Below are 141,445 nucleotides of genomic sequence, written 5' to 3' on the forward strand. Positions count from 1 at the left end.
CTGGCTCTCCCCCTGCCCATCCAGCTCACCCGGCGGCATTCCTCCCGCGATAACTCACCCGGGGCGGTTCCCCTGCCCGGCGTCTGGACGCGGGCCAGGCAGCAAGCTGAGCGCTAGTCCCCATAGCACGGGGGAAGAAAACCACGGCGGCATGGAGCTCGACAAACACCAAGTTAAGGAAGCCGGGCTTCCTCCAAACCTGTGTCCCGCGGTGGAAGCGTTTTCTTATTTCTTTCTCTAGTGTCAGAGTTGCAGCTATGTCTTCCCCAGCGCCGGTGACGAGGGGTCTCTCTAGCAGGTACATGCCATGGGTTCAACACACATCGTGGGGATGGTGGGAAGGCCTGCGATGCACGTGCACTTTAATAAAATGCTCTCAAAAGCCTCATTTTTTGGAGAAGACTAGCTAACCAGACGGATCCCATGCTGCCACGGACGCGTTTGTAAGACCCATGCATTCGGCTGATATTTTCCAGCTTAATGAGCAGCTCATGAGCTGATCCCGTCGTTTTAAAAAATGTTAAAACTTGAGACAAACTAAACCAGGTGTTCTTTGAAAGTAGTAAGTCTGCCCACACAAGAGACCATTTCCCAGAGTTCAGGGTCCTTCTAGACCCCCAAACACACGTCTGCAGGGCTGAGCTGGCAGCACGGCAGACCCCAAGCACAATTCAAACATCCTCTCCGCAGTCTGGCAACTTCAGGAGCGGCCTTGCTATCTTTTAAAATTTCCTTCTGGCTTTTGAAGAGCAAGAGAGGAGCCATAGATTATGTGATGAGACTGGGGCTTCTAAAGAAATCCTTCCCAGAGAGCATGGGAACGACACTGGCCACAGCGCAAGGGCTGAAGCTCAAGTCCTGCCTCTGCTACTCCAGCAAGAAGTGGCTCTTGCTTTCTCTGTGCCCCGCCTGGGGCCCTGGTGAAAAGGGGACGGTGGTCTCACTCCTGACAACACCGATAGTAGAGCTCGGACATCGCAGGGGAGGGCTGGCACTGCTGCAGTGGCACGGGAATGCTCCCTGCGGTGGCCAAAAGGGTCACGTACAGTTTCTCTCTGGCGCACAGGCACACGGGCACACACGCGTTGAGTAACGACGGGGTCCTGTGTACGGTGGTTGCCCGAGCAGAGCCGACAAGGAGCGTCTCCTGCCGAGGAGCAAGCCCTGCTCAGGCTGCACCTTGCTGATGCCCAAACCTTTGCCTGATGCCCAAACCTTTGCTCAATGCCCAAACCTTTGCCCGATGCCCAAACCTCTGCCCGATGCCCAAACCTTTGCCTGATGCCCAAACCTTTGCTCGATGCCCAAACCTCTGCCCGATGCCCAAACCTCTGCCCGATGCCCAAACCTTTGCTCGATGCCCAAACCTCTGCCCGATGCCCAAACCTCTGCCCGATGCCCAAACCTTTGCCCGATGCCCAAACCTTTGCCTGATGCCCAAACCTCTGCCCGATGCCCAAACCTTTGCCCGATGCCCAAACCTTTGCCCGATGCCCAAACCTTTGCCTGATGCCCAAACCTTTGCCCGATGCCCCAGGCCAGTGAGCCCTTTACTCCCCTCCTATGCCACGGCAATTGCTTCACCTTGGTTCCTCCCAAAGGTGGGTTTAGCAATCACCCCCCCGTCCCCGCCGTAACCCCGGCACAGCCCTGCCAAAGCTATGTTCTACCTTTGCCCAGTGCCAGGGGATGAAGTGTGGGGCCGAAACCTCTGGCATGGCCAGGCCCCGCTACCTCCCGCCAGCTCATGGTAGAGCTGGGGCAAGACGAGGGGCTTTACGGCTGTGTAACCCTAAGGAGCACAGTGCCAGGGTGTGGGGGACCCCGAGGCGGGCTCTGCTCCTCACCCGACTGCTTCAGGGACCTAAGAGAGAGGACGTTTTGCCCTCTCCCTCCATCTCACGGCACCTTTCGCCGCCGCAGACGTCAGGGCAGAGAGAGCAGGCAGGAGCGACGCTGGAGGAAAACAAGCGGCGAGCCAGTGCGGAGCTGCGGAGGAGAGCAGCGGCTGCACAAAAGGTGCCTTGTTCCCCCTGACGAGGCGGTCAGGCAGCACGTCCCCTCCCTCACCGGCGACGGAAAACCAGCTCCACGCACTCCTTTGCCACCCCTCGCCGCCTTCAGCCTCCCCCTTAGGTATGAAATGTTCTCGGGCAAAAGAAACCTGAAGTTTATCACGTCTCTCCCGGGCAGCACCTCAGCTCGGCTTTTGGTCCCCTTGCACCGGGAGTGGGCGAAGGCCCCGGCTGCCCCCGGTGCCTTGCGGGGATGCAGCCGGCTCGCTGGGGCCACCGGCTCCTAGTTATACAGTAACCTGTTGCTCCGGGTCCCAGCTCCACCTCTCGCTGCCTCCACATCCCTCCCCTCCTCTCTCCTCTGCCAAGAAACCTCTGTCACCTGCTCTCAGACAACCGGGGCGAGCGGCACCGGGACGAAAGGGCAGAGGGAAGCCAGCGGCACGGGGACCCCCAGGCTGGGGTGCCGGGTGGGCTCTGCCTCGCTCTCTCCTCCATCGTTTGGGCTGGGGCACAAGGCTCGCAGGCAAAGCGCCGCGCAGGGAGGCAGAGGGAGCTTGGCTGCCGGAGAATGGCAGCAGGATTTAACTAGGAGGGCACGGCTAACTGGGAGAGGACACACGGGAGCCGAGGGAACTGCGGGAGACAAGAGCGGCTTCTCAGCACCGGTAAGTCCTTCCTTGCAAACCCTAAAACTTCACATCCCCCCCCCCCCCCCCAACATTTGTCTACTTCAAAAGTCTGGAGGGAGCGTGACCGGAGAGGGGGCTGCGGCTGGGATAACTGTCAGTGCGTAGTTTTATGGGTCTTTTTTAAAAGGGTGAAAAACCATAATTTTTCCAGTGTTATCTTTTCGGGGTTTGTTTCCCGTTCTTGCGTTTCCCCGCCGGGCCAGATCCAGTAGGTGGCACTTTCTTGGCAGCAAAATGTCCGTCTGGCATGGAACGGGGCTTTTTTTTTTTTTTTTTTTTTGTTCCTAATGAAGTCTGGAGAGGTAGTTTTGAGCAGCTGTTTGTTTGCAAACCTCGGGGTTTCCTCCATTCGGGACGTGTGCGGAGAGAATTTTTGCTGTTCCCCACTGGGCACCTTGGCGAGCTGCTGCTCTCCGTGGGTGAGCTCTCTCTGCCTGTGACCTTGGCAAGATTCCTCACCCAATTTCAAAACGGAGGGAAGGCTCGCTCGGAGCTGCCCCATTCCCTCGTGTGACAGCTCTGGCTCCCCGTGAGCTTTCGTCTGCATTAACGAGTTGGAGCGCAGCTCTCCTGTCCCCTTTCACTTACTTGCCTGGAAAATGGCAGTGCAAACTCCACTAAGGACTAGGCTCAGGGACGAACGATTTGACTGACGTTATTTTTAAATACTGGAAATAATTGTGAGACAACACAGTAGTAAGATACGGTGATTGCCCTGCTGTAATTAGGGCAACGGGGATTAACGCTGGCGTTGCTGGGCTGCTCTGAAACGCTGCACGAAGCGAATGCTGTAACAGGGATCAGATCTGTTGGTGGCTGCTCGTCCGAGAGCTCCAGTGCTGGGCTGCTTTGGTGGGTTCTGCCCCTAAAAAGGACTTTTTCTGAGTTAGAGAAATGACAGCAACAGGCTCAGCCCCCAGCTGACACACGACAGCCTGGCTGGCTGAAGGAGAGTCCCACGCAGGGTTTCACCCACGACTGCTGCACGCAGTAGCACATTCCTGGCTCCGGTTAGTTGAGTGATTGAGTTTTCAGTTGATCAGGGAGAAAAATTAGTCCTTCACACACAGAAAGGGCAGGCAGTGGTATTGAATCAAGGAGCCCTTTAAAACAGGACTGTGAAGAGGGACTTGGGATCCACTGTGGGAACATGTCTGTGAGCGGCAAAGGTCATTGCTTCGCCCTGTTTAAAACCAAGGCTTAAATTGGCGTTTGGGATAACACTAACAGCTCAATCTCCGCTGCGGTCGGGCCTGGGTCATACCTGCTGCTGGTTTCCGCCGCTGAAGTGTTAGGAAGCCAGGCTGGCTGAGGACCTGGTGCTCTTTTGGCTGGATCCCAGCCCTCGGGCATGCACAGGCACCTGCAGGCAGCCCAGTGCAGGATCCGCTTGGCTTTATTCTGCAGGGCAGAGTGGCTTTGTCATATAACGATAGAGCTTAGAGGGACTGGGGGTGTTTTCGGGCACCTGAGAAAAAGTTGAGTGCTGGCATCATTGAACTGGATGTTGGTGAAGTCCTGGGGAAGGAAACAGATGTGAAAGACGGTGAAGCACGGCTGCTGTGTGCGCACACACGTGAACGCACACCCGTTTGCTTGGTGTGATAAAGCAGTTTGCCAAGACAAGCTTTCGGTCCTTGGCTTTCTGCGCCTCTGCCGGTCACCACCCAACATGAGGGTGTGCAAGGACACCAAGACAGAGGTGAGCAGCCCGGGTGCTGCACAACACAAGGAGAAAATATCTTCTGGGCCATGGGCTCCGTATCATGGAGGCAGACAGACTGTCTCCTTCGGTGCCCACCTTTGTTGACTGCAACCAACTCACCATCAGTCGGAGTGCCAAAACCTGGCCCTGAGCCTGGCGAAATAGGTCCTACAGGTTGCTGCTTCCGGGGCTCCGTCTGTCCAACTCCCATGGATGCAGGCACCCGGTCTGTACGGACCAGCTTGCCAAGTCGGGTGGCAGCTCGCTTGCGTGCACGCAGGTGCATCGCGGAGAAGTTGCTGTCTGCGGTAACGTTAACAGCAGCCACCATTTTGTCGGGCTATCCCGCTGTGGTTGCCTGCCTGGCTTCAGCCAAGGGCATGAAGAGCCACGGAGGGGTTGCGCAGGAGGAACCCGGGCCAGGTAGCTCTGCTCCGGTGGGGTGACCGGGCTGTACGTCCAGGGGAGGAGACCCTGCTGGGGGATGGCCTCCGGGCCAAACCTGCCAGATGTTTGCTAGCATCTGCCCCTTGATGAGATGGCTTTGAATGTGCTGGAAAACAGTGCTTTTTGTAGGGTCAAGGGATAATTCAGGCTGGAAGTGAAAGAGATTCAGAAGAGACCCTAATGTGCAGAAGGACTCGGGAGGTTTCAGTCCTTGTGGCAGACAAAGAAAGGAGTGAAACAGGGAGAATATATTCTTTGGCTTGCGTGGGCTTGAGAAACATCCATATAAAATAAGTCTGGGTGCAAAGCCGGGTGCGTGGGGGAGCCTCGGAGTATTATTCCCAGAGGGCTGGATCCCGGGGTGCTGCTTTGGAGCATTGTCTCCATCACACCCTCTGCTTGCTTTCTCTCTTCCTCGCCATGGTCTCCCTCGAAGTGGTAGGTCAGGCAGGTTTGTGGTCTTGATGAAGACTCAGCAGTTTTCTCCTTGTGCAGGGCTGAAGTCTGGCCTCACGTCTTCCTTACGTAACAGCAGTCAGCAGTACTGCTCTTAACTCCAGGGCAGATGTTAGTGCACGGCCTTTAGCCTATGGGTTTGATGTGATTGGCAATAAAATAATCACCCTTTAAAAACACTCAAGCCTTACGAGCCTTCCCTAGCGCCCCCCAAGCCGAAGTGCCAGGGAAAGTCCACAGACTTCCAGAAGTGACAGAGATGGTTTCCTGCACTGCGGTAAAGCTTTACCAGCAGCAGGGTGTCCGCCTGGAACAGCAGCACGTATGCAGCACCAGACAGGTCTAGCAGCACATGAGTCTGCCAGCACGGCCTCCTGAACCACCCTGCTTTGGCCAAGGTTCAGCAGGTGCCCAGAAAAATATCCACCTGCCTGCCCAGGAGGTATGCAAGCCTCCCACTCGAAAGGAGGGGAAGTGTGGTACCTTCAGAAACCCTCCCTGCTCATCGGACTGTGTTGTAGAAGAGTCCTTGCACCATCAGAAATGGTGCCAGCCACTGTACAAAGCCTGAGTGACGAGATCCAAGGAGGCCCGGGAGGCCCAAGATCACAATTTGGCTCCCGGATCTCCACCTGCCCACGAGACCACACAGCTTTTCACCTGTCAGGGTTACAGCAGAGAGGAGGGTTAAGGATTTTCAGGTAGCAGGGAGGCTGTGAACAGCAACTCTGCTTGCAGCAGGTTTGAAATGACGAGCTCAGGGAAAAAGTATGCTGTCACCCATCCCTAAAATACTTAGTTCCCCTGCATCAAATCAAACCATGTCAAGAGGGAGTCGAAGGGGATCCTGGAGAGAGCCAATCCCACACATTGGTGTCGTTCTGCTGCTCCCACATGAACGAGGCCACCTCTGCGTGCAAGGCGAGAGGTCGTCCTCTCCCAAGGCAGCGAGAGGCTTCCTTTCTCCTGGGCCGGGGACGGTGCCACCTGCAAACTTGAAATGCATGATGCCGGCGGGGTTAACCAAAAAAGCCCTGGTATTTTTATTTCCTGGTAGTCCAGATAAATCAGGAGGAATTGCAATTAAGAAGGGAGGGAAGGGTGTGTAGCTGAGCGCTGGACCGGTTTGGAGATGTTCCCCATTCACCTGCACTGCAATTCCCCAGGAGAGCCCAGCCCGTGTTCCCATTCCCCAAATTCTCCCAAGGGCATTACTGCAACGTGCTCACTGTCACTGAGGTTCTGCTGACGGAGAAGACCAAAAGCTTCCCAACCGATGGGAAGAGGAGGCCAAAAGGTGGGGAGTCACAGGCTCTGCCTGCTCAGCTGCCTGGGAACAGTGACTGAAGTGGCCAGACAAGCTGCTTCGGCCCTGATTTGGTTTGAAGCACCAAGCGAAGCCTGGAGGTGGCTGTTCCTGCAGGCCTGGTTGAATCAGGGGGACCCTCGCATCTGCACAAGGCAAGAGGCTGATGGCAGAGGCTGGGCTGCTCCATGTCAGCTCAGGGGGCAAGGGGCAGCCCTGGCTAGCATGGCAGCTAGAGCCTGCTCGGGATGCTCCGTGCCCTTCCATCCATCGCCGCATGGCAGCTAGGGCCTGCTCGCGACGCTCCGTGCCCTTCCATTGCCTGCTCAGGATGCTCCGTGCCCTTCCATCCATCGCTACCTACAGAGCAGGGTCATAAATGAACGCCGCGCACAAGCATCTCCCACAAAGGTTTTCCTTACCCTCTTGAGATAGGCAAACATGCCTCATGTGCCAGAAGTCCTCATCTCGGGTGCCAGGGGCACGTTCCTACATCCAGACCACGGTTGGGTCTTCACCCGCTGAGGCATTAGCCTGCCTATTCACCTCTCCCACTCCCCAATACACTGCCACGGCTTCTCTCGGCCATTTCAGCTGGGATGGAGGAGCTGAGCACTGCCAGGGCAATGGGCACCAAGACCCAGGGCAGGAAGGGGCAGCAGATAGGATTTTGCACCAACCCTGGCTGTCATGATGGGCAGGCGTGGTACAAAGGAGCCTTCATGGCTCACGGGCCTCCAAGCCAGCCTTGCCCTAGGTGAAGGCAGCTCTTTTGATGGCTGGTGGAATAGTAACACTCCACATTTGGTGGGCCGGAGTCTTTCAACACCACCTTGGAAAGGACCAGCGAATGCTTTCCTTTTTTTGGTTTCTGGTTAGGGTACTGGCCCCCAAAAGCTTTTCATAATTTGAACTTGTTTGAATTTTGTTCTTCCTGCTTCCTTTTTCTTCCCCCCCGCTCTGTCTTATCAGTCTCAACCTGTCCAGATTTATATCCTACAAAGGTAAAGTGCAGACCATCTGAATGGCAATAAACCAAAGTTCAGCCACCCAGCAGCAATGCTCAGCACTGCTGAATGATTCAGAAAGTAAAATACTGCCGCTTGTGGGATGGCGATTAAGATGAAGTGAACAAGCACGGTCCGAGTCAACACCACCCTCCCCCAGGCTGTTTACACATAGCTTTCCTCTCACTGCAGATGACCAGAAGTGGGAACCATCTGGGAGCCGAGATAGTTCTAACCTCTTCACACATTAGAGGTGTTGGCTGCCAGGAGAACTAGAGCTGCCACCCAAAGCCGTGGGCTCCCCCAGATTCCCGCACCAGCAAATACAAAGCAAAACCCCAACCCTGACCCAGCCTCATTGCTGCAGACAACGCAAGTGGCCTGTCCTAGCCTGCCGCTCGCTCCTCATTACCACCAACAGGACTCGTTTTGGGGTCACTCCTCATCCTACCACTGCTGGCAGGAGATGGTTGGCAATAAGGAGGGCGCTGGTGGGTGCTGCCCTTGGTCCAGGTGTTGCTCACAGGCGGTCACAGAGGGTTGGGGCTTAGGCCAGGACTGCGACTTGTGGACACGAAATCCTCCAAGTCAGGTTTGAGGCTTTCAGTGGTAACCGTATGGAGGAAAAAGCAGTGACTCTGCCTTTGCTCTGTCTGTGCTGTAGATAAACACAGAGGCGTCCATTTGCCTGAGCCTGAGACGCTCCTTTCATCAGTAAATTCACTTTATAAAAACACTGGGGAGAGGAGGAGAGAGAAAGGTAATTGCACCCACGACATCCCTTAATAAATCACAGGCTGGAGCCTGCTCTCATTCCTGACACTGCTGCCTCTTAATTATAGCTGTGTTCATCTGAGGAGACAGAGTAGGAGAGCCAGGCTTTATGCAGAAAGGAGCACTAATTAAAACCTCTCCATTCCCTAGAAAGATATTCATGCTTTCCTCTGGGGAAGAAGTGAATGGACTTGTCTCTGGCCATTCCCGCAGGTTAATCTGTAACATTGACTTTCACACAGCAAGGCAGTTAATCTTGTTTTCAGTACCTCATGCTCTTGGCGTTGCTTCTAGGTTGAGATGGGGGCTTTCAAAACTCCTTGGAGAAGGAAGAGGAATAACATGTATCCAGGTAGCCTGTGCAGGTGTGGATGTTGCTTGCCTGGTGTAAGGTTGGGTAGTAGGGGATGGCTCCTCAGTCAACGTATGCTGACCGCAACAAAGTTTTGCAAATTGTCCTTTGCTGAGACTCCAGCCCTTAATATCTGTCACAGGCAGGACTTCTGTGATGGAGAGCGTGCCCCAGACTGCACCCAAGCAAATCCTCTGATTGGAATTAGATGGATGTCAACAGGGTTGATCCATGCTCAGATCCACATGAGAAGAGAGTCAGGTCCCTCGGGCTGGCAGGGGAAGGAGCCTTGTACCACCAGGCACCTCACACCAGCATCTCTAGGTGATCCCCAGATGGGCTTGGTACCTGACCACGCAGGCAGGTGCATCACTGATTCACCTCTATTTTTCCAACACCTGAGAACACAAACCCTTCTAAATTGCAGGAGGAGAGTAGTACATCTGAGCCACGGAAACAGCAATTTGCCCCACTGAAGTCAAAGGGCTGATTCCCAAATGGTGTAAGCCAGCATTCTCCAGCTGGCCCTGCAGAGTTTCACTAGCAGAGAACCCAAGCTGGTGAGGGTCCAGTCCAGCACCCAGGCGCATGCTCACTCCAACCAGGCACTCAAATGAAGCCAGAGTAGGCTGGATGTGAATAACATGGGGAAAATGTTGGGTTGGATTTTTGCCCCCCTTTTTTGCAATAGAAGGGGCAGGGCGGGAGAGTAAATGTGACATGAAAGGCTCTCAGGGTTAACTGCAGATTCATAGGACTGTCAGGTTTGTTGCCGTGAGTTGCTACTGCTTGAAAAAAAAGTTGATAAAGTTTCACCAGCTGAAAAAAAAAAAAATACCAGAAAAGCTGCAGCTCAGATGAGCTGCTGCACTAAACTAGGCAGGAGCAGGTTCAACAGGATAAATTGAGAGTAAATGTACCAGAGCTGTACTCATTGCTGATCTTTGCCAGTACGAGCAGGTAACACCCTAGGTGTGGTCAGGCCATCAGCTGCCTGAGCAATCCTCTTGACATGGAAGCACCCTTTTCCCACTGCTCCTCTGCGCTGCTGCGTCTGCTCCGAGCTTAAAAATAAAGAAGGAAGGGCCCCTGTATGTGTGACTTAAGTTACGAAACTTCCAATACTCTTCAGCTTGGAAGAGAGACAGCCGAGGTGCTGCTCCCCGCGAGATCTGCGATACTGCCCGTGGCATGGAGACAGTGAATAAGGGAACAGTTGTTTACTGATAACAGAGCCGGGGGGCATCCCATGAAACTGGCAGCTGGCAAGTGCGGCATAAACAAAAGGAGACGGCTGAGCACACCATGCAGAGCCGAGCTGTGAGCTGCAGAGCATCTTGCCACAGGCCATTCAGGATGTCAAAAGTTTACACAGGTTGGCCAAATGCAGTTGGACAAATTCAGGCATGAAAAAGGGTACCGAGAGCTCTTAAATCCCGCTGCTGGAGGCTGGGAAACTTTACAGAGAGGCTCCCCATGCGCCTGTCCTGTTCTTGTCCTCTCCTCTGGGCATCCACATGTGGTACAGCCGTGTGTGTGCTCCCAACCTGTCACCCGAGCAGGAACTGAGCACGGGTGATGGGAGAGGTGATGGACTACCCCATGTCCAGGCAGCCGTCTCTGGCTCCCCTGAGCCAAAAGGGAGGATGGAAGGGATGAGAGGAGCTCCAGCCCCAGCGACTGCCCAGTGGAAGGAAATGTCATGCAAGTTTAATCACAGCCTAGGAAGTGAGGACTGAGGGTGGCTGGAAGAAACAAGCTGAGTGGTCAAAGCCTGCCTGCCACAGTCACATGCAAACTAGACCAGACAGGTCCCCAGAGCATCTGCTCCGCACCTGGCACAAGCCCAGAGACACTCCTGCTCCCTGCCTCCCTCCCTTGTGAGCAAACGGTCAAAGGTTAGAAGAACGATCTAAAGCAGTGGAGAAGACTACGGGAGAGATCTGGGCCGTCCCCACCCTCGGCAGTCCCTGGTATCTTCCCTAGAGCGCAGTGTGTGACGCTGACTCCAACGTGATCGGTCCTTGCCAAGACAAGTGCACGTAGCTGCCAAGTTGCTGCTCGCAGAGGCCACGCTCTGCTCCAGCGCCGCATGGGCGAGTGGCACTCAGGTCCTCTTGTCTCAGAATCCGGTCCCCCGACAACTCGAGCTAAAAGAAGACTTGGTTAGCTCATGACATCCAGCTTAGCAGTAGGCCCACACGAATCTCTTGCCAACAGTTAGTCCCACAGGGCAGGAGTGAGGAGCACCTGGCTGGGGAGCACCAGGAATAGCACTTCGTGATAGCTCAAGTGAGCCCCACCAGCCGAGATGCACCAGGGCTGCCTACGCTGAAAGAGCATCTTCATGAAAGGTTGGCAACATCCTCTTGCAGACAGCTGTGGGCAGGAGGGCTGCGTCCCCACCAAAGCCAGGCCAGGAAGGGGAATTACTGAAAGGGCCAAAAATGACATGTACGTATATTTATCTACAGTTGAAGGAGAACTAGAATTAGGTTAACGGTTGGACTTGATGATCTTAAAGGTCTTTTCCAACCTAAACGATTCTATGATTCTATGAACTGCGTAGGAGGGCTGGCTACCAGGGTTGCACCTCTGCTGTCAGGAAAGCTGGGATTTGCTGAGGTGGAGGATAAATGACTGGTTTCTCCGTTCAGCAAGAGGCTCCCTGTCCGTCTCAAAACCATGTGTATTCCTGTGCTCTCGGGGCCACCTGCCCCTTCCTTCAAAACAACCTTCCCAGAATATGCCAAGTTCTTCAAATGTGCATGTTTAGACACAACCCTGCTTCTGCAAACCTTTCCTTGCTCCAGAGGTGACCCATAAACCTGTGGCTCATTTAAGCATCAGCATACCCTAAAGACAGTCAGTCCAGTGAGGAGAGCTCACTGGTTTTAAACCACAGGTTGTGGTAAAAACCACCCCTTGCCTCCTCCGTTGGCTGCAGGAGAATCCACGTGGCCTGTGTTGGCATGACTGTGTGCCATCCTCCAACAGCCCCAACCCTTGCAAACACAGCTTGCCCAGCTGGCATAACGGGGCGTTCTTGCTCCTTCCCCCTCTCCTCTTTGGGGATCACAGGCTCACTCAGGCCAGCAGGGGCCTCGGGAGGTCTCTAGTCCAACCACAAGCAGGGTCAGCCCTGAAATCAGAACAGGTTGCACAGGGCTTTACTCAGTCTGTTCTTGAAAATCTCCAAGAACGGGCACGGCACAACCTCTCTGGGCAACCTGTTCCACAGTGCTGAGGTTCCCACAGCAGAAAGCGTCTCCTTCATGTCCCCCCGCAGAGCTTTAGCTTTTCGGGACTGGAAATCCCTGTGCCAAGCCCCTGTGGGCATGCAGGAGTGGCGAGTGAAACCTTTCCTCTTCAAGGCATTGCAGGAAACTCTTCCCTCCCCTTCCCAGCCCTGTAATCACTCTGGGTTTCTCCTAGCCCAGCTAATGGGCTGCCCTCGCAGACTCTCATCCCAGGCCCCTGCTGCAGGGACCAATTGTGTTTTTTCCTCCTTGCCCTTGCAGGAGATTAATTTTTTTGTGGCAAGATTGTTAAAACATTTCTGCACCGTAAGATTAGAAACTGCCATTTCAATTATTTTGATAAACCCAGCCTCACACATCCTTCTATTCTAAATCAAACAAAGGGCAAAGGGAACATATTTTTTTTTGGTTTTGGAACGATCTCTCATGGGACTGTTCTGGTTACTGTGTAACTGGCTGTTCACGCTGCAAAAACCCCTCCTGCCAGTCTCATCCACAGAGCTTGGTAGCTTTACTGAAAGCGGAAACACTGGAAATCAACCCAGATGACAGATGATCACCCTGTAAAAGCCCAGGGTTTACCTGCACACATGCAGGAGGAGGCTCCACGGCTGGCAGCAACGCCGGCTTCAGCCATTCCCAGCCCCTCGCGCTCCTGTGACGCTCCTTCGTTGTGCCAGCACAAGGGCTTGTGGGGCTGGGCTGCGAGTCAGATTCTGGAGCTGATCTGGCTGGAAAAAAAACCAGCGAGTTAAAAAAATGTCCATGTGGGGGGAATGGGCTTCACGCCCCATGGGTTCCTGCTCTGGGTTGGAGCGCTCCTGCACACAGTTGCTGGGGACGAGGTGGTGGCCAGGGACAGCAGGAGGGCGGGAAGTGCTGAAGCTGCTCCTGGAACCAAGACTGTAACTTGTCACGGTACGGTGCAAGTTGCTAGGAGAGAATCAGGACCATCTGTGCATCTTTAGCCCAGGTTTCAGAGTGAAAATCAAGCAGGAGTTTAAAGGCAGGGGAGAGGAACTACCAGAATAAGATTGCAGTATCTAACGGCATCCCCAAGGGTTAATACGAGGAGTCTCTCCAGCAGACTTTGCTGACAGAAGGCTCCAGATGCTACAGCTTGGTCAAGAGCCACACAGAGGACAGCAAGACAAGTTGCCTGAGAAGAGGTTAAAGTGAGCAGGCAATGAATGAGCCCATTTGGATCAGCTGCACTTGTGTCCAATCCCCGTGGGAATGCCAAGCACCGACTGCAGCTCTTCCCCTGACGGACGGTCCGCTGCTCCTTCCAGCTCTGGCACCTGCATTGCACCTCTCCTCCAAGCCCCAGCAGCTCATCCCCTTGTAGTCGTTCGTGTATTCCTCTTTGTGAAGTTGTCAATTTTTCTAGTGCCCTTTCACGGATGGGAGCAGAGCCCTGCAGAGTCGGAGGGATGTGCTGAGGGAGACACAGGAGACCTCTGTCAGGCCGGAGAGCTGAAATCTCCTCTCTGATGTGCAGTTTGTGTCTTAAGAAAGGAGCAAGTTTCCTGCATAGGGTTTTTGAGAATAACACCTGGTTCTCTTCCCCTCGCTGTTTTTTGTGACTGTGCATCTTGGCTTCTGAATCCAAAGACAGAGCAGAGCTATCCTCAGCTGGGCATGAAAGTTTGGTTAAATATTTTGCGACAGTACATGTTTTGCATCAGCAATCAACATTATAGTTCTTATGGGGACTCTCTGTGGGAATCCCAAAATCTCAGCATTTTGCAGGTGAAACAAATAAATGACTGACAGCAAAAGCACAATTTGATGAACTGCCATTTCTGCCTTTCAGAGATGACTGGGAAGTGGTAAATCACAACTTTCCATATAGAATTTTATCTACCGTGACATATATATGTGAAAATACCAACAATAGAAAGAAAAATATAGATTAGACTACCACTAAAAAACGCCCAAGTGCTGCTGCATGGACATTTTTTGCGTATTCCCACCCTCAGCAGCACAGCCCACTCCCCTGAGCCACCCTCGCTGATCCAAGCTGCATCCACAGCCGGTGCCAGTGCCCTGAGCCAGGAGCTCAGCGATACATCGGCAAGCTCTCCCCAGCAGCGAGCCGTGGCCTGCCAGCATGGACATTTATTTCTGTTACGTGGGCTGGGCCCACTTCTGGCTGCCTGAGCTCCTACTCCAGCACCCACCACGCGAGCTGGCATCTCAGGGCGAGCTGGGATGGGAGGGTTGAGGACACCAGCAGCAGCCCCTGCGCAAGCCCCCGCTCACCCGCTGCGCTCACAGCGCTTGGGAGATGTGGCTGTCGCCCGCACCAAAGGGAAGATACCTGGGTCAGAGCCCCAGGAGCATTTTGAGGGGCTGAATATACCCTGTAAGAAAGAACCCCATCCCCTGCCGCACCAAAAGCTGACCCGAGCTCCGCCACGTCTCTGGTTGCCACCAGGTCACTGAGCTGGTTAAACTGATGTCAGCTTGTTTTCCTGCGGTGACACTCAGAGCCGAGCTCCCATGTGCCAAGTTTGAGCTCAAATGAATTGTTAGCAAGTGGCCAAAAATACACAGGCAGGATATGAGTAGGAAGCACAAAACGGGGTGGGAAGAGATGGCAACAAATGTTGTCGTGATTAGCTTAAGAAGGCTGGAAAAGCCTTAAACATCAAATGTGATTTTCAAGAGATGAATCTCCTCCCTCAAATCTTCCGCCCCACCCTCCCAGCAAAAACCCCAGGGCGAGTTTTACAGCAGGAAATGAAAATTATTGATGCATTAGCTTCCCCAAGCCCCAACTGCTGTAGGCAGACATTTGGAAAGGGAGTAGGCAGCAAAGTGAAATAGCTACTCGCTGGGGTAGGCAGAGGGAGACAGGCTGCAGCCCTCTCCCTTTCTCTGGGGAAAGATACCACGGTGCGACCTTCCTACGCAGGGAGATAAATATTTCTTGGTTCAGATTTACAAATCGTGTTCTACATCTCACTGCAACCCCAGAGACTTCAAGATGACCATGCTGGAGGCAAACTGAAGCTAAAAATGGCCCCCAAAGTGGCTCTCAGCCTAATAACAAGCTTTTCTCTGATGGAGAAGCAGCTCTTGGCACACTGACCGTCCTGCTACATGCCTGAATTTCTGCCAGGCAAGTGAATCAGCGTTTCAGGGAGTGACCAAAAATGCCCTTCCTTTAGGAGGAGGCGGTGGAAGCGTCCCATCGATCTCAACACCTCTGTCTTGCTCATGAACCCGTCGGCATGGAGGAGTCCATTTACAAACAAAACTCCTTCTGCCCCTCCTGAGGGCTGGTGCGGGACCAGCCATACCACCCAGTCATCTTCCCTTGAAGCATTTCAGCCCCGTTTGGGCTGGCGCTAGCCAGGCAAGTGATGTTCAGGTTTAAGTATCACAGTCCTCCCGGGGCTAGAGGCCTTTGCTGGGAAGTAATGTGGAAAATTAATCGGCCCACCAAATTTTTCTGTTAGGCTTTACAGGTCTCCTGTAAAAGCAGGAAGAGACTAGGACTGCTGAGGCTAGCTCGTCAGGGTTGCACAGTATTAATGTGAGGTGGGGTCACAGTGTGCTTACACATTAAAGCAATCATTTAATGAATGATTAATGCACCTGAGTGATTAGCTCAAAGCAGTCATGACAGCAAAGGCCAATCTCTTACCTACCTATATGGCCACAGAGGCAATAACGAGTGATACCCATCGGGGACTAACAAGGACCACCCAGGTATTATTAGTGATTTGTCGGTGTGGACGTGGCAGCTGATGGTCAGACCAGATAGCTTTAAAGCTTCTGGAAGAAGCAGTTTTGCTACTGGTGCTTTTCATAAACACACCACCACCTTTCAAGCGTGGATGTGATAGCCCTGAGGAAATCAGCTTTTTTTTTTCTTAAAGTCTGACCATAAAGAAGAACACTTTGCCGTGCCCTCAGTCAGAGCCTTAACACCGCTGCGTGAAGCAGCAGGACGCAGCAGGAACCGTTACACCTTCTCCATCCCCGGCCGCCAGCCCGTCCTGCCACACCGCTGCCAGCCTTTTGCCGAGTCTCCCAGCTGTTTCACAAATGCCTTCGAGCCTGGAAAAGCCGTAAGAAATGAGAGATGTCCTCACTATACAGCGAGGCGCACGTGAGGAACAGCTCTGGGAGCCGGCGCTTGCAGCCAGGAGATGCGAGCACGCTGCCAGTTACGCGCAGGGTTTTGGTGTTTTGCCTGAACAGGGAGGCAATTCAATGCCCTCCTTCAGGCTGGGCTGGAGCAGAACAGGGCAGCGCCTTCGGCCGTTCTCCGTCCAGCTCTGGAATATGACACACACATGTGGAGTCACTCCCTATTTTTACTGGCCTGATGTCTGAGTCCTGATTTCTACACAGAGCAAATAAAAAGGATCCCTTTCATCAGCAGAGTCACAGTGTCAAAGCCTTCCCCCCTTCTAAAAATCACAGCTATAACCCCCTTGCTGCCGGTGATCCAGCTCCCGGAGTCTAGCACCAGGCTAGGAAAAAGGGATCATTTTTGGGGGGGGATGGACTGAATAAGGACGCAGGGCAGAGAAACCTTCAGCATGAAAACTACCAGTGCATTTCTTCAGCAAACTTTCTGGGTACCAGGCATGCTATGCCCACGGGTCCTGCCAGCACCAGCGCACGATGGCTGCAGCCCTCCAGCCTTCCCCTCGCATCCTGCCCAGGCAGTCCCACGGCCAGCACCAGCCTCCCACGGCTCCCGGCTCCCCACGGCCAGCACCAGCCTCCCACGGCTCCCGGCTCCCCACGGCTCCCGGCTCCCCACGGCCAGCACCAGCCTCCCACGGCTCCCGGCTCCCCACAGCCAGCACCAGCCTCCCACGGCTCCCGTCTCCCCATGGCTCCCGTCTCCCCACGGCCAGCGCCAGCCTCCCATGGCTCCCGTCTCCCCATGGCTCCCGTCTCCCCACGGCTCCCGTCTCCCCACGGCTCCCGTCTGCCAGGAGCTGGGTGGTGCCGGTCACAGAGTGAGGGGACAGGCTTTGCTCACAGAAGGTGTGGGCACAAATAAAAACAGGGCAGAGGAAAAAGCTACAAAATTCCCTACCACACTCTTCTCTTCCCGGGAAGCCTAGGGAACACGTCACATTGGTTTTTCTTCTTGGGGAACGCAAGTGACTCACATTACACTTTCTCCCATTTGGGAAGTTTTTAACCGGGATCTTTTTGTTTAAACCATTTAATGAGCTTTTATACAAGGTGCGCTCATCCATCTCCTTCCATCTCTCCGAAAGCATCTATTAGTATTTGCATGCTCTTTCTGGGCCTGGTTCTCAAGCTTGCTAAACTGCAGCCCAAGCATAGATAACGCTCAGCTTGGTACCCCTGGCAAGAGAGGGGCCCAGCAGATACACAGCAAGCCCCAGCCTGCTCTGTGTTTTTCCTCCACCCAGCTTCTGCGGGATTCCTCCAACAGAGAGGGAAAGTGCAAATTCAGGAGCCGTGACTCAGCACGGGGACTCTGCAAACACGTCTTTCAGAGGGGTAGTGGAGTCAGCTTCCAGTTTTTTCCCCAAGATCATGGAGATTGTGGCTATTTGTGCATTTTCCCTGGGTATTTATAGAGCAAGGCACTGTCTAGACTTGCTTTTGGTTGTGTTCCTTGAAGGAAGGTTTTACCTTCTGGCAGGAATATAAAAGCTCCTAGGTTGGTTCAGCTAGCCTGCAGAGCCTTCCTCTCCCGCACTGACCTCTGTGGGCACCGGCAGCCTCCAGCGCTGCCTGGACTCCTGACCCAGACCTAAATTAAGGTCTGTTTGCCTATCCCCTACGGACTGGAAAGAGCCACGCACAAGTGTTTGCGTATGTGTGTGTTTGGGGAGACACGGGGCGTAACTTCCCAGGCTCTCGCTTGGTAGTTTGTGAATCTTGCATCAGGAATTTGTAAATATTGGCACTTTTGCTCCGTGGTAATCAGTTTGTGTTTCTGAGCACTAACTCCCAAGCCTCCATTTCAGCCGCGTGGGGGATCAATAGTAAAGCCAGCAGATGCGTTGCCTCCAAATCTCTAGTGCAATCTAGCAGGGCTGTGTGGTCTCCCAGGGACCACTCATGGCAAGCCAAGCTGCCGGACAAGCGTGTGGGTGTTCCCCTCTCGATGCTGGGAAGCCCGCATAAGCATTTTCCCAGGAAATACTTTTTAAGCACAAATTGCTATTTCTGAGGAGGTGAGTGAACAAGGCACAGCCTACTTAGGTGTGATCCTCAGCAATGGGTATAAATCTTATCCTGGTACTCTGGAGGACACAGCATGGAAGGGCACAGCACGTAAGAGGAGAAAGACTCTTGAAAAGCAGCAATCAGGGTCCATCAAAGCTGGTGGAGGGCTGGCTGTAGCTCTGAGTGGCCTCAGTCTAAAAGAGCTGCTGCCGCTTCTCCCATGGAGGCTGAAGAACATTTGGTTCTTCTCTGCTTGGACCTACGCTGACCTGTTGGGCTGGGTTATATTTATCAAGGTGCTTGTCTTCTGGAGAATCTCCACAATGTGAAAAATCCCGTGTACAGAGCAGGGAGTGTTTCTGACAGACACCTCGCAGGTTGTACCCACCGCCTGTGACTCTTAACTACTATAACATGGTACGTGCCACGCACACCCTGAAACTGCACATGCATTCATGCTCACCTCTTCCACAGGGGCTAGTGTCTTCCCAAAGTGACCTGTGACCTCGAGTGGCTCTGTCACTGTAAAGATAACTCGAAAGGGTGCCATGGGTGGGAGGGAGGAAGGAAAGAACAACAGGACTCGCCACTTTCCAAAACTTGGGGCACTGTAAAGACATCTCAAACAATGCAGATAAGAACGGGGGCTCCTAGGGTCACCAGACTCTCTGAGAAATATTGGTTGGATGTGTTCCCCTTTTCAAAGCAGGAATCACCAGCAACAGGGTAAAACAGGGTCGTGAAGTTCCAACTTGGTCTCACTGAACCACCATGAATTGCAAGGCCTGATTTGCAAAGACAGAGTTTGGAAATTTCAGATGGGACAAGGTCCTTGCTTGCTTCTTTTTAAAAAGGAGCCACAGCAACAACATGTTAATTTGTTTGGCTGTCAGCCTCCTTGCTCTGGATTTGGGTTTCCCTGATGCTTTCTGACTAACCCAGAGATGATTTTCTTTACGAGTGCGTGTTCTTGGTAGAGAACCTACCGAGCAGGTCTGAATTTCTTTTGGGGAGCCCTGACAGGCATCCTTACTGGCAGGTTCAGAGAAGCAACTAAAAGCAGGAGAAGGGTGGTTTCATCATGAAGAGGCTGGACCAGGACACAAGAGACCCAGGTTAAGTTCTCAGGTCGGCCGCACTCTCCCAGGGTCCATCTCCCAAGCACTTTTAGAGACCTTAACCAGATCGTGTGAATTTAGATCTCTTTGTGCCACATGAGGAACACTGAGCACACAGATCCCAGTGCCTCACCAACACCTGAAAGCTGTTTTGTTCAGTGGATTGATGTGGGATCGTAGCCTTGCCTATCTGCCAGGTCCTTCAATACGATCACAGTGGGCAGACAGATCACGGGAGTCGGCGGGATACCCTCCGGGGCTGGGGGGCTGTCTGGAGCACGGACAGTGCAGGACACATACATCACGGTGCCTGTGCTCCCTTTGCTCTTGTGTGGGTACAAGCAGAATTAGCTTTGCGGGACAGTCCGTCAAACAGCTTTCGCCAGCGTGACGTTCCCTTATGAAAACACTCAGCAACCCTAACAGACGGCGCTTTGTTGTCCTGGGAAGTTTAAAAGATAACATCATGTGGTCGCCAGCTAATGTTTCTAACTGACGCTTTATGTTACTTGCCGAGGCTTTTACTAATCTAGCATTTCTGCCTGACCCATCCAGCTGGCACGGGCTACATCTACAGACAGCAGCAGCCTCATTATATCTGCCCCGTCCCGCCCCAGGCAGGACCCCCGGGCAGCGTTTCCATCACATATATTTCACCAGTGCCCAAGCCCCTTCATCTACTTGGTGCAGAGACTTCCCTCGCCACGTCCTGGAGCGCTTCACACGCGCTGCAGGATGAAGCCATTCCCCACCACCACCTTTGGGTTGACTTGGCGGGGCATAAGGGACCACTGTGCATGTCTGTGTCATTCCAGGTGCTCCAACCTGGCCAAGAAACACTTTAGGCTACAGGCATCAAACCTTATTTGACCCGGTTTTGTGACACATAGGTTAAACCATCCGTATCAGTACTATGGCTCCAGGTAGGGAAACACGTTTCAATCCTAGCTTGTCGGCATTTCGGAAGCCCTGCCACATTGGGCAGATTTCAGTGGGATGAGTGATGGAAACAAAGACAAGGTCTGTCAGAAATGGGTTAGAGCATGCTAGGAAAAAAACTACTGTTACTCCTAGGTAGCTTGTCAGTTTTTATCATTTTAGGGTTTTTGCCATATTTTTCTACTGATGTTCCAGCAAAAGTTGTTGCGTTTTGCCCAGCATTTCTCTGTCACTACAATCATATATTCTAACGGCCTCTGATACCAACAAACCTTCCCCAGCTCGCTCTACCTGATCTCACGATTAAAGGTACTCTTAGACCCATGATGAAAAACACTCACAAACACTAGATGCTGCTATTGTTATTAACAGTGATTATAATAATGAGCCCTAAAAAGACACTAGTATTTCACATTTTCAAGTTGTCCAATCTTCACTTAAAGTCCAGAAGTTTTCACAATCCCTTTCCATTTGCTGTGAGAACAAAAATGTATGAGCACAGCAGACAAGAGAGAAGTGTTCCTAATAAAAATAATGTACGACAATAGTAGTGATCAGCCCACAGAGAAGAGAGCTATTATTCTTTCCCCTCCCATAGAGCTCTCCACCCTTGCAATGTCGCAGCTCCCTCTTCAAAGAGACTCAAAGAAAGTCAAAACAATGTATGGCCTGCTTCCATTTGCTATAAAAGTACAGAAATGTAGCGCAGACAACAATGCCAGGCTGCTATCATGACTCTGTGTGTCTTCGGGAGGATATTTGACCTCCAAGGATAAGACTGTCCGGAAAGTCAGGGAGTGAGATTTCCTTTGCTTTAAAGTACAATACGACTTCACCCACCTCGACGTCCTTCAGCACTGACTTCTGCTGGCCTCCCTAAGGCCCTCTGTTTCACCACATGAGATCTCCTGGCCTGGGACAAGTCGCGGTGCCAGGCTTTAGCCAGGCAGTTAAGCTTCCCCTGTAAATCCCCCCAGCAGAAGCGTAGCGCTGCCGTCTGCCCCTGCGGCCAGAATTTGAGCTCAGCTTAGCTGCTGGAACCCCTATCCCATTAAACACCATGCCATGTGCAAGGCTTAGCTGGCTTGCTTGGTGACCCATGGAGAAACACTGCCCTGCACCATCAAAAGAGCAGGTGATGGTCTCAGGTCTGGATTTGGTAAGGCTGAGGCAAAGGCAACTCTGCACAGCCACACATCGCACGGCTAAATTTGCTTCTCGCTTCCCTTCATACGCATGCTCGCCCCACTGGGGAAGGAGGAGAAAGCAGCCGCACCCTGCAGGGAGATAAGAGGGAGATCAGGAACCCTCTAATCAGGGAAGCGTGCGCCACAGCTGAAATGGCAGCGGGGAGAAGACGACGTGTGCATCAGGGGTTGCAGACGTTGGAGCTCTTAGGGATGCACCCATGGGGAGAGGGAAACCTGGGGAAAGCCAGCCGCTTGGCCACAGCCTCATCTCGTCTCTCGTGTCTTATCTTGGGCTCCGTCCACATTTAGAGGTGAAGTGCTCTCAGCCCTTTCTTCATCTTATTCAAGTCCAGTTGTCTCTCGATTTAGGAAAATCATTATAAAGTCTCCAACCCCTCAGAAATATGCCCCCCGCCCCCAGTCTGCCAGCTAGGATTCCATTAATATCAGGCAATTTAAACTGAATTAAAAGCTCTGGCACAAGGCTCTGTCCTGGTTTCACTTGGCCAGCGTCACACCACACCCTCATTTCGATTAACACAAGTTTGAACACAGACATGGCCCTTAATGCAGCGGTAAGAGCCAGGCAAAGGTTAAATAATGAAAATAGCATGAATAAATAAAAAGAAGGGAGCCCAGGAGGATAAAGACCTGCTGACTTGGCAGGCACACGCTTTGCTTCCAGTTTCATGCCCTCTTTTGGATGCAAGCACCCTGGAAGCGAGGACAACCTTCCAACGGCGCTGGGCGAAGGGACGGGGGACACTGGGGTTTACTGCGTTACAAATGCCGAGATGGACCAGGGGTCACTCGATCGGACATGCCAGAAGGAGCGATTTATAATCAGCCCCTCGCTGAAACGTCATGGTGCTAATGCATTACAGCTTCTGCTTGGCCAGGTGGAAGACTTTTGGGGCATCGGGGTATAATTGGGACCGCAAGCGGCACAAAACCTTTCTGCTGTTTCGTGGGTGGCAAGTGTTCCCGCTGCACATTTCAAGCAGCGCGTTGGCAAGTCATTCTGACACCTGCAGGGTCCAGTGGCATTTCCAGTAGCCGAGGTAGATGGTAGCTTATAGAATCATAGAATCGTTTAGGTTGGAAAAGACCTTTAAGATCATCCAGTCCAACCATTAACCTAACATTACCAAGTCCACACTAAACCAATTAAGGGTAGACTAGACTATAACATGCCCCAAAGTGCCACCTCTACCCGTTTTTTGAACGCTTCCAGGGATGGGGACTCCACTACCTCTCTGGGCAGCCTGTTCCAATGCTTGACGACCCTCTCCGTCAAGAAATTTTATCCTGCCTTGCTCTAAGGAGCCCAGCTTATCCTGTCAGTACTTTCTTATTAACTACCAAGAGATAAAGAATTGGCTCATTCTATGGCTGCTTTCCCTTCACCCACAAAGCTGAGCAGCAACCTCTGCCATTGCCACGGGGTCTGCTCCTCTGGCAGCCACGGAGGGTTGGACCAGATGGGTTCCTCTAAAAGCAGGAGTAGATCCCCCAGAGTTTGTCTTTCAGACAGAGCTTGAGAAAGAGAAAAAAAACCTAGGGTGACCTTGGCTGCATCCCTGATTCCTTCTGCTCTTTCATGACTGGGGCCTGGGAGCAAGCTCTGAACTCCAAACTCCACTTACCCGCTGGAGTAACCTGGATTTCAGTCCATTAAGGACACAGCCCTGGGGCAGTAAGTGGAAGCGAGCCAGAAATATTACATTAATATGCAGAAACATTCCCAGCTATGATCATCAGCCATGGGACTAAAGTGATCAGATGGTGTAAACAGACCAGAGCTGGGTTTACTAGAGCACGTTCCCTTTTCTAGGTATCTTATGCTAATGCACACAGAGATCTGGGAGATAGGAACAGTTTGAGGACTGTAAAAGGAAACCAGCAGACAGAGGAAAAATTCACAGGTACCCAAGCTCGGGCACAGGGACGGGTTTTATTACACTCAGAGGGGTTGGCAGAACACCAAGTTTCTATTCTAACTTGTATATGAATTTGTATCTGCATGTCTGTGTGTGCGTGGACTATAGTATCAACCACAAGAGAGGCGAGAAAGGGAGAATTTAATATACTAGTTTGCATTATTAGTATATATACTGATATACTAATTTAAAAAACACTTCAATGTCATTTCTAACAGTGTCCCAGTGCTGAGGAGCATTACTGTGACACAAAGCAGGCTGAAAGCCGTAAGGCTGAGCCCGAAACACGCCGGGGTCCTCCATACAGTCTGTGTGCCCATGTGCACACGTGTGGCTGTGCAACGGTGTTAGCCGTGTGCCGCCGCGCGGCATGCACATAAGCCCTGTGCATCGCCTGGAGAGCTGGATCTCTGCAAAATATATCCCTCTGACTGGCGTGCAGTTTTGTTAAGATCAGTGAAAATACTCTGTATCTGCCCTCACCTCAGGGTGAAACACACGGAGGAAAATAGCACAAATGAGTGTTTCCAACATGAGGAATAAAAAGGGATACCTAAGGAATCCAGGGCAGCTCTGCTGTTGGTACAAGAAGTCCTGCAGCAGATAGTCACCCTCCAGAGGGGAAATCCCAGGTGCCAGAGATGCCTCCAAAGTATTCCCTAGGGATTACACATAATTTAGCCTAGGCTCGGTTAAGAAAAACCTTTGCGAGGCAGCTCCGCTGCCTGCCAGGGATGGCTGTCACGGCAGCCCCACGGCACACACCAAGCATGTTCAAAGGTTCCCTCGCAGGAAATCCCACTGAACACACTGATTAATTTCTTTCTTCAGGCCAATGACAAGTATTTTAAAGCCATACCTTTGAATTCTGACAACCTTATAATGAGGTGAGCAGGGTCCAACCCAGGCAAAGCAAAAAGGAGACACTGAGTGCCCAGCCCACAGGCAGGTGCCCCCTGAGCACTTCAAAAGTGAATAAAAAAACTTGAAGGCTTTGTGTCGGCTTTCCTTCAACTCGCACTAGAGCGGAGGTGAATATCTTGGATGCCAATACAAAGCGTCCCCTGAGCTTTTATTATACCTTGTCTTCCCTCCTTCCCCCCCTGCCCCCTTGCAGTTCTGCTCTCAGAGCAGTGCCTGGATCTCTCTCACACCTTCTTTCACCTTATTTATAATTCTCATCTGAAAGAGGATGACAAAAATCTGTGAACTGAGCCTGTCTGGCTCTCACCAAGTACTCAGCCACCGCAGTAAATTTTCCTCCATCCTTATGCTGCCAGTGGAGCAGCATTCACAATTATCTCACTTTCTCTATGTGGGCAATACCCTGGTAAGGATACTTTCACAGCTGATATAGAGCTTAAAATTGCCACATAACAAAAGATAATGACACTATAGGCACGAAAGATGACTCAGGACACTTACAGTCATGAGCACATGGCCACAGGGATGCATATGTTTGTTAATGGCCTCTGACAGACCATAAAGGCAAAGACCACATCAGTCCCTGCTGAACTGTAGGCAGGGCTGCTTTGGTAGAAAAAGGCATGCTGAAATACCACAAGGTTGGGGTGTGCCTGGAAGGGATGGGCAAGAGGGGAGAGGTGGAAATAGGTTTCGGAAAGGCATCCTGGGATGTGTCATCTTCAGCCCAGGTCAGAGCTGTGAGAGGTGTCTGAACCACAGGGCAGAGCTTGGCAAGAAAACCCATCGTGCTGGCCTGACCGCTCTCATCTGCCCACGCTGCTGCTTGGAGACCCCAAATCAGAGGGCGGGAAGGGCAGCACGCACATGGATAAATCATCTGATAGCGTGTTTTCTAATCGCTAACCTTGTCTCTTCTGCTTCTGTTGCAGTTGCCTGTCCTGTGAAGCAACATGAGTCTCAAGGGATCCCTCAGCAGCAGCCCTGGCTCATCAAAGTAAGGATCTCCATGGTGGGCTTCCTCCATCTTGCGGCTGGCACCACCACTCCTTCCTACCACCCAGGGGATGCTCTTAGCAGCCCCACTTGCCCCCCAAGTCCCTGGTGTTTCTTTCACCCTTCCTGGGCACCTCACAAGCTGCGGCTCACTGCACCGTGCAGGACAGCCCAACCACAGCGCCTGAAACCCCGAGGTCCCACTTTGATCCTCCCCTGCCAGGCGTGAGCTGGAGAAAACACTGTTATCTCCTGGCTGCGGACTCCTATGGACAACCCAGGCATGGGGGGGGTGGCCCTACAGGGACCCGACACCCCAAAACTCAAGTGTTTACACACAATTACATCCTTCCACATTTTTATATGGGACATGTCCTATATCTGACCACCTGCCTTCAAGGAGTACATGTCAAAAGGGTCCATTAAAAAGGGATCTTAATCTTGGTGCTTACACTGCCTCAGGTTCAGGTGCACTCATGGAGGGGTCTCCATTTACCTGTGCTGCTCCCAGTGACCAACCCACTTACCGCACACTGGGAGCCGCTGTCCAGCCCCTCCAGAAGCGATGTCCTTCCAGGGGACACTGCGTGTGAAGGTAACTCTAGTGGGGACAGGCCTAGATGGGCTCCTCTGTCTCCTGTTTCCAGCTGCTGGGTGTAGTGACCTGTGCCTGCGGTGTGGATAACAGCTAGGGTTGCAGAGGGAGCCGCCGGCACAGTCGGACAAGCAAATGCTTTGCCTGGTAATTCGGAGCCGTACCACGTCTGACGGACGTGATGAGGAGGGCAGGGCTGGCCCCTCTCAGGACAGCTGCAGAGCTGCTGTGCTGATTATCTTGCGAGCTGCAGTGTGAAAGCAGGTGTTAAAAAGCTAAAGCAGATGTTAAAAACATCTGGGAGCTGATGGTTTATTTGTACCTCCTTTCTTTTGCAGTGGCAGCATGGGCAGAGCGGACGGAGCCTCCAAGCTGAGCGCAAAGGACCTGTACGGTAAGTCGTGCCCAAAAACACATCTACGGTTTGCTATAGCAAAAGCACCTCTGGAGATCTGGATGCGGCTGTTGGGGAGTTTTAGGCTGGAACTCAATCAAAGCCACGTGAATCCAGACCTCCATACGCAACAGGCTGGCCTGACGTGGCAGCAAAAATGCACCTCACCTCTGTGCCACCACCTCCCGTGCTGGGGTCAGCTGTGATTTTGTGAGAACAGCCAAGCTACGCAGAGTGTCGCTTCCCTCACCCGTCACCCAGATCCTCTCCAGTTATGTTAGCAAGATAACCTGATAAAGGGCCTAACAAAAGAAAGACTGTCCTCAGCAGGTTAATGATTATCCTCTTTTAACTACTCAGTGACCCATGAAAACTCCAGTGCCCTTTGGCTCTTTGGAAGTAAGGGCATTGGGAGGATGGGTGCTTGTGCGGAGCCTGATACGCAGCGTGTTTATAAACCACCCCAGCTCCGGAGGAGTCACTGGGTGAAGAGCCGTAGAAAACATTTAGGTATCCATAACAGTTATTCCTGATCTTAGCAGCTCTCTTAACGTATCCCAGGTGAAGACTTGGCCTGAGGGGCAGGCAGAACAAGCAGAAAGTCATGGGAGAAGTCACCTCCCTCAGTTGGTCCCTGGATAAGGACAGGGGGGTTTGTCTGGGGGAACACTAGCAGCTTTCGGGGAGTCCGAGCCTGCAAACTCTCCCACCTGAGGGCTGTCGATTTGCCTGGTTGATGCTTTCATTGGGTACGAACAGGCTGTGTGTGCCCCTTGTCAGAGTGCTTTTATTTGACCAGAAATCACCCTTTGCAGGCACGAGGTGAGGGTGGTTTATTTGTCCCTGGGAAGTGACTTTGGTTGCTGAACGGTTTTGGCTGGAGGTTTATCAGCATGGAGTGGCTGGAGCAGTGTCCCACAAGTGAACTGTCTTGCCTGGGGAGAAGTGGTCGCTGGTGGGAAGGCGGGGGCTGTACTTAGTGGGTGAAGTTTTAAACAAAGTCATTGTTAACTTGGATTTGCTGCAAAGAAGTGGAACACGGGAATAAAGGTAGAACAGAAATTCGGTGTTACTGGCCGGGGCTATTTGTGGCCTGGATGCTGCATGATGGGCAGGTGCCAAGTCAGGGTTTGAACTGTGTCAAAAATCACTTGTCTGGAGATGAAAGGACACGTGATAAGCCTAGAAAGAAGCAAGGGGATGAGGCACGGAAATGTTTGGGTGCTGCTCCACTTTGCACACAGGATTGCTAGTTCAGACGAGCTCCTACCCCTAACGGCATCATTTCTTTTGCTGTGCACGGAAAGCTCCTGCAATCAGGGCAGACAGACTTTAGCTGCAAAGTAAATAGAGAGTCATCCAGAGATGTGTAAACATGAAACCGAGATCCAACAACCGCGTTGGAAACACGGCACACGCGCAGGTTAGCACGCACGGGCGGAGGCAGCCCAGGGCTCCGAACTGTCAGGGTTTCAGGGATCGAATTGGGAGCGCGAGGCCGGCTGGGTGCCTCGGCAGGGCGAGCAGGGACCACCCCGCAAGGCCTCCACCTCAAAAGCTAGCAAAGGGAAAGGCTGACAAACTGCCTTTAAAACAAATACAGTTTCTCAAATAAGTCATTTTCAACGCCGAGTTGCATCTTTTAAATTTTTTTGCATGGACACACCCCAAAAGCAAATTTCACCAGGGATGGGACCTCTCTGACCAAATTCCAGCAAACTTTAAATGACGACCATAAGTCCATCGGCCAAATCCTCGAGAGGAGTAAATCAGCTGCCCGTTATTTCCCTGCCACCTCCGAAGCGCAGTATGAGGCCTGCAGTAATTTACTGCATAAATCAGCGGCTGTTGGCTGGCTCAGCCCAGCGCTGCACGAGTACATCCACGAGGTTTTTGCTTGGCAGAACTTGAAACCCGCCCCGCTAATTCAGCATGCCTTTATCAAAAGACACTCAGCATGTGTTAAACTAATATTTATATGTCTGGGTCCCCTTCGCACTCGGATCCTCCCTCCCCCAACATTAATTTCTGCTGTGAGCTGGCACATTTGGGGGTGGAGGGCAGGCAAGAACTAAAATTCCAGGGAGAATTATGTTTCATAATGAAAGAAATCACATCAAGCTGAGCTGGCCTTGATTATGTGATTACGATGCTGCTAAGGGACGTTCAGAGCTTACAAGACTTTTCATATTTCCATTTTTCTTCAGTGGAATCAGGCTGGACCCTCAGCCTGTGTATGCTGCCAGGCCTCCAAAGAAATGAGTGCAACAGCTCCCAAATTCGCAGCACACAGACATCTGCTGCATTTAAAGCTCGCTGGGTAATGTACACGGACGCTCCAATGCACACAGATGTCTAAATATTATTCCTAGGTGAACGAGGCCTTGGTTTTAGCTTTCTTAAGATGGTTTTTCTACAACAAGAGTGCCTCTCGCCACAACACAGGTATGGAAGGAAGGAGGGCATGTACTGAACCGTTAGCTCAGGTACTTGGGCTCTGAATGCTAACCCAGCCCGAGCCTTCATTACTGGCCTGACACGACAGGAGTGCCGACTGCAGGGACACGACCACGATCTGGGGGCCCAGGTGTCCCCAGCATCAACAGGGACTTTCTGGCAGTATTAAAGCCACCCTAGGGAGTGACATTTAAAAGTATCATGGTGAGGCTGAAGCAGAGCAGCAGCTCCAGGCTGCGCACAGAAAGCCAACTGGATGACAGAGGTGGGGGATCTGCTTGGGGGGGTCAAGGACGTAGCGCGAAACTCGCAGGGCCACGCAGGACACAGCCTCGCGGCTGCTGACGGGTGGGGAAGGTGGCTGCTCTGGTGTCACCTTGGCCTGCTGTAATTGCCTTGATCATCAAGTATGCGGCATGCCACCGTGTCTTCTTCACTGTGGTGAGCACAGAGGGATGCAGAGAGATAACCAAAGTCACCAGGGAATCCCGCAAAGAAATTGGCTTAAAGCCCTGAGGTATCTTCCCCCGGCTCTATCCCTACCAGAGTCGATCAGAGTTGGATATGCTTTCTAGGTGCTCAGCTGTCCTCGGTGGAGTATCATAGAATCCTAGAATTGTTTAGGTTGGAAAAGCCCTTTAAGATCATCCAGTCCAACCATTAACCTAACACTACCAAGTCCACCACTAAACCAATTAAGGGCAGAGGAATAATTTCATGTTTCCTCTCTTGGTGGCTGGGTTATTTTTTAATGAAAGTAAAACTAGGAATCATTAAGGTTGGAAAGGACATTTAAGATCCTCACTCCAACCATCAGCCCAACACCCTCATGCCCACTAAACCATGGCCCAAAGTGCCACGTCTGCCCGTTTTTTGAACACCTGCAGGGATGGGGACTCCACCACCTCTCTGGGCAGCCTCTTCCAATGCTTGACCACTCTTCCCATCAAGAAATTTTTCCAAATATCCAACCTAAACCTCCCCTGGTGCAGCTTGAGGCCATTTCCTCTCATCCTATCGCTTACTACCTGGGAGAAGAGCCCAACACCCACCTCCCCACACTCTCCTGCCAGGAGCTGCAGAGCGATCAGGTCTCCCCTCAGCCTCCTCTTCTCCAGGCTGAACACCCCCAGCTCCCTCAGCCGCTCCCCATCAGCCTTGCTCTCTTGGCTGTCATGGGAGCAGGATACTCAGCCCTTCCTCCACCCTTAGCAAAACGGCATCACGTGTGCTCAGCTCCACATTCTGGAAGAGTCTGTGGCTGCCTGCACAGAGCGAGCCCAGCTCTGCTGGCAGCAGGGGGAATGGCTGGCACCTATCAAGTTGCCACCTTACTCAATGCACAGCAACCAGCTGAATAAATGTTAATGCATACCATAAATAAATTAAGCTGCTTCTCTGCTTACTGGCATCTGTTCTGAACCTAGATGAAAGCCTGTGGGGGGGAAACCAGTGTGGCTCCGGCAGAAGCTGAGGGAAGGGCTGGAAGGAAGTGTTTCTGCACAGTGCTTCCCACAGCAGGCTCCTGCCACCCCCTGCCGTGGTGACACCCAGGCGGACTTCTGCAGGCGTTCATCTGAGCCACTGTCATGGCTGATCAGACGGCACCGTCTCTCGTGACGGATTAGGCAGCGTAACCGTGAGAAGCTGCATAGAGTCGAGGGCGGTTTAATGATTACAGTGGATTTCTCATGGGGCTGTAGGAAGGAAATGGCTCTGCAGCAGCGTTCGGAGCAGCCCATTTCTGTTTGGCTACTGTGTCCATCCCTGCGGTGCTCAGCTGCTTTCCAGCACCTCTGGCCAACCCTTGGGTGTCTTTGCCTCTCACTTCAAGTGCTGGGGCACAGAAGTGCCCGGCCGACCCCAAACCAGGCTGGCCCCCCCCAAGTGCACGGAGCAGAGGGCTGGGATGTCGAGGGGCACCGCAGAGGTGGGAGGCACCAGCCTGGCAGGAGGGCAGCGCTCGTCTCACATCCAAACCTGTGAGACCCAGCCAGTTGGCTCCAACCTGCCCACCCCATCCTTGATACACCCATTTCTGGGAAAGACCAAAACTTGTTAGGCTGGAAAAGGGATTTTGGAGCAAGAGAAACTGTAGCATGAGTTCGGCTGGAGAAACGTGGTGCTGAGGGGCGATCACTTGACACTGCACTCCCCCCGTAACCCAAGAAAGGCTTCGGCGCTGTAACAGGACACGGGGCACTAACACAAAGAGAAGAGCCATTCCCACCTGTCCGGCGTGGCCCTGGGACTGGTTTCATCTGCCTGGGGAGCCGCAGGGAGACGAGACTCCACCAGCGCCGGCTGCACCCAGGAGCCACCGGCGGAGGCTTGGCAGAGGACACTGGCCCCGGCTAGGCAGAATGCACTGATGGCGAAGGAGTAAGTTATGTTTAGTGGTCACCCACCAGCTCCTGGGGGTCTCCACAGACCTCCCTTCTCTCCTAACAGGGCCTCCAGCCACGTGGGGAGGTCTCTGAGATAAGACTCACCAGCCCCCAGCATGGTCCCCAGACTGTAATTCCTTACCGCCGGCTCTCCCGCACCCTCGCTCGCACCCTGGGTGAGCGCAGCATGAAGCAGGGCCTCGGGGTCGCTGCTGTGAGATACCCATTGCAGCCAAGAGCTGTGCCAACTCACGAATGGCCCCAAGAGCAGAAAGACAGAAGCATTGACTCAAGAGTCTTGCTTTCCCTAAAGCTGCGTTGCAAATGTGCGTTTAATATTGATGGCTCAGCACCATGAGCGACAAAAGGATCATTATTTACTACCAGTTACTGCCTGCCCAAACCACGAGCTTATTAATTACTTCAGCTGGAGGCCATGTGGCAGTCACACAGTCATCAATGGGAGCACTGAGGTGCTGTTGCTTCCCCACAGCCTTCTAGAAGAGGGTTTGTGCATGGATTTAACACACGCTGGTATCGTCTGCAAGATACAGCCCTGGCAGGAGTGGTGGCTAGAATCCGAGCTTGCTCAGCTACGCAGTTGGGTCGAGAGGACTATGCGCATGCCTAAAGCCAAGGGGATCTGGCCAGCATCTGAACGGTGCCACTCACCGATGCAGATATATCCTCTGTGTCTTTTAGCAAAAGCTAAAAATGGAAAGCACTGGCGTTCATTGAGACAATCGCTGAGGTTCGATAGCTCAGGGGAAGGCCAGGTGTTTGGTTTTAGGCATGTCTGACTCAGATGAGACGTCAGCCCGTGCCCTGAAGCAGGCCTGCGTTGCCATCAGTCAAGCAGTGAGGCTGCAATTCTGGATAAAGCAACTTCACACCTGACTGACTGAACAGCCGTTTCCTTTAAAGCTATCATCCCACAGGAGAGTCTGAGACGCAGCAGAGATCAAGACTCCTTGCCGTAGAGAGGAGGAACCACTTCCCTCAGACTGCCCTGCAGATTCCCATTTGGGAAGTGACAGGATGACCAAGGGAACTGGTGCGGACCACAGCGGTACTGACCTAACAGGGATGTCCCAGGTCCAGTGTTTCCTGTACGTACCACTCCCCCGAACGACCTGCTCTGCTTGCCCAAGACCTCCAGAGCACCGGACAGGGAGGATGGACACACAGCTGTGTCTGCCTCCAACCAGCTGCACAACCACGGCCAACAGATTTCACCCTTGGGCATTGCTTTCCCCTGCTCCTGCCCTTTGCCAGGACCGACTGAAAGCTGCTCAGAGGAGGGAGCGTCCCTGGATGCATTTGCCCGGTGCAACGGGACAGTAACAGGGAGCCAAAGCGCTCCTGCAGCAGGTGGGGTGAAGGGCAGTGCAGTTTTCCCACATGCCGTTGTTTGCTTACCCAGCCCACCGCAAGAAAGCCCTGGCCAGTGCGGATCACAGGTCCGACTCAGAGCAGTACCCGAGACATTAATTCCCCATCTCCTCCGCTGCCAGCCTTGAATAACTCCCTTGTCCTCCCCTACTGCTCCCTCGGTGCTATTTCAGCTTCTTTCTTCACATCCCCTTTCCCACCAGAGATTCCAGCTTCAGATTACCCTGGCTCCCCTCTGACGCTGCCTTGTGGGTGACCCTTTCATTCAAAGCCTTGGATATTTAATACTCCAACTGGAAACAGGGCTGGAAGAAAAATAGGAAGCCAGCATTCCTGTTGGTTCCTGCAGACCAAAACCCAATGGTGGGCAAGATGAGGGACGCGTGGGCTCAGCTCGGCTCCGACTGGAGCTACTGGGAGATGCAGGCTCTGCTCTGGGTGCTGCTGGCTGGAAATCCGAGTTGGCTGGGCTCAGCCGCGGCCGCAGAGCTGCCTTGCAAGCGCAGGCAGCCCTCGCGTCTGCATCGCAGGGCCCGTGGGACGGCGGCTGGCGATGGGGGGCTGCAGGGAGGGATCTGCCACCCCCGCCGCGCCTGCTCGCCATCTCCAGTGGCCCTTGTTCTTTGCCGCTTCAAGACTGCTGAGCGCAAGTTCTCTCCTTGTGTGGAGTAACTGCTCAGAGCTTATTCAGAGGAACGTTTTCTTAAATGGAGATGGGTTGTTGGATATGCCCAAGTAACTTGGGAACAAAAGCTGTGTTAGTTCATAACAACAACAACAAAAAAAAAAAAGGGAAACTTTTCATGTTTTGGGTTCTCAAGTAAAGCAAATTCATCAGTTTGTTTAATTAAATCAAGGTTCCCCCAATCTTACTAAATATACTCTGACATTCAAAAAATGTCATTACGAGCCACGGGAAGTTCAGAAAACAACATTTTGGATTGTTTGGTGAAAAAATAATTTGGCATATTTCTTCCAGCTCTGGTTGTAAAGGAAAAAAGGAACACCTCTACCCATGAGCTTCCCCCGCAGCTCCTCAATACCCTGATTCTCTTCCGCTGAGCGGCCCCTGGGCGCCTGCCCAGCAGACAGTAGGTTACTGTACCTACCGCCTCGCGTTCCCATGCCCATGCGGCAGGCCAGACACAAACACGCAGTGATTCTCGATGTACTCAGTCCTTGCGCGACCCAGGAGGTAGCTCAGGTTTTTATTTGCTCTTCTAGAGTGGGTTGTGCCTTCAGCTAATAAAAGAGGAATGTGAGCACTTGGGTCTGAGCTAGTGGCAAACACTAAGCGTGCCAAGGAGGAATTCAGCCTCATGACACCTACGAGCAGCTGCCGACACGCTATCAGTAAAGCGGCTCCCTGCTGCCACAGACCATTCATACCTCTGGCTGCCCCCATCCTCAATGAGAGCCTTTTCATTCACTTCAAGAGCTTCCAGATCACGTACTAACGCGCCGCCCGTGAGCGAGAGCTGCCCCATGCAAAGGTTCCCAGCGTCTCAGCCACCGATACAGACAAGCTCTGGCAGTTCAGAAAGTACCACGGCGCTAAGGGGAAAACCAGGGAGCTTGATGCCTCATAAGAAGCTGCAAAGATGCTTCCAAAATGGAGCTCTCCCCGTGCCAGCTGGCCAGCTATAGGGAACCTCAAGCAGCAAAGCCTCTGCAACAGCAGAAGCGAGGTACGGACCTGCAGATGCCTCCCTGTCAGGAGCTCAGACGCAGCAGGTCTGTGCAGTGCCCGAAACCAGATCCCTGACTAACCCTGCAGAACCTGGAGCATCCTCCCACTCGGTGAGGAAGCGGGAACCTGTCGGATCGGCAGGGCTGTGCCGATGTGCAGTCAGACTGCCAGATCAGATCTGGCCCCGTGCTCAGATCCTGGGAATGGATGTTGTTTCGTAAGCCTGCTTTATAAGGCAGGCTCGGCAAATTTGCATCATTGCCTTTAGCATAGAGAGGCATTTGCTGCTCTGTTTCTCCTCTGGAGGGTTGCGTCCTGACCTGTTGGTTTGGCACAAAGACTAGCTCATGCTACACTGGCAAGTTACTATAAACAGCGTGTGCACTGCTAGATAATGTATAGATAATATAAAGAATTGGCAAGCTCCAGAAGGCAACAGCCAGGACTTTCCTTAGGCTGTTCTAATGGATGTGGAGGCCAGGGAGGTCTCTAGTGTGATGCAGGGAATCGAGGAGAGGTCCTTGGTCTGGTACTGCCAATGAAAACAAACCTAATCCGATACATCCTTGGTTCCTTACAGAGAGTTTCACATATGACTTGTCCATGCCCCACGTTTTCTGCTGTGCCTTCTGCCCAGCAACGGCTGAAAACAAATACGGGGAGAGACGGGGAGGATCGGGGAGGATCCTGTGTGATAAAACTCACTAATTAATCAGAGAAGGATGTGCATGGAGGGGAGGCTGCGGCCTTTGCAGCTCTGGTGTCACTGGCTGCATTTGTTAGAGGCACCTGTTTACACCACAACTGACTTTGGCCTCGGCATACAGCAGGAGCACAGGCGAGTTTTTGCTTAGAGCAGTTTAGAATGTAAATGGAAAGAGATGGTATCTTGGGACTGAGCTTTGGGATCCTGCCTGTAGCAGCCTGCAACCCCTGCGCAGCTCAGCATAGCACCGCAGGTGCTCCCCCTGCCAGTGGCAGGAAAAAAGGGTTCAAATTCCCCCAAAACACCGGGAACATGTAGTGTCACGGCAGTCCCGAGGCCTTCTGCCCTCTCGCAGACGCTTAAGAAAATGCAGAAAGAGCAGAAAAAACCGCTATAGCCCACTAACAAGCTGGGGAAAGCCGAGCGTGGTGGGAGCACGCCCCGTTCAGCCTGTTTACCCCCTACGCAGAGGCACAAGGGTCTTCTGCAGGGAGCTGTACGGCCATACAGCCGTATCCCAGCACAGGCGGCAACCATAGGTGCTTTTGTCGTACCTCTCAGCTAACATCTTTTGGCCACCTGCTTCAGGGTCCGATAAGCTGAACCCCAGAGGAGCCCGTTTCCCTCCTCCCTAGGCTGATGTTCCCCCCTGCGAATACTCACAGGCCATTTGGGAAGCTGGCAGCAGAGGCAGGGCCCAAGCCCAGGCGCCCCGTTGGGTGTCTTACCCCTACAACCACCCTTCCTCGCACCCTCGGTACCACCGGTACGTTGTACCGGGGATGCTCTGCAGCAGAGCTTGGCAGAGGCCATGCACGAAGAGAGACAAGCCCGCTTCTGCCCTCCTTTGCGCTACTCCACAGCCCTAGAGGCTTTAACCAAGTTATTTCAGCTCTAAGCTGGTCCCAGCGGGCAGAATTTATCCTGCTAACTGACCTCCTGTGCACACAATCTGTCAGGCTGAAAGGAGTGTTCACAGCCACGTCCTAACTCTCTGCAAAAAAGGGTATTGCATGGAAATGGGGAGTGAACTTGGCACGAAAGATGTGGTTTGGCTTCCTGGACCAAGCTGATAACCCCATCCCTCCAGGATGTGCACCAATCCTGCTTCCCCCCCCCCATTTATTACTCTCTTTCATCCCTTCCACTCCTTAACATAAAGCTAAACAGGATGCTCTCCCTTCCAGCCAAGATTTTAGCCTTGTCACTGGGATTTCAGCCCAGCATCCAGTTTTGAGCCCTTGGGTAAAATCCACCTTGCTACCTCTGCAGCGGTCTGAGCTTCTTCCATTTCCTCACGTGGCCAATGGTGCCAGTGGGAAACATCATTCCCACAGCACTGGTTATCTGTAAGATATTGGCAACAGATGACATTTTTCAGAGAACGGCTTTGTGGTTTTCCCCACACCTCTGTGTGCGAGGCAAGATTAAAGCTAGCTGGTTAGGAAAGGACTGAACAACTGAACTGAATTCAGTTAAAGAACCATTTATAGGGTTTTTTTTCCCCTAAAAGGCATGTCTTAGGGTTCACTGGGCCAAATCCTGAGAGGCAAAAGATGAGACAATTTACCAGAGCGTGTGCATGTCCCATGTGGCATCCACACTCAAGTCATTCAGAACTTTCTGGATCACCCATGCCATTCATACAAGTGTTTGGGCTCAGCAACGGTACGACTGAATTACCCATCACTGCTCTTTAGGCCACAGCAGTGGATCACACCAGCCACCTTCCTCCAGACGAGACAGGATCCCCATGCTATGAGGCTTTTTTTGTTGCCAGACATCAAAAAGCAAGGGACAAAGCTGTATTGTTTTCCCATCTCTCTGGCTCTCTTGGCAGGCAGAAGGGAAGAAGTACAGTGGTGGTCACTGTGGGCTCATGCCAGCTTTTATCGCCTTCAGATGTTTGCTGTAGTAGCGCCGCAGCCCTGGAGCTCTCCTCGCCCTTTGCAGCCCAGGCCATTTTATATCCAAAGAGTCCTCCACCGCTACAGCCTCCAAAGGGCACAGCAGAAGATAATTCACTTAAACAGAGGCACAGATTGGTGTCTAAGTTCTGACAGCAGCTGCCATCTAATTTTGGGAAAATCACCGCTATGTTCCTGTAATGCTTACTTATCGCATGGGGATTATGCAAATTCTCCGCCTCCTGGGGCCAGGGTAGGGGTTGGATAACATCTTACAGTGCTCCGTGTTCGGGTCTTCTCTGTTGCAAAACGCTGCAGAAATGCAACGTGTCCCAGCAGGAGAGGTGTCAGATAAACTGGGAGGAAGTTAGTTACTGCTGCTAAAACGCCAGCGTTCATTCATACAAAATTAAGTAGATAGAGGACAGGGCTGTGCAGAAGGGCGGTGTGGGAGCTACACAGGGCATGCGACCTGTCTTTCTGAAGTCTTTTCTGGCCAAGGGAGTTCACCTGTCCAACGTAAAGGATCCCCCTTGATCCCTAGAGTCAAGCAGCCACAGATCTCCCTGCAGGCATCGTTCTGTGCGGGGCGTATTCAGTTCAGCCCACCATGACCAGAGACAGATTTAACCTAGGGCAAATAATGATGCATCCACAGAAAGGTCTGCAATGTTTCACCACATTGCTTCAAAGTAAACAAATAAAAACCTCCTTTGTTATTTTTTTAAAGCACCCAAGCTTCTCAGATAGATGTGGCCTAAGACTGACTATTTTTTTGTGATTTGCAGCCTGAATCTTTACTACTTCCTGTGTTTAAATCAAAACTAAATGCTAGGAAAGAAGGAGACTTCAGTGTTCTGGCACCCTGCTGTCCCCGGAAAGCCTGGCTGTTTTCAGGCCACGAGGTTATATTTGCAGATGCCAGGAGGAAACACAAAAATAAAAGTTTCCATGGGTGTGGGGACCAGGTAGAAGCCAACAAGACAGAAGGGATTTCAGGAGACGGAACAAGCAGACATCTTAAAGAAAGGGACAGGAAAGAGAATATGCAGAAACACCCCCCTTCCTCACCCGGGGCAGCTCCTGGAACATCACTTGAATGACATCCTGAGACAAAATAGAGGCACTTTGGTCTAGTTCTGCGGCTTTTAAAGGTAATGCAGAAACGTCCCCAGGGAGAATCAACAGCGGGAGGGGGAACATCTGCATTTTCTCCCTGCTCTGGGGCTTGCTTCTGTCACTGGAAAAGGCTGCAAATGGCTAAAGGGGCCTTTGGTCCCTGAGTGAGCTTAACGCCGAGTGCAGGTGATGGGAAGAGGGGCTATGTAGAGCTCTGAGGTTTCGACAGGTCCCCAAGATTTCCAAGGGCTTCTCCAAACGTTTTCTCAGAGGTGCATGCTGCCATCTCCCCTGACCATGACACGTGCAGCTTCGCTGAGCTTGGAGGATGGGGCAAAGGCATCAGACGGGACCCCAGAAAGTCTGTAGGCAACCAGCCACAGCCCTGACCATTGCTACAGCTCCATGGGCTGCTCTCCTGCCAGGAAGCCCGCCTGGTTCTCCTACCAGAAAGCCAGCCTACAGTCTGGTAGGCTGTTCTCCTACCAGAAACACAGACCTACGCTAGCCTCCCTCTGGAAACCACGTCCCCCCAGTATACCTTCCTTCCTCGGGGACTACCAGCTCCTGACGTGGCTCTGTACCATTCCTTTCAGGGCTGGAGACATTTGCCTGTCCTAATGTAAAACCCCTTTGTTTCCAGACCAGCCACTTCAGCCTTTTCCACTCCCTTTTAAAAAGGAGGGGACGGGATGTCTTAAAATCCAAATTTGTCTCCATCCCACACAGACGTGGTGTTCTCATTTCCATTAGTGTCATCTATTTACATGAGAAATGCTTGGTGAGGAAATTGAGGTTACCGAGAGAAAAAAAGTTACTCACATCAGACATGAATCCCTGCGGAGTGTGTCGCCGTGTGCCTTCTCCCAGACCTTGCCCCACATCTGAAGTAGGGCAGACTGCAATTAAAACACACAGCAAACAGAAAATGCCATCGACCCTTCAATGCCAGCCTACGGTGGGAAGTGGCCGTGCTGAAATATTAATTTACTCAAGGTCACTCTGGAAGCGAATGGCTGAGCAGGGAGCTGTGCTGGGTGTTTGAGGTCTTTCCCCCCGAATTATCCTCGCTCCACCTCTGAGCTGGCGCTGGCGGTGTAAAAGGCACCGCCTCGGAGACCTGCAGTCTCCGTTAATGCCTCTGCCAGCGTGCCCACCAATAAATCATTTCCTGGCGAAAGGCAGCCGCTTCAGGGCTACAAGGAATTAGCCACAGAGGCAAAGCACACTGCTGTGTCTTCAGTCACAGAGATACAAGGTGCAAAGTACTCGGGTACCCTGCCAAGCTGATGGCACACCTCAGGCTTAAAGAGTGGTAGAAAAGTGTTAAAAAGCAATATAACTCAGCTTGAAATCAGCTTCTGTCAACCCTAGCAAAGCCCTGAATGAAAGCAGTGGCATCTCTTTTCATGTTCGTTGTCTCTGGGCTGTCTTTGTGTGTTTAGCATGCTCCTGCAGCTGCAGACACGTTTGCTACCAGTGCTCAGCCCTGCATCTTCAGAGAAGTACCAAGAGGAGCTCAATTTAAAAGCTCTTCTCTGCTGGCCAAGTAGAAAGGTGAAAACCCCAAGGTAAATCCCAAGGCAAGCAGCCCTTCGGGCCAGTGCTTGTTCTGGAGAGACACCCGTTGGCAATGCCCACCGAGCCCCAGCTGAGCTCAGGGACACGCTCAGCCTCCTTCCACGGAAGCCAAGTAGAAATAAAAGTGTAACGGAGACGCCAGGGGAATCTAGGGGAAAAGGTTCACACTACCAAGGTGGAACCCAAAGCAAAAGCACGCTGCAAACTTGCACGTGACCCGAGTCCCGTTGCCACCGCCCCTTGTGCCTGACCAGCATTTTGCAGCCTCAAACCAGGGCAGGTCACGGGAGTGAGAGCACCTGACAGACACTTAGCAAGGAAATGGGGTGAAAGACCCGCAGTCTCATGTACCTGAGAGGTTTGAGCTTGTTCAACCATAACCAGTTTTTAACTGCCCTTCCTGCCAGCTCTCTGATTTTAGGACAGCCAAGGAAACCCCAAATTCCCACTAGGTGTGAGCTAAATCAAAATAACCTGAAACAGGAGCATTCAGAGAGGCTGGATGGGTTGGCTCGAAATCCTGTCCCATTCTAGGCAGGAGAAATCTAGGCATGAAGCTGCATGTTACATGCAGGGGCATGCACGCTCGTGAGGAAGGACATTTGCAGAAATCCTGGCAATCAGTGCCAAGGAGGCACATGCCTACAAGATCTTTTAACTCCTGTCAACTCTCTGGGAAAACAGCAGATTCAGGCCAGCTTCTCCTTCCTTTGCACAGGATCCACTAGCAGGAGGTTTAAATAACAGCTACTCAGGTGAGAAGTGAATACAAGGAGAGCCCCAGGACTAAGCTAAAGGTCCGAATGGGTGCTTTGGGGTTTGTCTTCTGCTCTTGTCACAGCAGGATGCTCAGTTCGCTGCATTTACTCCTTGCTCTCATGCACGCAAGGCTTAAAGGAGAACACGCGTCAGAGTTGGCAAATTACCCCCCAGCCAGCACTCAGGCTGTAATTCAGTGTCCCCATCACTATCACCAGCTTCAGGAGCTGCCATCCTTTCCAGTCCTGACCCTCATTTCTCCGTCCCATCGCTGCAGTCCACCGACCCCTCCGCTGTCCCTGTGCAACTGTTTGTGGGCCAAGTTCACTCAAGCAAGCTCAAGGAACGGGGCAGATGGGACGCATGGTCTGAACTAGTGCGGGGCAGCAACAGGAGCAGCAGCAGCAGGCAGCTGCTGGAGATGATGTCCATTTGCAGGAGTCTCAGTGATTCTTGGTAGCTTTGGAGAAGATGTAAAGGACAAGCTTAGTAGATCTTGTAGAAAACAACTCCATGGTTTGGGAGCAACCAGGGGGCTGCACGTGCTCGGGGTGAAGTGGTCAGAGACCATTTTTGCTGGGATATAGAATCATAGAATCGTTTAGGTTGGAAAAGACCTTTAAGATCATCCAGTCCACCATTAACCTAACACTGCCAAGTCCACCACTAAACCAATTAAGGGGAGAGTAATAATTAATTTCCTGTTTCCTGGCTTGGTGGCTGGATATAGTCAGAAGAGAAGGAAAAGGCTGCCAGAGCAGCACTGACTGCTTCAGTCACTACTTGTGTTGCCCATGACAGCTTTCCCTTCTGTGGGTGCCCTGTTGTGCCCTCTACCCCTCTGTCCCACTTGCTGGACCCCTTCCCATGAATAGACCCCAGGCGGGAGACCCACGGGCGGGCATGTGCGCACCACACACCCTTCCCTTCTCCTCTGCACACACCCCGGCTCCTCTGCCTGGCCCACAGCAACCACAATAAGATAAGATACGCTTGTAAAGAGACTGTTAAGGAGTCTATTAACAAATGTGCAAACACCACAAAAGCAGACCAGGTACTGTTCCCTTCCACTCCCCCTTTGTCCCTCCTCTGGTCACCCACACTCATCACCCACCCTTCTTCCCTGGCAATGCACACCCGTCATGCAACACCCTGCTCTGTCCCTGCTGAAGGTGGCCAGCGTGCAGGCATAGAATCCTAGAATCGTTTAGGTTGGAAAAGACCTTTAAGATCATCCAGTCCAACCATTAACCTAACATTACCAAGTCCACCACTAAACCAATTAAGGGTAGAGTAGCAGCCCCACGCCTCCTGGCTTGGTGGCTGGATCATTTTTAATGAAAGTAAAAACTAGGAATCATTAAGATTGGAAAGAACCTCTAAGATCATGATTCCAATCATCAACCCAACACCCCCATGCCCACTAAACCATGTCCCAAAGTGCCACGTCTACCTATGGCAGAATCTGGTTGACTTCTCTAAGTGAGCCCACGTTGCTTGCTCCCTGGGGCTGGGGTTTGGTGGCTTCTCTGTCTGCAAAGCAACTTGGGCTTCACAACCAAGAGCAGGAAGGCAATGCTGAGGGAGACCATGTCTGGCCAGCTTGGGCACTGAGAGGCCACTTTGTGAGGGGAAAGAAATGTGACAGTAACTTCAACAGTACAATAGTAGCAGCAGTAGATAGGAAATAGTCACTTCTCTGTTTTACACAAGGGACAGAGGGGGGAAAAAAAAAAAAAAAAAAAAGGCAAGACACTAGCAGTGGTAAAGCCAGAACTACCACTCAAGCTCCTTCAACCCCTTGAGCTCTGCTCATTTACCCAGGAGGGAAAGGATTTGCACAGAAGCAAACCAGGGAAGAAAGTGCGTAGGCCGGTATTTGTCCTGCTGAACAAGCTAAAAGGATGCAAAGCACTCGCAGTTTCAGAAGACAGCAAAAGGGAAAGTCAAACAAATCATGGTGTCCCTAGGGAGGAGCTACATCAGCAGCACCTTCATTAGGCTGCTATCCTCTTTCTCAAATGATCACCTAAAGGAGTGACCAACTCTCCCTGGTTGCCCATAGCCCGTCCATGTGGGCAGAGGCCTTCCAGTGGCATCCCGGGATGGTCACTGCTCCAGCAGACCCTGCTCCTTCCCAGAGCTCCTTCCCACCTCCGGCCCCTTCCACTTACTGCCCTGCCCTTGCTCTGCTTTATATTCACTTCATTTCACTGTCTGTACTTCAAAATAGATTTATCTTCAGTTTTCCACTTTTTTTATTAAAAAAAAAGAAAAAGGTTACCTTTTGATTACAAGGAAAGCTTCAATTTTCAGCAATCAAAAATGTTACCAGTATTTTTTGTAAGTCTTTGGGGAGTGTTTTTCAATTAAAATGTGACATGCTACTAAAAATATAAACTAAAGAAACATTTTGGAAAGTTTTACCTAGATCTTGCACCACTTCACCAAAAAATTTGGAAACCGACCAAATGAGTTCCTATGAAGATATTCATTTTCTAGGTGCCAGCCTCTTTAATGTGAAATTTGTTAAATGAGACCACATGTTCTGGGTTCAAAGAAAAGGGGAAAACGAGAGAGAAGCCAACATCCCAGAGAAGGCATTAGAGAGCTTTGAAGTAAACCACAAATAAACTAAGATTAATATATGCTTCTTTAAACACGAGGAGCCCTACCGTCTGCTGCGTTAGGAAATCCCCTTGGTTGTGACTGTTGCTGCAGAGGACAGGATATGCTAGCACAGGCTTTAAGAAGGGTGAAAACAAATAAAACTGCCATTGCCATTTTCTAAGCAAACCAGAGATCAGAGGATGTCCTCTGCTGGTGAGGAAGATGTTTTCAGTTTGGACGCTCCCAGATCACTCCGGGCCTGGGTAGTTACTCGTTTGCTATTCAAGCAAAGTATTTGTAAAGAATCCCTGGACAAGTACCAATAAAAACAGTGAGTAAGAGCTGGCAGGGTAGATTCTTATAGGATTATATTCAATACCCTCATGAAATCCCATGTAATTTTTTCCCAATTGCTCTTTACCGCCCTTTCCAGTAAGAAATGAAGGAACTAATGAATATTTGTTGCCTCATAAAAATACTGTACAAGAAATGCAGGTTCTGACCGGCTGGCCTTGATCCCTACAGCCCTTCCTATCTGTAACTACAGCCCTTGACTGCAGATTGCCAGGAAATGCAAGAAAGCAAACTGAAAGTGTCACAGTAGTGCAGAGGGTTTCTTCTGGAGGACAATTCAAAGGGCTGTCATGGCCAAGCTGGTGGGTTGTGGCTGGATTTTTTTCTTCTTGCCATGTGCATGTCATAGCCTTCTGCTAGCCTTCTCAAGCCACTCCTCACCTAGCCAGCCCTCTTCCAAGAGCTTCCCTCATCATTCCTTGTCTGGGACTTTCCTTTACACTAAGTTTAATTTCCTCCACAAACGGTGCTGACCTCCAGGAATCAAATTATCAGCAGCATTAAGGGATACAACTTGACTGTGTACCCTACACACCCGATTTGCCAATCCTTGTTACAAAAGTTAATCTCGTTAATATGTCTTATTACTCCCAATACTCCAATTGAAGCTGGAAGCTCAGAGACTATGAAAAAGACTGTAGCACCCCATCATAAGAGCTGTAATTCTCAGACCCTGACATACCGGTAAACAGCCACTATAACGAAGGCTTGTTTTCTTCTTTTTTTTTTCAGAACAAAGGAAAAAATACTCCAACTCCAATGTCATTATGCATGAGACCTCACAGTACCACGTACAGGTGAGTATGCAATGAAACGTTAAGGGGCTGAAAGGCCAATGCCAGTGATAGATGCTGGTAATGCAATGTGGTTTGTTTGTCCTGGACCTTCATTAGGCCAAAGAGGAATTGGGAATCTTCTTACAATAAGCAAGTGTTGCTCTTCACACCCTGGGAGAGGCAAACAGCAAAGCTGCTTGAAACCTCCTATTTCTTTTCTCCAGTTCCTGGCCCTGGATGCCTGTAGATAAACTTGTCTCCCGAGCTTCCCACCCAGCTGGGTGCACTCGCTATTTCTGGCTCCTGGGCTGCAGGACACACTTTCAGACTTAGCCATCGGCTGTAATTTCCCTCCTTGAGCTGCAGGTCACCATGGTCCTGCCAGCCTGGACCCCGCGACTCAGACCACACAAGTCCTCTCAGTCGCATGTTACATGTGACTGAAGCTGGGGGTCATCCGGGCTTCTCATCCGATTCCTTTGAGTGCAAAAGGGTAGGAAAGTAAAGAGCATGTGTAGGTGGAGCACGGGAATTTCTTCACTACAGACACTCTGAGGAGATGAACTAAAGGCCTATGAGAGCAGCACAAGTCCCAAGACAATTCCTCTCCCAAGACTGACCCCACTCCTTCCTACGAGTCAGAGGTTTCAGACTGGATCCCTCTCCTTTCTCTTCTCTCCTCTTACATATTGCCTGCTCTGTCTAAAATCAATACCAGCTCTCCTGCCATCTTTTATTTCCCTGCTGCTCCTCTCCAGCTCCTTGCTTTGGAGAGCAGCAGTGGTTCCATTATGGTATGGCATTATTTGAAAGCCCAGGCGAACAGACTCTGGTATAGCTCACAGATCCTCCCACAAGGCTACAAACAGCTTTCCATGGCGCAACTCTGAATCGTGCTCAAATCCTGTAACAGAGCCGGCTCCAGACTTCGATGGCTTCTCCCACATTGCGTGACACAGGTCATCCCTGGCCATTTAACTGTCCCTCCCTTGGATCCCACACATTTATTTGAACTGAAGAGTGGGAGAGACACCCACATTAGACAGAGTGCTTTGGGGTTGGGGAGAGAAACACAGACCGGTCACTGCTTCTGCATGTCCACTGTGCTGACCTACACCAAAGGCTTGGAAGTTCCTGGCTTGCCCCCTTTCCCTTGCTGGGCTACATCTAGGACCAGTGTCTGGGGATATTTGGAGGTCAACAACTCTGTTCTCTTGCCATGAGGTCTGACATGTGCTTGGGAGGTCACTGTCTCAGGGACTTGCTGTGGAGCCAGCACTAATCAGTCTTCAGCCAGACGCTTTGTGTCATTACAGCCTGCAGATGGGAAATGGTTGACGAGAAGGGAGGACAAAAATGATCGTTAAAGAATATGAAGTTGGTTTAATTACATACGGACCTCTTTTCTACTTTACATTTAAATTGAAAGTGGCATATGAAACCATCATTTATCAAAAATTTATTTCCTTTCTGAATAATCAAGATTCAGCAAATTAAAGTGTTGAGTAACTGGGGAGAGGCAAAAGGGGGGAAAAAGAAAAAAAAAAAGATGTTAAAAAGACAAGGGAAATTCTGTACAAGGAAACGGAAAATGGAGAAGCTGTTGTCCTCTCTTCCTCCTCTGCACTTGAAGGAGAGTGGTGGGAGCTGTTGTCCCTGTCATCACCCCGTGCCTCAAACCCTTCTTGATCAGCATGGACAGACAGGTTAAAAACAGGGTTCCCGTGGTGGTTACAGGAATTCATCTGCCCAAACAACAGAGACCACATCGACTATCATCTTTCAGCTCTCCCTCAGCTACTGTGTCCTCTCAAGTAATTCAAAACCCTTCAACCATGATAGGCATTAAGCCAAATTCATCTCCCAGCGTCACAGACATCCACTTAGAAAAGAGGAGCCAGCCTGGCCGTGCCGGGCCCGGCGATTCCTGGAATACAACACGCCAGTGCAGGCCTGTGGCCTCCACACCACAGGAACAGAGGTGCCTGTCTGAGGCTGGACCGTTCATCACTGAAAACTGGGCAAGGCGAGAAAGGAAAACACTTCACGAGGGTCATATTTAGTAGACAGGGCCCTCTCTTCTTGGGTTTAAGACCCCAGTCCAGCAGAGACCTTAAGCACACAGTTAGAAATAAAGGAGCCTGTTCGGTTGCTTAAAATGAAACTTAGATTTTTAAAAATGCTTGCTTGGAAAAAGGCCCTGGTTTCCATCAGAGAAACTAACTTGATGGCCAGCCGCCCCACTGGTGGCCCTGCCAACCATCCCCATCAGGGACTCCTACCAAACAAAGTCACTCCTGGAAGCAGAGAAAGGAGTTTAAACAGTGACACATACATGAATTCTTCATTAATTATGCCATATGCCACCCATTTGTGACTCTCTACCTCGAACTTTGACCAAGGCAAACAGTATTTCGGTGGCAGGCAGTGAGGTAGGAAGAAGTTTCCTCACAAGAGGCATTTTACACCCTTTGAAGTAATCTATAAGCTGATCAAAGTTTAAAAGTGGACAGAGTCATTGCCCATCCTTACAAAAGCTATTATATTTGAATATCCATCTGGATGAAAAGGGGTTTTAATGAGATAAATCAAAGACAGTAGCAAGCTTCTCTCCCTCTCACTCCACCAGTATCTAAATAAAATGGAAAAGAAAAAAAATATTCTAATGAGTCTGAGTTAGACAAGTAGCTTTCCCCTCCATGAAAACTAACTTACTTAATAGTAAACAACGAGGAATTTATGAAGATTGTAAACCTGGCAGTTAAAATAGCAGAACAGATAAGAATGCCTGTCATCAAGTATAAACCAATTCTCTTCACTGCTCAGAAAGCAGAGGGTTTGTCACCTCTGCACAGATAATATTGACTTTGCAAATTCCTTTTCGTGCACTATTTTACAATTACAGTAACATATACCTGAGCATGTTTTTCATATCTGGTTGCATGGCTAATCTCAGCTTTCAGCTCACATACCTGCCAGGAGTTTTATTTAGACAGTGCCTCACCCAGTACCTTTGCTTTATGAACACAGGATTGGGTCTTGCACTCTGCAGCGTTTATCCTCTGCTCTGCTCTTTCCAGTCCTTGTGAATTATCCAACAACCACCTTAACAACAAACTGGTCACCACAAATCCTCTCCACCCCTAATTCCCACCATCGACCATCGTGTTTCAAGACTCAGCCCTTTCTGCCTGTCAGGGCTACCAGTGCTTTAAATCTGAGCCTTTCCCCCTGCATCCAACTTGTCTGGAGCAGATTGCAACAACGGTTCTTGCCTGTGCTTCAACGGGACCATCCAAGGCTCCATGCTCGGAGTACACGGATCCTCCTCAGACCTGTATCAGATCCTAACATTCACAGCCTCTCCAAGGTCCCTTCATAACCTATTTCCACTGCAGGACAGTGCTGGTTGCCTCCCCGGTGCTGGAGCAGGGTCAGCTCTTGCTGCCTCTCAGTGTGCTTCCCGCTTTGCCTCTCCCCGGGCTTTTACAGGTGAAAAAGAACCTCCCTCCCAAGCAACTCTCTCATCCTCCTCCGCTGCCCTCTGAGGCACGTGCTGATTGTGGACACGACCCGCTGGGTTATTTAATCAGCTCATGAGCTGAGACTGCTACTGGGAACAGAATGACTTTCCCCCAGCCCTTTCTCCTTCTCTTCCTGTGTTTTGTAGCTCTTGCTTGCTAGTGTTCTGGGGTAAAGACTGTCACATGGCACAAAAGACATGGCACAAAAATGTGCCATGCTGGACCCTGACCCCTCATACAGCACCACTGTAGCAAAGAGTCAGCACCAGAAAGAAACTGCTTGAACCCTAAAAAGGCTATGTCTGATCACTGGGAGAAGGCACAAAGACAAGGGATCAGAGGGAGAAAAGCCAGGCAAAACTCATCCCTGAACTAGAGACAACAAAGAGCCTCTCCAAATTTCACATCCCAATTTGTGGCTTGCTTGAAACGCACCCCATTTTTCCAGCTCTCGCTTTGAAACCGGGCTGCAGGATTTGCACATCAAAGACAAGCAGGAGTTTCCGCTGCCGCCATCCACACAAACACTAAATGCCCGGCAGCACTGTTTCTGGGGCTGCTGCACTGTTGTTCCCCGAGCCACAGCGAACGTGTGCTACGCATGTGCTCTGCCCGCGGTACCTGGCTCTCCCTGCCAGAAGGATTCATCTGCTCCGCGGCTCTTCAGCTGACCCACACCTGATTCAGCAGCAGCATGTCATTTACCCTAATGTACTGAGTAGGGGAAGCGGGGTGAGAGGGTCATGCTGGTGGCTGGGCCATCCATGTTCCAGGGAAGAGGAGAGAGAAAGAGCTGGGGCCTGGCCTGATAAGCGTCCCGGCAGCTGGCCCTTGGACTAGCTGCAGCACAGATGCAGTGGTCAAGCCTATAACTTGCCCATCCGAAAACCTCCTGCCTTTCTCTCCCGGAGAAAGATGGTTACGACAGGGAAAAGCTTCAGCTGCTTTCCCAGCCGGGCATGTTCTCCTTTCCTTCTCCTCCTCACCAGGAACACAGCAGGGCAGCTGTGAACATGGTGAAACAGGACCATTTCCTTTTCCTTCCCGAATTTTTCCCTTCCCCTGTTGTCACCTGAACACGTGGCCTGGCTGTGCTGTCATTTGCACAGGGACAACTGCAGGGAAAGCAGCCTGGCTGCTCGGAGCAGGCAAGGCTCCCAGCTTCTCCTGCCTTGCAGTCCCCTCTGCTGGCAGAGGCACGCTCTCCCCATCCACAGAGAGCAGCGAGTGCTCTCCGTGCCTGCTGATCGGAGCAGAGATAATGAAATTACCTGGATTTCTGGAGTGGCCTTCACCCACTGCGGGGGGAGCACACACCCCATTTGGATGCAACACACTTCTTCCTGCAGCTGCCTCCCGGCTCTGCCTAGCAATCCCCTCGCACGGAGCTCCAGGAGCAGCCCAAAGCCTGCGGGTGCAGCTCAATTACACAAACTCTTTGTAAATACGAGTGCCAAGGCTCGGATCGCCACGCGCTTCAGGACACAGTTAGAGCAGGGATGGGAAAGCATGCGAGCGCGGTCGTGTCTGGGATGTGACCACCTTACCCGAGCCGCTCCCGGCCCCAGCGCACACGCAAGGCAGTGCAAGAGGGGAGGACAGCGTGGAAGCCAGGCTGGTAGCGGAAAGAGCCCCGGGCTGGGTTTATAGGACAGGTGGAGGGAGGGAGGAAAACCAGGGTAATCTAGCAAAGCCACAGGGCAGGACAGAGGCAAATAGCAAAAAATTCCTTTTTACAGTCAGCGATGCCAATTTTCACTATCATGAGGGCTGATTTGAGTGCTTTAGCGGGGGAAGGTAACGTGAGGGGACTGAAGGGCTGGTGCAGTCAGCTGCCGGGTTTGGAGCTCTCTTGCAGACCAGGTACCTTTGGAGCGCAGCAGCTCTCTGGTGCAGCCTGTGGAGTTACCCGGGGCAGGGGACCTGGCCAAAGCCCATACATCGCGTGGATCCTGCCTCAGCACAGAGGACTAACATTTGCCCACTGTTTGCGTGAGCTCTTTGCCTGGGACCAGTTCCATGCAGGGAGATCTGCTACGTGAGACAAGCAAAATGCAAGTGCTTTTCGCTTGGGAAGTGAAGTTTAACTACCATATTTAAACTTCCAAGCCAGGTTCAGAAAAGCCAGGGGACTGACTCGTGTGTACAAAGCATTTGCAAACACGCACTGCTGGACGGGGGCCAGAGCTGCTAGAATTGACATATGATGAGATAAATATGCAAGCGGTGAAACTCGTTATGAAAACCCTTGCTGCGTTATGAAACCCTAATCTTTCACCACTATGGGCAGGCTGGTACTAACAACCAGAACGTACGCTTTCTGCAGCGACTCTTTCATGCCTGTGCTCGAAAGAGCAGACAAACAGTAGTTCAAGCCTTTAGAGATGGTTTCACCGCTGATTTACAGTACACACACCATCAAAGCTTTTTCACCTGTTTTCTCCTCCTTTCCTCCCAACTTCAGCACTTGGCCACGTTCATCATGGACAAGAGCGAGTCCATCGTGACGGTGGACGATGCTGTTCGAAAACTCATCTTGCTCAACTCAAAAGAGAAGATCTGGACGCAGGAGATGCTGCTGCAAGTGAACGACAAGTCCATCCGCCTGCTGGACTGCGAGTCGCAGGTACCCAGAGCTCTGCCAGAGCTACCCACAGGCTGATGCGTGGGGTGCAATGTGTGCCCTTCCCATTCTGCCTGTGAGGGCCATTTCTAAGGAACCCAAACAAGGGCAAATCACTACCAAAATCCACTCCTGGGTGTGCAGGGGCTGGCTGACTCTAATCCAAAGGGCAGGAAGGTGTGGGATGATTTATTCATGGCTCCAGAACACAGATACTCCAGGTGAAAGATACCTTCAGCTGTGCTCCAGGCCAATGCTAAAACTGCTGTTTGTGGGAGTGATGCAGACTTACAGGTCCACAGAGATCTGCATAAAGGATAAGCAGAGAGGGAAGGACGTATTACTTGCATTAAAATAACACGCAGGATCACCTGCCTGAGAACAGTGCCCCATTTTGACAGGCGATACATGTACATGCACACAGAGCACCTAATCTGAGGGGAAAGAACAGACAGATAGTGGGAGAGGGATGGTGCTGCCCTGATTTTAGCAATGAGAAACTAAAGAATATTAACCCAAGGTCATCCAAGGAGACAGTGGGAGGGTAAGCCCCTCCTAGAAAGCATCTTTCCTCCCAGTGCTCTGCTGGGATGTGTGACAAGTGTACTGGTACAGGTAGAGCACAGCAATAAGACGACGGTGAGCAACAAAGCTCAAGTTATTGCAGTGTCACGCTGGGCCCCATATTCAGGACTCAGAGGAGAACAAGAGCTCACCTCTGTTTGCCATCCACCCCTCCTATTCCGCAGTCCCAAGCCACGGCCCCTCTGCAAACCTGGGCATGTATCTTTGAAGAGCCCAGCAAACCACTGCCGAGAAGCACCAGCTCTGGCAGGTCTCTCTCCTCAAACTGGGATCCCAGGACTTCACACACAGGACCATTCCCCGTCAGTTCAGTAGTTCCCCATTGCCTGACCCCTTCCTCTTTCTCTTCCAGGACGAGCTGGAGGACTTCCCTCTGCCGACAGTCCAGCACTGCCAAACGGTGCTGAATCAGATGCGCTATTCCTCCATCCTCCTCCTGGTGTGTCAGGATTCGGAGCAGCACAAACCTGACATCCACTTCTTCAACTGCGACGAGGTGGAGGTGAGCAGAGCCCTCCTTGCTGGTGTGAAACAGAGAACAAAATACGCTCCTAGCTGCCTGCCTGCCCCTTCTTCCTTTGCCCACTTAGAGCCCTCAATCCTTTCCAAAGCAAAGCCCTTAAAAACATCCCTGTTTTATCTCCGAGGCGGAGATGGTTCACGAGGACATAGAAAGTGCCCTGGCAGACCACAAGCATGGGAAGAAGATACGGCCACAGACACTCAAGTAAGTGCTGCAGGATACAGCTGGGAGTTAAAAAAAAAAAAAGCCCCATTTACAATGGTGCATTTGCACACCAGTCTCTCAGAAACAGGATCAGCAGCCACTGACAGGGTTGTTCCACGTTGTTTCCCTTGCAGAGCAAACCAAGAAAAGATCAGGCAGAGACAATCCATCCTCCCACCGCCGCAAGGGCCGGCTCCCATCCCGATCCAGCACGACATGCGAGGCTCAGCGATGAACAGGAACCGGGTGGCACCCCCTCCCCAGTACAATCCAGGTACTGGGAGCACTCAGCAAGTCTGTCCTGGGGACGGGGGACTCGTTAGCCTGGACAGCCAACCCTCCTGAAATGGCCTGTGGTCATTCAGGCCCTGTCTTGCTGGAGCACAGGGAAGCTCAGTGGTTCTTCTCTGTGTTATAATGTGACACAGACACATACCAAAAGGCACAACATTTTGTTGCATCTCCCTCTGTGCTTTATAAATGCCTAAAAATTGGGCCACAGCAAACATTTGTACCCACTGGGCTAGCACTATGCATCTTCTGCTCGATAAATCAAAGCTCCTAGAAACTCCTTTTAACGACACCTGTATTTTGAGGATACTGAAATTCCCAAAAGAGGTGAAAGCCCCTCATAAAACTGAGCCATCACATGAAGTTTGGACCAGGCACCAGTGATCTTAAAACATACAGACAAGACACACCTGGTCAGAAAGGCAAATGCCTGGCTCTGCTGACTTCACTGGAGCCAAGATTTCACCCTCAGAAATCAAGTGGTTTGCATGATTTGTCCTAGAATTGAGTGTGGAAATGCAGATCTGAACTCACCTCTCTCACGTGCTAATCTGAAATCTTATTCCAAAACCACCCTGACTTCCTCCTGTTTGAACTGGCTTGAAAAAACTTGTATTTCTCTTTGGAGAAAGAAGTAACAGAAGTAAGCTCCCAGTAACAGAAATAAGCTCTTTCTCTGACAAAAGCTCAAATTGGCTAAAATCATAGGATAGAATAGAATAGAATGACGAGCAAACAAAAAAGCCTTTCTTATCACTGCCTACTGTACCACCTTCTCTTAGGATTAATTTCTAGGTTCAAGGAAAACACGTCATCAGGATACTATAAAAAAAAACTCCAAACACCAGCTGAGGAGAGAAAATACTAATTTCCCTGGATGGGATCTGAAGCCAAGCAGCTGCTCTGGCCTCCTGAATGGAGAGCCTATTTCAGGTCCAGTTTTGCATAATGAAAATGAGATTTATATTTCAGAGCTGGACCACGTATAAACATCTATATTCTGATGCACGGCAGGTTTTAATGAACTCTGCCCTTCCCAGGATGCTTAGCAAAAAGCTTTAAGTCCATTGCTTACATCAGCAGAGCTGGGCATTTACCCAGGCGGGATTTCTGGATCTCAGAACACAGAGCCTGGCACGAAAGCAGGTTACAGGAGAAAGCTCGACTGATGCCCGTTTGCTGAGATCGCTTCTCCTTTGAAACATGCCTTATTGCTTTTTCTACAAAACCTGTCAAAACTAATCACCTCATCTTAACACTTAAAGATGACGTACCTTGTTCATGGTTCTTTGCCAAAACTGCCTCCCCAGTTCTCCCACTTTATATATCCTGCTGTCCAAACACCTGCTGTGCCGGCCCTTTCAAACTCCATTTCACCGAGCTGACACATTATTCTTTTCCCAAGAGGCCACCTGAGCAATTGTTCACACTGAAATATCACCCCCTCACTGAGTGTCTGTCTTCTGAAAGCTGGGAATTGCCTGTGGTTTTTTTTATTGCAGGAGGATTTTTTTTAAACACCCATTAAAAACACTTGAGAGACTGCACACAAGTTTGTACAAAAATGCTCATTTGTGCACAGGCCTGCCTAAACATCAGTCACGCAGAATTCCTGGCATGCTGCTTTCTAGCAAGCGACAGTTGCATTCACTTCCAGGTCTTATTTCTTCTTTCTCAACTACTATTTAGTTAAACTGGTACCTCTGGGACAAGAAAGGCTCCTGCGGCGAGCTGGAGGTTAGAAGAGAGAGTGGGAGTTAATCTAGTCACGCTTTACATACAGGTGGAGTGCTCTGCAACGCGCGCGGTGGCTCCAGCTCCTCTGCGGGCGCAAGTCAGCTTAGATGCATCAAAGGCAAAGGAGTCAGTGACTCGCAGCACCTGGAGACCAGGGCTTGCAGGTCTCTGCCTGCAGCTGACAGCCGGATGCTCTTCATGATTCATTCACTGCTTACACTTGAAAACAGGCAGCGTTATCGACACAGAGGGCTGGCAGGCAGGTGCTGTGACCTTGGAAGATTTAATCAGCAGCTTTGATCACCTCCTGCTCTTTGTGATCTCCTGAGGTGCTCTCATAACCAAGAATAAACAACCGAGCTGGGAGTTACCATCCCATGGGTCCCTGCATTTAATGGAGCCTATTTTCAATCTCCGATAACAAATATATTTTTCTCTCCCTCCCTTGTTTGCAGACTATGATCGACGAGGCTCCAGCTCTCAAGACCACGAAGAGTCCCGAGCCATCTTAGCACAGAAGATTGAAAAAGAAACGGTTGGTAACAAGAACGGTGCACAGTCAATAGGCAGGAGGAGAGGGAGAAGAAAGGAAGGAAGCAAGGGGCTCCTCCACGAGCAGACATTTTATGCATAGTCTAGTCACTGTTAAACTGATATCTGCTGTTCATAAATATAAGGTGAACAAAAGCAAAGCTCCATCACTGGATCACTTACAATCTCCTTTGAGCTGAGGTAGCTCTGCTGATTTCAGAAGGTCTGCTTCTCCCCAGCCCGCAGTCCCTTCTTGGGGTTATTTTCCAGACGTCCATTCAGAGAGGTCACTTGTCATATTGATAAGTACAGCACACAACCAGGCACAGCTTTGTGTTTGGAAAGTGATGAATTCAGCTTAATTTCATGCCTGGATTCCCCATTCCTGTGCATTCTTCCAGGAAATGAAGCAGGCACAGAGTGGCACGCTCTGGGATTCAGGCTTCCCAGCTGCCTGCAGTTTGGGCTCTCTTTCACCTGGGTTTGTTGCATTTCTGTCCTCACAGCAAATCCTGAACTGCACTCTGGATGACATTGAAGTGTTTGTCGCCAGGCTTCAGAAGGCTGCAGAGGCATTCAAACAGCTCAACCAAAGGAAGAAAGGGAAGAAGAACAAGAAGAAAGGGCCAGCAGGTACAGTGCAACAGCTAGAACAAGCTGGGAACACGGGCATGGATGAAGGTTGGGAGGAGACCTCAGTGTCCACCCCAGCAAGGCCAGGTTGACGCCGCAGCATGGCTATGGACCCAACAGCAGCTACACCAGTTTGGAAGGTGCCGCTGGTCTGTGGGGACCTCTTGTAGAGCACACAGAGCCTAGTGAAGCCTCCAACACAGAGACTGACTTTTGGTTTTCTTGAACCCTTGATTTTTAGTAGTTCTAGTCTTAGCACCCTTTATTGCTGTGTCTTCTGCATGCCAGCAAGATGAAACTTTCCTGAAAAGGTGTGCTCTAATTAAAGTTTCTTTCTCTCCACCTTCTCATAAAAGAGGGCATGCTGACTCTTCGAGCAAGACCCCCGAGTGAGGCCGAGTTCATTGACTGCTTCCAGAAAACCAAACTGGCTTTTAACCTCTTGGTAAGACACAGAGGATATTTTCATCCCATGCAGCAACAGGGCTTTTTCCCAGCAGTAAGCACTGGAAGTAAAATTTGAACTGAAAACACTGTCAAGGGAGGAAGGTGTGAATTCCAGATTCTTCAGAATCCATAACAAACATTGTGTCAGGCTTCTGCAGGTTTCTTGGGCCAAATTGTTAGACTGAAACTGGGAGTGTAACGTCTAGGATGGGACTGAGCAGACAGAGGCCTTGCAATGCCTGGATCTCTTTTCAGGTACAGTCCTGACTCAAAGCATTTGTGAAACTGTGAGCTCAGAGAGCCAAGAACTGCCGTGCCCACCTTGCCGATAGCTGTGCAAAGGCTGACACAGACATCCCCACTCTAGATACTCACTTCTGCTTGTGGCCTTTGAAAGTCTGGGTAGTTTTCCGAGACCTGTACTCCTTGTTATCCTTATGAGGCATAAAACGGAGAACTGCAAATACTAAAAAAGAAAAAAAACTCTTACCTACTTTAAACTGTTCTCATCCTATTCTGTCTACAGAGCAGCTGTAAAGCTGCCTCAGCCAGGGGCTGGAAAGTCTCTGGTTAACAATAATTGACGTCCCTCATTGCCCTGAGATTCCTGGCTCCTCCTCTCTTTCTCCCCTGGAGGAGCTGCTGTCTTAAGGGGATGAAAAGCAGAAGCATAAAGATGTTGCCAGGGCTGCCAGCTTCGCTTAGTGACGTAGGAGAGACCCGGAGGGTAACGAGCCAGAAGGAAATTCTGTCAGTTCTGACCAAACTTGCCCAGCGAACACAGCCTAACAAGATCCTTCCTGAGAAGTTATTAGTAAGGAAACCACAGAGATTGTAAACAACCTTAATGCAGGACACCAAGCTCCAACCTTTTCTTTAGAAGCAAATATGCATACTTTTTGCCTGCTCAGGACCAGAACTGCGTCTTGGAGGTGGCATCTCCGGCCAGCAATCACTGCTGTCACACAAGCCGATCAGGCGTCCCGCTAAGGCTATGCCATGCATCCACGGCGGGATGTTAGCTTTCCTGAAGAAGCAGCTGAGGATTCTCCAAGCATAAAGAAATCCCGGCCTGGCGGTTGCATCCCAGCCCTTTCTGACCGCTGACACAGCTGAGATAAATACAGCGGAGTCAGCGTGGTCAGCCAAACCCTTAGTCACGGCACAGGCCTGCGCTGGCGTTGGCGTCCTACCCTGGCCGCTGCGATCACGCAGTGCAGCCGCAAGTGCCCTTTGCAGGCTGCGGATCTGTGCAAATGCTCTGGCACGCTGTCCCCAAGCTCAGCACCGCTCCTGCTCCCCCGCCAGCAGCATGGGAGTTAACACGTAGGAAATTCATTCACGTGCCCGAGTTCTCCCCGCGCTCGGGCCCTGGATTTGCTGCCTGTGTATCCACAAACGCACAAAGAGCAGCTGCTTTCCCGGCAAGAGGCCGGGGGCAAGTAAGGAGAGCGGGGAATCAGTGGTGGAGCACAGCTGCGTCTGCCCCAGCACTGCTGTCACGTGCCACGTGGCTGCGAAGTCCTTGTGAAGTGCCATTTCATTTAGTCACCTTGTTGCCATCTGTTATTTCACACTTTCCACTCCACATTAATGTTTAATCACCAGCGTTTAAAATGCCTTGCATTTTGGTAGGGAGGAGGGAGCCTGTTTTCCACTGCAGCAATGCCAGTAGCACAGGACACAAGAAAGAGCTGAAAGGAAGCATAAACTGAAGTGGTTTCTCACCACAGCTTAGCTGATTGCTGTTAATGAAGTGCAATTCTTACAGTAAAGTAATTCTAAGCATTTGCTCCTCCATCCCACCACAGTCTACTCCAAATACCAAGAGTTTCAGTGGCCAGGGTAGCTCTAGGTGCTCCAGGCATGACCTCAGTGGAGGTTTTGCCTTGTCAGCAATTTGCCAAGGGACCCTGCAAAACACTCATTCTGTGGGAACTAGTGGGATTTTCAACTTCGCAAGGGCCAGAAGCAATAGACCTGCCCCTTCCTCACTAAAACTTTCAAAATAAGCCAAGGTTTTCTGCTTCTGCTCAAAATAGCTGCAAATGGACTGGTTTTAACAGAGTAGGTACTCCACCCGTCCTGAAATTCAACACCCTTAGAAATGGACACAAAATATAAATGATCTAAAACTGAATGATTCCTACTCCCCAATCACTCACTGTTCTTCCCTGATTTCAAGTGCACTATTGAATGTTTCCTTACTTTTCAGGCTGCGTTATTAACTGCAGCGAGTATCAGTCAGCAACAATCCCTCCAGGTGACAGAAACGAGAAGGCAAAATCAGGTTAGGATTAAACTAGGTTTCCTTTCTCTTTTCAGGCCAAACTGAGAAAGCACATCCAGAACCCCAGCGCTTCAGAGTTGGTGCATTTCCTCTTTGGGCCACTGGAACTGGTAAATCTGACTCACAGGTTCCACTGGGAACTCACTTTTTATTTCTAATGTTGCTTTCGCACTTAGAGGCAGCTAGATTACGCAGAAGAGTTAGAAGACGGCTCACAACTGGCTGAAGCTTTCTCAGTAAAGTCTAGAAGCAATAACGCCAGTGTTTCTGGCCTCTGATCTGATTTCCAGCTTGAACTAAACACACCAACACTAGCAAATATGAATCTTTTCACCCCATTAACAAAGACTTACTGTGAACCAAAGTGGAAGCCAGCTATGGTTCCCATTGGGAATCTGCCTGATCTCACCTTCAAGCAAATATGGCTCAATATTTGCACTGAAAATAGGAAGCAGAAATCCAACTTAAAAGAGAAGCTGGAAGGGACACAGAAATACCAAATGATTTCCCATTTTTTGAAGTGCCAGCTTGCGATAGATCCTGTCTCTAACAATAGCTAATTTTTAGATGAGACCTTGCTTTGACTCCCAATAGAAAAATTCCTGTGTTCCTCTGAACTGTCCAGTCTTCTTCAAAGACTTAGGTTGATGTTTTTGGAGACAACTGAGCTGATCTAAGGATTAGCTGCTGCCAACAGGAGTCAGGACATCCCTTGTCATGAAGGCTTGCCCTCTGGCTTTCATTTTATACCTTGGAGAACTTAGGAACTATTTGCCTTATTTGTCTATTTGCCTTTCCTTAATAAAGCCTGCCGATCAAGCAGTATCAGTGCAGTGCAAGGGTAATAAGGGGATGCTGAGGGAATACAGCATCCCTTTTAGGTAGCAGCAAACCATTAATTTAGTTCATCTGTCTTGTGAAACCTCACCCTACCATATGAAGGCATAAAGGAGAACTTTGGAAGTGCAAGTCTCATGTGAATTAGCCTGATTTTAGAGGCACTCACTGTGGAGGGTACATTGGCTTCCTTTGGAGTGGGCAGGCATAGAGACTCCAAAGGATCAGAGCCACCGATATTTCTGTCTTTGATTTCTGTTCCTTTGTGTGTGTGTGCTGGTTTGATACTTTGAACATTTCCTGCAAAATCTCTCACATTTGTGCGTGTTTGTGTGTAATCCAGATCATCAACAGCTGTGGTGGCCCTGAGCTTGCCAGGTCTGTCGTCAGCCCGCTTCTTTCTAAAGACACCACAGATTTCCTCAGAGGACACCTGACACCAAAAGAGATAAACCTCTGGGACTCCCTGGGAGAGACATGGACCAGATCCAGGTGAGGACAGAGCTGCCATCTCACCAGGTTCCCCAAGCTCTCGAGAAAGGCAGACAGCATGCTTGATTTTATAGCCATGTCCGAGGGTCAAGGATGCCCCGATGCCCCTGCTTCTCCCTGACATGCTTTCGGAGACATGTTCCTCGTGGGTCTCACCACATATTCCTCGCTTTGTGTCCTAGAGCTGAATGGCCCCGAGAAGCAAACATCCCCACCTACATCCCCAAATTTCGCAATGGCTGGGAACCGCCCATGGAAATCTTCCGTGGAGCTCCCTGGGAAATAGACATCGGACACTTGCAAGAAGAGGTCAGTCTTGTGCCCCCGGTCATCCCCTCTTCCCGCTCCCTCTCCCTTTTTCAGAGTGAGAGGTGGATCTGTGGAGTTTGCAATGGTGTGTAACAAGTAGTCAGCTCAAAACTCAGTTGGATCTGGTCACCCCAGTTAAATATGGAAAGAAAAGAAGGCCAGAAAAGGGCAGCAACAATCAGCCCCACCTCCCAATCAACAGCAAGTAGGATACTATGCCAGAATTGAGCCCCACGGATACAGGTTTGCCTGAAGAACGTTTCTTTGGTGTGCACTTCATCGTGACCAAAAGCTTCCAGGCCATGATTCATCTACCACTCACTCTCCTTTTCTCCAATACAGCTTTCCCCTTTTCTGGTAACACTGACTTCATTTTTACCTTTCCAGCTATCATCAGCCAATGGATATCCTTACCGTAACTCCTCACTCAAGCGCAGCCAGACCGCTGATCAGACACAAGCTGTGGATGCCTTTAAGCAGAACGTGACTCAGCATGTAAATAGGTAATGTATCGGCACCACCCCAGACAACGGCGCCTCGGCTTCCCCCTTGTAACCTCATAAGCACCCACTGCAACATACCATGACACCAGAATGTCTTGGCATCCTGGTTAGATAACTCTCTGCCATTATTAATTCAGACTTGTTAACAAGATCAAGAGAACTCAAAGATCAGATGAGGGATTATTCATGTAAACACTGATTTTTAATCTGCTTTTTAATTACCAGCAGGTCTGCAAGGAAATGGGTTACATGTGTTTTCCACCACAAGAGGCAAAAATATTGACTGACTTCATTAGTCAATCAGTATGTCTTGTTTCATAACATCAGCCCACCAACGTGGTATTAAGGATCATGTGCCAAAGATACTGTGCTGCATTTTCATTCTCCATAAGTCTAGCGAAGTCAGTATCTCTCCGTTCATCCTAAAGCCACAACAGTTTGCATAGACAGAACCTGCTCACAGGAGGAATCTGTTCTGAGGCATGAGCACACGCAAGCTTTCTGCTGTTGAAAACCGCAGCGCTGGGGAAGAGCGGCCCCACCTCAGCAGCACTGCACAGAAAACATTTTAACTGAGGCAGTGCCATTTTGTTTCACTGGAGGCAACTGCTCCTCCTTGTGCTTTTAAACACAGCCAAAGGGAAAAACATTTATTAGAGGCTGAACAAAATGAGAATGTGTTTCCGGTCTTGCCTATCTCTCCATCAGGAGACTGCCAGGGCGTTGATTTCAGACAACTCTTCTTAGTGAGATAAATCCAGAAAATGGGGGAAAAAACCCCTTCCCTTTCTTCAGAAGTCTTGGAAATTTCAGTTCCCAACCCAGAACCAACCAGGCTACCCCTCTGCCTCAGGCTTTTTCCTCAAGGCTCTTTCACAATTTAACCAAACACTCTGCCCCACTGCTAGTTTTCTATCACCAGTTACTCAGTGGTATAAAATCTTTATGAAAGTACTTTTGGTTCAAAGTTTAGAGGCTTTTCATCTGCTTGCTTGTTTACCTGGGCTTATGCCTTTGAAATTTCTCCAAGATCTCCAAGTTTCAAAACACTCCCCAAACTGCAAATTAATGCTCTGCCATACTCCGCTTTGCAGTGATTTGACGTGAAGTTATCAACTTCAGTTTTTTAAAGACTGGAAGCCCAGACCCAGCAAAGCACTTAACCATGGACTTTTCTGTAGCCAGCTCTAGACTGGGAAAAAAACCTTCAAGCCAGGATTTGTTTTCATGGTTTTATGTTCTAATCTAAAATATTTATAAGCTCTACTACTAAAAAAAAAAAAAAGTTCAAATGCACAGCAAAATACCTTACATCAAATTATATCAGCAAAATAACTTATTCTTCCCATTCACCCCATCAAAGGTCCTGCTGGGACCATAAAATGGTGCAGACGCAGCATTGAGTAGGGAAAGAATTACAATAACAAATTCTCTTCTCCAATTCCATTTGTCCCAGTGAGATTATGAAAAAATAAGGACAACTTAGTTTACATGAGAACATTTAAGTCCATCTTTAGTGACTGGTAGATAACACACATAAGGAAACATTTTCATCTGTTAGTCTCAGCACAGGCAAACTATAAATAGTAATATCGAGTCCTGGAATACAAATTAACAGCGTGCCTTTTAACCAAGGTGCCTGTTTCCCTGAGACACCACCCAGTCTAACTACAGTGTGGGCTCACAGAAGAGTAGATGAGGATCTCTCTTCTCCTGGGATAGGTGGTGCACCTTTTTACCTACCTTTCAGGCTGTCAAGAACAAGTTTTCTTTTCAGATAACACTTAAGAAAGAAACATCAAAGTTAATGGCACTGAAGCAGATGCTAAAATTGAGGATGTGCTTAGGCACCAAGTCTGCCCAGATGTTTGCCAAGATCACAGTCCTGGGACACACGTATTTCCTGCTGTACTCATGCTTTTTTCAGGGTAGTTTGAACTAGTTTTCTAACCAAGAGACCCTATATTAACAAAAATACCCATCATCAGTCTTATTATTTACCCAGGGCTTTTGGCTGCAGAGAACTGTCATGAAAGCCCCAGGCAATATTACAATAATCAGCAAAGGTCGCTTGTGTAAAACCGAGGCGCACGCAAAGTACGCATTAGCCTCAAACTCCTCCAGCCGTCACCTCTTTCCTCATGACTCATTTACCTTCTGGAATGCTACAAAAGCAGTAATTTCTACCTAACTTGGCTTTCCTCCCCCTCCCTGCCTTCAGGGCACTGCTGGGTAAGGCCACCATTCCCTTTCTTGACTAGATTCAATCTGTCCCAGAGTCTGCTCCAAGCTCTCCCCCAATGCAGACTTACAACTTACATATTGCACATGGCTGTACCCAGACCAAGAGTTGTCCCAAATCAAGGGAGCTAAAGACAGCACTACAGCCATAGGCATGATATCAAACCACTGAACCAGTGGTTTCAACCTTTGTCAGGCTACCAAAAGTTATCTAGTGAAGACAGTAAAACGAACTGAAACTAAACATACTGGGATTGCTTTTCAAAGTCAGGTTTTACAGATGCCTCAGAAGGCGTCCACGAAGAGCCGAGTTTCCACAGATCATGGATTTAAAATCACTGACCAAACCCAAGAACTCAGCAATGGGAAAACCATGAGGCTAAAACCCATAGTTGCTAGCAATGCTGGAAGCACCAGCTTCACTGAGTTACACAGAACTTGACATAAACTGGAGGAGAACCCGACCCCCTGTTGGCATGCCCACTGCGAATACTGCACCCGGGAGTCTTCTGCACCAGGCGGCTGTGCAGGTTCCAAGTCATAAGCAGAAAGATCCACAGAAGGTGCATTAAAGTAGTTTCTACCTGCCCTTACACAACAAGGCAAGACAGTTTTTTCATACTGCAAACATTTTTGGAATTAAAAAATAACACTGAACCCATTCTAATCTAAGAAGAAAAAGATGAGATCTGCAAAATTTTCCTAAGCCAGGCAAAAAAAAACCCCAACTATCAAAAAATAAACCATTTCAGTTTGGGTCAAAGGAAATATTTCATTGCACTTTTTCTACCACTTTTGACAATCTACCGTATTTATTTTGTCTCTCCCTCCAAATGAAAAGTCAGTTCAACATTGAAAGCCATATATTCTTGTCTCAGAAATTTCCAAGCAAAATCCTTAAACACACTCCTTTCCCCCCAAAATGCATCTTAAAATAAAAACGCTCAAACTCACTTTTCCTGGAAACCCGCAGAATTCTGTTTCAGTAGCTGCAGCGTTCATTGCCTGATGAAAAAAACCACAGATTTCCAGTCAGTTCTACCTACGCTCGTTTTCAATATCCTTTCTCCCAGCACTGCTGCCTGCTTCTCCCCTGCTCTGGCATATGGGGCAGTTGTTTCCACTTTCCAGGACATGAGGGTTTCACACTTATTTTTCACAGGAGGTGCAATCAGAGCATTTTGTTTGTGCTTTGTCAGTCTCCCCAGTCCTTGCTGCAGCAAAGAAGCAGTTGGTAGGGGAAGAAGTCTTTTCTTCCACCCTGAAAGCAGCAGCCTCACAGTCCCCCAATAAGGCCGCTAACCAAACAGCCCTACAGCTTTTTTTTTCCCCCCCAAACACAGGGTATTCCACTAAAATGAGAGGTGAAAATCTTCCTCAAAATAGAGTAGCAAAGAGGCACTGTCCCCTCCTAACACAAATGCAGTTGTCTCTCTACCTGCACTGGCACACAGTCTTCACCACTCCTTTTTTGCCTGTGAACCTATACTGCCCTAGTTATTAGATGGGCCTCCACTAAAACTCCGTTTTTTTCCTCCTGCAGGAATTTTGAGGCACAGGGAATGGCTCTGCCGAAGAGATATGCCAAAATCCACTATGACTTTACTGCGCGAAATGCCAATGAGCTGTCAGTGCTTAAGGATGAAATCCTGGAGGTAAGCGAACGTGCTCGGGGAAAAGGGGTGCCCTCCTTCCCTTTCCAGGAACAGGAGAGAGATCTCAAGATACTGGCATGTGCCAACCCATTTTTGCTGGGTGTCTTCTGAGCAGTAACATGAAACTTTGCTCAAATCTAAAGCTTTACATCTGAGCTGGAGCAGGCTGACTGTATGCTTTGGGTCATTTGCTCAGCTGAAACACATCAGTCACATCTTAATTAGCAATGAGGAGGAAAGAAAACACGCACTGCAGTACACTGCTCACTCATTTGCTGGGCCTGTGTTCATTATTACCACTCCCCCCGCAAAGGAATTATTTTCTATGAAAACATCCTTTTTCATAACCTGTCTCTTACCACAATACTGCTGGCAGCTGGAGAATGTAGGACATGACTTGGTCTACACACTAAGTGTAACAGTCTATGACTTGAGAAAAAGACTTCTGTTCAAAAATGTAGCTAGAATGAGAAATGTGTGTGGGCCTTGCCAGCAAAGCTCATCCAGTCTGGGAAGATTACTTTAAAAAAGAAAATTAAAAAAAAAAAAAAAAAAAAAAATCACAGTTCTGGGTAAAAACAAGCCTGCTGAAAGGAGCAGGAGGGCAGGAGCAATAGGAGATCTCTCAGCAATGGGCAATCTCCTTGCCACATCATGGTTATGACGTGATATGTTATGTGTTATGATATGACACATGATCAAATTATATGATAACACTCTGGCATCTTTGGCAGGAGTCACTCATGATTTGTTTTTTTTAATGCAAAAAGACAACACAAACTCAGTCACTGGGGGGAAAAAAAAAAAAAAAAAGATGGAGAAACAGGCAAATTAAGTAGGAACTATGAGTTCTTCAGCACCCCAGGTCTGTTTCCCCCCAGAGACGCTCTCCGTTAGGGTAAGTCCTGATGCTTTTCAGGAAAGGCTTCAGTCCCAAACGGCAAACAAGTGCAACAGATCTGTTTGCCAGCTCCTGGCCTCAGTGATGTTATTCTGACAACTTCACATTACTGTGTGGTTTATTTCCACTATATGCTGTTTATGTATGCCAGAAATCTGATGTTCTCACTAGCAAATTTATTTTTTTCCCCTCTGTCAGGTGTTGGAAGATAATAAGCAGTGGTGGAAGTTGCTCAACCGGAGTGGGCAGGCTGGTTATGTCCCTTATAATATCCTGGATGTGGTGAAACCAGAAGAGCTCGAACAGGTCTGTAGCGAGGTGATAATTAACTGGTAGCCAGCTGCAGGGCATAATCAGCCTCTCAGAATAATCTTGTGATTAGACCTCCCTGGATTTCTTAGGATGCTGTACACAAGTCGGGATGAACCCTCACAAGTAGACAAACCAGGATCCAGGAGATTCCCGAGTCTCCTATGATAAAACTCTCACATTTTGCCACTGTTTACCTTCCCCCTCCCCAAACGAGGCCTATCCTTCCCACCCGCGCGGCAGCCTCATGCTCTCCTCCCGCTCCGAGATGCCAAGCACGTTGCCTGCTGCCAGCAGCGCCTGGCAGGCAGGGCGATGGGAGAGGCAAAGGCCGAGTCCTGCGCAGGCAGCCGCCCGCTCGAAGTGAGACCCTAGCTCGCAGGGACGCCCACCCCGAGCCCAGCACCAGGACTTGTCATCCCAACAGAACAGCTCTCATGTTGAGGTGTCACCGAACAGCTGCTGGCAAGAGTTCCAGCTTTTGCCAGTGCCTTCCCCCCCCAAACCCACCTACTTCTCAGCCTATGGTTTAGCACCTCCTCTGCGAAACCCTGCTGCTTTTAGGGCTGTGCTGTGAACAGGACGAAAGAGCTAACGCAGCCATAAAAGCAAGTTTTGCCACCAACATGCTGAGATTTTTGCTGGGGATTAAATTAAAGACAGACAGTTCCCTCATCTCAGCACCAGGAACAAGTTACTGGAGTGGAGGCAGATGGAAATACCATCTAAATGAGTATTAAGTGAATATTGCTCTCAAGCAGCTTGCATTGCAAAAAATGTGGCGCTGGAGAGCTCTAAATGCCCTAAGGAAGCATGGAATTGCTTCCCCACTTTGGCATTTCACAGCTTGGGCAAAGCATAAGGTGCCCCAGCAGGCTGCTGGATAAAAGGCCTGTTAGTTTAATCAAAATGTCAAAAAACTCTTTCCAGACTGCTCTGGGCACTTGGCAGTGGCCCCACTTAACACCAAGTTACTAGAGCAGTGATGCTGTAGCTTCAAACGGGATTTCTGTTTGTTTTCTCTTCATATAAAAACCCTTTTGCTTCCCTTGCTCTCCGTCTCCAAGGAAGTCCTATGAGCAGTAATTTCTGCATAGCAAACGGCTAAAGGGCCGAGTCACGCCCGGGAGAGCCGTCATCCACAGCAGTAGTTAGCAAGCATAAAATACCACTCCTCTCCGTGTGACGAGTGTGACATGTTTCGCAGGGGTGTAAATGCCTTCACACAGTCTTCGGCCTTTGGCTTAGGTTCTGTTCGTTCCTGTGAGACCCCAGAAATTAACTTCTTCCATGCAGCTCCACCTGAGGTCAGGTCACATCAGCCTCAGCTGAGCGGCCCCAGATCAGCACAGGGAGGACACAGCAATTTGTCCCTCAATCTGCTATCGTGGGTGGGGGGCAAAAAGTTTGAGAAAATGAAAAATGGCAAAAAAAAATTCTTACAGATTTTTTTTTCTTTATCACCTAGTCTAACCAGAAGTACAAAGGAGAGCTGACCCCCAGGGGATATGGACCATCCAGCCCAACTCACAAGCTACCTGCCAGCTACGCGGGGGATAAATGGGGAAGTGAAATGTTATCACGCAACTCTCCCCAGGATGCCAAAGAACGTACGTGTCCCACACCGTGCTCCCAGCATCCGGGCACCTTTTACACCACACGTAGCAGCCTCGGGCAGCCAGAAGGCTTGGCACCACAGCTTTGCATTTCAGGACTTAATTGAAAAGTTTCTGTGAGCGTGTGCTTTTGCTTGCTCTCTGTCCTGGTGGTTTTCTTTCTTTACTTTTACCATAATGGTCTGTCCACTATTTTTGGTTGCTGTGTGCATGTAACCAGAGCTACCCAAGTGCGTGTTCCCTCTCACACAGCTCTGCACAAGGAGCGACTGCACCTTTTAGTGATAAGCAACAGACTAGCAGTGGTTTTGGGGGAGATGTACCGAGGAGGTTCCAGGTAGCACAACAGCCAACAGCGCAGCTCTGAGGAGCTCTCTGACTCACGTCACGGGCTCTCAGGCAGCCTGGGACAAGCAGGGCAAAAAGGGGATTTACTATCACCTTAACCCTCCTTCCAGCTTGACCTTCATAGAATCATAGAATCGTTTAGGTTGGAAAAGACCTTTAAGATCATCCAGTCCAACCATTAACCTACACTACCAAGTCTACTCTAAGCCAATCAAGGGTAGACCAGACTAAACCATGGCCCAGAGTGCCACATCTACCCGCCTTTTGAACACTTGCAGGGATGGTGACTCCACCGCCTCTCTGGGCAGCCTCTTCCAATTCTTGACCACCCTTTCCATAAAGAAATTTTTCCTAATTTCCAACCTAAACCTCCCCTGGCACAGCTTAAGCCCATTTCCTCTCGTCCTATCACTAACTACTTGGGAGAAGAGACCAACACCCCCGTCCCAGCCCCCTCCTGTCAGGCAGCTGCAGAGAGCGATCAGGTCTCCCCTCAGCCTCCTCTTCTCCAGGCTGAACACCCCCAGCTCCCTCAGCCGCTCCCCACCAGCCCTGTGCTCCACACCCTTCACCAGCTTTGTTGCCCTTCTCTGGACACGCTCCAGCCCCTCAATGTCTTTCTTGTATTGAGGGGCCCAAAACTGGGCACAGTATTCCAGGTGCGGCCTCACCAGCGCCGAGTACAGGGGAACAATCACCTTCCTCCTCCTCCTCCCAAGGACAGAGTTTCCTTTCCCCGCCAACATGTTTAACTGTGTCTAAGCAATGACCCACATTCAGCGCAACTCCTTTCTCTCGCTTCCTTTGCTCCTGTCTCCTGCCACGCACGCAGCGCCCGCCTGGCCTGTTCCTTCGAGTGCTTTCAGAGAAACCCCAGCCAGCAGATCTGCCAAGAAGAGATGCACATCACTCCCTAACCCTGCGCGGGCTACGCGGGGTCACAGAACGTGAGGAAGAGCAGGAGCCTGGCTCACCTCACCCCCTTAGCACGCCCTTTATACACCTGTAGCAAGCTGTCTCCCGAAAGGCCAGAACTGGGGTTCACGCCCTGTTCAGCTACCGGGGACTCCTGGCAGCAGGAGCCCTTTTGGGATGACGGAAAGCCCCGTAATACAAGCATCACGGACACGTATCTATTAATAACACTGAGTTATTCTCCCCAGTCTTCAGGAGTTTCATGGAAAAAGTGATACAGGATGATGTGTCACTGGAGTTTTAGGAGTGTGCTGCTCACTCCCAGTTCATGTTTCCGGCCACTTCTATTTAGCTGCACAGCAAAAGCTGGATCTGTGAGGACCTGGATCAGTGAATTACTTATTAGAAGTAGCAGAGAGGACTGAAAAGTGGATGGAGCAGGGCTACAGCTCAAAACCAAGACTCTAATTGTAGGTGCTCACACAACTGGCCTTCCACATCAGGTGGCAGCGAAGGGGCAATGGGAAGAAAATAAATGGCAATACAGAGGCACGGAAAAATGGGAACCTCGTTCTCAGAAACAGATCATCAGACCTCCCTGACCTCTGCTGTCTCATGTGGTTTGGGGTTTTTCCCCTCCCTGCTGCTAATTTTGCAGGGCAATTTCCTTATTTCAACAGCCCGAAGGGAACTAAGTAACTCAAAAACAGGAAGATGACAAACTAAAGCAAAAACACAACAGCAACACCAGATATCAGGAAAAAGGGACCCTGTCCCTTGTCACCACTTGACAGCATCAGTGGAAGCAAAGACACTGCCAGATCAGGCTTTATGCCCTTGAGCAAACTTCTGCTAGTCAGTGTTGCAGGGTTTTATTATGCCCTTTCAATGAGGTGTGATGAACAGTGTAGGTTAGCAACAGGAGAAACAAGATGGATCCCAATATAAATTTGTATATAAAATAGGTGAAAATACAGGTCCTTACCAGCACCTGCTACAGACACCGGTCACACAAAATTAATGTGTTCTTATCAAAATGTTCTCCTATTATTTTGCCAAATATGACACACTTTTTCCCCCCAATAAGTGCTTGCGAACAAGAACTTTCCAGGCAGACTGATGGGTAGTTTTGCTCCCGCTGGCTAAAAGCAAGTGCCTCTGCAGATGTGAGCTCTCCTTTTTCACACCAGACCAATCTCTACTCAGTTAAACATGGACTGGCGAGTATGTGCTTATTAAATGAGACAGCTCAGAGTCTGCTGGTATATACCATGGCAGAGAATACGCTTTTCTCCAGAAATTATACAGCTATATCAATACTGGTCAACATCAGAACCAGAGATTTCCTTTCTCCCAGGAACAGCAGCAGTTGTTCCAAGAGTCCCCAGTTAGCCTAATGGACGTTGCTGAAGCAATGAGGCCAAAATCTCAGACATGCAGTGCTTGTACCAAAGCATGCCCTTGTCCTGGGGGACAGTCACACTGCAGGAAACCCTTAAGCAGCATTTCAGATTCAATGATCGCTGTGCGGACAATGAGCATTTGGCTGTTATTTTGTGATTCCTCCTCTCCATCATTCTGGAGAAGAACTGCAGAAATCTAGGTTTCTCCCAAAGAGCAAGCGAGGTTTCAAAAGCTGAAGGAAGTTGAGAGTATTGGCTTGGGAGGAAAGGGGAGATTCTCACATCCGCTCCTGCAGTCTGCCAGCCTCCAAAGCTGTGGCAGTCTCCCTTTACACATTTGCTCCTGATAGAAGTTTGAAGGTCAAAATGTTGTTGCTCAACCTGTTGCTCTAAGAACACTTAAAGAGTTCTTTAAAATACAAAAGTGAGCACTTTCCTTTGGTGTGTTTACAGAGTTAATAAAAATGCTGAGCCACATTTTGACCTTCCTTACAGTTTCCCCACAAACACATCAATTTCATAGGATTTGTAACTGAAGACATAATTTCATTCCCTACTCTCTACCTTGTGCCTTGTTTCCCCAGAACTTATTCATCAAATGGACGAGCTGAATGATGAGTTGCTAAAGATGATCACAAACAACAAAATTCAGCCTCCCCAGAGGAATTTCAAAGTCGAAAAGCCTCAGGAAGTTTCTGTGCCCCTCACCTTCGAATCCAGCACTGAAGAAGTCAAAGCTTGGCTGGAGGCAAAGTCGTTCAGCAAAGAGTAAGATCTGCTTTACTACCACATGAAATGCTGGTCTTTCGTTGAAAAAGGAGTGGGGGAGGCAGCTTGCAACATTTCAGCTGGATTACACATCACTTGTATTTACTTACACAGCCCGTGTTGCAAATTGGATTTCAATCATATTAAATCCAGGCTATATAACCAGTAGATTCAGAGCCCAAACTGACACCCTTTCTTATACACTATCAAATAAACCTTGTCTTACAGTGCAGCAAAAGACCTAATGAGTAGCTGCAAATAAAGGAATGGTCTTGCTTATTCACACAACTCACAGCCACATGTCACACAATGTCCTACCGCTGGTGCTCGTCTGGCCCCAGTTAGCCAGTTCAGAGTGCTGAACGTACAGACAAATAACTAATTAACTAACTAAACCCCTGGCCTGGAATGCAAATTCCAGATGACTGCCTGTCTCTGGAGGAGCTGTCCTGAAGTACCTCTGAGGAAGAGCCAGACCCTCAGCCGGGGCTAGCAAATCTTCCCAGCCACCAGGAAAGGACCAAAAAGCTGCGCGTGCTCAAGGGTTACGAGTTACAACTTACACTCTGCACAGCGAGCTAAGAGGAGCTCCAGGATTGCTCCCCAAATGTGATGCAACCGGAGTGAAATCACTGTGATACCCACAGGGCTGGCTACACGGTGGATGCCAGGGTGACGCTGGCTTCGCCCGCTCCTCATGGCTTGCCATCATTGCCGCCAAGAGCTTGGGTTTCCCAACGGCTCCCACCTTGGCACAGCCCCAGGGCCCGGCACATGATATGGTCCTGGTGCCGGGGCTGCACGCCGGCTGCTCCTAGCCCTTTTATTTCTGGCTCCTCACCTTTGGCAAGAGGCCACATGTAGCACAATCAACATCTCCTCACTTTGTGTCTTCCCAGGACAGTGGAACACCTTGGCATCCTTACTGGAGCTCAGCTCTTCTCCCTCAACAGAGAGGAGTTGAAGAAAGTGTGTGGTGATGAGGGAAATAGAGTATACAGTAAAATCACGGTGGAGAAAAACCAACTGGAGGTACGTAGCTTTCTGGACAACTCCCATGGGAATGGGTGCCTATACCAGCAGTGTCAGATATCCCATTAAACAGACATTTTAAGAAACGTAATTAAAAAAACCAAACCCACCCCAAACAACCAAAACCCACACAACCAAAAAAACACACCACCTAAAAATGCTGAGTCGTCTTTTAAGCAAAAAGGCCCCAAATCTGCAAGGCAGATCACCCTGCCTCCACTAATGAATCTGCCTTCTTACTGGTATCACTAGCTATCACTTTGAAACTAGCTCTACTCTTACAGCATTAGTTAAATATTATAATTTAACTACAGCTTGAAGTTAAAATTAAAACTTCCTGTTTTGTTTCCATTCTAGAAAAACAGAGGGGAGTCAGAACTCCAAGAAATCATGAAGCGTCGCCAGGAGAGGATTGATTCCGCTAATTAAAATCTATCTGCTTTATTTCAGCTATTAGTCATAGTAGTGCAGAAAAAGGGAATGAAAGCAGTGATCCCCAGTCCAGACAAGAGACAGCAGTGCTCCACTTAGCGGTGTAATTGCCATCAAAGTGACAATTTCTTGAACACTGTTGATAAGGGTAGACAATAAGACCATGTCCCATTGGGAAAGGTGTTTTAACATTGCATGAAGTATTTTTTTTTTTTTATAACTATATATTTTATACTGAAATTTTACGTGCATGCGATCAGAGCAGATCAGAACTCACACGTGTCTGAAGGTATGACAATGGCTGGATTAAAGCAAAAAAGACCCCGCAAAGCTTTTCTCAGAGGGCTGTGCCTGCTCCCACCCGCCTCGCCGGCACGGCTTGGGAAGAGAGGGCACAGCACACAGCACAGAACAAGCCAGCCCAAATGTTTAGAGTCTGGACCACAGAAATAAGTCTTCTCCCCCACTTTTAATTTCCTTCTCTGCGGCAGATATCCCCTGCAGCCCACTAGCAAAGGCCCTGTGACACTTCACTGTCCTTTTTCTGTCCTCCATGCCCCCTTGTTGGACGAGGCTAGAATTGCAACACACGTTACCTAAGACTGGCTGCTTCCTTAAATACGTGTGGCAGTTAGTGCCGCCTTTGAACAGTGGAAACGCGCTTTCACCATGTAATAACGAGCAGCAGCCGAGTGACAACTGAAGTGATTTGAATCTGCAAATAGGTGAGCTCAGCCTGATCATCCCTGCTTAGGCAGAGGCTGGGGCTCAGGGCAGCTGTGCAGCCCTTCACCTTGGCACTGATCCTGTATCGGAAAGTTGCAGTATTGCCAAAGCCAGGCGTCAAACAAGGAGAAGATAAGCCCCTACCATTTGCTCCCAACCTAGTCACACCCAAAGCCCTTCCCAGGGTGCTCGCCACTCATCCCCACCTTCACGTTTTCATTGCAAGGAGTAATCTGAAATGCTTCCCAAATATCTAAGGAACAAAAGCACACTTGGAAAGGCTGTTTTAATACAAAATAAATGGCCACAAGAAAAAAAAAAAATCTAATTTAGTAGAGGCTGTTGTTCTTCACTTCCTGTTTTTCTCAATAACGTTATGTGCATATGTATATATCTATCTAGCGAAATACTCCCTCACTCTTACAATCTATACATAGGGATGAGGAAAAAATCCCTTTCCCTAGAGACACCATTGATTATGCATCAAGAATTTACATTATAAAAGCTCAAGCAAGCATATAGTAGATCTCCTGTCCACAGCAAGTTTGGCAGACACTGTGTTCATATTTATATTTTACTTACAGACCAACTTGATAGGAATGCAGTAAAGCAAACACATCTACAGGAACTGCTCACAGACCAGGAAGACTTTGTCTTTCTCTCTCATTCACACATCTGAACTTTGGTTGAGTGGGAATTCAGGCCCAGGCTCCGCAAAGACTTACGCATGTGCTTTCCTTTCCGTGCTGTGAATGGTCCCACCTCCTTTACAGGTTAAGCACGTGCCTAAGTCTTTGCACAATTTGGGACTGTCCTTGCACATTTAATGGAAAAAGCTGAATGGCTGCAAAGCAGTGGCTGGGGAACACGTGTCTAAATCTGAGAATACTGATGCATCTCTCAATTTTGGCTTTGTTCTTCCAAAAATGTTTCTAAGGGATGATATATTTTCTTAATCTTGAAATAGGACGTTGTTAGCACCAGCAGAATTAGGGTGCAGGCAGGGAACTTACAGAGGAGGATCATGGTTTTAGTCACAACACTGCTGGCTTGCCAGAGCGGCTGGAATTTGCAAAAGGCACTCACCCTGTCAGGGAGGGATGAAGAGGACAATCCTCCTGAGAAGCCCTGGCTCTGGATTAGGGTGGAGATGGGAAGCAGGTGTGAACACTGGCAAACCATCGGTGTTACAAGCACAGGAGGCTAAATCATTTCTAAAATGAAAATAAGAACATATGGTGAGCTAGGAAACCCAACACCATGCTTGTCTTTGGGTATAAAGGAAAACAAATCACGCAGAATTATAGTTACTTGGGATTCTAATAGAGCATACACAACACTTCTATAAAGCCGGGCGCCACAGGAGCATTTCGTAAAATAAATATATCAGTAGACCTTATTGCAGAAGTCACTTTTAAAAATTTCCATATGACTGAGCTGTGCATCTGTTATATTTGTACTGCCTGCAGATAATGCTATAATGTACTGTACATTAATGTAATTGAACGAAGGATAAAATGATATAACCATGCACTGTATAAGATTTATTAAAATAGTTAAGTTATACTTATAACTCCATCTCTGTCTCTTTCCCTGGGATATAAATTGAAGCAACAGGACACAAAAACAGTCGTTAAGGGCTGGCTTTTCATAATGACTTGTCACCGTGAGTCTAAGATACACAGCAGAGAATCTGAAACCACGTTTCCTTTTGTTTCTGGGGGACTGCTGTTCAAAAGGAAGGATGTTGTGGCCTTGATAATCATTCACATCTAAAAACAGGGCTAGGTGAAAATCCCACATATAACAGCAATGAAATGCTGGGGAAGCTACCGGCTGAATCCATAACATCCCTTTTCTCATCATCTTGAAGAACAAATTTCTCTTACTTCTGGTACGTGCAGCTGAGGCAACACGCCAGCATTTACACACACACAGATACTGTCCAAGACAACATTTTGCACTGGCAAGCTAAAAACGCCCAAACCCTGGTCAATGCCAGCTAATGCAAGGCCGAGAACAAAGAGGAGGGAAGGGGTGTACACGGGAGGCTCTTGCTCCTCAGCAAAGGACTCTGGAGATGACGAGAACACATTCCCTATGCAGTCACGGAATTAAAACAGGACTTAAACCTAACACCTCTTTCCATTATCTTCTCTTTGGGCTGGACAAAGCACGAGAAGGTTGTGCAAAAGCATATTCTTGTATGTCAGGAAGAGAAATTACTGTGGCAGCTTCCACAATTGAAACAATACAAATTGAAACAAAATGAGGGGAACAGCATGCTCCAAAGAGCCTCTGTTTAATGGCCAAGTGGCAGATTTTGCAACATTTCCAGCCAAGTCCCATTCCCTATTTCAGAAGCGCAACCGCGTTAACAGGATCGCCTTCTCTACAGCTTAAATGAAGTTTAGGCTATAAAGGAAAACAACTCACACGGAAACTTGAGATAATAATAGAAGCGTACATGACAGTTCTGTAAAGCCGGGCACCACAGGAGCATTTCGTAAAATAAATGTATTAGACCTTATTGCAGAAGTCACTTTTAAAAATTTCCTTATGACTGAGCTGTGCACCTGAGCCGTGCTCGCTCTGGTACGGCGGCGCAGGCCGGAGGCCCGGCTGACCAGCTGCGTTGAGCCTTGCCCACGACAGCGAGGGAGGAAACGCACCGCTGAGCTCCTGCAACGGGCTAACACAGGCACGGCACGGCTGCCAGCCTTTCCTCAAGGCAGCTAAACGGGGCGAACGCCTCACCCTCACCAACCCTCCCGCCGCCATCTTATGTCACCGGCGGAGGCCTGCCCCGGAGAGGCCCCGCGGACCCAAGAGGGACGGATGTCTGGGGGACGGCTCGGGCGCCCTGCCCGGCCCGGCCGTGAGGAGTTCCCAGGGGAGCTCCTGGGGACAGCAGGGCCCCCTCGCCCCCAGCCCCCGGGGACAGCGGCTGCCCCGAGCGCTGCCCGCTCCCCGCTGGGGCAATGGCGGCCGGCGGCAGCCGCATCCCCCGTCGCCAAGGTGACCACTCCCCCGCCCTCACCAGCCGCCAAAACACCCAATCAGAAACTTCCTTCCTTCCCCCCGCCCCGCCCCGGCTGCCTTCGTCTTGCTTCCGCGCTGCTGATTGGCTCGCCGCCTCCCTCCTGGGATGGGATTGGCGGGCGGCGGGTGTCGGGAGCGAGCGAGTGGCGCAGGCCGGCTCCCCTCCGGGCGCGCAGGATTCCCGTACCGGCAGCGCGTACTCCCTCCCCCCGCCCCGCGGAATAATGTCGGTGTCTCCCGTGAAGCGGCAGAAGATGGAGTCGGTGCTGGACCAGCTCAAGCACCACACCACCGTGGTGGCCGACACCGGCGACTTCAACGGTGAGAGGCGGCGGGGGGGGGGCCCTGTCACCGCACTCCCCCCGCCGCGAGAGTGGGCGCGCCCGGCTGAAGGGGCGAGCGCCCGAGGGGGAGCGAACCACCGCGGCGCGGGGGGGGGGGGGTTGCCGTGCGCCCGGGAGGCGGCGAGGCCGCTCGGTGCCGGCGCGTTGCGCAAGGCCGGCGCTTGGGCAAGGCGCCGTTAGCGGAGGCGGGGCGGGGGGGGCGGCCGGAGCCCCAGCACCGCGGAGCCCCTGCCCGCCGGCGGCCCCTACGCGAGGCCGGGCTGCCGCTGCCGGGGGCTCCCCCGGGACCCGCTGCCCCGGCGGGAGGCGGCCGGTGCCGCGGGGCCGGGGGCTGCAGCCGAGCCCCGGGCGAGCCCGAGCAGGCAGCGCCCTGCGGCCGCTTCGCCTGAATCCGAGCCCGAGCAGCTGGCAGGTTTGATGCCGCGCACGTAGTGCATTTGCCAGACCCTCCCGTTATTTCCTTTTTTTTTTAATTTTTTTTTCCCCATTTTTGACCTAGAGCGTGCGCAAACCCCGACGCTCGGCTCCGTGTGCTGTTACTAACAAGTACCAGGCTCCACAAGATAAGCTCTGTTGGGCTAACAAAGTTGGTTTTTTTTCCAATGACCAGTTTAGATTTGTTTTTTGGTTGCTGGGTTGTTTTTCTTTTTTTTTTTTTTTTTTTTCAAATGGCGGAAGCAAAGAAAATAATGCCAGAGTGCTTTTGTTTTCCTTGTCTCATGAGGATGAGCAAGCACTCTCCGAGGAAGGGAGGTGGCGTTGGATTATGAAGCCGCTTGTTCCGAAGCTGTCGCTGCCCGAGCGCCTGCACAGGCACGCGACTTTCTTGGTACATCAGAACTGAAAAATCCCTCCCCGAAGGTCTCCCGGTCGCGCAGAGCGATGCTTCTTGAATCCCGCTCTGCTGTCGCTGAGACCTGCGGTAATCCGTCTGCCGCCTACCTAATCCTATAGGTGATGCATAAACGGTCCTTAATGGCAACCGTCCAATGTCTTATATGAGGAAATTTAAGGTTAAGAGTGCACAGGGGTAGCAACAGCTCCGACGTGTGCCTCGTGATGCTGTCCGCCGGTATTTACGGACTTGCACTGACTCCAGGTAGCGTGTATCCATTAAGTGCTTTGGATTGCCCGATTCCAAGCGTCAGGCTGCATGGAACGTTAGGGAGAAGCTGTTACTTGCCTTTAAGAGTCTGTCTGATGTGAGAGACAACCGCTGTACCATGAAAGGTGTGGAGCATTGATGCAACTTTACCAAGCGTTGCATCGAGGGAGCTGGAAACACCAAGTGACCAGGTAACTTCAGAGTTGTGAAATTACCTGGTTGTGAAGAATCTGACAAACTTGTCAGATTTACGTACCTCTGAGTAGCAACAAACCTGGCCAAAGCCCAGCGTGTGCTGAAATTGCGTGAATTTAAAACATTATGCTGTCTACCCTGGGTTTCAAAAAAGCATAGTGGGGGGAAAAAAAAAAATCCTTGCGATGGTCGAGGGGGTGTCTGTGCACGGGTGGCAGGAAGGAGGCCGAGCGCTGCCCGCTGGGACGTTTCAACAAGCTCCTTGAAACAGTTTTGCAGTTGATCTCTGGCTGCCTGTTGTCACCTGCGGATCCTTCTTACAGTCCAAACAAGGCCGCAGCGAACATCTGACTCCCTCCCTCTTCACGTTAAACGCTGATGCTGGTTAAGGTGCAGTTGTTACTAACACCGGTTCCCAGTTTTGTTTAAAGATAAACGCGTCGGTACGGTGCTGTGTAGGAACGGATGCTGGTTTGAATGGCTCTTGAGGGAAGTACGTGCAGTAAGCGGTGGCGGCTTCTCTAGTAGCTGCACTAGTTTTGCTTTTTAACTAAGCCAGACCGGTACATACTTAGTCTTTTGCCCGGCTTTCTTTGCGCTCAGCAATGAGGAAAGGTGGCACGACGGTCGCAGACCCCCCCACTGAAAGCTTGTACTGCCCAGCTAAAACCCAGGCTGCTGACTGCTTTGTGACAGGCTGGGTGAGGAAAGCTGGGTGACCGGCTTAATGAGATTAATTTACACGTTGCCAGAGACCCGCAAGAGTCTTCAAACGCTGCAAGACCGGAGAGGAGTAATAAGCGCTGTCAAAACAGACTTCTCTAAAATTGCGCCCACGCTTCAGAACCGAGTTTCATTGGAGGTGATTGTCCCCCTGTACGGAGGTGATTGTCCCCCTGTACTCGGCGCTGGTGAGGCCGCACCTGGAATACTGTGTCCAGTTTTGGGCCCCTCACTACAAGAAAGACATTGAGGTGCTGGAGCGTGTTCAGAGGCGGGCAACGAAGCTGGTGAAGGGTCTGGAGAACAAGTCTTATGAGGAGCGGCTGAGGGAACTGGGGTTGTTTAGCCTGGAAAAGAGGAGGCTGAGGGGAGACCTTATCGCTCTCTACAACTACCTGAAAGGAGGTTGTAGTGAGGTGGGTGTTGGTCTCTTCTCCCAAGTAGCTAGCGATAGGACAAGAGGAAATGGGCTTAAGCTGCGCCAGGGGAGGTTTAGACTGGAAATTAGGAAAAATTTCTTTACGGAAAGGGTGGTCAGGCATTGGAACAGGCTGCCCAGAGAGGTGGTGGAGTCACCATCCCTGGAGGCGTTTAAAAAACGGGTAGATGTGGCACTTCGGGATATGGTTTAGTCTGGTCTACCCTTGATTAGTCTAGAGTGGGCTTGGTAGTGTAGGTTAATGGTTGGACTGGATGATCTTAAAGGTCTTTTCCAACCTAGATGATTCTATGATTCTATTCTATGATTGGTGTACTGCTTTATTTTAAGCAGTTCCCATGTGAACTGAAATGTGTTTTGAAGGACCTGTTTGTACGGAATGGACTTGCTCCAGGATCGTGATCATAGCCTAGGAGGGAGCGATGGAAAAACAATACTCATTTTCTTCTATGACTGAAAAAATAAAAGTTGCACTCTTCAAGTTGGGTTTTGATCCCTGTGCAAAAACACTGAGGAAAATGAGCTGGCGATAAGTATTTTGTTATTTTTGACGTTTAGCTGTGTTAACAAGCAGCTCGTAAGCAGAAATTGCTGAAGGGCCTGCTGAGGCTCTTCCCCCTTTGCTGAGTCAGGCTCTGCGTGCCGGGCAGCTCAGCTGTGATTAGGGCCAGACAATGCATGGGCACAGCCTGCGCTGGTAAACAACTGGTATCACCTCAAATAGGTGTAGTCCAGGGCTTAAGGTAAGCCAAGGGTTCAGATATCTTCCACAAGGCAGGAAGCCTGGTAGTACAAGGAAAATGACAAGAACAGATACTAAGAAATGGTCTGCAACTGTTTGAAAAGGTTTTACAATGCAGTAATGCTCTAGCAACTTTTCTAACAGATGAGTTTTTCTCCTGTTCTGCTGGTAGACAAACAAAAACCCCAAAGTCTAACTGCTAGAAGGGAAGAAAGATCCCCTTGTCTTTACTTTCCCCCTGTGATTCCTGGAACTCAGCTATGCCAGTGAATATGATACGGACAGATGTGAGAAGTTGACAGTACCGCTTCTCTTCACCTGTCGCTGCTACAGGTTTATTTCTTTTGGGCAATGTCTATAGTAGTGAGTGAGCTTTGCTGTATCTTACTACTGTAGCTCTGTTAACCCTGTTCTGGTACTTCTGGCACAAGCCAGCTTTCAGGCTGTGGTATTTAAACATCATTGCGCTGTCACGAACGCTACTGTCCTACAGCCGTGTTTACGTTATCACATATTTCAGCAAAATCCTTTTAATCGCTCAGGCCTGCCGATTGTTTTAAACAGGCTATTTTTATTTCCCTAGCAATTGATGAGTACAAGCCCCTGGATGCCACCACAAACCCATCTCTGATACTAGCTGCAGCTCAGATGCCAGCTTACCAGGAACTTGTGGACGATGCTGTTGCCTATGGGAAAAAACTCGGCGGGTAAGCGAAGAGGTTTCTTTATCTCGGTAGATCTATATTTAAGGTGCCTCATTTATACAAACAGCATTTAGTACTACTAGCAATGTACTGGGGTTTTCCCCTCGTGTACTCGTAGGTGTGTCTCCTGCCCCAAAAAGCCTCAACTCTTAAAGAAAAATGTCTTATGCTCGTTTCAGATGTGCTTTGAAGAAGCGCATCTCCATTTACCAGCTCTCATGTGGCTTTAGGAAACCACTCTTTGAGTTGACGGCATTATAGGAAACAGTGTCCAAAGGCTCATACTGCTGGTGGAACACAGAGGGCAGAACATAAACACGGAGCAGAGCAGAAGTGGCTATTTGAACTCTGGAATTTAATGTTAAATGGGCTGTGAAATTTGATCTTCAAATCCATGGCAAGGTGTGAATGCACTCTGGGGTTCCCCCCTTGCCCACAGAAATGATTTTGCTCTTTGTGGTTTTCAGGTCAGAAGAGGAGCAGATCAAAAATGCTTGTGACAAACTTTTTGTATTATTTGGAGCTGAAATATTGAAGAGGATACCTGGCCGTGTGTCCACAGAAGTAGATGCAAGGTTGGCTCTTTTTCCTCTGGGTTACCCCGGATATTTGTACATACAAAAAGAAACGCGATGTGAGTTGGAGAAAGATGTTCTTGTCTAGACAGCTCACTGTTATAAGGCTAGCAAGAGTTTATATTGTTAATGTTTGTTTAATTGGAGAATGGATTTTACTTAGTTTGCTTGATTATAACTTGGTGACAAAACTTTATGAAAACAAGTAATACTGAGCTTGGATTTTTGTAATCTTCTTGTCCTTCCTTAAGCAAGGGAAACCTCATGCTTCCAGTATACTTAGGGTTTTGCTCATTCTCTTCTGTGTGATAATGTCTTCTCAATTTACCAAGAGATCTGTTTTAACAGTTTATTTCAAGACTTGCATAGGATTTGAGCTTCTAATAGCTGCTAATGCTCAGCTCCTGCATTCATTATGAAAAGCTTTAGCCTGTAACTTTCTCAAGGAAAGCTATCTTGAGCTCTGGATCCTCTGAATCAAGGAGTAGCGGTGCTGTCATCCGCCTCCTTGATGGGCTCACAATCCAGGCAGTGTCTCTGAGAACAAAAACCTGCTATTGGCGTATGAATGCTGATAAAATGGACGATGTTTTTCAATGGGGTTTGGGCGGGAAAGCATTTAAAAAAAAAAAAATAGTTTTAAGCAGTCTTGCTCTTGTTTCAAAGGTTGTCCTTTGATAAGGAAGGAATGATTCAGAGGGCCAGGCGCCTCATTGACCTTTATAAGGAAGCAGGAATCGGTAAAGATCGTATTCTCATAAAGCTCTCTTCGACATGGGAAGGAATCCAGGCTGGCAAGTAAGTGTTTCTCTACCTGGTAGGCTGATTCATAGCATGCTTCTGCCTGCTCACAGGCACCTGACAAACACATTCTGCACTTAAAATAAAGAACTCTTTTGAAAGCCTTGCACCAGGAAATGTGTTACTAGCACTACAGCTAGCAAGCAAGGTGCTCTGCTACCGCTTTCTGTTGAAATAGGAAAAGTTTGTTCATGCAAGGGCCAGGCCACAAACAGAGTTTCCTGAAATACCATGCTAAGTTGTCTGCATTTGGTTCAAGGAACAGCATTAAATAAAGCGGAGTTCGGCAGCACAAAACACTGGCTGTTAGCTTAAAACTTTAAAGCTTATAAACTGTACCACATTCCTAATTTAACTCAAGAAATTCAGTAGTTTTAACCTACTAGCTTGTTACTAGAATGTAAATTCAGTAGGTGAGCCAACTGCTGTTTTAAGCCAGCCTGTGTCTGCAGGGTTCTGGAAGCAGAGTACGGGATTCACTGCAACATGACCTTGCTGTTCTCCTTTGCGCAGGCAGTTGCCTGTGCTGAAGCTGGAGTTACTCTGATTTCCCCATTCGTAGGACGTATCCTGGATTGGTATGTTGCAAATGGAGATAAGAAAACCTACGAGCCTTCAGAGGATCCAGGTAAGCTTTCCTTTTAACATATAGTTAAAAATATAGTAGCTCCTCATTCAAACTGCAGTTTACTTGTATAAATCCTCTTAATGAAAAAATGTTGGTTCTGAGCGTCTTCTAAATAATCATTTGTACTTCAAATGAATTATTCTGAAAGTTGCTGATTTCTCCTTTTTAGGAGTGAAGAGTGTCACTAAGATCTACAACTACTACAAAAAGTTTGGCTACAAAACTATCGTGATGGGTGCTTCCTTTCGAAATACGGGAGAAATAAAAGCGCTTACAGGCTGTGACTATCTCACTATTTCACCCAAGCTTTTGGCAGAGCTCAGCAAAGAGTATGTCAAGTTAACTCCCACGCTCAGCGTAAAAGAGGGTAAGTCCACTTCTGTGTAACATGGACTTGCTCAGTCTCCCTTTCTTCTTGAACGTTAAGAGTATGTGGTTCCCCTCAGCTCTGTGGTGCTTGCTTCCATTCTGCTTTAAGGATAAACATTGATCCCTCTCCAATGGAAATACGGTAGCCCGATTACAACAGTACCGCTCCAGCTGCTGACACACAGTTGCTTCTTTAGGGTCTTGGGTCCCACCGAGTACGCTAACTGGAATTACGGTGGGTTTTGAGTGTGCTTAAATACTGTGTACCCTCTCCTGAGAGGACAGGGAGAGCAGAAGGAACTTTATACATCACAGACTTGGGATGAAGTTTTACTGCATATTAGCCAAGATGCCAAGCCTGGCTTAATCTTATGTTAATGTTGCATCAGTGATGCAATTAGCTCTGGACATGCCAAAGGTGTTTTCCCTCCAGAAATTAATCATATGCAAGACTAAGTGGTTTGATCTAGTGATAATGGGCCACAATGCTTTTGAATGTATATTCCTATTGCGCTACTCTTGCTCTTCTCTAGCCTTATTAAAATGCTACTTTACAACTCGGAAGATGAGATTTGTGCACAGCTGTAGTCATGGATTGCTGCTTATGGGGTGCTAGCTGGCTCGTAGGCATGTTATCAATTCAGCTTTTGTTAGGTACTGCCAAATAATCAAAGCCCTAATTGTTCAGCATATTTGTTTAGAATGTCTCACTGTGGTAGGGCTGTTGCATAATTCTTGATAATAGGCCTGAAAGTACTGTACCATTCAGAAGCAGATACAAGATAATGGCATACACGTAAACATTGTATTTTAAGAGAAACTGATTATTTAGATGACTTCCCACCACCCGATCAGGAGCATTTTCAGTCTTGCAGCCCAAAGCGTGCTCATGTAGCAAGTCATGTTGAAAGTGGGGTTTGAAATTTTTCAACAGCTGGAGATGGTCAGAAGCTTGAGACTGTTTCAGAAAGCCTGTGGTATTTGATAATAATCTGATAATATGGCTTGTTTTGTTTTCAATTCCCCGTGCACAGCTCAGGCATGTGAGCTTGAGAAGATCCACCTGGATGAGAAGGCATTCCGCTGGCACCATAACGAAGACCAAATGGCTGTGGAGAAATTATCTGATGGGATCAGAAAATTTGCTGCAGATGCAATTAAACTGGAGAGGATGTTAAAGGTAGGAGTTATATCATGCTGCCACCTCTCATGTTCCTCCCAAGCACTCCAGCTAACCCACAGTTCCTTGTGATATGGCTAAGGATTAGGAACCTGTAAGCAAGTCCGATCAGGTTGGGGTTTTTGGGTTTTTTTTTTTTGTTTTTTTTTTTTTTTTTTTACAGACAGTACATGTTAAGTAGGACAGGCAGCTAGCAAACCAGCCACCTAAATTAAGTAAACTTGGTCAACTTCACTGCATCTCAAGAAGGGTATGCAGCCACACCTGCTGCTTGAGGCCCAAGGCAGTGTTTAGATTGGCAGCTAATCAAGATAACAGTACTGTCAAAGTGAAAAGTCCCCTAAGTCTAATTCTAAACTCGTTAGCTGTCAGCAGTGGTACAAGACACATAAATAATCTTCAGACAGCGAGCCAGAGATAAATCATGCTTGCACTTGGCACTAGGAGGCACCAAGAACAGATACGCCGAGTATAGCCAAGCCACGTGAAAGTTTTCTGTCAGTTTATGGAGAGTCTTTCAAATGGGATGAACTGAACTGTGTGTTTTGTGGGGCAGAATACGCACCAAGTATACCTGATCTAGGTCTTCGTTCTTGCTGACTGACAACTACTTAAGCCCGTGTTGCTAAAGCATAGTCCGGTTCCCAAACTCTTACTCAGCTGCTGTATGTTTACTTCTCTCTTTCTAGGAGCGAATGTTCAGTGCTGAAAATGGAAAGTAGAAAAATCAGCATTCTCCTGAGTGGGTCACCTGAGGTTAAATGGATGTACAAATGTCTTACCTGTAAAAGTCTTATGCTATGTATGGATAGATTTCTGTATCATGCTTTTTTATGAATTTGCAAAGGGACAAATAGAATTTCAAATTTTTGTGGCACTTTTGTCAATACATGCAAATTAACACAGACTTTCTTTGTAATGTGTTCATTTTACTGCTGCAGGGGACATCTCACATGGTATTTTATTTTTTTTTAAGTTTTTATATTAAATTCCTGATTAAGTCTACGTTCCTAACACTTTAAGAAAGCAGTTTTGTTTTTCATGCTGTCTTACTGTGACTGAAGACACAGATTTCAAAAGCCCTCCTTGGTACAAAACCCACAAGTACTCTTACGAGACACATACATATACTAAGTCAACTAGGCTCCAGTCCCGTCCTCTCCTCTTTATGCAGCCTAGGTGGCAGCAGCAGTGACTTACTGATTGGCAAACCTGGTGAATGCCATCATAATTAGTATTTCAAGGCTTTTTAACGGGGCGGGGGGGGGGAAGCTGTATCATAAGCAATTTTTAGGAATCTTGTCAAATACCAGTTTTGCTTACCACTTGCCTAAGAGCCCAAAGCAAGGTAACAGCAAGAACATGGAATTGATTGAAGCTGAAAATGCCACTGCAATTACAACACAGGCAGAAGCTACAACTACCCCTGATGTTATTGAAGGTTACACTTTCAAAATTAAGTAGCTAAGTCTCTCAAGCAGTTAATAACTTGACAATTGGTTAATCTGAGCTGACAGTGAACATGTGGGTACAACTCAAGATCAGCTGTTCAAGCTTTGGATATTGTCTTTGGAGGAGTTACTGCTTTTCTTTATGCAATAATCATAGAATTGCTGCCAACCCTGACCCACAGCTGAGACGGTTTTGTGTTTGGGTGTTTTGTGGGTGTTTTTTTCCTTTAAATTCTATCACCCCCTCCTTTCCTTATTGTTCTTAAGCTGCTGCTTTTGCAAAAGAGGAAGAGCTATGTGGCAGCCTTCCTCAGGAACGACCTAATCCTAATCAGCACTTGCCAATTACAGGGCTTTCTGTTAGGGGGATGCATGTGATTACATTTCATGCTGTATTTCATTAAGACTAATTAAATATGTCTCTTACTAGTTCAGTTCCATCAAGAATAGACAAGAACAAGCAATGGGACAAGAGGAAATGGCCTCAAGTTGTGCCAGGGGAGGTTTAGATTGGATAGTAGGAAAAATTTCTTCACAGACAAGGTTATTAAGCGTTGGACCAGGCTGCCCAGGGAAGTGGTAGAGTCCCCATCCCTGGAGGTATTTAAAAGATGTGTAGATGTGGGGCTTAGGGACATGGTTCAGCAGTGCACTTGGCAGTGTTGGGTTAACAGTTGGACTCAATGATCTTAAGGGTCCTTTCCAACCTAAATGATTCTAAGAGGTTCCTGTTTATATGTAGACACAATTAACTGTTTCCTGATAAAGTTGCCTGAACTTAACCTCTTAAAAAAATAAAAGGAAAAAAGGCAGCACTGAGGCTATTAAAGCTATTAAAAGCTTTACCCTGCCCCCACCTCCCTGCGCTGTGCCGCACAGCCATCTGACCCACCGCTGCAAGTCAAAGTGCGCCCTGGGATTTACTTCACTGTAGTCATTAAAATCTGTTAACACGGTATTTGTATCCTGCTGCAAAGGAAACTGAACTCCAAGTACAGCAGAGGCACCAAGTACAAGTCTGTAGGCTCTCTGCTTTGGATCTAGCTTTCTCAACATCTGTTTTCCGCTCCAGAATATGAGATAAGGAGAGGTCTAGCTTCGTAGCACACCACAATTTCCTAAACAGGCAAGTTTTGGAACAGTTAACAGTTACAAAAGTATGAAGTCCTGACTTCCTCAGGCAAGAGAATGAGGCTTTCAGCCAGTCCAGCATTACGCTCCCCAGGGAAAGCTTTAATAAAGCTGCACAGCACCGCTGTGAGACTGACAGCTGCAGAGATGATGGACCAGCGAGACCCATGGCAAGCCAGAGCAATCGGAGATGACTTCTGAAAGGTAACACAACTCATGAGCAGGCACTTCAATGTGTTTTCTAAAAACTGCTATTACAATAATCAGAACAGATGACAGGGTAGGATGGGGATCCTCGGCCAGACAAAAATATTTCCCCACAGCAACAAGCCTATTTAATCCAGCAAACTGTGAACATTAAACACAATGTCACTGACGAAGAGCTCAAGTATTTCCCATATTCTGAAGAGGAAGATCTGGGGCTGTAGAAGTGGCAAATACAAAACTGCTGTATAGAGACGTCTGTGCAGTTGTTGCTGGTCTCCCTGAAAAACAGATCTTTCTTCCTCACGTTTACCGACGGGTGATAAGCCTCTCTGCAGGCTGTACCTCCACCTGGATTCTCAGCCTGCCACGGCTTGTCTTACACCAAGGCAAGCATGTCCTAATGCCTGACTTCTTATAGCAAAGGAATTAGGAGGTATTTTAGGCCACTATTGCATTCTTACAGGTGGAAGGGTTCAGGCACGATTGCACTGCAGAGAAGCTGCATGAAGCCAAGCTACCCGAGCTAGCACTGACCCTGGCTGGTCACTCTTCATACCAGCTTCGTTCTGGATGCAACACAGAAGGACCATCTGCCTAAACTTGCATTTACCAGCCCACTGGTATCAACAAGAATCTTTTTGTTGATTCTTTAACTGAGTCATTCTCCTGAGATTTGTACCGATTTAGCATTAAAAAAAAAAAAAATTCCAAGGCAATGCAGTGCTGTCAGATAGCCCTGGGGCACCAACACATCTTTTCTGCAGAAGAACATGGAGAGCTACATGCCAGTTTCTTGAAACAGCTCGGCTGTGCATCTGCATCTGATGTACAATCACTTCCCTGCATCTGTCCTAGGCTTTAGCTGCTACTAACAACGGGTCAAATCCAGAAGAAGCTGGATTTCACAGTAGTTCTTTGATACAGAAGCTGCTTCTCTCACAGCCAAGACCAACTCATTTCATCTGGACCAAGACTGGCTCCTAGGAACACAATCCAGTGGTTACAGCCCAAATGGATGGTGGTTATCTAGGGATTAATCCTGCTCCAAAAATCCTTGGCAACCCAGTCCCCTTCCTCCCACTTTGCTTGCAGAGTACGTATTCTCCTATTTCACAGGACTTCTCTATTAGATCTTCTCAGGAAGACCTGCTTGAGCCACACCTGGTGAATACAGGCAGGCCTCCACTGAAATCAGCAAAGGGGCATCAGTCTAAACTCCCTAAAAGGTCTTCACATTTTGCGTATAACTCTTCAGAAACAGAAGTGTTAGTTGTCACTGCAAAGTCAGTGGGGAAGCCGCATATTTATGAAGATACAGTCCTTTCAAACAAAACTAGGAAGTAGACAATGATTGAAGGAATCCAAGGTTACCCTCTGACTTAAATTCTGCAAGGGGACTGCTGCTGTCCTTTCAGACTGCCTGAAATTTTTTTTTTTTCCCCTATCACCAGCAAATTTGCTTTTTGCACACTCACAGCATCACAGCACAGGTCAGCAGGTGACTGATACCCAGCTCCTGGAGATGCCAGCCCCTTACGTAAACAAGCGTGACCCACGTGTCCAGGTGCAGCGTCACACTGCAGTGTTTGGAGTCACCCCTGGAAAACTCCTTTTCTTCTTAAAAAAAAAAATCCAAACTCATTCACCTCAGAGCTGCTCATCTCCCCAGTCCTGCCAAGTGCCCTACAGAGTTTTTAACTGGGTTTTGGGATTTTTTTTTCTGATGCTGCTGCTGCCTCCCCAGCACTCTCCCCTGGCACCATGAAGACGCACGGACGTGACCGCTAACTGCACCACCTCCACCATCTGTGAATCTTTAGCCTGCCTTTTGACAACGACCAGAGACAGCTCTCCGGCTCTTCTGCTGATCTGCAATGCGGAGCGCAGCTGTCTGGATCCTTTCTCATTTACAATTTAACAACATCACACGCCCGGCAAGCTGCCAGCCTCCCTTCCCCACTGATGTTGCCCGAGTTGCGCCGATCGGGGCCCAAAGACCTCTGTGCAAAGGCCGACTCCAAGCCCTTACACAGCCCAGAGGGGAACGAAGCAGCTATTCCGGTCCCTGGATCGAAGCCATCAACACAAGCTCACCTGCCAGACCCCTCCATCCTGCACTTCACTCAGCAATCAAGTCATTCCCATCCAAAAGCTCCATCCTTGATCTCTGTGGCTACCAAATAGCTCAGGAAATGCCTGGTCTTTGTGGATAATCCTGCTGCCCTTGGGAAGCACATTCCCTATGCACCTCTCGTACCTAGGATCCTCTTTTAGCCTGGAGCCCTCCTCCCCTGAGAAAACGATCCAGGTGGGTCCCTTCTCAATTTAACCTATTTTGCATCCTTCCCTCTTACTATAAGAGAAGTCCAACAGGGAGTCCTTAGACTTCTCCAAGCACAAGGCATTATGGACCCATTGCTTGATCAAAGCCCCTGTGTAGCTTGCTAGTACACACCAATAGACTTCAAAATGCAAATGCCACCCTGCGTATATGGGAAAATAAGTAAAACCCCTCCACCATCCAGAAAGCAAAGAAAGGGCAAGCAATTCATGACTCTAGCCCAATGGCAGGGCTGGTTTGCTGCTGTGCTCCAGCTCTCTAATTTCAACATCCAGCTACATGGAAAGCTTGGGGCGGAAGCTTTTCCTTCCTCTTTCAGCTCCCTCTTGCGTTCCATGACGCAATGCACTAAGGGAGACATGCCGCTACTCCCAGCCTCCTGTATTCTTGAAACAAGGGTGCAAGAGGTACAGGAGAGCAGAGCTGCTGGAAAAACAGCCACTCGGGTCCACAAAACTGACATAATAAGTACATTCATTTATTTTCAGCCTCCCAACATAGAATTTCACTTTAAAATTAGTCCTTATAGATTCATTTATAAGGACTATCAAATACAGCCTTTGTAGGCTATTACAGACTACATTAAACAACCTAGACAATGTCTGATAGGTACCATTTGAAATTTTAAAGCAAATCAGGATCAAGGAGTCATTTCCATTTATTCTGATACTTCTTTTGATGCACTGGCACTACAGAGGAGAAAGCAGTGCCCCAGTGTTCCCAGCTGCCTAGTCCAGGCAGAATGACAGGTCAGCTTTTGACGCTGTCTTCTGCATCCCAGGGGACAAGATGCAGATCCCAAGCAGGGGAACTGAGGGAACACACTGACCCTCGAGCCAAAAGGAAATGCCCTACAGACCTAGAAGTCTGCATTTGACAAAAGGCTCCTTTTATCTCTCACTAGCATTAAACATTTTTCCTGTAGAGAACACTCTAGCACTACAGAGGCCCTAATACACCGGGAAGAGTCTTCTGGGACAGCGGTGGGACAGGCCCAGCAGCCAGAATTTCTGACAGAGTTGTGGGACTCAGTCCTACCAGGATTACCCTGTTTGGCTCACTGCTGCTGTTTAGGGCAAGCACACAAGCAAGGCCCAGTGATTCTCAGTTAATTGTCACTGCTGTGACTGCAACAGCCTACAACGGAGCTCGAAGCTGACAGTAGTCCGCACTAAGGAAAGCGGACAACCCTGTACAAATCCGAAAGGGCTGTTCCATCAGCAACAGAAGAGAAGTCAGGTTAAACAGAAAAAGCACTCTGATACCCAGAATCAAATGGCAGAGCTTATCACACAGCACCTAAGATGAGTAAAGCAGAAGGTTCAGTTTTGTTTTGTTTTTTTTTTAAAAAGATTATACTGTGGAAGCACCAGGAAAAGAATCTTCTTTATGGAAAGCTAATATGACTAACAACCATTAGCTGCAGACAGCAACAAGGACCAAGGTCAAACATCCTGCAAAGGATCCCTTAAAACAAGCAAATGCTTTGTTAAGTGTTCCAAAGAGGCAACATTTCCTCTCATCAGAAAAGCTGAGCCTGCCCAAGTTGTCTCTGACATCTTCTCTGGATTCAGAGGATCTCAGCTACCTCCACTGACCGCAGCTACAGGATCAAGCTGTAGGAGAGGTACGGTAGCACAGAGGACTCGTGATCCAAGCCCAAGCTGCTGGGGATTTGGCCATTCCTCATCACCTTTCATGCCACTCAATCTCTTTTACCCTGTAAACATTAGGGTAGTCAAACTGGAAAGATGACCTTTTCATTATTGTTACAGCTAAGAATTAAACTGAATTAAAATGTAAAAAGTACCAAAATTGAGATCACACCCACAAGCAGGTCTTGGGGCTCACTCCAACTGCTGCATCAGTTTGCAAATGTTTTCAGTGTTTTGAGCATCCGTCTTCACAACTTGTGTAAAACTGCCAGAAAAGGCTCCTATTACCTTAAAGAAGTTCTCTACCTTTCCTTTCTTCCCTGCAGGGACCAACTACACAGCTTTAGCAGCAAGTGTGGTGCTGGGATGCAGAGTGATATATGTTGTCATCTTGTTGGTGAAGAAATCCTTTGTGGGGGTGCAATACAGGAACATTTCTTTACAGCTGTGAGCCAGCTGCTGTAAAAATTATTCTAGGAATACGTCATCTGAGAAAGCCCCTTGTCCCTCTGGATTCAACCCACAAATGTTTCTGCTCCATGTATTGCAGAGTCACTCTGATGCTTCTATAGCAGATACTTCAATGTTTGCCCATAAGAACACCAGAGGAAAATACAAAATATGCTCTCATGCATTAAACCCAGACAGATATAACACTCTTTGTGTGTGGTTCCCCAAATTAAAAAAAAAGTCGCAGCAGTTGGATGTTACCAGGAACAGACAGATTTCTAAGGAAATAGGCCTGGCTGATAACGTCCCTAGGACCAAAGCAGCAAGCACTCCACAATCAGGATCTGCGTGGGTTGAAAATCTCCAGAATCTGAAGCTTTCAGTTTGTTTGAGAAGCAGTTTCTGGCTTTGGGACAAAAGGGCCTGTCATGTGGTTTAAATGCCAGAATCCTCTATAAACAACTGATCACAAAGACAGTGAAACACCAAGCATTTGCAAGCATTGCCAAAAGCCGTCCTCCCTGCAGTGCTCAAATTGCTACACTTAAGCACGGTAGAGGGGAAAAGCATCACACTGCAGAACACGTGCTAAATGAGGATGTCAAGAGCTGGCATGTTTTGAGGACTCCGGATACTGCCTCTAGCCGATTTCTCAGCAGTTTAAGTCAGTTACACATGGTTTCTAACCCACATCGCTAGATGGATCATACAACACATAGCTTTACATTCGAGTTAACTTTAAGCTGAAGATTAGCACGCGTGGTGGTGAAGCAGAGACAACACTAACTACGCCGCAAGCTAGGACACTGATAAAGGTCAAGAGGCACAAGGCAGTAAGCAGCAACACTTCTCATCTATGCTAAAGCCCCCCCAAAAACCCAGCTGCTGTTATTTGTCACAGTTATGCATAATCAGGTAAGAAAAGTATTTAAAATTGGGCCGTTGAGCAGTTTGAGCATGCTGTATTCTTACAGCCAGGGAGAGGAGAATACATGACATTTTAAGGCAGGACATTTTAAGTCAAGTGCTGGAAAACAAACTCAGGAGAAATATCACTGCTCGGATGCCTGGGATGCGATACTTCACTGGCCTGCTTCTCAGTTTGACCTGGAAGGACAGCACAGCACACATGGTACAGATGATACAAACCGAGGTATTCAAATTCTTCACAGAGGAAGTTTAAAATGCAAGACTTACTCAAAAACCATTACTCTTTCTGTAATCTCACTTCATGATTTTAGTTGATGTAAATACCTTTTAAGCAAAAGATAAAAATACCAAAAAAATACCAAGTGTTACATTCGTAGAATAAAATTAACATGGAACTAAAGTGGGGGAGTATGCTACAATACCCAAACTATAGACATGCTCTTGCCTTTGAAGCCTGTACTTCAACCCTGCTGCTTTTAGCTAGTTTCAAAATAAGCAAGAGTTAAAAACAGCCTGATGCACTGTTGAAAATTTTTGCAGTCAAGAGGCTTACTGCTGCACTGAAAGCTTTTCCAGAACTAAGAACTAAATGAAAACTTATCACGGAGGTCATCAATTCTCTCTATATCATTCTGGATGAAGCAGACTAAGAGTGCAATTAATTCTGTATGCATACGGTAAAGAAACGAAGTCAAATCATTAGGAGCAAAAAATTATGGATACTGCCTTCACATTTTAATCCACTGACATAACACCCCCCCAAATAAGCAGAATAAAACTTTCCTGAATGTATCTGGCATGACATTAAACAGCTTCACATATTTTCTACTTGAACTTGATCTTCTTTTCCCAGTTTTAGAATAATTTTTTCCAATCCTTGGCTAAAATTGGTCATACCGTATAAGAACCTAGAAGAGCTATCATCACTAATTCCTCACAATTTGCCAGTGTAATTTCTAAAGATGGCACAACGCTAGCCCACCACCCACGAGAGAGAGGGCTGTTTTACCAAAGTCATTGCTTTGTTGCTAGCGTTAGGCCACATCCACGCAGCCAGCATCCTTCTCTCCTTGTCAACCTCGTCAGGAAACCTTAGGCGCTCACACTTGCACACACATCACCTCTCCAGCCACTTTCTGCTGGATGGTGCAATTCTCCCCTCTATTTTGCAAAAGCAGCTTCAGCACTGGGGACTGTTTAGATTGCTGAGGAGACAGAAACGGACACGTGATGTGAAGGAATGAAGATACACACAGTAACTCCTCTTCATCTGCTCCCATATGGGAAGAACAAGGAAGCATTACAAAGATCTAAGGCGGTGTACTTTGTACATCAGTGTACTTCCTGATACAGGCACAAAGCAGTTCCAACAAGTCCTGGCTGCCATAAAATAAGGAAAGCAGTACAACAGAGAATTGATCAAAGCCTGTAGTGGTCTGAACACTGTTTGTTCACCTGGCAGTTTATCAACGAGCCTGGACAGAACTTGACAATTAAGGAATGAAAACAGGACACAGGGTGAACAGCAATATTCTATTTTTACAGGCAGGCAATGAAAGGTCTAGTGATTTTGACAGAATCACATGGAAGCGCAGTCTCAAAGGTAATACAGACTTGTAGCCTCGCAGACTCCCACTTCAGAAACAACTTTGCTTTGCAGCTGCAGTCAGGGGTTTGATCAGGTGTGGCAAAGCTCCCTCACCTCAGAAGCTGCAAAAATTGTGCCCACCTCCTCCAGGACCCCTATTACCCAACTCCAGCCCTGCTAATTTCCCCGCTCAGGCAATCAGTGGCATCTAGGGCATGAAGTTTCACCTTCTCTATTTAAATAAAGCTTTTGGTGGCAGAGAGTGTCTCCTTGCTGTAGGTGCCATGTTCAACACAAAATGCCCCCAATTCTCAATACTACTGCAGTACAACTACAGAAAACTTCCCACACCATTTCAGCAGACAGCCCACTAGAAATCCAGATGGAGAGTATGCCCTGATGGTGACAGAGGTCAACAAAACCCTAAGACAACTTGTCAGGAATGAGGATTTAAGCTATCAAAGCTATTTGATAGTTTAATTTCTGTCAAAGTCCAGTTTTAATTTCAAATTCTAATTTTATGAAAGCCAACAATCTGTAAGCTGGGCTCCAGAATATAACAGTAGAAGACCCAACAAATCCCATAGCAGATTATCTTTTAAAAGATCACACCAAATTCTTGAGACAGAACTAAAAAATGGAATTTCTACAGAAAAGGCATAAAATTACCCTGCTTGATGACTTGTTATAACCAATATATCATATTATCCAGCTAAGAAAAAAAAAAAATGCAACCACAAAGGTCCTTTCCCTCACAGAGCACTGCAGAAACGTTGCCCTCAGTTCCAAGAGTGAAGGAGAAACATTCATCTGTCTACTTTCCCACAGATTTAGTATGTTTGAGCCTGCAACAGCAAAAAAAAATTCTTGGTCTGATTATTCCTTTCCATGCTCAACTTCAAGCCACATCCACTGCTCAAAAGGAAAGACAAGGCCAGATTTCAGTTGGGTTCCTCAGATGATGTGATCCACACTAGCTGCCTACATTTTTTCTTTCTTTGTCCATAAAATTCCAGCAAGAGAGAACCGCAATGTACTTGCCAGAGAGAAATATTTCAAACATTTCAAATAGAACAAAAATCATAACATAAGCACCACAAAGGAGAACAGACAACCAGTTAGAAGGCCATTTAAAAACAGCTGAGCAAACTTTTTAAGCAGAAGGCCAATAATGTGAACAGGCAAGGAAGAAAGCAAGGGCACATTATGCTAACATATCACCACAGTGAGCTGCCTTCAAACAACTGGTTCCGCTTTATTCAGAGTTTAGCTAAGCATTTCCCATCCTATTCCAAGTATATCCAAGTGTCCCAGACACATTCAGGAGTTCAGACAGTCACCAAAAGAAAGGTGAGAACGGATCTGAAATTGCATTTCAGTGAAGCTCTAGGTGTAGATTCTGATATTTGAAACACAAACACCAGACGGTTCACAGAGTTCCAAGTGCTCTTCGGGCAGAGTTACTAACAATCAGTATACATCAACCTAGAGCAAGGTCTTCAGCTTCAGCAATTTGTATTCACAGCACCAACTTTTTTTTTTTTAAAAGACAGTCCCCCACATCTGTAAATTAAGGGTCTAGAGAGAAGCAGTGAAAAAAAGATGTAGCAACAAAAATGCAAGGTGGTTTCACAGTTGCTTCTGAAGTGTGATGCACTTCAAAGTTTTCTTATTCACAACCTTCATCCATTCTATATATGCAAAACCTGACATTGCCACTTCACTGTCACAGTCACTTCATAGTCCAGGACAGAGATTTAGAGGGACGCTTTATCCAGTTAACAGACAAGAAACTCTTTAGCCTGCTGGCTCTTCATCCATCCTATTTGCAAAGAGACCTGCTCCTTCATTTCCTGCTGAATGAAACACATCCAAACATGACACGACCCGTTAGTCCACAGCCAGGAAAGGACTTCTAACACACATTCACCTGAACAAAAGAAGATTTTTGTGGTTATTTATACGTGTTCTTCTATCTGACAAGATGAAAGACAGTCAAATGGCCAGGCCATTACCAGAGAAATTAAATCTCTTCATTCCCAGCATCCTAAAACATAGCTGACTAAATGCTAACTTGCCAAAGCACAAAGAACAACACACAAGAGATGTTTCTCTGAACAGAAGCGCTTAGTGAAGCCTATTCTGCATTTTACTTTACCAGTCCTGATAGATAGCTGTGCATTTCCCAACCCATTTCACCTTTTTCTTTTTAATAATCACAAATGCTTTTCACCAAAAGACATAACCAGCTGAACAGCTAGACCAAGCAAAGATGACATGCACTTCAGCAGTTAACCTAAGCAAAAAAATTCTTTTTGGCGACAATTTTCCTGAAACTAAAAGATGCTCACCACTGCCTGTTCCTAGTTCTTATCTCCCGTATTGCCTCACCTGACATTGCAAAGAATAAGAAGATTCTGGACCGCAGGAAGAGTGGAATTCTCATTCTGTCCTGTCACCAGGTGCCTGTCCAGCACGACATGTACAGCATCCGGATTGCTGGCTAAATAAAGGAGAAAAAGCAACAAGCATTGTGTCAGTGGACACTATTTCAGTTTCAGTATCACACCTCTGCTAGAAGTAACACAGAAGATTTGGACCAGACAGATTTGCTGGGTGACCGACATGCTGATCTATAACCCCCCCAGACAGGGACAATCTTGAGCCCCCAATCCTGAAATGGTTTCACTAGAAAGTCCTTCTCTGAACGGGCAGCAGGACCGGTCCCTTGATTCAGTTAACACCAGATAGATAAAGTGCAACTATCAAGAGATTTTCATAATAAAACCCTCAAAGTATATATTTTAAAGTTGTAATTACCCTGCAATACAATATAAACTCTTCTTACGTAAGACAAAGTTGTAATCACCGTGCTACAGAGAGCCTGCAGGAGGATACTTATTTTCTGGCCAATTATCATACCCCAACATGTTGATATCTACCAGAATTGTTCAATACTCCAACCAGTATTTTTAAGTCACCTCATTCCAGATAGAACCATTATTTTGTCAGTAATGAACAACTCTTGTTTTCTTCTCCCTCTCCCAGCCTGTCTAAATACAGGCTAAGTGCCTTCAAACCACACGTGTTTTTCCTCTTCTTGCTTAATTTGTCAGTACCACTGCAACCAAGCATGCGTGACATAACAGGTGCCACCAAGACACCAGCTTTTAAACTGTCAGTACTGAACCCATCACGCAGAAGGTGGCAGCAGCAGCTCATTTGAAAAGCATGAAGATGCCATTTAAACACACAAACAGGCTGCCAGCAGCATGCATGGAAGAGGATTAAGCAGAGAGTATCCAGCAATTTGATAAGACAGTGGCATTTCTTCTCAGTGAAAAATAGATACGTGGCATTAGGAGCCTGGTTCTGTTTCCTACCCATGCCATGTGTGTGTGTGTAATCTCTTATCTGGCCACTCCAAATTGTACCAGTTCAATGGGTGGCACTATTCTGTCAAATAAAGGATGACTTCAATACCACAGGCATCTCATTGTTCTTTTTAAGGAGAGATTCTAAGAAATTACCTAACAAAATAGCAGACTGAATGACAGCTGCAACTGAATAGAGCCATTTATAGCTTATTATTTAATTCTCCCTGTAGCTCTTCTGTACTGCAAGAAAGCAGTGTGTGAAAGAAAATGACACTTTTCCCTGCACATCCAGAAATAATCTAGGAAGAGAGTGACATTTTTATACTTTAATGGATTTAGTTTCTCACACAGGGCAGAACTTCAGATTTTGCAGTTCAAAAGTCAAACTTCTACATTTTGACTAATGATAATTAATGGAATTACTAGTAACGAAACAAGAAAAAAAAAGCTACAAAACCAGATCTAGCTACAAGTAAAATACTTGATGGTAAAAGATAACTATTATCAGAGCAACCAAAAACATTCAGTACAGTGCCTCCAGCTTTAAATAATGAAGCATTTGCTTGAGTAAGGCATCCCCAAAATCCAGACCTTGATCTCTGCCGGTGGAGCACACGCTCCCTGCCACGCAGCAAGGAAGCAGCTGCAGCATGCTACCTACATACGGGCATTCCTGCAGGTATGGGCTGCGCATCCGCAGGTGGATGGCAACTCTCCTGCACACGCCTTTCCCTGCAGTACATCTTCTTCCTTCGCAGCAGGACAAGCAACCTCATGTTTACCATGGGGTAAAAGAGTACACGCAGACAGTCACGGAGATCAGCGTGCTGTACTGTACTGCCCTACTTTGCCACAAAATACTGCGTGTGGAGTTCATTCTTAAAACACTCATCGTTTCAAATCCACTCGGGTATTTGTTTATATCCGCGAAATGGGAATGCAAGATGAGAGATCCTGCCAGAGTCCTGTTAAGGTGTGTAAACTGGCACACGAACGCTCATTGCCAAAATGCGGCCACGAAACATGTCCTGGACAACAGGAGAGCGACATACCGCTAAACGTAGCTCCAGAATCTTTCACGAAATCTTCCACAATAATGGACAAACTGGCAAAATTTGGCTGCCTTACTAGTTCGTACACAGAGGGCTGAAAAAGATCAGAAGAAATTAAGTCTCTCTTGCTTTTTATAAAAAAGCCAAGCAAAACCAACATGTACTTCCCCCTGCAATTTATTTTTTCTATTCCCCCTACAATTCTCCCAGGAAATTAAACAGGAACGAAGCATAAAACCAAAAGCAGCTTCTATGGATTTTTCTGTCGGGAAGAAACTGAAAATCCTTAAGTGAAGCAAAGAAAGAATGATGCCGAGCAATTTCTACACATCAACTGGACACTGAACAGTGTGCATGCAACTAACTTCACAAAAGTGCAGACCTGTTTGGCTGTCGGACACAAACATTTGGACACAAATGCTGTGCCACTTGCAGAGTCCAAATAACAGTGCTCCGCTTTGGAATGAATATGGGAAACAGCTTAAACGAAGAGAGAAAAATTAAGAGTACTTAGTTCAGTTTTTATATGCACAGGAGGAAACTGAATGTTTATGGTTTCCATAGCAACTATAGCTAGGCCACATCACGCCTTATTTAAAATATTTTATCATGGACTGGAATGCCGAATACAAGCACATCAGGACATTGATAGCTTTTGTGAGTCCCATAAGCTTAATTTCTTAGCTTTGCATGTAAATTTTCAACCCTGGAAATTGTACTATAGAGGTTTGCATCATCTTGGCACACAGGTACAACTGCCATGTAAATGGTCTGAGGTCAGACACTAACAGTATCTGCCTACTTTCTGAATTACAAGCCAGTTTGTACAAACAGCCTTTTTTTCCTAAAACATCCTCTACCTTTTAAAATGAAGAAGCACCTCGAAAAATGTAACTTACCTCCAGCAGTCACAAAACCAAAAAAAGTAATTCTTAAAAGCCCTCAACTATGAATCCAAAGAGCTGCAGCAGTCACTTCCAGCATTTTATTGATTCAGTTCAAAGTTTACTGAACAATCGGAAGGAAAACACTCTCCACATGACAGCTGTGTGAGACAACCCCTTCATGCACTCAGTGCTGGGCCCCCTTGCCAATGGCAACTCTCCACATCTTGCACATAAAGCAAGGGTACCAGACTGATGAGTTATATTTGTAGGAAGTTCTAGGATAAGACCAGGAACACCAGCACCTGAAATCATAGGCCCCCACACAGCAAAAAAAACCCTAAAGAGCAGAAGTCAGATGAAAGCTCAACCTACCCCTGTCAGGCTGTATCCCTGAAATACCCAGGATTTATCCTCATTGGTGGCACAACACAAAGCTGCAACTCCGTGTCCAACTGCACAGATAGGCTCTAGGCGGGGGGGGGGGGGGGGGGGGGGAATCAAAGAATATTTGAGCAGTTAGCATCTTCAACTAGCCAACACACAGAGGAGCATTAATGAGATTCTTCACGTTACAGCATGTTGCCTTCCTGCAATAAAACTGTACCGCACTGTTTGTACTTTCTTAGTCTGTAAGGTTTTTCCTGCACACTACAATAAGAATTGCCCCAGTCTCGCAGAGTTACTAGCTCTTAACTCCAAGTCCAGAGACAGCACCAAAGAGGAAAAACACATACTCAAATGGTAAGTGAAAAGCACAAACAAGCCTTGACTAACTACAGCCTTAGTGATGATCCTGGTACATTCCACATTCAGCTCTGAACCTGGAATCCTACTGACTTGGAGAGAGCCGCTTCTGTATCACTGTAAGGCAGAGAACCCTCTTCAGACGCAAGCACTGAAAAGCTACTGATACTTTTTTTATATGCATTTACATAAAGATGATACTTTTTAAGAGAAGATACATTTCTCTAAAGCAGCTCTTTCCAGTTTTGAATGCTCTTCAACCATGTAAACTTTAAGTCATTGGGAGGTAACAGTCTTACATGAACAGTACGGTAGTACTATTTTATTTAACAAAATATCTAATGATGTTCACCTACTGTTCTCAGTGCTGAAGTGCTGCAGTATCTTAGCCAGGTACCCACTGTTCGCAAGGTCGGTCATAGCCCCGGGACAGTTTGGAATCAGCAACGCATGGTATCTAGCGCCTAGTAAGGAGGAAAGGATAAACTAATTGTAATACAAGTAACATACAAAAAACCCTGATCATAAACCCATTTCAGATTTGACAACATTAAGACAATACCACATATGTCAATCAAAAACTGTATAAACTGAATGAACTAAAGAAACTAAGAGATCTATGTGGAGAAAAAGGTCCTTTTTAGGACAAAGAACACACATTCTTAATGAGACATTCTTACCCAGGCAAAGCTTAAAATCACTATGTCTGCTAGCTTCTACTTTAGCAAAATATTTATTTAAAAAAACCCCAATATATACTGCATGTGTGTGTGTATATATATGAGAGAGAGAGTGTGTGTATATATATATATAGTGTCTATACATACATTAAAAAAAAGAGAGAATTACCAATCCAATATAAATAAGAAAATAACAACTGTAGTGGCCAGGACTTCTCCTTAAATAAAAAAAAAAATAGCAACTGTAGTTGCCAGGGCTTCCTCTCAAACCACAAGTTTTATGCCTTTTCTGCGTCATTCTTCCCTAAAGACCTAACACCAATAATCATCCGTTTCCCTGGTGAATGGAGATGACACATTTGCCGACAGCAAAGCCTTTACCATCAATCGACTCCAGCTTGGCAGGGTTCGCATACGATTTCATACGAAAGTCCTGTATCCAGCGCATGTTGCTCTCATTCACATCCACAAAATCAATTGACTTCCCCTAGGGAAAATGTGGTTCAGAGACTGTGGTTAGGATCACTGCACAGACATCCACTACATTTCTTGAAGGATAACCATGTGGTATTTTGAGAGAGTTTAGCTCTCAAAATCCTGAAGTTTGCCATTTTTCCCACTGAATTAGTTCTTCTAGTAGTTCTTCCTCCACTCTTTGTGGGTAACAGATACTTGGCAGAGAAGTTCAGAACCATACTGTAAAAAGCATGCATTCGTTTCAATATTAAGAAAACAAAATTTAAAAAAAAAAAAAAAAAAGTCCCTTAATCTGTAAAGCCACTAAAACACCTCTCAAAAGAAGTTTAGTATCATTCTCTCTTGTCAATTGAGATATCAATTGGTTTCAGACTGAAATCGGAGTAACCGCCCATTTTTACTTACCCCAGGAGTTGCAACTTGCAGATTAAAAGCAGAGCTAGTCAGCGTAAAGCAGTGAAGGAAGGACTGGGCTGACACACCTGAAAAAGAGAGTCCAGCAACGTAAGGAAACAAGAGCTGTGTTTTAATCCCAGCCACACTGGCTCATTTCATCTAGCAAAGTACACCAGCTTGGGTTTTTTTGCTCATCTTAAAAGCCCTCACCCACTTCACAGGGTTATTTTAAGATGTAAGAAACGCACAGCCTTCGCTATAGGTGAGCGAATTCAAGGAATAACGGATTTAAACTAAAAAAGAATTGGTTTAGACTGGATATAAGGAAGAAATTTTTTACACTGAGGGTGGTGAAGCACTGGAAGAGGTTGCCCAGAGAGGTGGTGTGGGCCCCATCCCTGGAAACATCCCAGGCCAGGCTGGACGGGGCTCTGAGCACCCTGGGCTGGTTAAAGCTGTCCCTGGCACTGCAGGGGCTGGGCTGGGTGGGCTCTGAAGGTCCCTTCCCACCCAAAGCATTCCATGATTCTATGATGTATTGGGAAATGCAGGTATTCTGTTTGCCCGGGCTGGGCAGTTCCAGGGAGGGCAGAGGGAAGGAAGGGAACGTGGTTTAGGGTTAGGGTTAGGGCACTGTCGTGGTTCAGCCCCAGCCAGCAACTCAGCACCACGCAGCCGCTCGCTCACTCCCCCTACCCCGATGGGATGGGGGAGAGAATCGGAGGAGTAGGAGTGAGAAACACTCCTGGGGTGAGATAAGAACAGTTTAATCATTGAAATAAGGTAAAATAGTAATGATAATAATAACAATAATGATAATAATAATAACAATATCCAAAGCAAGGGATGCACAATGCAATTGCTCACCTCCCGCCGACCGATGCCCAGCCAGTTCCCGAGCAGCGATCGCTGCTCCCTGGCCACCCCCCCCCCAGTTTATATACTGAGCATGACGTTATATGGTATGGAATGGCCCTTGGGGCAGTTTGGATCAACTATCCTGGCTGTGCCCCCTCCCAGCTTCTTGTGCGCCTGGCAGAGCATGGGAAGCTGAAAAAGTCCTTGCCTGGCATAAGCAGTGCTGAGCAACAACTAAAAACATCAGCGTGTTATCAACATTCTTCTCCTACTAAATCCAAAACACAGCACTACGCCTGCTGCTAGGAAGAAAATTAACTCTATCCCAGCCGAAACCAGGACAGGCACACACGCCAGCTCCGCAGCAGCCCCCGCAGAGGGGCAGGCAGCGGGCCCCCGCCCGCACACCTGGGCGCCGGGCAGGCACCTGCGCCCTTTCGGCGAGCGAGCGCAGCTGTGCGCGGCGCAGGTGCGGCAGCAGGAGCGGCGCGGGGCCGCCCCCCCCCCCCGCTCGCCGAGCAAAAAGCACGCGTGGGCGGCCGCAGAGCTCAGCTGCGGAGCCCTGCACGCAGCTGGGACGCCCGGCGCAGCGGGACGAGCCCTGCGGCAGCCACAGCCGCGCCGCGCCGCCGCCCGAAGATGGGGCCGCCCGCTCAGGGCGCGCCAAGGCCGAGCCCGCAGAAGGCCCCGCACGCAGGGGCCCGGCCGCAGCGCCCCGGGGTGGCGGCGGGGCCGCGGGAGCCCGCACGGCCGGCGCACCGACGGGAGGAGCGGGGCCCGGCGGGACGGGGAGTCCCGCTCCCCGAGAGCGTCTCACCCGCGGCGGCGGCGCTGGCGACGATGAGGCAGCTGGGCTTGCCCAGCCGCTCCGCCATGGCGCGGGGGGGGGGCGGGGGCCGTCTCCTCATGCGGCCGCGCATGCGCAGTGCGGCGGGGCGGGGGACGGCGCCTGAGGGGCGGGGGGCGAAGGGCGGGAAGGCGCTGAGGGGGGCGAAGGGCCTGAGGGGAGCGAAGGGCCTGAGGGGGCCGCGGTGCCTTTTAGCCCCTCCGGGAGCGCCAGGGCGGATCATGGGGGTCAGCTGGTGGCACCTCCCACCTGCATCCCCCCCGTTACCGCGCCATGCTTCATTTCCCCTTTTTAGTCAGCGCCTTGGCGTCCTTAGCAGCTCTCCTCAAGCTCTGCGCTGTTTTCCTCATCCAGCTTTACACTGGTGGTTTGTTTTTTTTTTTTTTATTTTTCCTTTCCCCCCTCATCAAATTGATACTGATACCCAATAGGACTGAACCACTGAAAACTTCTTATAGGGACCACCCCACCTCAGAGAAGGGGAAGCCAGTGACGCCGTGCTGCGGATTGGGAATTAAAAAGCAGGCGTTAATGTCGAAACGTCGGCCGCGTTTCGACGCCTAGTGGGGAGGCCGCACGCGGCTGCAGTGTGGGGCTTTAACCCTCTCTGCTCTACGCAAAGCCCCTCCTCGGCCGAACGAACGCCAGAAGCCTTTGCGTGAAGCCCAAGCCACCCCTGATCACGGCTTTCTGCGCTAATGACGTGCTGCTGACACGAGATACGGAGCAACAAAACTCCTTTGACAGGCCCAAGCTATTTTTAAATTACTGCCTTAAGCTGTTACTGGCTTAAGCTGTTTTTAAGTTATTTTAAGTTAGCTCTCAGGTCTTGCTTTGGATGAATAACCTTGGGTATTGTGGAGGGACAGACATACATCCCGCTCTTCCGCACCCCTGAAGAAGCCAAAACTAATTATGTTGTATGGGATGGTACGAGATGCACACGGATCTGCCAGAGCGGTTTGCTGAAAAAAAAATTGTGGGTGAAATACATGGATGAAGAACTGGGTGATTCCCCGGAGCCGCTGGAATGAGCATCAGAATTGCAAACTAAATAAAGTCATCCAAACCTCCCTGAAACTCCTTCCCTCATACCTGGTCCAGATTACATTCTTTGCGTACTGTCTTAATCTTCAATGAGTCATTATTCTTCAAGAAAAAATGTTCATTTATTGCAGGTGTCATTGCTTTCAGCTCTGTGGCTCGCTGGAGGAAAAGTAATTTTTGTAAACCTTGTTCAGTGTCTGGATTTGCATTTTTCATCTGTGTCAATTTAATAGGTTTACCTCTTGATGGTTGCTCGTGTATTACAAAGAGAAAATGCCATTATAAAATGATAGCTATAAAATGAAGACAGTACAATTCTGCCATTATTTTTGTTTATTTATTTGAAAGGACCTAATTTCTAGCCTGGCTTCCTAAAGGAAACGCAGCTGATGCCATCCGGGTGTCTGCTTGTCTGTTGCTCGGTCATCTGCCCGTCAGTCTGCTTTTCTGTCCAAAAGTGTGCTCTGAAACCGTAGGCTGGTTAACCGCGGAGATACCTGCATGTCCCTCTCTCTTTGCTCCAGCTTAGCTATCAGAAAATGATTTAAAAAAAAAAAAAACCCAACCAAAACCCAAAGCGTATGAAAAATACTATTCTGTTTAGCTGCCGTGTGGGGGACTGAGTGCCACTCCAGCAGCCTAAGCCTTCATGGCATGGAGCATCGCATTTATGTTCCTTATTCCTTGCTTGTGAATCCAGTGCTTTTTCTCTGTATCCAAGAGCAGAAAGCAAACTGCTGTCTCAAATCCTGCTCCATCAGCTCTTCCCATCCTCCCTGGGCTGCCCAAATACAAAGCATTAGAGGACTGGACAATGATTTAAGGTGAAGGCGGAGAAAAAAATGCATGTGAGAGTGCCCCAGCTGCTGGGAGATTAAATTATATCTTAATATTTGATCTTCCACTGCTCAGCAGGTGCCAAGGCCTCAGTTTTACCAGCGCTCGGTTTTGCAAACGGTCTTGTGTTGAATTCTCTTCCAGCAAGCACCAGATACGCTTTGCAGCCCCTCTCTGCTTAACTCGGGAGGTTAGCAAGCGTGAGTAGTAACTAGCACTGTGGCAGGATCACGAGGACAATATAAATTATTTGCTACTTCACGCAGACTGTTGGTTTTGATAGAGCCTGGATGTTACGGTTATGTTAAGTTGGCCGAGTGCTTCCTCTTCAAATCCCGTCTGGTAAAACATGACTGCTGCGCTTCTCGTTCAAAGTGCAGTGATTTGGCACCCTGTCGTTTCCTGTGGCTAAATGACGGCTAGAGTCATAGGGAAAAGCAATGCATAGTTTAAGATAATTGTAAACACAGCCTCTGCTTTTCATACTTTTTAGGTTTCTATAGATACATGGAGGGAAAGAAGTAGACGAAACACAGAAGGGATGAGTGGAAGATACCCAAACCAGCGTTTGAAAGCACTGAGCTGACGCAAGCTTCGCGCTCTCCGTTGGCACCACAGCTACACCGACATGACTGTGCTGCCACCTTCCTTGGCAGTGAGAAGGGAAACACATTTTTTTGTTTGGAGGAGACACAACGGGAAGATTCCCCAGCCCATTCCCCCTCTTCTCCATCGAGCGAGCGGTACCGTTTCATCTCCAGCCGAGGAGGACAGTTTGTGCAGGTGCCTCCGCTGATTCCAAATTACGGGGAAACCTTCCAAGTTGCAGCATCGCCTGTTGCTGCACCATCCCCACCGCCTTCCCAGTCACGGCTGCACACCCTCTTCTGTTAAGAGGCGACGGGCCAGGCTCTCGTGAGCAGGCACATTTCCCCAGCTCAGGAACTGAAGAAGAGCCTCAGCTCCTTTGAAGGAGCGTGCTCTCACAGCGCAGGGGAGATTGCCATCTCTGCCCAGGCAGCTCATCCATACCTCACTGGCCCAACGTATGTGCTATTTCACACACCCGAACTGGGGGCGGTGGGGAGGGCCAGGCAGAAAAGAAGAATTTATTTGCTCTCCTGCTCTTAGGAATGTTAAGACAAGCTAAAACTTGAGTCCTCAGCTGTGTTTCTGCAGCAAAAATCTCAGATAATTAAGGCTTTTGCAACTAAAGGCTGCCCCTTTTTCCTGACACCAAGGGGTTTACAATATTTGTCTTCCCAGTTCTTGTCCTGGTTTTGGCTGGGATAGAGTTAATTTTCTTCCTAGTAGCAGGCACAGTGCTGTGTTTTGGATTTAGTAAGAGCATAATGTTGATACACACTGATGGTTTAGTTGTTGCTCAGTACTGCTTATGCCAGCCAAGGACTTTTCAGCTTCCCATGCTCTGCCAGGCGCACAAGAAACTGGGAGGGGGCACAGCCAGGATAGTTGATCCAAACTGCCCCAAGGGCCATTCCATACCATATAACGTCATGCTCAGTATAGAAACTAGGGGGATTGGCCGGGGAGCAGCGATCGCTGCTGGGAACTGGCTGGGCATCGGTCGGCGGGAGGTGAGCAATTGCATTGTGCATCCCTTGCTTTGGATATTGTTATTATTATTATCATTATTATATTGTTATTATTATCATTACTATTTTACCTTATTTCAATGATTAAACTGTTCTTATCTCACCCCAGGAGTGTTTCTCACTCTTACTCCTCCGATTCTCTCCCCCATCCCATCGGGGTAGGGGGAGTGAGCGAGCGGCTGCGTGGTGCTGAGTTGCTGGCTGGGGCTAAACCACGACAGTTCTTAAAATATTCCTTTCCAAAAGCCTGCAGATTCCTGCAGAGACCCTGTTTGGGGCTGGTGTAATGCAACAGCAACTATTCACGGTGACGTGTACTGCTGAAACCCTCCTCCCCTCCGACAGGTCGGAGGGAATCCCTGGCTCGCGCGGACGTGCGGGAATCCCCACGGACATCAGCCAGGTGCTCAGGGGATGGTTTACTTGTGAGGACAGATGCTCCCAGGCCAACTTCCAAACAAACCCAAGGAAATGGGAGCGCACCCTAATCTGGCAGGGGAGAGGTCACAGCAGACAGGTGTGCGGCAGAGCCCAGAGACCAGCCTGCAGGACAGGGATCACTGGGCTCAGGAGGGGCATCCTCTGGGGCTCCGGATAACTCTCTCATCGTTCTGCACCTTAGTTCCTCTGTGGGAATACCAATAATCCTCCTTTGCCTGCTTTCCTTGGGCAGGCTGGAGTTTATCTGGGGCAGGGACTGCTTTTTCTTAGCAGTTCTCACTGGGATCGCTAATCCTGGCAAATATCGAGCCTGCAGGAAACACGGACGTGAGTAAGGAGTGAGAGGGAGAACAGCCATTTTCACTCACGCACCCACATACACGAAGATGCTCGCATGAGGAATTATACAATATATCTATGTGTGTATATATATCTCTATATATAGTTTATTTCTCACAATCCTGGTAAGAGTTACAGGTGTATTGGGAATCATTTACAGTTTCACAGCATATGGAGTGGCCATACAGCTTCTGATGTGAGTAACATACAGTGTGTAGAGAGCACACGTTTCCAACCCATCCACCCACCACTCATACAATGGGTTTTCGAAGCTAATACTAGATTCAGCTACGTAGAAAGCCTGGAAAATGTTAGGGTACAGCGTTGGGTGTCATACAACACTGTCAGTCACAATGGGACAAGCTAAACTACTTTAATTTTCAATCTAGTATTTCTAGTCTACCTGCATTATTGCATTTATACGCTTTTTTCTTTTTAAGTCAAAGTAAATAGAATACTATATGGGAAAGGAAAAATTCTTGACTATTTTAGGATTTGAGCTGCAGCCCATACAAAGTGTCCATAGAAGCATAGACAAGATTATAAATTCAACAAGGTATAAATTAGCTGTATAGCTTTGTGTGTAGGTAGGTGTCCATTTCCCTCCAGGAAATGTGTCTAGCAGCATATTGTTTCTGAAAGCAAAAAAACCCAAACCTGTATGTTGAACACAGGTAAATATGTATAAGTGACAAGCAGGTCTGTTTGTACAGGGAAGAAATCAAGGTGTCACTCTGAAAATTACTGTCATTTGGAAAACACATTCAGGGGCTGACTCAAAACCCACCGATGCCGTTGGCTTCCAAGGTAGCAGCAGGCATTTCCCCGCTACCAGCGTTTGAGCTTCCCATCTGACTTCCAAGGGCTTTGGATCAGTCCCTGGAAAAGTAACAGAATCCAAGCAAACCAAAAGAAAAAAAAAAAGAAAAAAATCCCCTGTAATCTGACCTTCAAGTTCCCTTTCTACAATTTTAGTTTCTCCACAAGTTTGTAAACAACCTGCACCTACCACTAGAACAGAGTTAGTTTTCACTGGGGAGTTGAGATTGCACCTTTTAAAGATTTCAGTGGAAAGGGTCCTAACCAGTGACTCGGGGAAAAGGCACCAGGTTTAAGAAGGGCTGCTCAAAACTTAGTAAAGCCAAATTATTCACTTGTTGGTTGGTTGGTTTGTTTTTAACAGGACAAAAATTCTGTGGCACCCTTGTTCTTATCAAATTGCCCCAGAAACTTGACTTCTTGAAGCTGCCGTGGCAAAACCAGGGATACAATGCAGGTCTTTACTGTTGCCAAGATGATTAAAGATTCCTCTCTTCCTGCTGCGAGTTTTGGTACTGTAGCATCATCGTGCACAGACAGAATGAACCTGTAACTTTATTCTTCGTATGTTGCACTGGGGCTTTGCATTATGAGAAATGAGAAAAAAAAAAAATGGAATCCTCTGTGAATTTCAAGCTGGGAGCAACTGAAAGAGAAACAGGAGCAAGAGTAACATGTTGGTCCAAATCCTGTTTAACCCAAGTTCTACTTTTCAGGAGAAAAAAAAAAAAATCTATTTAATTTGAAGAACGTAGCATCAAAGAGCAGAGAGCACGAGTCCCCAAGCAGTGCGTGTCAGAGCATCCCAACAGCGCGCACACTTTACAAAGCAGCAAGCAGAGCTCTAGCACGGGGTAGAGCCAAACCCATGCATTTGGAAAGCCGATGGCTGTGATCCGTCACACGACTTGCAGGCTTTGGGCATCAGCTGATTAGCGTGGTTAGTGGAATGAGATGTGAATCTTCAAGGCCCAGCAGTCTTGCATTACATTACCAAATGGTAACACCTAAACAGCCCATTGAAATGGAAAGATCCTTGCGGTCTTCTGTGTCCTCAACCCTGCAGCTAATGGAGGATGAGAGCGCGAGCTGCAGCACGTCCCCGCACAGGAGCCCATTCTTCAAGGCTGGCAGAAATGCGGGTTATTGACTTTTGCTGAGAGCCAGCTCTTGAGTGCTTGAGAACCTCTCTTCTCTGCCTCTATTTTTGGTGCTCCAATAAGTGAGGACTGCAGAAGCACCTCCTTCAACCAAGGTATGCTCGTGCTGTGTCAGCATCTCTTGAGCAGCCAGAATACCTCACCCCTGACTGGCAGGCAGGCTGCAATGCCAAGCAGAGCTTGTGGCCATGCAGTGACTTACTGACATGGAAGAGCAAGGACAAGAAAGGGACTTCCCAGCTGTGGCTTTCTCATCTGCTGAGCTCCTGTGGCAGACGAGCACTCAGCATCTTGCAGACTCAGACCCTCAAGCCTTAGCCATTAGGGCGAAAGAAAACTTCATACGTTCCCTGCTGTGCCACACAGTCTCTGCATTCCCCTCAGGTGCTCAGTGGCTGAACCATGCCTGTATCTTTTGAGTACCCAAAATCTTTTTGGCTACCCAAAAATCTGCCTCAGCCTTGGGGCAGGGTTTCTGCCTAGCTGTGGAGAGGCCACACCTGCAGCGTTGCCTGGGAAGAAAGGAGGGAAAGGAAGGGGAATGCAGTGTAGTAGCCAAAGAAGCAGAAAAGGACAAGCATTGAATCAGATCTCCAGAAACCAATGGAGCCACGTAGTTTGTAGCAGTTGAAGACCTGGCACGAGCAGACAGCCTGGGAATTTTTGGGCATTAAAAAGGAAAGCAGGTCACAGGGCTGGACTGATGATCTAAAAGAGGAAAAAGTCATCATAAAACCCCTTTGCTCAACAGATTAAACTCCCCAGGGCCAGTCAATCAAGGTAATGTGCTCTGAGCCAACCACAGCAAGATGCAATAATAAAAGACATAGAAAAATGGTGTTGGGCAGACCCAGCCAAGTCCGGCTGAATGGCACGTGGGGCGTGTTCCAAGCCAACGTCTCAGTTAAATTGCGGTACCCTCAGCAGCACCTCGCATCATCATCTGGGCTGCTCAATTCAAGATGATCTAGCTCAAGGAGACAAACTTTCTGTATAGCTACCTTCAGTTTCAGGAACCTAGATTAAGTACCCTCTCATTTTTGCCACGTACTCACCATGACAGCTAAAACATCTTATTCTGTGCTCTTTGCCCTTAATGCCACTTAAAAAAATAACTTCCCATTAACGATTAAGTAATACTTCAAATAGATAAGCTTCAGGAGAGAACTAATCTCCAGTCAAATAAAGACAGGAGAAGGTTTAAAAAGAACAGTAGGCCAAAACCAGTCACCGCAGCACAGGCGCTTCGGGACAAATTACGGGCTGAAAACAGAGCAGCGATGTTGAATCCACAGTACTAGGCAGACGCTGCTCACATTGCCCTCTCCTGGCTTCTTCACAACCCGCAGAGCATCAGTCCTGAAGCACGTGGGCGGTACCGCATCCCCTGGCCCAGAAGGTTGCTGCACAGGCGCCATCGCTTTCTGCGGGGGAGCTGTCAATCGAGTGCCACTCATAAGACCTAAAATGTGCAGGCAGCCCAGGTCAGATCTTCAGCATCAGAGGATTTCTCCCTGAAGGAGTAAAGGACCAAATACCTCTAGCGTAAATAGCAGGAAATGTCCCGATTCCAGCCTCCTGCGCTGAGAATTTAACTAACTTCCGTACAGAATTTTTATTATCCAGATCAAAGCCAATTCTTTTCATGAAGGGAGGTGCCCAACCTGTAAAGCAGAACTGCAGTCAGCTTACGAAAAAGATTATGTGATGCGGTTGCCTACCCCTACGGAAGACGGCTCTTCCCGGCTTGGGAGATCTCTCCCGGCTCTGTGGTGAAGGGAGCGAGAGCACAGCGAGATGCTGCAGAGCTTGCGAAGGGAACCAGCATCCCTGCTCTAGCATCGTGTCACGGACTAAGAGGATCCAAGGGCGAGTAGGTTGGATTTTCAGTCTTTTCCATAGTAAAGAATGTGAAAAGAGAACGCAGCCTTTTGGAAATTGTAAACTTGCAATTTCCCTTCATCATACAAAGTTGGTTGTAGCAAACTTCGGGTCTTTTTTGTGTTTCACTAACCCTTTAACATTGAACAGAGCCAGCAAGAATTCATTTGGAAAAGTCAGCTAGTGAAGGTTAATTTGCATGGCATCAGAGTCAATCATTTTTGCTTTTGTCTGAGAAAAAAAATAGATGTGCATGGGGTATAAAACTGTCCTTACCCAAACTGTTAAGATAATGATGTCATGTGCTTTTTTTATCCTGCACTTCTTGGTACTGTTTCTTGTACCCTCTCAGCAGCACTGACTTGAAGCTTTCTGTAGAGGTGATTGAAATTCTAAGAATTTCACCTTTCAAATACATTTTTTCATTGCCTTCCTTTTTTGGTTTGTTTCTTGAAGAATAATTTTTCTCTCAAATCTTCAGGACTGTTCTTTTCAACCAATTCTATGAATAGTTAGAAGGATGCTGATTTCTAAACCCCAGTGTCATTTCCAGGAAAGGAGGGGAAATTTTTAAGGCAGAAATCATCAATCATCTTCTCTCACCAACTCGATAGGTGTTTTTTTTTTAGTTACACAGTTGCGGTTTATACACAAATATTAATGTCAGTATAAGCATGGTTGTGAGCATGGCTGCCTCAGTTAATAGCAGAGAAGACTTTCCGTATGCTCAGCAGAAGGACTAAGGAATGTTTTTGTCAGTTTTAAAAAAACATATCATTGAGATAACTTTGCATTTCACAGTGACCTGCATTCATATCCCTGGTGCCAATAAGATCTCAAAGGCCTGATCAGAGCATGGTGAAGCCAATGGAAAAATCCCCCTTGTTTTCAGTAGCCTATGGATCAACCCCTAAACTTTGATTCAGCAGAGACATAAACCCATTTTTAATTTATCTCAATCTAATGGAGCTAAAAAGCACTTCAGAGAAAGCGACTGTTCACTGCTTTAAGCGTGAGCCCAAGGGGTGAACAGCACCTGCAAGAATGCATTCTTAGCCTCCTGAAAATGCTGCTACATTATCCTTTGGCTTCCAGATTTGTTTGCCTCCTACTGCAGAACTGTTAGGAATCACAGGACTTATCCATAGCATATTAAATCGGTAGAAAAAAAGAGGCGGAAGCATAATCCATTTCATCTTTCTTAAAGCCAGAAGCATCAAAAACCTTCTACTAAGTTGTCCAAGAGAACGTAATGACATCTTCATATTTGACTAAAACTTATGGCTCCTTAAAATAGACTGAGATCAGGTGTAGTAATTTAATCTATAATTTTAGTGATAAACTACAATGTCTGAAGTCAGTTTCTGCAAATTTATAATTTATAGACTTTATCAAAAGAGTAAACTAGCAATCTAGATCTCTTCAAATCCCAAGCACAGAATCTGATTAGTTTTAAGCGTTAGTTCATTCTCCCCATGGAGATATCACTAGAAGGACTTCATATCACAAACACCACACAAAGAATAACATCAAGCAAATAACGGCATGTGCTCAGTACGAGAAAAGACAACTATTTATTTAGCACAGCGAGTTCAGTCATTTAAGCCTTCTGCTTTGACAAATTTGGTTTCAGTCTCGCTTCGATTCTGAGAGAGACGAATTTGCTCTTCTCAGCCTAGCTCTCGCTGGAGATTTTTTTTTTTTTCTCAAAATGAAACCATTGCACAGCCTGGCACATTAAGGCAGAACAGGAGGTGTTTGCTAAAAGGATGTCATTTGCAGGTCAGGACTGAAGTGCATTGCCCCAGCTGCGTGCTTAGGAGCTTGGACGGCATCTACACTTGATCTACCCGACTCAAATCAACACTAGACCCACACTTCGAAAAGCGCTACAGCACAGTCCAGTATAGTTCTGTATAGTCTAAAAGTGCCTTATTTTAAAGCAAGTAGCCCACACGACTATCCAGGGAGGGGAACAGTAATCTTGAGCTTCTAGCACAACGGGCACATCGTACATTCAGCAGTTCACTAGCCATACATTCTTTGCACTGAGAAGAAACCAGGACCGAAAAGGAATTCGGGTGCTGCACGGCATGATGCAAATGGCACAAAAAAAAGACATCACGGACACTTTGTGTGAATGCAGGGGAACAAATGAAGGGTCAGCTCCAGGTTGATTTGGTTTTTTTCCTCCCAGACTGTGATAATATAAACATATATGTATGTATACATACATATGCAGAATATTCTTCAAGGCAGGGTGGTGTATACACACACACACAGGTGTTTTCCAAACCAAACTGCCAAAGAGGTGGGTTCCAGGTGGTGAATCTGGACAGCAGACAGCAATGTTAAGCGATCACAGTAAGTGGAAAATCCCTTATCAACAGAACATACCATCTTCACTGCCTAGGGAGGGTCCGCATGTGGTTACATACCCAGATGATGAGCTGCAGTCCCATCACCATCTCTGTGGTGTGTTTCTGGATGAAATTACTGGCCTTGCATCCGAGTGCTCAAAGGGCAGGGGGTTTTGGAGGTGAGCAGAAATGGTTAAGGCCCATGTTGGCTGAGAACTGGTTTTCCCCTTCTTCTGTTGCCAAAGGTTAAGTCGAGGAAATAAAAACATTTTAGAAAGTAAAATAGGAGACTCAAATAAAGCAGGTGTTTCTTTTTCCTCCCCTTGTATCTATCTATGCTGGTCAGGGCAGAATAGATAGGTGCTATATCTGTAATGTTGTCTCACACTGCTAAAAAAATAATAGTCACGTGCCAGGGCTGGGAGAGAAGGAACAGACAGGACAGGTAGAAGCATCTCTTGAAGACAGGCTTCCCGCTTGGAAACAGAAGTCACTGCCTGAAAATTGCCATCCTACTTTGGCAAAAGGTGAGTCGGCGCTGGGGTGGCCGATTCCCCTTCCTTGTGAGCAACGTAAACAAGAGGTCCCTACAGCCAAGAGCTTTGTGCTTCAGAGACCTGAGGGAAGGGGAGCCCGGGAATAGCCACCCCCGCAGCCGACTCCTGGTAGCTTGGATAGGTTACTCTGTACCCAGCAGGCACAGGCCTCCCAGGTCATGGAGATGAGGTTCCTGGCAGGACTGCGCTGCAGTTTGCTTCTGGCTTGTGCACCCAAATTTCCCTTGCAAGGAACCAGAATGCAGAGTTCAGGGTGCAAGCGGGAGCAGGGGGAGCTGGGATGCAATGGGGTCTCTCCCCGGTATGGCAAGAGGATGTGCCCAGGGCACTGTCAGGGTCTGGGGGCTCTGCAGGGCTCCCAGACTCTTCGTGTCGATGCAGCAGCCTCGGAACGTCCTCTTGCAAAGCCCTGCTGCAGTCGCTGCAAGGGAGCCGTGCTGGGACTGCTTCTGAGCTATATTCTCTCACATCTCTGTTTTCCAAATACCTTTCCTATTCCTTTGCTATTGTTTGTCCTCCCCTTTCCCCCCCAAAAAAGTAACCTCTGAACATCTACAGAACAGGATGAGGGGAAATCACTTCTCTAGATAAAAGTGGCATTATAGAAACACCCCGCCATGGACCTTTCTGCTTCAAACCAAAGGAATTCTCCAGGCTGTGACATGCTGCCACTAGGAGACACATCCACAATACAGACAAAGAGTGCTTTAAGCTACCAGAATTTCACCTGGGGCTGTGACACTTGTTCCAAAAAACACTGTGAACCCAACATGCCCACCCCCTGTCTCTGGACCGTTAATGGTAGAGGTAGACATTAAAATTCAGCTGCATGCAACGTGTTGTTCATCAGAAGACAGCGTCTGATACTCCCAGAGGCTGTGCACCTTTGGGAATATTTTATGAGCCTTGGGGAAAAGAGGATGCCAAATGTCACCGTTGGAATGGCCACGTTGCATCAAAAGACCTTTTGTTTGGGGAAGCCATATGCATTCAGCAGACCAAATTTGGAGGTAAATGAGATAGACATGAGCCAAGAGAAGAACTGCCACATCAGGTTATACACACCCACCGTCCTATCCAGTAATCTTGCCAGAAGCAGATACTGCAAAGGCAGTACCCGAGGAACGTACATCTTTCTCTGGCCCTGTGCCCACTGAATTTATACATCCAGGCTCAGTTAAAGATGTATGACTTAGGCTCTTTAACTGAACTCCACTTTGTCACAACCTCTTGCTAATCATCGCTCCAAAACCCTGGCCATTGGCTGCGACTGCTGCTGAGCTCTGGAGACTCTGCGGTTCTGGCCTCATCTAATCTCTGACCTAACTTAAACAAAATATGAGGTTTTTTTTGTAGGAACCTTTTTTTTTTTTTTGTCAGTAGCACAGCAGCCAAGAGCAGTCTAATGGAAACTTTCAGAATAAGGAGATCTGCCCGCTTCTTGGTGTTAGGGGAAGGGCATCAGCCAGTGCACTGAACACCCTCTCTCATCACCTGCCTTCCTTCTTCCCTTCACAAGGCCTGGATTTAGAGCCAAGGTTCTCACTGATGAAACCAGGCTGTTCCCAAGGGCTGGGAATTTGTTTCCATTTCCAAAGCTTGGAGGAGTCACAAATCCCTGCTGCTGTCATAGGAAGGAGGTGAAAAGTCTCCCAGGACAGAGTTCCAGTGCCCTTGAACAGGGTTTCCCTGGTATAAAGCAGGTCAGTCTTATTCTCATGGGATCCCACATCCTCTCTGCTCCTAAAACCAGCTCATGTTTCCACTTTTTCTACCTTCTCATGTATCAAGAGACCATAGCTTTCAGCAGGGAAAAAAAAAGCAGGTGAAAAGCCTGATCCAAAGCCCAAAGAAATTAACAGAAATAGTCCAGCTCACCTCGAGGGAGTTTGGACTGAGGCCACAGCACCTTGCAAAGCCCAGCCTAACTTTAAGAAATACTAGATCCAAAACAAAGTCTCTCTATCCCCGAACGCTGCCCATATGACCTTGGCGAGCCATGGGATCCTGAAGGCTGCCTGCCAACGTGCAAGAAACCAAGCAGATGGCAGTTGCTGTCTGCCCGAAGTCAGCATGGGACTTCGCCAGGTATCTCCATGTGCTGCTAGCTGCGCTGTCGGTCACAGTACAGCTCCTCTGCTCACTCCCCTGCTGGCAGCTCAGCCAGAGAAATGACTTGGTGTGATGTCCCAAGTTGCATACTCAGCTCTACCATGCTGCAGTCAGCCTCCAGCTGCAGCCAGCCTGTTTTCCCTGGGGCACTTTTGAGTTGGGTTTTTAAAAGTAGGTTGATGAGCAGCAGGTACACAAGACACCTATTAGAAATCACACTTTGCTGTTTGGGTCAAGGAGCTGCCTTTTGCCTGTGTTTGCCCAGTGGTTCCCCTGCCCCAGAGGTGCTGGATAAACACCAGCCGTGACAGGCAAACTGGGTCTCGGCACTAGGCTCCATCTCCCCTTACATCTTTACCATAACCCAACTTAAAAACCAAACCAAATGGAAACCAAAACACAAAGCGGGGACTCTGGATGGGACGTAGAACACTTTGGACTTGAAAACAGGGGACTGCAAGAGAGGTGGGGGTGTCTCCCAGGGAGGACAGCAGGGGAGGGGAGGGGACACCGTCATTTGCACAGATCAGGAGAAGCTGTAATCTATACACAGTGGTATAAGCCAAGATATATTACATGAAAGAACACACTGAGTGCATGGAGTTACCCACACTGGGTCAAACTGGCACAGTTGTCTTGAACAAGACTCTTGGAGTTGCAGTTGGTGTTTGTTGTTGACCTATCTAGCTCGCTCTCTCTCTATATATAGATATGTATAGAATTTTTCTGCATGCATTTGTCTCAAAAGGAGCTGTACAGCTGGGTTGGGTTTCTCATCCCCACCCCGTCTCGGTCTTCATTTTTTCCGGGCTAGGAACGCCACTCCCACAATCACAGCAAGCGCAGCCACTGCCACTCCTCCAATGATGATCAAGGGCTTCATGTTGTCGAAGATGCTGCCTGGCGACTCCTCGGAGCTGTTTCCCTTGTGGTCAGAGTCAGGGGACTGGCCGGTGGCCTCTTGTGTCTCCGTGGTGGCGGGGATTGGTTTCAGGTTGCTGTGGTTGTTCACGACGGCATCACCACCTGCCTTCTTGGTGGCAGTGGCAGGAGCAGGCTGCTCTTTGGGGATCTCCTTCTTGTCTGCATTCGTGGCAGGCCCAGGGTTGGGCTTTTCTGGTTTTCCGGAGCTTGGGGCCTTGGCATCGGGTTTGTTTCCGCTTCGGACATTGCCTTTGGAATCCATCCCTACGAGTGCTGTGGGTAGCGACCAGACGCCACACGTGCACAGGGCAATCACAGCTCTTCTCCTTTGCCCGGCTGCTAGAGAAAGCAGAGGAGTCACCTGAGCTCAGCCCCTTGGAGTGGTTGTCTTGGGACGATTCTCACGCTGGCGGTGTCCTATCTGGACATGATACAGCACCTGGAAGAGGAAGCAGAGCAATGAGAGGTGAGTGAAAGGACAGAGCAAGCCAGTGCCGTTCTACCTGGAGGCAACAAAGGAGGACAGAAGACAAAACTGGAAAATGGTTGGCTCTTTCTTCAGTAACTGTGAGCTGTATTCAAAGCATCTACTACAGTGCCTGTACCCGCAAGAACATCAAACAAGTGGGTCTGACCATCATCTATGGCTCCCACAACTAGGATCCATGTACACACATCAAGGCAAATTCATCCTGGCCACGTATGTGATGCCATTTGTCAGTGACAAGATATGCTCATGTCCAACCAAATAAATCTTACTTTTCTTTTGCTCACCACAGCTCCCTTCCTCCTAGGTAAGGAGAGAACACTTTGTTCGATGGGAAAACAGATCAATAGCTCCTCCCTGCTTGTATCTCACCCTCTACCCTTCTTTTTGCAGCATTATCCCAATTTCAGTTTAGGAAGTGGTTAATACGTGATCTTGTGTGGTACTATCCATCCAGATGGGTACTGCATAAAACAGGATTAGTTCCTTAGTTGTAGGTATCAGAGCTACAAGGATTATTGCTGTCAGCATTTCTGGTGGAGCTACAGCAAAATAAAGCAAGCACCAGATCCTCAGCTGTTGCAAGTCAGTGTATTGACTCCAGTGCAACTGCATGAATTTACTGTGAAGCTGGATCTCACAGTGACTGAGAGATCTCACTCCTGTTTCCTCCTTGCAGTGGTTAGCTAGGCTTGCCCACAGAGCTGAGCAGGATGTGGGATGTACTGCAGGTGATCAGCTGGAGCCATTTTCCCCAAGGAACTGATGAAAACTGTGGAGAGCATGGCTGCATCCGGAGAATTCAGCAAACGGACAAAGTGGGCTTCAAAGGGTTATAAAAACGCAACAAAAATATCACCCAGGCAAGCCTCCCTAGGCAGCAATCTAGGCAGGATGAGCTGGGAGATGGAGCTCCCATGGCTACACCTCTGCACAATGGGAGGAGAGGAGACGGCCGCTGGGCAGCTTGCCATCAGGCCTCTGACGGTGCAGCACCATGTCAGCTTTGAGCTTCAGAAATAATGAGTAAACAGGAGGCAGCAGTCAGATCTGAGTCTCCTGCTTCATTACCTCCCTGCTGACCTTCAGCCCTACCAGGAGCCTGCCGAGAGCTTTCTGCCTGCTAAGTGAAATATGAGCTTATTAGCTGTCTGGATTTAGAAATCAAGCAGCTTCTAAAAAACCTCTACAGATAGATGTTTCTTCCAAAGCTGCTCAGAGTGCAGATCACTCTAATGACAGACAGGAAGAAGGTCCCAGGGTTGCAGCAATGGTCTGTGCTGCTGACTTTTCTGGGAAACAGGCTAACAAATGTGGCGTTTTAATCTCCATCTAGGCAGAAATGCTGGCCTGGAGAAAACCTACTCACAGAAATGCCAGGTTTGGGTCCAGAGCAAAGCTGGACAACATCTTAAGGTTTGGTATAAGATAGAAACTCCCCCGTCTCCTGCTCTCCCTTGTAAGCCATTGTCTGATGGCCACCATCTTCCCTGGTGCCAATCAACTGGAGTTGACTGAGGGAACTTGCAACACTGAAATCATGCAAGTCCATAGCTTTCATACTGTACCAGGCATGGTGACCGCAATACTAGTACGCTGTGTACCATAAAGGCTGTCTGAAAGGTTGGCATTTAGCCTAGGAGAGTACTCTCAGCTCTTCCTGTAGCATGGAGATGGGACAGGCACTTCCAGAAGGCTTTTCACAGGACCTACCTTACACACCTCCTTTAAAGAGGATGAATTTTAGCAGGATAGTATTTGCCGAGATGGAGCCTGAAGTCTCAAAAAGGCATTAGATGACCTAAGCTGGCCAGTTTTGAAATAAAACACTGAAAGGTGAGAGGCAGATCATCTGCCCCCAGGGTTTCGTAGCCAGTGTTGAGCAGGATAGTTGCTACTCTTCCCTTAGATTTTTCAATTCAGTCTAACTCCAAGCTCTTCCCATGGAATTAAAAAAAAAGTCCAACCAGCTCTTCATTTGCTTAAAAAACAGCAATCAAATTTCCCTAGCAGCTCTACATGGGCCAGACCTACTTTGGGTGTAAAAAAAGCACAGTCTCTTTGACTGCAGCTGAGCAATACTTACATTTCTGAGTTGGTGATATTAAACCATTTTGGAAAACCAGAACACCACTCTCCCCCCTCCTGCTTCACTGAAGATGTATCATACGCTTGGGCACCTTGTACCACACAAACACAATCCCAGATGATCACCAAGTTTAAGACCTTCCCTGTGGCTTGGGACTTGGTAGGTAAACATATGGTCCTGGCCAAGTGCAAGAACATTTTCCTCTCCTTGCTCATTTTGTAATATTTCTGTAGATACCACCTGCCTCACCTCGTCCTTCCTACTGCCTCCAAAGAGCATTCATACTGCTCTGCTCAGTAGAAATCCTATGTACATCCAGGGCTATATTGCTACGTGCTGAGGCTGCACGCAGTCACTCACAGGACTCTGCTCTTCTGGTTTGGGAGCAATTTATCCTCATTTTACATCTGGTACAACCATGACGCAAAGAAATAGTATGTGGGGCCCAAGACTGAAGCAGGCTTAGAAGTTAAAGCAGGGAGAGTCAGATTCATCATGTCATAAATATTAAATTACCTGCTCAGTCACTTTGATATCAATTAGCTGGGCTGCTCACACACTCTCTAGTATTTGTGTGGCTACGCTATATGAACCAAGCATTAAACTTCTGCTGCTTTCCCTAGGAAAGCTATGTGCAGCCTACAGAGATAGTAGGGGTAATGCACAGAGGGGGCAAACTGGCCTCTTAGCTGAGAAATGGGGACTCTGCACAGCCCAAGTAGCTCAGTTTATCCATATCCTCTCTCATTGACACCCCTGATTGATCAGGTCTGGATTCCAGATTCCTGGAAGCAGGAAAGCTGGTTTTGCTCAGAGCCTATGCTGTGCCGTAGAGCCTTGTCCCGCAACCATGCCCTGCACTGCTACAAGCAGCTCATTAAAGAATTTCTTGATTTCTAAGTGAGTTTCCACTAAATGCAACACAAGCTCCTCATGCAGATTAGAAAAGGTTTGAAAAGATGTAGAAAAAAAAAGCCCTAAGCCAAAAATCAGTATCAGTAGTTCTTAAGTGTCTGTGTGAAAGGGCTTTCTGTCAGTGGATTTCCATCACTGGAACTAGCCACAGAATTCCCCAGCATCTCTCCAGACCCTTTGGCTTGGTTGAGCTGATGCTGTCAAACACTGCATCTGAGCAGCCCAAGCATCCTTTCTGCCCCCACTGGCTGCGGCACAGCTAGCAGAGCCACCGGCTGGGTTAGTGTCACGCTGGCTTGCAGCCATCCACGCTCTTCTCCTCCAGACCTGGGGTGCTCACTCAGCAGCACATCCTCTTCCATCACAGTACTTAACCCTCTTCTGTATGTTTTTAGCTACCTCCCAAGCAGAGTCCTTACCTTGAGTATCACTCCCTTTTTCCTTTCACGCTCCTTCCCCTTTCCAGTCCTGTGCTTTTGAGGGCATGAGCCTGTGCTCATCTTTAAGCACCTCCGTATCCCACAGACTGAAAAGAAAGGTGCTTCCCTCATTTTCAAAAACTAAGTCTGTGCATACTGACATGAGGGGTTTTTCCCCAGGCTTTCTTCTCCTCCTTTTCCCTCATTCTGTCACACAGTTTTTCTCTAATGGCCTGTTTCTCCACCTTTGCTTTCTTCTTTATAGCTCTCACATCTATTTATTCCTCCCTTCCCTCCTCAGTTGCTGTCTCTGCCTGTCTACCCATTCCCCCCCCTTCCAGCTCCCTCGCTGCCTCCCACACAGACAGCAGCACTTGGGAAAAAGGTTTTGTGAGAAAGAGGCTTCATTCCCTCCCTTTCCCCCCCACCATGCTATTTCTTTAAGAATCTGTGCCTTTTTGGGAAGGTTTTCACTTGCCAGCAGCGAACCAGCTCTGTCCCAGGCTGGGAAGAGGGAGCAGAGATCATGAAACTGGTGATCAAGGAGAAAAAGGAAAAGAAAAGCTCTCCAAATTCCTGCTGCTTCAAGAAGCTGCACGCAAACACCACAGCCCCTCCTGGGACAGTTCTGGTTGTTGCCGCTCTCGAGGTCGGTGCAGCCGGACTCACCTGTGCAACAAGCTGGCCCCAGCCAAAGCAACAGGGCTGACATGAGGAACAGCTTTCCTTGGCTCCCTGAAGGGCATCTTTTCTGCCTCCCCCTCCCCCCACCCCCCAGCAAATTGGCAAATACATCTATTCTCTGTCTCCTGCGTGCGCAGATGAAAGCTGCATCAATCCTGCACCAAATGGAGCAGATGAGTCATTGCTAGCTTTACCGTAACATACCACCATTAGAAGTTCCTCTTCCCTCTACAGACACCAGCCCCATCCCCAAGCCCTATAATCTTCCCCTTGCTGTTTCAAGTTGGAAAGAAAAGCCAGCAACTTTGCAAGACCGAGCAGCGGCTACAGGGCGTGGGGTCTGGGGCACGGTGGGAAGCTGCACCCCACAGATGGGCATAGGGTCACAGCAGCGCTGAGCACAGGGCTCATACAAAGGTTTTGTCCCTCCTTGTTGAAAAGCAGACCATTTTCATTGGGTCCTCAACTGCCACGCTGGCAGACTGTCAGCAAGAATTCAACCAGCACAGTGCGGCTATGTATCTGAATTTATACTTGCAAGAAAGGTCCATCCACGCACTGCAGGTGTCCTCCAGTTGAAAACATCAGTCTCAGAAAAATAGCGGCTGACCATGCTGACCTGTAGCAATGCCGTGCAGAAAGAGCCAGAGATGGCAGAAAAGACCTTATATATTCTAAAATCTTCTTCCTTACCCCCTTAATCTCCCCTTCACTTGTCACTCTTACCTGTCTGGAAAAAAGGCATGAAGGTTTGCCTTTTCAGGGCAAAGAGGAGAGTTATTCTCTTAAGTAGCATGGCCTGTGCTGGCTTTTGGGCAAAGAATTAGGTGTGTCCCTATTGCTAGGCAAGCATTAATGCTTCTTCCAGCCTCATCTCCATTGTCAGCCCCCAAACCCTGTAGCCTGAAGCAGCTGAACCATGGCAAAGACCATCCCACAACTCCACATTGCTTGAGCCAAGCATGGTAGCAGTCTGCTGAACTCCTATAGGTTGGGGACAGAGGTTGTCTGCAAGGAGACAAGGTATGCAACCAAGCCTGCTCCCAATTCCCTTTGAAATGACATAGCTGGAAGCCAGTGAGAGTTGACCAGAGAGAGCTCAGCAGTGCTGGAGGAGATGGCTTGTGCCTCTCAGGACCAGCCCCACCTTCCTGAAGCCAAGGGAGGACTTTGAACCTGAGAACACAACACCCAACAGTTCTCATCATATCCTTCAGTCAATTGCTCTTACACCACCACAGTGAAAGGTTTTCAGTGTCATGGAGGAAGAACATATACCAAATACCAATTAATTTCAGGTCCCTTCAGCAGGTTCTGTAAGTCTCAGCTGGCATGCCTGCATTTGGTCATTTAAGACCAAAGTAGCTTTCTAAGGGACAGAAAATGGCCCTCTTCTCAGACAGCTTCCCTCTGATGAGTGCAATTTGCACCTGCCAAAACTGGCTCACAGGATTGCATTACTGTCACAGATTCAGGCGCCAGCACCAGCTGGTAGGTGAAGAGCAGGTAATTTTAGACTGAAGTCTACAGATTTTGTTCCTGTGGCAGACTGCGCACATAAACAGGAAAATTAGAATTTGGCCACTTCAAAGAGGTGCCTGAAAATACATAACTTCCTGAAAAGGGAAAGAGGAAAACCAAAAAAGAAGCAGTGTTCTGACTAGAAAAGCTAAGGCAGCTATGAGCTGAAGTGACTGGGGCCAGGCTGTTAGAAATTGGGGTGTTACTGGGGGGATCGAGTGCTGCCACAGGCTTCCTACATGACCTCTGCACGTCACAAACTCTCTCCTTCAGTGCAAATCAAGGTGATACAGGGGGCTGAACTCACCCATTGAGAGACCCTCAGATGGAAGTCAGCATGGTCATACGGAGTATTACCATCACCAAAGAGGTCTTGACTGAAGTGGTCCAAGGAAAATCAGCTGGAGCACATGGCTAAGGTGAGTTCCTGATGTGCAGAGGAAAGTGCCAAGTAAAAGGTAGCCTGTTCCGACAGATTAAGGCTTCTCCAAAGAGGTCTGAGGTTACTGGCCACAGGGCAATGCTGGTTCATTGCCACTTGTCGGTTTATGGCAAGAGAATAAATAGGCTGCAGTCAAACACATTGCCCTGGGGAAGGGATTATATCAGAGCCACAGGCGCAGGGTTTGGGGTGTCCCTCCTAAGATCCTGAGGCTTAAGACCATTCTCACCTCCCTTTCTTCTCCCAAAGATTAGCAAATCTCCCCATGCACCAGACTGGCTTGGAAGGGAGTTAAGAAAAGGAAGGACTGTGAGCATGGGCTGAAATGAGCAGACTGCCAGAGGGAGTGCAAGTCTTGGCTAGCTCAGCTGAACATCATGTAAGAAACCATCAAAACCCATCTAAAGAAAAAATCAGGATTTGTCCCTCCACAGGTGCTAGCTGAAGGCAGAGCTAGAATCACACTTCTGAGTTATTTTAGGGTAGAAATTAGAATCAACTTGCTGACTCACAGCCAGGCTAGCCCTACTTTTTCCCCACAGGATTCACCTTAAAAAAACCTCACTGGCTCAAATGTAGTGCCTCCACTGTCCTTTGAGGAGATCTGCCCATCAGAGAGTTTGTATCGGTCACCAGGGCATCCCACCGCTTCTGAAAACCCAAGGAGAATCATCAGTGAGTCATGTCTTTTCATTTGCATAGCTCTGTTTCATTTTATTACCTGTTCACCCAAGCTGTTCAGTAGCTTACGTCCCTGCCCTCCTTTCATTTGGTCACAGAAGCCCAGTTTCACCAATGCTTTCTCCCGAGATGCGCTCTTCCATTTTTCCAGTTACTCCTGCAGCCCTGCCCCTGCTCCAGGCTGAGCTCCTCAAGTGCCTGGCCAGACTCAGACCCAACAGTTTAGACTGAACATCCCCCTATCTCTTCTGGGAATGCCTTGCCCAAGACATCCTAGGATCCTATTCACCTCTTCCACCGAGGCAGCTCATCCTTAGCCTGCAACCAAGCCAGACGGCCGGTGCGGCATAGGGAAGGAATAAACAGTGACTGATCCATGGGAGGCTGAGCTCATGCAGCAGCTGTGCTCAATGGGAAACGAGGAGGCCTCATTTTCCACCTTGCTCATTAACTTGTGCACACAAATAGACCTTTTCTCTTCCTGAAGACAGACCGGTCTGCACCACCAAAGGTGGCTGACCTGTTTTGCCGGCACAGTGGAGGGAGAACCTTCCCCAGCGCTCTGCCCATCCCACGGGTGACAGCCAGCAGTGGTCACTGCGGCTGGGCAGGCTACTCATGCTGGATCAACAAGCCCACAGAGGGCTTGCACGTGGCAGTAGTGAAAAGAGATCAAAGATAGCCAAGGCCTAACTTTTTCCCCCACTGAAGTGGGGAGCTGCCAATGTCTCCAAGGAGGTCAATGCTTGGGCTTTCAACCTTCTTGTCTGACCCCCAAGTAATGCAGCTTGGAGGACCAGACACCATCCTTTGGAAAGTGTCCTCAGGGGTCTGTGCCCATTTCATCTGCCGTACAGGGGAGTAATCCATCAGGGCTGGAAGGATTTGTGTTCAGTCCCCTGCCCGATCCCAGCAGCCTGCGGCAACCGAGCAGCATATTTTGTTTCCCAGGGCTTCCACTCCCCATTTCCAATGGGGACAAATAGCGCTTCTCATCCTTTCTGAGCTGCTGGGGGAATAAACACGTTAAAGGCAGTGAGATGCCAGGCAAGCACCTAAGATAAGTGACAGCAGAGTAGTGTGACTAAGCCTTTTCTCCCATCTCCGAGAAGTGCTGTGAAGACAGATGAGGTAATGCAGTGCCTCTCGGTATTACCATAAATATTAAAACAGCTTTACATAAGGAGCTTGTGTTCGTTCAGCTGCCGTGGGCAGCTCCCCAAGGAGGATTTTTAGCTCCCTTATGGTCTATTTTGGCCCCCTACTCCTGACGCAATGCACAGCAAATGTGATAAAACACAACGCAAGCACAACGATAGCGGAAATTGCTTATCATAGATGCTTTTAAACAGTCTCAGTGCACCAGGACCAGGCTGTGCAGGGAGACAGCTGTGTTTGCCAGCCCTCCCAAAGCCAAGCCTTGGAGACAGCAGCACCAAGTTACAGCAAATGCTATTGACCCACTTCACTCTGATGAGATATTTATGAATCCTTTTCCCAATCTGTTGTTTGCTACTCCCCACATCCCTCCCCCCGGCCCTGGATTAAACATTTCCCTCTCAAACAAGCCCTTTGAATCTTGACACGGAGAGCGTCAGATGCTGGCAGTATTTTAACAGGCGGCATCAGCAGCTTCAAATCGCTGCCACAGGGGGAGATTTGCCAGCAAAGCCTCTGCTCCACAGCTGCGTCAGTCCTGCGGCTGCACTGAGACCCAGCGCTCTCATCGCCTGTCCAGCTGGTGCTGGCAATGGCCAAAACTGCAACCGTCACCCACACAGCCCCCAGAACACGGCCATCCTTGCAGGACCCTACCCCTCGTGCGCTGTGCCACCGAGACATGTCACCTCTCTCCTAGCCTGGGCGATGCCACAGTGTTCAGAGGTTGGGTTATACCTGGCAGCAAGGCGAGATGTGGAAACAGGACAGGCTCCTGTAGCTCAGGAAAACTGGCTTTGCCTTAAATCTGCAAAGGGACCGGCTGTGGGACGCAGACCCTGGGCACCCAGGTGGGCCAGCAACTGCAGAGATGGGGCAAAGTCCTAGCTTGCAACACAGGTGCCAGCATCCTCTCCAGAGGCTGCCCTGCCACAGCCTGACCACGCTCCCCACATGGGTGACACAGCATTTCGGAGCCCTGCAGCCAGCCCTGATACACACCCCACCGCATGAGCCCAGAAAAAGGCTAAGCGGCCTTTTTCTACAACCCGACTTCTGCAGGAGATGACATCTGAGCCAAGTGTCATATCTGCAAGCCACGCTTGTCCTGACCCAAAAGATCTCATTGGGATGGACGTGGCAGGCATTTTATTCTGAGATAGAGGCGACATTGCAGAGACACACCATACTCCTGCCGTGGGCTTTACTTTTGGTTTTGGGGTTTTTTTTCTTTTTTTTAAGGCCCAAAACACAGCTCTAACCTACAGTGTTCAGGCATTCTGCCTGTACACAGCCACGTACATAGCAAAAACGTGCTCCACATTTTTGTTCTGCTATCTTCTCTCACCCTATGTGAAACTAAAGCAATAAGAACCATGAGAAATGGTAAACCTGACTGACTCTACCCTTAAACCCGCAGCATCAAGGGAAGGACGGCTTGCTGCTGTTTCACCCTGCCCTTCAACAGACCCACAGCGAGGTGCCGTTGCACAGTTTCTGCTGCACCGTCCGCAAAAGCTCCTTCCAGGGCACCTCACATGCACAAACCCAGCCATTTCTCTGCAGCAACACAGGCTGAAAAGCACTTGCAGTTCTTCCTGCTTCCTGCCCACAACTCTATTAAAAATATACAGACTGCTGCCAAAAATACCCCAACCAAGCCTACTCCCTCCCTCCACCGTCAGTGCTCACCATGCATGGTCCCAAAGGGGCAGCTCATCACCCAAACTCAGCACTGCCTGGCACCCTGCACTGGTACGGACACAAAATGAACTCAAATCCCTTTCTCATGCCTTGGCTCACGGCTGTCCCAAAACATGGCAGAAATCAGGAAAGCATTACCAAAACAGCCTTGGGAAATAGAAGATTTTGTCTCGGACTCTCCAGTGGTGCCGATTGTGTGCTCTGACTGATGTCTGTAGGGGTGGACACCGAGTTACACCCGGCATGGACCTGACCTGCTGTCAGCAGGAGAAGCTGTGCCTGGCAAGGCTGTACAATCTGCCTGGTCACCCGCTCAAGTGCCACCAGCCCTCGTGATGCAGCTGGACCAGCCGTGCTCTCAGCCACAGTTTACAGCAAAGCTGTTTCTAGAATTAGAGAGAATCTGAAAATACTTCGCTGAGGTGAGGTTGGAAATACCCTTCTGCTGCAAAGCCTGGCTTCTCAGGCTCATAACATAGTTTATGGGCCCCCAAAGGGGGACTGTCATAACTAAAAATTTCAGAGCACCTCACTTGTCTGTGCTGTCCTAGCTTTAATCCTGGGTTTGAGGCCCCCTCAGACACAGAATCAAACACTGTTTTTTCCACTTTATAGAGCAAATTTTTTGTAGTGGAACAAGATTGTAGCTTTCACCCTTCAAAAATCATGAGGTGTTAGAACTTAAGCCTCTCCCTGACAGGACTGAGCATCACTCACCCCAAGACAGAAATTTAGGGGAACAAAGGAAAGGATGATTTTCAGCCAGGATGACTTTTTTCCATGGCAGCTATCTGGCAGGACACCGGATCAAAGTACTGGAGTAGTTTCAGTGGGGAGCGACTCAGGAGATGCAGTGGAAGATGCATGCAGCCAGGAACATGAACTACAGAGCCTTGACCCACAAGCGTGACATCTCGCAGGCAGGCACAGGCACGCTGCTGGGTGCATCCTGCCTCCCAGACTGCTGTGCCACCCTGCATCCCACCCTGGGCACCTCCTCATGTCTGGGCTTTTGCCACACTCAGCATTTTGCAAACACACTCATTTTGTTTCTTTTATAATGCTTTTCCAGCCCTCCCAGAGCCAGCGATTCAACACCAGCAGCTCTGTGGCGCTGGGGACAAGTTGCTGCACTGAGAGGTGGCACATCCCTTGCTGGGGACAGGCTGGCACCTCCTGCAAGATCAGGAGGGTCGATGCCATCACCAGAGCCCAAAAGCCACGGCAAAATCTGGCCCAGCAGCCTCCCATTGCAGCCCTGCTATTACAAATGTAATTATCACCCTTCCAACCGCAGCTTCGTAGCTCAGCATCAGTGACTCCTCCTCCTCCATCACCTGGAGGTCTGCACCACTTTCAGCTCTGCTCAGCCATCCTCCCAGAGAGCTGCTTGCTCCAGGAGGGAGTTTACCACCACCCCCAAATGCTCAGGTCTCCCCAGGGACTAGATGAGCAATTCCCCACAACATCCAGCCTAACACCCAGGCTGGGGCCATGGGGCAGGTCCCTGTTCTCTGCTCCTGAGATGCCACCTCAGGAATAACATTGTGGCAGGGTCAGCAAGTGTTTCACGCCTCCTTTCTGCCTCTTGGAGAAGGGTGAACAACGCATTCCTTTCCACCACGAAGCCCTGCTCTTTACACTGAGCCTGCCAGCACTTGGGAAATTGCCTTTGGCAAGAGGGCAGATGCTTCCAATTTGGGGTGCTGCTCCTCAAGCAGCCAGGAGCTGGTACCCAGATGCAGGAGGCAGATTTCCTTTCTAACAGATCTATGCTTTTAGGGCCTCTTCCTGACAGTCAGTGGGTCCTGTCTCTCAAATTCAATATCTACAAGCAAAAAAGATGAGGGTTGTCTCTGACACAGTAAAATAGCCCCAACCACTGCAGTAAGCAGCAGCAAATTTAACAGCCCTTTTCAGCTTATGGGCATCCTAAACCCATCCCTTTGAACCAGTGTGGGATTGCACCAGGCTTTTGTGGCATCAGCCCCCTTTGTGGCTCAGCTGTGGCCGGCAGAAAGATTACAGAGGCAATTCTGCATGTGCAGAGCCAGGTCCTGAATCTGACAGCCCACAGATCTGCAGGCATCAGCCTGAAAACTGTTGCTTTGCAGCTGAAATGCAAGAAGCCTCTGCAGGCAGACAAGGGGCCGATTCAGCACGAGGCAGTGACCTTCCAGGGAGGCTCCTGGCATGCTCTGGGGATGGATGCTGAGGGATGAATAACCGCATTTAGGGGAATTCTGGATTTCCCCCCACCACCCCACCACCCTGCCACAATATCATGGGGTTAGAGGCTGGTGTTGGGCACCATGGCTGAGAAAGGAAAGATGGAAAAATGCTGAAGGTCAAACCTGTGAAGGTCAGACTTTTGGAGGTCAATCCTGAGATGGAGCAGGGAGCTCAATCCAGCATAGTCCATCCTCCCGCTCCTGACGGCATCCTGCCCAAGCCCCACCCAGGAAAACGGGGCTGTGACAGGGAGGGCTTCCTCCTATTGCCCCAATGCCAAAGTTTTGCCAGGCTGACCTCGATTCAAGAATAAAAATCCTCTTCCTTCCCACCCCCAACCCCATCAGAAGCTACCAGATGGTCACAGAGAACTAAGCAGGGACCAAATCAACAGGTCTCTGCAAACATACAGGGCACGGATGCACATAGCTGCGCAGAGAGGCAGGGACATCAGTCTGAAAAGCCCAAGATATCCCCCCCCCCCCCCCCCAGGCATTTCATCCCTGGAAGCACACACACCTTGAAAGAGCAGCCCTGGTCTGGTGTCCTCCTCCCTCCCACCCATTTGGTGCACTCTTCTCCCCATAGCTTAAAACAGGCACTGTTGCCTCTATCATCTCTCTCCATTTTAGTCTTTTTGGGCAGATTTCCCTCTGTGAGCTCCTTTCCAGCACAAGCCGGGGGTCCTATCAAAGGATACACCTTTGGTATCAAAGCCCCCCTGCCTAACAGAGCAATTCCCAGCACCTTCCTTGGGAAAGGCGAAGCCTAATAGCCAGGGCTGCTGGCTGTTCCTAGCCGTGCTCGCCTCCTGCCTCAGGACTGACAGCAATTAAACAGAGACCCGAAACCCACCCAGGCAGAGCGAAGGGCGAGCAAGCACCACAGCCCATGCAGATGGCAGAGGAAACGCAGCTGGAAATGGGATCAAAACCTTTCAGGGAGGTGTACAGGCTTTCCTGCCAAAGCTGGGAGGTTTTAGCTGGGGATGCTGCTTCCCCTCCTCCCTCCCGGCAGCCCCGTTTCCGGCACATGGCCGGCTCCGCTTCTCCGTGCTCGGAGCCGTTCTGCTTCCAGAGCGCTTCTGCAGCATCAAACCCCGGTTGCCATCCCAGGGCTGCTGCCTCCCGCCTCGCTGAAGCCCGGTGGCCGTTCACAGCAGCCAGCCCAGCTCGGATCGGGCAAGCACATCCCGCAAAGGCAGCGGAGGAGATCACAGGTACGTGCAGGCTGCAGGCAGGCTCCCGTGAACTCGCGTTGGCAGAAATGCCTTCTCTGGCTGCCTGATCTTCAGGGAGCAGAACCGGGGAGCTGGGGTAGGAAGGGAGCTGCTTGGGGCCAGCCATCCTCACCATGCGCATTGTTTTGGGTTAAAAAAACCCTACTGTTGCCTATTAACAGGGAGAGCTGCATGGGTACGCGCTCCCGAGCCGGCCGGCATGGCAGCCCCCGGCCTCCATCCCAGGCAGCTGCCAGGAGGCGGACACTCACCTTGACCAGGTAGATGTGCGTCTCTATTTCGCTACGTCACCCTGAGTAGCGATGCTGCACCTCTCTCCGCCGATAGCTAGGGACCCCCGGCAGCTCTGCCCCCTCGCCCCCCGCGTGCTGGCCTGTGCGGAGGAACGCAGCAGCCCTTACCTTCTGTCCTCCGGCCGGCCGCACTGCTCACACCTTGGGAGCTGGCTCTTGCGCAGAGAGGAAGGAGGGAGGAAGGCAGAGGAGGGGAGGGGGGGAAACTTGGGAGTTTCCCACAATGCACCTCTGCAGACTGCATGAAGATGGAGAGCAGAGGAGGCGGGGGGGGGGGGGGAAGACAGTGCTCCAATCCGGAGGGAGGGGCTGGGACTTTGCGGGGGGGACAGGATGCCAAGGGGGGGTACCGGCAGGGCGGTTAAGGCAGGCCAGCTGCATCTCCATGTCCCCTGTTATTTGGGGCTGAGCCGTGGCTTGCTGGCTCGGCAATTCAGGGCTGTCCCTGCAGCACTGAGCCCCCCTGCCTGCTTTGCCCACTTGCTCCTCCAAAGCCTGCCTGGGTTTGCAGCGATTGCAGTGAATACAGCCACAAAGTGAGGCGGGGAACATACTGAGGAACATGGGAGGGGGCCAGCCTGATCAATTGGGATGCTTGTGTGTAGACAAGAGAAAAAAAGGAGTACGGGGGTCCCTCCGGCAGGATAAGGGATTTCTGAGTGTGGCGATCCCCCAGCAGTGACTTGAGTGGCAGCTTATCTTGTCAAGGAGAAGCTCTGCACAGTGAAGGAAGGAAGCTAAAATGCTGCACCTTGGGGTAGGTTTGTGCCAGCTCTGCTTCCCTTCTCCCCAAACCCTCCTTACCCCAGCATGCTGGGGGTCTGACTGCCCTTACAAAAGTCCTGCAAGGTCTGTGAGACATTGCGGGCAGCCCAAGGCCGGCTCGGAGCCGGGCAAGCAGCCCAGGTCCTGCTGTCAGGCATCCAGCCAGGCTGTGCCAGACACGCAGCCTCCTCCTTAGCCGCACCGGCGTTTCGCAGCACGCTGGTTAAAAGCAAACAGCCCTCCCTGTCACAGCCTCACCTCCTCCAGCCAGGCACAGGTCTCAAATTCACACCACTTGGGTCAAATCTTGCTTGTACCCCAAACTGCAGCCAGGTCCTGGGACTGTCTAGAACTCTTTTAGCCCAGTTTTCTCAAGAAATAAAGGCTACATGATGCTTGCTCACCTTCCTCCATACAGTTACCTGGGACCAACTGACCAGCTTCATGCAATTTTGTAGAAAGTATAGACATCTTAACGAGGCTATACTCAGAAATCCACGAGAAACCAACCTTGTCAGCTCAGCCACTTTCAGAATAACTCACTTCACTTCTGTGGCCACTTCTGTGTTTTCCTCCCTCCCATAGACAGCAGCCAAGCAACAGCTCAGCCACAAACATACTCAGTGCAGTAGGGCAGAAACTCCAGAGAAAAATCAGTATTTTCTTCCTTCACCCTCTCTGCCTCTGCCAAACTGCCCGCAAGAGCCAAGCCAGTATGTCTCACCTATGCCAACATGCTTAAAAATACTCAGGCTGCTTAAATTCCACTGTAAAGAAAAGTTCTGCCCACGTTTGAAGGAAACTGCAGAACACACAGGGGCTGGATGTGGGAACCCAAATCTCCCAGGAAAGGCCTGGGAGGGGCTGGTTTCAGATGCAGCTACCGACATTCCCTTGGAGCAGGGATGAGCAAGGTTATCCTGATGTCGTGCTTGGCTTCAGGAGCCTGCTTGGCTCAGAGAAGCTGGCACAGGCGGGATTAGCTGTGGCTGATGCTGATGTCCCCGCTGCTGCCTGTCTGGTCCCAAGTGCAGCAGTGCCAGCCCTCCCCACTCTTGCAGGGACTCGTGCCAGGCACAGCCACGACCGCAAAGGTTCGGTGGCTGCAAACAGCTGCTTCCCCTTTCTAACGCCTCCCGAGTCTGTTGATCTATCGATAGCAGCAGAGAGGGGCTAAGTTTCTGCAAAGCTTGTGAAAACCTGTGATGTCATGCAGGAGAGACACCCAAACCGCTGCTCCCAGGAGCTGGGCATCGGACTTAGAAAATCTTTTTGCCACTTCTACATCAGGCAGAAATACCCTCGGCATGGCAGGGGGAGGGAGGGAGCCTCCTGCCAGCGGAAATTGCTGGCTCCACTCCCCAGAGCCTGGATGAGCCGAGGCCAGGGGCTTCCGGCTGTGATTTCCTTGCGTTCACGCATGCTGCCTCAGCCTTAGGAGATAAACACCCCCACGCAATGTATTCACATGCCTCAGGCTTTCTGAATTTATATTATATGCCTCAGATTTTGAGGCATAAAATAAAATAAAAAATATTTTTACCCGTGTAGACAAAAATGGAAGCAAAGGAAAGGAGCTGTAAAACCAATAACCTCACCCCCCCCCGACATTGCAGAGGAGGGAGAAGCCAGGAGAGCAGCCCCAGAGGTAGGCAGCCCTCAGAAACCCCCTGGCACCAAGCACGGGAAGGGTCCCCTGCGGCATCACCCCTAACGCAGCACGGGAGAGAGCCAAGCGCCGGCACAGGCACAGCAAGCAGCAATTCAGCTCAAGACACAGCAAGGTGAAAACGGCTTCTTCAAGGTCAGACGGAGAGATGAACATTTAGAAGCTGTGCTGCTGTTTTTTCCTCCTCCTTCTCGGCTCACGGCATACCCCAGGATGAGTTAGCGGGGACAAGAACAGCCCTGGCTCCTGGGGAGCCCCCCAGAAAGCCCTGCTGGGGGGGCTTGGTGGCAGCAGCATCCTGGGGAAGGGGCATGGTGGGCCCTGCACTTTCAGAGCAAAACAATTGTTCCCAGATCTATCTGATGTCCTGCAAGCAGGAGGGCAGGCTCTGAGCAGGGAAAATGAGCCACATGGATACAGCTCGGCCCACAGTGATGAGCCAGGCTCATTTTGGGGTCTGTGAAACCCTGAATGCACATTGTTCGAGTTGAGTCATCTCCCCATTAGCTCTGCCCTGGCAACGCCCGCTGGCCTCCGTGTCCCTTCCCTTGCAGCAGGAGCCACCCAGCAGGGACCCCACAAGCCTCATAGCTTGCCATTTGCAGTCAGCTGCCAAGACATTAGCAATGTGGAACCTACTTTTCCCCCTCCTTCAACTCCCCAATGTGCCTTAAAACATCTTTTCCCCCTTTCCCAGCATCCCTCAAAGCCAGCTTTGTTGAACATGTCCCCCTGAAGCATTTTCTTTTCCATTGTGCCTGGTTCAAAGGCCAGCCCTGTGCAAGCTGCAGGGAGCCAACAGCCCCAGCTGCAAAATCCCCACATACCTCATTCCCAACTCCCCAGTCCCTATGTCCTCCACAGGATGGGTTTAACCCCTCCTAACCAAGACATGGGTACCTTGTTCATAAACTGGAGCATGAAAAGCAGGAGAGCAGGTCACAGAACAGGCATACACTCCTTTCATCCCTCAGCATCAGAAACCCCCAAAGGAGCCTCTCTTCTAGAGCCCTCATTGCAGCCCACCCATGGCTGGAGAGGAAGGACAAGGCTACACAGCAGCAAAAACCTGCAGCCATTTGGGCAGCAGCCATCTCTCCTTACCCCTGCACTTCCAGGGAAGCATGATGAAGGACATTTCTCATGGAGCAGCTTGCAGCAGCCCAGATGGTTTGCAGCTGAAGTACCACCTAGCTTAGCACCCTATGCAGAAAGTCCTTACACTGAAAGTACAAGCTTACCTTCCCCTGAGGGGCTATTAATAGCCTCAAAGCCTTGACCAGTCTCACCTGGGACCTCCCCACCCACTGCCATGGGCCCCTGGGGGCTATTTAAGCTCAGCCCTGGACACTCAGTCTCTGAGCAGTGGTGGTGGGGGGAATCTGTCTTCAGCCCTGTCTCTTCCATGAGTTCAATGCTGTAGGCAGCTCATCTCATGGTTCATGAAGACATTGAGTTCCTCAGAGGTATGCTTTAGCTTGTCTTCAGCCTGTCTCTGGGATGGACCTTGTACCCATGCTGCAGGTAGCCCTTCTCTGGTCTTGACTCTAGGGAGGATCTTAGGTCCATATCGTAGCCTTGCTTCTGGTCCTGTCTCCCGCATGGACCTTGTACCTGTGCTGTAGCTCCGTTCCTAGTCCTGTCTCTGGCTCCACCTCCTGACTCAACTCCCCAGGTCTGGTCCATCCCCTCACCCCGTTCTGGTGCTGCCCACCCAGTGCAGACCTGCAGGGCTCGCCCCTCTGTCCCCAGCTGCAGGTACCTGCAGAGCCTGGTCCCACAGCCTCACCCAGCAGAGGCTTTTCAGATGCTCTCCTGGCAATGCTGAGTTTATTTATGGTGGTGTTAACTTTCATTCATAGTTCACATAATAATTAGTTAGCTCTGCAATAATATTTACCTATAAGCATTCTAGCTCTATAGTATATTGTAATTATCATAATTAATAAGATTTTGCAAAAATGTAAATGCAATTAACTGTACAGCAGGGTGCATTAAGAAGTACAGAGCAGTATTTCTATAAGCCTCCATGCTTTAAAAGTTCCCAAATGCCTCCCCATAACCTGATGGTGATGGGATATTTGCCCCTCCCCATGTAATTTCCAGTTAGCCAATATATTTGCCTTTAGCATAAGCAAGATAATACATATTTTATTTATATATTTTATATATAAGCTTAACACACAATTCTTTCAGCCTTTAGCTAATCAAGTACTGCTAGCGCTTAGTTTTCCATCTGTTTCGAGCATTTTTTTCCTTTCTTGTTTGATTTCCTCCCATACTCCCTGTGCAAATTCATCCTACATGTACATGCTTGCTTAAGGGACTTTTACAGGATTTGGCGTCTCTCACTGCGTCTAGCTGCTTCTCTGCAAATTGTTCTGCAAGGCTGATCCTGTAAGCAAATAAACCCACCAAGGTCATTGGGTCATTATAATTTTAGAGAGTTTTTGCAATGCTTTAATTGTGAGTCTGGGTGGATCTAGATCTCAAGAGCTGTTAACTCTCCAGGCTCCCTTGCGACCTGTAACAGTTTTTATTCTTGGATCCCAAGTTGTTGTTATTGCTTTAAGTTGTTAGACCAAGCTAAGCAAGACCATGACAGGGCACAGGTTAGGTATTTAATCATGAAAAATCCTATCGCAGGAATTACTGGCTGCTCTGGTTAAACTGAAAGAAAATAAAGCTCCAGATGGGCAAAATCTGACAGCTGAGGCCTGGGGACTTGCCTTGCTATGCAGCTTCTGCCCTGCAGATAGCTGTTCTCCATCTCCTGGCCACCCACAAACAGCAGGTCATCTTCATGAGCCCAGCAAGGATGCTGCAGAGCTTCCCGTGGCTCAAGACTGCAGCAGTTAAACTGAGTCAATTGATCTCCTGGCTTATTAAACTGTTTCACAGCCTTGTTTTCAGGCTTCCCATCTACTTTACCATGCATTACATAGATTTTCTTCCCACTGTCTTTCTGAGCTTGTAAGAGAAAGCTCAGTTTCTTCATCTCCTATCACCCTTTATAGCCCCCTTTTTCCAGTCATACCTCCGGTATTTTTGTTTCTTTATTTACATAAACACTCCCCACAAAGAGATGCAATGGGTTCTGCTTAGAGAGTTTGTCTCTTACTAATGTCTATAATAGCCTGTACTCTATTTGGAGGGGTTTTTCAATAGTTTCCCAACTGCTTGCTCTCCTGCTCTATTAACAGCAACATAGAGGACTATTTTTAGCTTGCTTGTATCTGGTACTCTCATTGATGAAGCGTACCTTTGGTCTCTTTAAAAAGGACACTTGCCAATACCCAGTCACTGCAGTTGGGTTTTATTCCCAACAGTTCAGCCTGCTCCTTGTTCAGTTATGGGAGGAGCAAGACGATCTGGTTCTTGTAAGGTCTGTACAGTATCTCTCCTACCCATTAATATCAATGCCTGCTGGCATTCATGTAGATGACACTGCTGCTGAATTTCCCTCAGACCTGGGAGGGGTATGAGTAGATGGGACTGCAAGCAGACTGTGAGGGTAAAAGCCTCAAAGACTGTCCCAGCCCAGGCTGATGGGGAGTTTTGGGTCCAGACCCTGAAGCAGACACAGTTCACGTGCTGCTGGTACCTGCTGTAACTAGTTTTCTGCTCCGCTAGAACCAGTGGATGGGGAAATTCCTGTTGAAAGATGCTTTCCCAGTACTGGTCATTTTAGTGCAGAGGGTCTTAGAGGAGCTTCTTTCCACCTGACTTAGGGCATCATTGTGTCCCAAGCTCCACTTCCACTCCGGAGTCTTAACTGATTTCCACAATGGTCTGCAGATACCAGCAAAGTTATGGATGTGCTGCTGTCAGAAATTAAATCCTCCTGATGGTGTTCTCAGTTGGGCTTGATAAGAAGCCTTTATTTCATACAAAGCTTTAACCACTCTTGTACTTAATGGTCTTCCTGGCTTGCCAGTTGTAATTCCCAGTAGTTAACCTCAGCTTGCACTAATGGTGCCTACTTCAAATCCTGTTTGATCTACTAATTTTAAAACTCAGACTTCGCACCTCTTCAGTAGCTCTGGTTGCTGGAATATCATCCACATAAGATGTTTTTTCTTTATCCTCTGGAGACAATAATTGGAAGAAGTCTCTGACATGAGCCCGTGCCTGTGGGTGTGTTGTGAAGCCCTGGTGGTACCTGTGCAAGGGTTTATTCCATCCTCCAAATGCCAAAGCAAATCTGAAAATTAATTCTTCAGTAAGCAGGATGATGAAGAAATGGTTGGATCTATAACTAAAACCCACTTGTTTTCTGGTAGCTTAGCAATATTCACTGGTGTGTTCACTAAACTAGGAGCTGTTCTCATGGGGAATGCATTTCTTTGGGAGTATTCCACTGGCATTTGCCAGGATTTTCCATCAGTCCTTCTAAACAGGCCCCAGTGGAAAATTATGTGGGGTTGTAATTTCTCAAGAAATGCTTTGCTTAAAATAATCCTTAATGATTTCACTCAGAGCATCTCAGCTTCTTTAGGATATGAGTATTTGTACAGGGGACCGGAAGGTCCCACCAGTTCAGCTGGGGCAATGGGTTTTCCACAGAGTGGGGTTTTCTGCCATCCTTCCGGGGTGGCTATTTCCATTATTCTTTACCTGTCTCCATCAAAGCTTTCTATCTCTCCTTTCACCCTTTATAATGGCCTTTGCCTGGTTTCTGTATTGCCGACACAAAAATCTCACCATAAAAATCTAATAAAAGTCCAGGCTCCATCTTCCAATTGCTTTCTAAAATAAGGGGATCTTCACTGCGGCATCAAAAGCCCGCTGGTACTTTCATACATCCTGGGTACAACCTCGGGGCGGCCCCCCAGGGTCCTGGTGTTCGGCACACAGGCACCCATTTGTGTGGGCAGTGCCGGGTGGAAGCCAACCTCCTTACGGATGCCTTTGGCCAGCTGGGAGGTGGCAGAGATGCAGGAGCATCATGGTGTCCTGCTACTGCTCCTCTCAGCTGCGGTATCACTCCTTCCAGCAAATCCCATCCCATTTTGTCATACCTCCTGCTAAATCCTTTAATGTTCTCCAGAGCCCTTAACATCTTTGATCCATATTTTTTCCCTGATGTACTACCCCTGCCATCACCACTTTCCAAACATCTCTTATTCCTCTGCCTCATCTGCTCTGGTGTCCATCCCCTCGGTACTGCAAGCCACAGGTCCCACGTTAAGGCCCATGTTAAGTTTTCTCCTTTTGTCCTGAGCCCAGGCCATAACTTCTAGCACCCCTCCGTTTGATCCCCACCAGCCAAGCCCAGGGGGGCTTCCCTGCGTTTGGGCAGCGAGTTCCTCTGGTTCATCACCAGAGCCACCTCTGCCTCACCAGCAAAGGGCTGGTGGGATATGATATTGCATCCTGCTGGTATCTTAGCAATTCTGCATTGGTTCGGAAGAATCTTCTGCATCTTCCCCCAGTTTCTGGATCTATCTTTGCGCTGCTGATTTCTTACCTATCTGCCGGGCAATCTGGCTTAACGCACTCAGCAAGAAGGGCGTATACTGATCTCTTAGTGCACGTCAGAGCAAAGGTTGGTGTAGCACAGGCTCTAAGCATTAAGCTATTTCATTTCCATTTGATCTAAAACTTGAAGACGTTTCTAGAAGTGCCGTGCTCCAATCCACAACTGTGTATTATTTTTGCAGTCTCACGGGCCACGGGATGGCTGTTACACTGGGACAGCAACTGTTGCTCCCAGCTCCTTTTTCCTTTCCCTTTCATACATATCACCCCAATAATCCTCTTCCTCTGACAGCTCCCTGTCTAATTCTCCATTTCCTGCAGCTATTTTTAATTTGTCTATCCTGCTCTGCTTTTGCAAGCATCTAAATTTAGCTTCACGTTGCCTGTGATCTGGTCCCCTTGGAGGTCCCCCTTGCTCCAGGGTGAAAGCTGCAGCAGGCAGTAATCCCTCCAGGATACTGCCACTTCCCTCTGATTTCCTGAATTTACAGGAAAGTAATTCCAGCCAGATCTGCTCCCAGAGAGCTGCGGGATGGTATTTGTCTCCTAAAGATGCAGGGGACTGGAAATGGGGAGGAGAAGAGTGATACCGGAAATAAGGAGCCCCGAAGAGGGAGGAGGAGAAGGCTCTGTGGCTTTTCTTACCACAACAAGGCTAGTAAATGGCTTGGGGACCCTGAGCAAAGCGCAGTTACTCTGGAAGGGTTAGAAATTCAGGGGCTCAGTGGTTTTTCAGTCAAATCCACAACCTGTTGTTAGGAGGAGGGTGAGCTGCCGGCACGGGGGAGGTGAGACGGGGGAGAGGGGCTGCAGCATCTGCAAGCATCGGCACGCTTTGCTAAAGCCACCTTTTCTCCCCCCAAAACAGCACCTTCCTTGTGAGCTTATTGCCGGGAGTCCTTTGGGTATTACAGTGCCCATCCAGGTGGTTTTATGGAGGCTGGCTGGCGAGCTGCCCCATGGCAGGGAATGAGGAAGGATGTGCCGGATATTGGGCTGCCGTTGCTGTTGAAAAGCAGAACCCTCCCTGTACGCGGGACGGGGATTTCGGGCAGCGCCTGGGCCACGCCATCCGGGGGTGCGGTGAGTGCATCGCGGCATGGCCAGCCACACTGTGCCGAGGTATGGTGCAGGTAGGGCTGTGGGGACCAGGCTGTCCCTGTAGCTGGGGGGATTCTGCCCTGAGGGGCTGCAGCTCCCAGTCTGGTTAGAAAACCCCATGATGCTTTTTCGGGTGTTTTTCTCTCTCCTGTGCCCCATCCCAGGGGGGACATCCCCATGGTGCCTGATCCTGCAGCACCCACAGACCTGCTGACCTTGCCACGCTGGGGTGACTGTCCCCAGCCTTTCCAACTCAGGAAGAACCAGGCTGTATGGGACAAACTCGGTGCCCAGCTCCAAAACCTCTTGCCATGGTGTAACCGTGATTTCTAACCTTTGGTATTTTCAGGTGACATCCTGCGATGGCAGGGGAAGAGCGTGCATTAGCTGTTCTCTTACGAGCACTGCAGGGTCTCACACCTAAAGGTTTTCAGGAGTTTAAGATAAAGTTATCAGAGGTTCACGTGGAAGGAGAATGGAATATCCCCAAGGATTTGCTGGCAAAGGCCACCCACCCTGCGCGCTAGCCAGCTGCATGGCAAGAAGTACAGCGAAGACGCTGTGATGGATACAGTGATTGGGTTGTTTGAAGAGATGAACCAGAGAGATCTTGCTGGGAAACTCCTGGATGAGAAGGTGAAAGATAGGAAGCGGAAGTAAATTGTGCTTTTCTTTGTCTCTTTTTCCCTTGGGTGATCCAGGAAAGGGGTAGAAGTTGGTAAGAGAAGCTTCTGGTTACCCAGGGAGCCTGGAAACAAAAAGATGCCCCGCTGTAATTGTGTTAGTGGGAGGGATGCAGGGACCTCTCCTCTTGCTGTCCCCACTTACTGCCGGGCTCCTTCTGCTCCTGGAGAAGAGCCTCCAGCTCTCAGCACCGCCCGGCAGCCAGCGGGGCAGACCCTTTCCTCCTGCCATGGCAATGAAGGACATCTCTGCAGAGCTCCTCTTTGGTAGCACTTTGCAGGCGGAGGCATCCCCAGGAGCCCAGGCACGCTGCCTTTGGGCCCAGGGCCACGAGCAGAGGGGGACAGAGGCTGCGGGTGGCCCCAGGCAATTGCATTTGCTCCCAGGGTGGGTGAGGATTGCAGGCTGGTTAAAGCAGGCCTTGATGGATGAGGATGATCCATCGGGAGAGGGGAAGGACCTCCCCAACTGAGCAGAGGCCCAAAATAATCCCAGACCGTGTCCTTCTTGCCTCGGCCAGAGTGAAGAAAGCCCTGAGCGTTGAAACAAGTGTCCCGTTGGCGTATTGGGAGTGCGGTGGGGCTGCTGAGGAGGTCCTGGGGAATGGGGCTGTGCTTGGGACTGACTCTGCTTCTCGCCGGCGCAGAGTACAAGCAGAAATACAGAGAGGACGTGGTCAGAGAATTCACTGGTACAAAGAAGTGAACGCCTGTCTCGGGGACAACCTGTCCATCAGCAGCCGCTACACCCACCTGACCATCACCAAGAAGCCTTGGAGGAAGGGCAGAGGTGAGCATGAAGCTGTGGGCACCCACTGCGGCTGTGCCGACGCCAGCAACGCACCAGCCACCATCACCATCGCCACGCAGACGCTGTTTAAACCTGACGAAGATGGGCAACCACCACAGGTGGTGGTGCTGGTGGGGGCCCCGGGGATGGGGAAGATGATGATGGTGAGGAAGGTGATGGTAGAGTGGTTGGAAGGGAGCCTCTGTGCGCAGTGTGACTACATCTTCTGCATAGGCTGTAAAGACCTTGCCTTTACCAAAGAAGCGAGTGTGGCAGACATGGTTTCAAAGCGCTGCCCTCACAAGTGGGCACCAGCTGGGAAGATACTGGATGACCAGAAGAAGATCCTGTTCATTTCTGATGGCTTCGAGGCCCTGGGATTTTCCTTGGTTCACCCTGAAGATGAGCTGAGCTCTGACCCCAGGGAAGTGAAGGCGCTGGAAACCACCCTGAGGAGCTTGTTGAAGAAGACTGTCCTCCCCGAGTCCTCCTTGCTCATCATCACGACGCCAATGGCTCTTCAAAGCCTGGCGCGGTGCTTGGAAGGTGAACATTAGGTGGAAATACTGGGGTTTTAATCAGCCATGAGGGAGGAGTATTTCCAGAGGCATTTTGAGAACGACAATAAAGCCGACGTGGCCTTCAGGTTTGCACCAAGGCCAAGTGCCAGGTGCTGCACTTGGGTCACAACAAGCCCATGCAACGCTACAGGCTTGGGGAAGAGTGGCTGGAAAGCTGCCTGGCGGAAAAGGACCTGGGGGTGTTGGTCGACAGCCGGCTGAACATGAGCCAGCAGTGTGCCCAGGTGGCCAAGAAGGCCAACAGCATCCTGGCTTGTATCAGGAACAATGTGGCCAGCAGGAGCAGGGAAGTGGTCGTCCCCCTGTACTCGGCACTGGTGAGGCCACGCCTGGAATGCTGTGTCCAGTTTTGGGCCCCTCACTACAAGAAGGACATTGAGGTGCTGGAGCGTGTCCAGAGAAGGGCAACGGAGCTGGTGAAGGGTGTGGAGCACAGGGCTGGTGGGGAGCGGCTGAGGGAGCTGGGGGTGTTCAGATTGGAGAAGACGAGGCTGAGGGGAGACCTTATCGCTCTCTACAGCTCCTGGCAGGAGGGTGCAGTGAGGTGGGTGTTGGTCTCTTCTCCCAAATAACCAGCGATAGGATTAGAGGAAGTG

The 141,445-nt window shown here is 49.1% G+C and overlaps 4 protein-coding genes across 5 annotated transcripts; 2 read left to right on the top strand and 2 right to left on the bottom strand.

Annotated features, from left to right (window-relative positions):
- The first annotated feature begins 5,279 nt into the window (after window positions 1-5,279).
- On the top strand, window positions 5,280-71,174 carry EPS8L2 (EPS8 signaling adaptor L2). The gene is made up of 23 exons (XM_075712209.1): window positions 5,280-5,310; window positions 6,523-6,612; window positions 25,238-25,302; window positions 26,235-26,290; window positions 35,558-35,688; window positions 43,985-44,049; window positions 50,017-50,178; window positions 51,113-51,262; window positions 51,408-51,487; window positions 51,622-51,761; window positions 53,971-54,050; window positions 54,553-54,679; window positions 55,036-55,124; window positions 57,452-57,526; window positions 58,597-58,745; window positions 58,928-59,054; window positions 59,442-59,557; window positions 63,342-63,453; window positions 64,553-64,660; window positions 66,132-66,273; window positions 69,530-69,713; window positions 70,613-70,745; window positions 71,103-71,174. Exons 1-23 carry the CDS (start codon window positions 5,280-5,282, stop codon window positions 71,172-71,174), a joined length of 2,484 nt encoding a protein of 827 aa, XP_075568324.1.
- Window positions 71,175-75,124: 3,950 nt separating this feature from the next.
- On the top strand, window positions 75,125-83,756 carry TALDO1 (transaldolase 1). 2 transcript variants are annotated; one of them, XM_075712212.1, is made up of 8 exons: window positions 75,125-75,266; window positions 79,077-79,200; window positions 79,665-79,772; window positions 80,439-80,570; window positions 81,026-81,201; window positions 81,371-81,568; window positions 82,605-82,750; window positions 83,440-83,756. In XM_075712212.1, exons 1-8 carry the CDS (start codon window positions 75,170-75,172, stop codon window positions 83,470-83,472), a joined length of 1,014 nt encoding a protein of 337 aa, XP_075568327.1. In that variant the 5' UTR covers window positions 75,125-75,169; the 3' UTR covers window positions 83,473-83,756. The 2 variants fall into 2 exon arrangements, with proteins under 2 accessions (XP_075568327.1, XP_075568328.1); XM_075712213.1 differs by lacking the exon at window positions 75,125-75,266 and adding an exon at window positions 76,114-76,211.
- Window positions 83,757-94,411: 10,655 nt separating this feature from the next.
- Window positions 94,412-101,882, bottom strand: GATD1 (glutamine amidotransferase class 1 domain containing 1). Its single transcript, XM_075712796.1, has 8 exons — window positions 101,792-101,882; window positions 100,126-100,202; window positions 99,625-99,730; window positions 98,920-99,027; window positions 98,192-98,286; window positions 96,933-97,026; window positions 94,895-95,006; window positions 94,412-94,433 (listed from the first exon to the last, which is right to left on the bottom strand). Exons 1-8 carry the CDS (start codon window positions 101,880-101,882, stop codon window positions 94,430-94,432), a joined length of 687 nt encoding a protein of 228 aa, XP_075568911.1. The 3' UTR covers window positions 94,412-94,429.
- Window positions 101,883-115,786: 13,904 nt separating this feature from the next.
- Window positions 115,787-116,176, bottom strand: CEND1 (cell cycle exit and neuronal differentiation 1). Its single transcript, XM_009485112.2, has one exon. It carries the CDS (start codon window positions 116,174-116,176, stop codon window positions 115,787-115,789), a length of 390 nt encoding a protein of 129 aa, XP_009483387.1.
- Window positions 116,177-141,445: the final 25,269 nt, after the last annotated feature.

Source organism: Pelecanus crispus, chromosome 6, assembly GCF_030463565.1.
Source record: "Pelecanus crispus isolate bPelCri1 chromosome 6, bPelCri1.pri, whole genome shotgun sequence".
Taxonomy (NCBI): Eukaryota; Metazoa; Chordata; class Aves; order Pelecaniformes; family Pelecanidae; genus Pelecanus; species Pelecanus crispus.

Coding starts and splice junctions, on each gene's coding strand:
- GATD1 (XM_075712796.1), bottom strand. CDS start 101,882: ATGAGGAGACGGCCCCCGCCCCCCCCCCGCGCCATGGCGGAGCGGCTG. Junction 100,203..101,791: donor CGCCAGCGCCGCCGCCGCGG/GTGAGACGCTCT, acceptor TCTCTTTTTCAG/GTGTGTCAGCCCAGTCCTTC. Junction 95,007..96,932: donor TTCTGGAGCTACGTTTAGCG/GTATGTCGCTCT, acceptor TCCTTTATTTAG/CCAGCAATCCGGATGCTGTA.
- EPS8L2 (XM_075712209.1), top strand. CDS start 5,280: ATGGTCTCCCTCGAAGTGGTAGGTCAGGCAG. Junction 54,051..54,552: donor AGAAGATTGAAAAAGAAACG/GTTGGTAACAAG, acceptor CTGTCCTCACAG/CAAATCCTGAACTGCACTCT. Junction 63,454..64,552: donor TTAAGGATGAAATCCTGGAG/GTAAGCGAACGT, acceptor CCCCTCTGTCAG/GTGTTGGAAGATAATAAGCA.
- TALDO1 (XM_075712212.1), top strand. CDS start 75,170: ATGTCGGTGTCTCCCGTGAAGCGGCAGAAGATGGAGTCGGTGCTGGAC. Junction 79,201..79,664: donor TATGGGAAAAAACTCGGCGG/GTAAGCGAAGAG, acceptor TGTGGTTTTCAG/GTCAGAAGAGGAGCAGATCA. Junction 82,751..83,439: donor AACTGGAGAGGATGTTAAAG/GTAGGAGTTATA, acceptor CTCTCTTTCTAG/GAGCGAATGTTCAGTGCTGA.
- CEND1 (XM_009485112.2), bottom strand. CDS start 116,176: ATGGATTCCAAAGGCAATGTCCGAAGCGGAAACAAACCCGATGCCAAG.